The sequence below is a fragment of the Rhyacophila brunnea genome, unplaced genomic scaffold (genome assembly GCF_057557595.1).
Source record: "Rhyacophila brunnea isolate RB1 unplaced genomic scaffold, BYU_Rbru_1.0 scaffold_1, whole genome shotgun sequence".
Lineage (NCBI taxonomy): Eukaryota > Metazoa > Arthropoda > Insecta > Trichoptera > Rhyacophilidae > Rhyacophila > Rhyacophila brunnea.
Window position 1 is genome coordinate 47,771,094 of NW_028232751.1, and position 144,179 is coordinate 47,915,272.

The 144,179-nt window shown below is 34.3% G+C and overlaps 2 protein-coding genes across 2 annotated transcripts; one reads left to right on the plus strand and one right to left on the minus strand.

The window, feature by feature from the left end:
* The first annotated feature begins 35,180 nt into the window (after positions 1 to 35,180).
* LOC147079872 (uncharacterized) lies at positions 35,181 to 39,358 on the plus strand. Its single transcript, XM_085947849.1, has 2 exons — positions 35,181 to 38,255; positions 38,629 to 39,358. The coding sequence occupies exon 1, from the start codon at positions 37,434 to 37,436 to the stop codon at positions 37,737 to 37,739; it is 306 nt and encodes a 101-aa protein (XP_085803975.1). The 5' UTR covers positions 35,181 to 37,433; the 3' UTR covers positions 37,740 to 38,255; positions 38,629 to 39,358.
* An 18,181-nt stretch (positions 39,359 to 57,539) lies between these two features.
* Positions 57,540 to 96,033, minus strand: LOC147079873 (uncharacterized). The gene is made up of 8 exons (XM_085945728.1): positions 95,964 to 96,033; positions 92,187 to 92,272; positions 86,067 to 86,240; positions 84,986 to 85,118; positions 84,423 to 84,543; positions 74,461 to 74,658; positions 71,700 to 71,949; positions 57,540 to 58,001 (listed from the first exon to the last, which is right to left on the minus strand). Exons 1-8 carry the CDS (start codon positions 96,031 to 96,033, stop codon positions 57,540 to 57,542), a joined length of 1,494 nt encoding a protein of 497 aa, XP_085801854.1.
* Positions 96,034 to 144,179: the final 48,146 nt, after the last annotated feature.

Sequence of the window (144,179 nt, forward strand, 5' to 3'; positions counted from 1 at the left end):
ATTGTGTGATGGTAATATTAAATGAAATTAAAATCGATTACATCTGATGATTGAAGTCATTTTCATATCTGTAACATCCGTCGTCGATGACGTTGTTGATGTAATGTAATAATGTTGCTTCCGGCGCGAGCAACCTCCTTTTTCTTTTTCTACCAGCTATAAAATCTAGAACATCCTGTGCCAGTTAGTGGCATCTTTTTACATTCCTTAAAGCCTGCTCTTTGCGATATCCTAAATATATTTTTTTTAATTATGAAGGTCTTAACTTACCTCCAATTTCGATATGCAACCTCGCTAATTATATCGCAAAATCAAAAATAGTTCTAAATACAAAAATGAAAACTTCATTCGTCCATAAAGACAATAATAAATTCATATAAAAGTAATTAGACAATAAACTCCGTCTACATAGCAATAAGGGTGCTCATTACACACCTGCGATCAAGTTTTTACAGAATCTTTGTATTATTCTGCTAACGCGACTGCAGGTTTCCGCTTAAATATTGATATAGGTATAAGACAATATCTATCGTTAGCAGGAGTTAGTCAGGAAGGAAAATAACTGTGTTCAACCAAATCTCTTCGGGAATAGATTTATTCCACGTGCTTGACGGTGAAGTTAAGTGGATGTTTATTATACATTCATAAGATAATGTCTACTGTATAGTGCACTCGGTGAACTCTCTTGTATTTTTTATGATTTCGCATAATATCTATATTATGTGTCTTATTAGTATACCTATCTATTTTTTGTTTTATATCTTATTAATAATTTTCTCTTATCCTGTTGCGAACGTCTTGAATTAATAATTTTCAATACTCACTTAAATAAATACATTTTAATTTGAATTTAAATGACTGATAAGTATTCCTCCTAAAACGTTTGTTACAATAACATCAACTTGTTAAATGCTCCGATTATGCTCCCCTTAGCTACATAAACTGTATGTCTTTATTGGTAGAATAAGTTCGTTGATGAATACTCCATCTTTTATAATACACATGAATCACTTACTTACTGATACAGAATAATAATTATGGCATTTAAATCAGGGAGTTGCTAAGGGTGGAGGTAGGCGGATAAGATCCGACATAAACAGTGCACATTAAACTTTGTCATTCAAACGTACATGTTTTCATTGAACTAAGATTACAATGTGTATTGTCTATTAGTTTTTTTAAATTCAATTAAACCCCGCCTAATCTAAGCCATGTTAGATAATAGTGAAAAAATATTCATTTATATGTAAAATATCTAAAATTTTCCGATTAAGCCATACATAATTTTAGATATTTTATAGATTTTCCGACCATGTCCGATCTTGATAAGATCATATGGGCCTCCACAGAGTGGTGGTTTGTATTGACAGATTTTGTTTTTTACGAGAAATGGATGTCAGCCACTTGCTCAACCTATTAGGTCCATACCCTGACACACACAAATTGAAAAACAATATGTGTACTTGCCAGACCCAGGATTCGAACCTGGGACCCACGGCTTTATAGTCCAACGCTTAAGCCGCGCAGCTACCGTATGTGTCCATTTTATAGATAGAAGAATACATTTATCTTATCTTGAATATAATTATCTATAGAATATAATTTAATTATCTTGTTAAATTACGCCCTGAAGAAAAGGGGCCGTTTATTGGAGCGTTGCTGGTTTAAATTATTTTATTACTTCATTCCGTAATTATTAATATTATTTAATATTACTATTTTAATTATCTTGTTGCGTTAGAGAAACGCCCCTCTGATTATTAATTCAACAAAAACGAATAAGTATGACTGAAAAGATGTGCACTATTTTATTATATTTGTCAGATCGCCTATCTATGGCATACCTAAACTATTATGTTGTGTTTAGGCAGAGTTTAATTGCATTTTAAAAACTAACCAGCACTATCTGAAGGAAAACCTAATATCAGCATGACTGACACAGTTTGGTGTTCACTATTGATGTCGAATCTTAACAGTCTATCTCCACACCTCGCCACTGAAATTAGCTTATCTATATCTAAAAACAAATATCTTCTACAGTACGTAAAAGCTTTTGAAACGTTGGCAGCATTGGCCATAATATAAGAAAACTTTACTTTTCTCGCCATTTCAAACCCTCTTGGGATCCACCATGTTATTTTACACGTCCCCAAAAACAAAATGACTGCGTCTAGTTTTTACTTAAAATTGTAATGCCTTTCAATTGGAAAGTCGACAAAGTCGGCTACATAATGTTGTGTCCCATTTCGCAGCCATCTTGTTTTAGATTCTACAAAAGGGATTGAAAGCATTATGCTGGGTTCCTTACGTTTTTATAGCCACACATTATGTATATCACCTGCTTCTATTCACCGTGTAGTAATGTATTATTTAAATTCTCATATTATCTCTTTATTTTGTTGGCCTTTTCATTACAACTTGGCACACTTTATTGTATACCATAGTGGCAGAGGTGGAGAATGGAGTTAGAGTGTTAAAATCAGACATAAATAGTGCATACTAAACTTTCTCAGTCAGACGTATTTGTTTTCATTGAACTAAGGCTACAATGTATAAGATAGTGTGTGTTAGTTTTTAAAATTCAATTAAACCATGCCTAATTCCAGCCATAGCAGATAATAGTCAAAATTACAAGATGAAAAGAACTTTTTATATACAACGTTTTTAAATTTTCTGTTGAATCATATAAACTTGACTTGACTAGCTTAAACGATCAAAAAAAAATGTACTTGATAGAAGTACCGAATTAATATAGAATACTGAAATGTCATTTTGATTTTCATAGTAACGCTCGTATATATTAATAATTTAGTTGCTAGGACCCAGACCAGAAACCAAATAATGGTGTGGAAATATCTTTTCATACAAAACAGAATTAACTGAAAATTAATTCAATTCTACTTAAAGATGGCTAAAAGTATTAAAATAATGCATTGGCATCGTGTACTGATATATTCTAAAAGTTTAAAATGTCTAGCTAGTCGGGAAGTTAGTTAAAAATCGATTGCAAGATTTGTACTGGATAAACAACCACCGGACAAACATGAATAAGACCGAATAAAAACGTTGTAAAAATATTGGTTTATCTATAAAATATCTAAAATTATGCAATTGAACTATACGTTATTTTAAATATTTTATAGATAGAAGAATATTTTCTATTGATTGTGGTTTGGCTAGGCAGGGCTTAATGAATTTTAAAAACTAACCAATACCATCTGTAATTCGTATTCTTAATTAAACGAAAACAAATAAGTATGACTGAAAAAGTGTGTACTATTTTGTCGGATCGCCGATAACTAAACTATTATGATTTGAGCAGGACTTAATTGAATTTTGAAAACTAACCAGCACCATCTGAAAATCGTATGCATAGTTAAATGAAAATAAATAAGTGTGACGGATAAAGTTTAGTGTGCACTATTTATGTCGAATCTTAACAGCCTGCCTCCACCCCTTGCCACTGCATGGTCGAGTAGCCTATTCATGAATCACTGGAGTTCAATCTCGCGCTAGACAAAAATCACATGACGCTGTTCTATCCGGAACAAGGCTATCAACCACTACTCATAAAAAATTATTTGTTATAATAACCTCCATTTGGTCGTATCACAGTTCACCGTGAGATGTTGTATCTACAATTATTGCAGTCGACTATAAAATTATAATAATTATTGTGAACAACAAACGATTATTTTCACATAGTTTAGTACGTCCGTATTGTTTTAGCTTTGTTTTTACATACTTACATATATGTAAATTAATTAGAATCATTTATGTTTGTTAATTCTTTGTGCTCCTCTCTCCCATGGGCACTTATATTAGAAAGTCTCTGTAAACTCAATCAAAGCACACTAGAGTGCGTGGCGACCTCAGGCTTGGGCATCTGCTCCTGAGACATTCTAGTCATTCAAGTCATCTTCATTGGCTAAATATCATGGCCATTTCCAGGATTCAAATTTATTTAGTTATATAGGTACATATTCTTTTCCAAATATTCAACGTTTACTTTGTGATAGTTGATGATATTTTATTAAATGCGTTATCACTTTTAGAACCACTTTTTATCATTTTTTCCTAAATTTAGTTCCTGATTTTTTTTAGAAACATGTCCTTTTTAATTTACCGAAAATTTTGTAATTCTACGGTACACGGGCCTCGCATTTAAAATGTTTTATTCTTATTCAAATATTTGGTAGCAAATAAAAACCAACTTTAATATTATTATCGTTTTACTGTGTTTTTGTTTTTTTTTATTGCAATTTCCGAAGTTACTCGGGATGCGAGTAGGGATTACAATACCGGTATTTCAAAATAAGTATTTAATTATTAATCAATACCAAAATACCGGGTTCAAAATTTTTTTAAAGCAGTGCGTGTACTTATGCACGCGCGTTAGAAGTTATACTTCTTTGGCTTAACAAAACAAAAACAAAAAATAAATACCGTATTCACCATTCACATGTCTCAATCTTCTGATCTGCATGAAAGGAATACTTGATATATAAGCTTGGTGATATAAGTCTTTCCAAAATTAAATCCAACGCTGGTAGATCATGTTTCTATGTCATAGTTTAATATTATTTGCTTCAGATACATTAGGTAAAATCTTGGTTAAAATTTCTTCATGTCCAGAAGATGGAAGTTTTAAATCGTCTTTGAACCACAACCTATAATATGAACACGCATGTCCAGATGAATTATTGGAGTTTTTTATTGGAGATCATCTGAATCGATTATAACCGTTGTATGGCAAAGATGATTTTTGGTCCATAGCAACTTGGTGTATCTGTGACGTGTCAATTGGTTTTTGGTTTTTTCCAGGGAACTCTTTTCTTTTCTGTGGTTTTTTCTCTGAGTTCGAAACCGTTGATGATTGTCCGTCGATATTAGTGGAGCAGTTTGCAATTTTGTATGACAATTATCAAACGTAAAAGATCCGTGATTGAATGACTCATTTTCATTCAAAGCCATTTTAATGTTTTTCATTCGTAGTCTATAAAGTCGCACGAGTTCTGCTGCTATCAAGGCTTTTTGAATTCGTACAGAAACTCCTGGTTAAGGTCGAGCTGCATTTTCAGATTTTTTTCGCAATCGATAGTGCCGACAATTTTCCGCGTTAGTATTCGGCATCGCCAAACTAGAATAAAGGAGGGCCGCTTATTGAAGTGCCGCTGATTTATTTCTACACACTTTAACTTATATCACTAAATAAATTTTATAATTATATTTTCTCATTGTCTTTATTTTATTTTGGCCAACAATAATAAATTCGTTGCCTAGGCGATGGAACAATTCTACTATCAAACATTTGTATACAGCTGACTGATTCGCAACTAACTTCATAATGTCAATTACTTTCGTAACGGCTCTCAATTTCACTCTCTACCAAACGCCCCAAAAGAAATACCGGTATCTTCAGTATTTAGAAAGCATACACGTTTATGTTTTTAGAAAATGAATTTAATATTATATTTTTGATTATTCACTATAATATAGTATTATATATTAAATTTAGTGTAGGTACCCATAACTTTTATGGTGCCAAAACACAAATTTATTGACTGAAACCAACACAAGTTAAATAGTATTAAAACAAAAACCCTATAAAAATATAACTGTATAGAATTGTCGCGATAAATTAACATATTTCGAAAAAGAAAACATTTGTGGCAAAATATTTCCAATTGTTTTATAACTATTGATCAACATTGATAGTACATCCAACAAAAATGTTTCCTTTCCCCGGGCTTAAAAGTATTTGTAAAAAATTGGATTTCTAAAATAATCTAGGCGCTTTAGGATGCTATAAAATAGTGTGATAAATAGATTTAATACTAGATAGATATGTACTTATTTTTTCCTATAATAGTATAATACCGGTATTGATATAATATTCATTCGGTATTGCAATCCCAAGGCGCGTGGACCCACAGCGTGAGGCCTGATTGAGCCCAATCTGTCCAATCGACCTAAGACTGGACCTAGTTATAATTATTGCCAGTACTGTATGACAAGGGGTAGTAAGGGAGGTAATGTTTTATATGAATTTGGTATCCTCATACAAAGTTGTCTAAAATTCAATCTTCTTTTGTCTCACGTGAAAGGTAATGATTTCAGACTTATCTCCTTTTCCCTTTCGCAAACAGCTGTTTGATACAGGATGTATATACGTCGTAAAATTAAAACAATTTCGTATGCGACGAATATAAAGTGATTATGATTCCAGCATTCATGAAAATCATATTTTAATTTCTGTAGATAGTACGCTTAAATCTGTAAAAAATAATTTTAATTTTATTGTATTATTTCAGAACGTTTTCAACAAAAGCATATCCCGAGCTGGCCTTTTGTTCTATGGCTGTGTTATTATAAACTAAATTCAAATTTAGGTACTGATTTTATCATTTTATCAAACGTAACATAACAGAGTGGGGTGGGGGTTGGGAAGACGGTTGACCAAAGCCTAGATGGGTAAAACTCATAAAGGACTTCCCAAAAGCGATTACAGGCTCATTTCTCTCCCCTACTCCTTTTTGACCACGCAAAAATAGCGATTCCCAATCATCGCGAACACCGTTTCCAATAAATTTCCATTCAATTAACATGATTAATTTAAAACATAATAATATTATATCGTCACCTTACTATTAAAACCTCGAAAGTCTGTTTGGGAAGAATGTTGAGGGGAAGGAAAAACGTAATAAAAACAATATTTTAAACACCTCTCTAATCGATGAATCTGCTAGCACTGGTTGTAAAATACGAGGTTTTAATTACATTTTTAAAACCACGAGACCTACAAGTTTTTAAAATCTGTCAATAGATGGACAGCATACTAGTCTAGAGAACCGAGGTTTGATGATTTAAAATGTTTTTTTGTTTATATTTCGTCGAACAAATTTCATTTTTCCATAATATCGGACTTACTAGGTCTTAATAGTAAGGTGACGATATACTAAATAACATATTGACATAAGGTTAACCTTTCAACTCTATAATTAATTTAAAGAATAAACATATGTAGGTATGTAATTGAATTAGATAATATGGATAGGAAATATATATCGTACAATAATAATTAGCTACTTTATCTTAATAATAACATAAAATATATATATTTATATATATAATAACATAAAATATATAAAATATATATAATATCTGACATAACATAAAAAATAGTGTGCAGTATAATGGAAATTTCAATGTCAAATCCAACTCCACATACGAGTCACACAAAGCAATATGATGTGATGTCTAATCGAGCTAGACATACGAGTTTTAACGGTTAATAACGTTACGTACCGATTTTTACCTTTTCAATTATATATTCTCAACCGATACAAAAAATATATAAGTATAATAATATTTAGGTACTAGCAATAATTGAAAGATATGTAAATATATTTAATTATTCAAGTATTGCAATACGGGACAAAATTTAAATCTCAGGATGAGTATTTTATTCAATCTCTTGCGACTTGATAAACAATGATAATAAAAATAAACACACAAGAAATTTCACGTTTAGTTTATTAAGTACTTTGTTGATTTTTAGACAAACTTATTTTCCTGATATCTTCGTTCAGAAAATTATAAGATTAATGATATTCCATTTTTAAATAATCGCTCTTCTTCAATACTTTAAAGCATGGGTGGCCAACCCGCGGCCCACTGGGTGTCAACTTGTGGCCCGTGGAGCAGTGAGAAAATAAAAATAATATCAAATGCTGCCGCTAGATGAGCTAATTACGCAAATTGAGATTCGATATTGGCTCAAGATTTTTAAAAAGCACCGTGTGCTTTTTGCTGCATTTGCAACGCCATTCTCCGTAGACGTGAATTTATTACCGGGAAATTTACAAATGGAACATTGTGAAATAATATGTTGCGATGAACAGTTAAAGGAAAAATTCTATTAGATTGGTTTGGAAGAGTTTTACAAAACATATTTGGACAAGGAGAAATATCCTGAGTTTCACAAACATGCTTTAATGATGACTTCTCTATTTGGGATTACTTACACGTGGGAACAGCTTTTTAATCAGATGAAGCATATCAAATCTCGAGTGAGAACACGAATCACTGATGTGCATTTGGAAAACATTACCGTTGCGTGTAGGAACAACCTCACTCGATATCGATATTGATGCACTTAGTTCTGCCCCACAAAATCAAACTTCTCAATAAAATTTATTATTTTTATATTATCTTGTTTATTTTTTATTATTTAAAAAAAAGTCTAATCTAAAAAATATGTTGATTCACATTTTTGTTTTATTTTATTAATGTATATAATATATATTTCTTTTTTGTTTTGTATAATAAAAAAAATCGGTAGTGCGGCCCGGTAGGAAATCTCATTTTTAGAATCTGGCCCGGCTGCTAAAAAGGTTAGCCACCCATGCTTTAAAGCATGCCTTAGTGTCATAAAGCCTCATATAAGTAATACCGGGATTTCAACCACCAATAAAATTGTCTAAATTATGATGACATCACATCACATCTTAAAAAAATAAATAAACAATAACTTATAAGTCCAGTGTTCCCGACTGTCGTTGAGAAAAACATGCTAGACGTGGTACGAAAACAAGCTATTTGGCAGGAAAAACGCTAGATTTTGTGAAAATACCATTTTTTGCCTATCGAAAAAAAGTGAAAAATCGGTATATAGGTAAAAATCACACCACATTTTCCCAAAAACTCATTTCAAAATTCACAAAAATAATTCATTTATCTAACAACCTACGATAAGTAATAATAATTATGTAGGTAATACCAGAGAGTGGAATCCCCGAAAATCGTCAATCTGATGCCATGTGGCCTAATCACACATTTATTTCTCATAATCCGACCAACCTTCATTAAATACTTAGATAAATTTGATGTGCAAGAAAATAAATAAACTAAATATCTAACTTCTTTTCAGCCCTTTTAAAGCTGTTGAAGACATCAAAAAACGCTAACAAAAACGCCATAACCTAGATACATTTTTTTCATGCTAGATACCTGGCAAGAAAAACGCTAAGTTGGCAACGCTGCTTATAACGTAAGTTATAGAGCTAATATTATGGATACTGTGCATAAAATACTTCCACTGCTATTGCGTTTTATTTGCCTCAAATTGTATGCAATAATTATTTTTTTCTTTTAATTAAAATAATTGTATATTATAATCAACAATATAAAATCAACTAATGGTTAATACCTACAAATCGTAAAGTTACTGACAATAATTGGTAAGTCTCAAAACATGTTATGGAGTAACTTCAATTTGAAATTTAACATGCCCTCTAAAATCAGGCGTAATGCTAATTATTTCTTTGTACTATATGTGCATGTTCTGTTTGAATTTTTTTTCTAGCATACATATTTATATATGGATAAATAATCCGTTGTTAACTCTAAGTGCCTAATTTATCAACTTACCAACTGTTGACAGCAACCCCACGATAATAATTTCACAAAATACTTAATTATATATTATTTCGAAAACCCGTCAACGGCTTACGATGTTTTAATATTTAATAACTCATTCTCGGTCGTTACCTTATGGCTGAAGATCATGGTATCCTTAGAATTTTGTCATCTTTGAGAGACTTTCCACCCACCTCGATCCTCTGCTTCTCTCAGGGCATAGCGATGCTGCCACTAGTCCGCTCTTTCATTTGGTCGCTCCAGTGTGCCGATGCCCTCCTCTGCTTCGCCTTCCCTGTAGGCTACCAAAACCACCAGTGTCTTCAAGTTATCCTGTCCGCGCCAAACAATATTTTCAATAAACTGCAGATATATTGAAGTATTTGTTAGGTTGGGTTAGTTTAGGTTAAGTTTTCATTCTTGAATTCATGATTTTTGCCAAAATCGGCTATGACAATTAGCGTGATTTCCGCCTGGCTTCCCCATAACTGACTTGTAACAATTTTGTTTTTTTTTTCAATTTATACCAAAATGGGTACATTTTGGCGATACTTCAGTGAAACGGCAAATAATTTTCAACTATAGGCGCGACGAAATTTTGGACTCGCTGGCACTCGGAGACCGAACGTCGAGGTGTCAATACGTCAATTTGTTTCGTGATGGCGACGGGGGTATTAATTCTTAAATCGTGTAAAGATGACTAAAAACGTTACCCATTTACTTTTAAAAGAAAACATGTCAATGAATATATTATTATTGTTACTAATAGAACAGTTTAAAGTGCCCACCACCACCCGTCATATATGCACAACCGTGGATATGCACGGCCGCTTTCTATGACGCTTTAAACGTGTCTGAAAGAAGTGATTTTAAGTGCTCATTTCGTTCCAAGACGGAGCCGCACGGGACTGATGCTGCAACCATGCACCGTAGTGCTTAAAGAAGAAAGTTAAGAAAGAAATTTTTTTGTTTTTTGGACTGGCTCTGCTGTCCGCTGACGTTAAGCGCTTTGTGTACCCGCATACTGAGTGTCACGAATTGAAATGGATGAGTCTACAGAAGAGTCGGGACTATCCCGCTCCCCATACGACACTCAAGTTGGCCTCGGTTGCTACCAGATCTCCATGACCAATTGGGCCCGTGTGAGGACGGACCCTGGCAAACAGCTCCGCTCGTTCGAATTCCATAAGCGGGCAATCCCAGAGGATGTGTTCAACATCTTGGTGGTCATGCCCGCAGGTACAACCCGGCCCATCTACTATCAAGCCAAACTCGTGGAGTCTGGCGGCGAAGTTGCCATGGCCGGTGAGGAACTGGCTAATCCAGTGCGAAGGTTGGAGTCTTCTAGTTTGGTGCCTGCAGAATACGTCTGGAAAAAAACGGTAAGTCTGCCGCCCCTTGGGGGAGGCGGTCCACCTCGCCTGCCATTCCGCAAATGCGGTCTTGTACACAATGTCACTTACAGTTTTCCTGTAAGGAACGTCCTCGGATCTCTGCGGTGGTGTCAGATGGACACCGGCGAGTGTTGTGCTGATCCCCCTCAAGAGGAGGGTGATCGATCCTCTGACTTGGACGTGCAGATCGAGGGGTAGCACCCCCGCGAGTACGGCAAGCGCGTCAGTAGAAGTTGTGCGGTAGGCTTTGGTAAGCGAGATCAGCGCAAGTCGCTGCCCGCTTAGTAGTGCCCGTCTCACGAGAGTTAAGGAGTTTACTCGGGAATGCCAAATACTGGAGGCGTAACCGGCAATTCCCATGAAAATTGCGCCGTATGCAACCTTAAGGGCTCTAGGCTTAAGTCCCCAATTGCTGCCTGCCATTCGGGCCATTCTCTGATAGGCCGAATTGGCCTTAGAGACGGCCGTCTTGGCATGGTGAACGAAAGACAGCTTGTCATCAAGAATTACTCCCAGATACGTAACCCTTTCGGAGAAACGCACTGAGGTCTGGCCAAAACGAACCGTGGGTGGCCGTCAAGTTATGTTGACCCGAGAACTACCCCTGAGGAGGACAGCTTCCGTCTTGCTCGGGGCAAAGGTCAGCTTGTTCAGCAACCCCCAATTAAGGATTCTGCCCAAGGCGTCCGTGGCTGCACGCTCAAGTGCCGGTCGGCTCGTCGCCCCAACAAGCAGGAGCAAGTCGTCGGCGTACGCAACGAGCGTGCAGCCCGGAGGCAGTGGCAGGGACATAACGTCGTCAAACAGTATGTTCCACAAAAGGGGACCCAGGACGGAGCCCTGGGGACACCCCATGGTGGTCCTCCTGTGAATCAGGTTGGGGCCGGAGTCGTAGGTTATCTCCCTATTGCTGAAGTAGCTTTGAACCAAGGCAAAGAGGTCCCCGGGGATCTGTTTCAGCCGAAGCTTTGCCAGAACCAAGGGCCACCACGCAGTATCAAACGCGCCCGCGATGTCGAGAAAAATTCCGGCAACGAGGTCCTTGCCAGAGCTCTCCACAGAGTCGATCACAAAGCGAATCGCATCCTCGGTGGACTTTCCGGGTCTAAACCCAAATTGTCTTTGCGAGATTGGACAGTTTTCCGACAGGTGGGACTCAATCCTGCTGTTTATCAATCTTTCCAATATCTTCCCGAAGACGGGAAGGAGCGTAATCGGTCTATACGCTTTCGGGTCACAAGGAGGGCGACTGCCAGCTTTGGGGATCACCGTGAGGTGACCCTTCTTCCAGCAGTCGGGGAATATGCCACTACTCATGCATTCTTTGTAGAGTTGCGTGATCTCGTGTGAGGCAAGAGACCACGCCCTTCTCGCTAGCGCGTTATCTATGCAGTCAAGCCCCGAGGCTTTGCCAGCCGGGAGGCTGGCAAACAGGATCCCTAGTTCGGGCATGGTAGTGGCTGCGGATCGCGGAGTGTTTAAGGGGAGCAGCGCATGGCGCGAAGCTGCTGAAATCGGTCGTTGTCAATGTCGAGCGACTCGTTGTCCTGCGGGACAAGAGCATCCAACAGGACTGTGGCGGACTCTTCAGAGCTACTGGTGAACGATCCGTCGGGGCGCCGTACCGCCGACATGACTTTTCCGGGCCGTGAGCCCAGCTTCATCACGCGGAAGAGGGGGGCCCACGGATCATTGCCACCCATTTCAGTGACGAACTCTCTCCAGTGCACCTTCTTAGCCTTACTGATTGCCTTTTTGAACTTGAGTCTAGTGGTCCTGTAGGTGACCGCAAGCGGATGGTCCGCCTGCGGCGGCCTCTCCAGCGATCTTCGCGCTGCTTGTAAGGCCCTTCTGGCCCTCCTCATCGCGTCTCTCAGTCTTGTCAGTCTCGGCTTCCACCAGGGTGCGAGGTTCGGCGGTCTCGGGGTCGTCCTTCCGATAGTGCCCTCCGCTTTTTCAATCATGAGATTCGTGAAGTCCTCAGCCGCAGCGTGCATGTCCTTTGGCGGAGGGCGTGGGGCCATCCTGTCCAGACCCTCAGCAAACTCGCGGTCAAAACGTACCCAGTCGGTTCCCTTGGTCCTGAAACGCCTCGGCAGTGACTCGCTCACAAGTGGAGCGAGAGACGCGTGGCCCCTCTCAGTCCTGTTACTAATAGAACAATAAACAGAACATTAAATGGACGCATGTTGGATTTATATGACAAATTATATTTCGTTCGGCATGCGTCATTTGCACCCGCGACCCGCAATACGCGCATCGCCTAGCCACGATCTTTTTAGACCATGCCTCAACTGAGGTATAGCTTTAAAACAAATCATTTACTTTCGAAGCTCAAAATCATTGTTTAGCACAAATATCAGTTTTTGGAAATAAACCTCTAATTTACAAACTAACTTTTTTTAACTGTATACCTAAAATAATTGCTACATAAATATAAATATAATTTTCATCAATCGCTCTAAATATTTTTATTATTACGTTATGAATAAATAGTTCCTCTTTTGATTTTACGGTACTCAATTTTAAGCGGCTCACGACTTGAAAAGCGTGGAGTTTAATGATAAACATCTGGGATGAAAATTATTTGAATGCCGAGAATCTTGATCCACTTGAAAAGGGTTATTAAAATGAATAAATGAAGTATTTATCCTTAAATAGATTTCAAAAACGATACTCATAATAATTTTCATATAAAATATGCAAAAATTATTTTTCATAAATATACCTATGTGTATATTATTCAAATTTCAATAACCAAATGACGGAATTAATACCGTTACAACATTATCTTTTCACATACATACATAATTATTGGTTTAACCTTCACATTTAATTTAATGTCACGTCATAAATAATGTACTTTTTCCGAGGACAATATATTTAAATTGAAGAAAGATTTTATAATATGTTTAATGACGGTTATGTGATAAAAGTATACGCTAATGAATTTCTTAATGACTTCGACGATTTTGGTTCATTGAATTGCAAATCTTTTTGATATCCGGCACAATATCAGAAAATTGAATTCTTATATCTGGTGTGGTGTCGAGCTTGTTCCTGGACTTTAACTTCGTTGTAGCAGAATAAGAATAATTACAAGATAAAAAGAACTGTTTATACACACAAATTTTCTGTTGAATCATATAAACTTGACAATTATATATATTAATAAAAACTTTTTATTGTACTTGATAGAAATACTGAATAAATATTATAGAATATTGAAATGTGATTTTGACATTTCATATTGATTTCCATAGTAACGCACGTATATATTAATAATTTAGTTTCTATGACCCACTTAGCAACCGACAATAATAACTTTCCATACAAAACAGAATTAACTGAAAATAAATTGAATGCTGCTTAAAAATGGCTAAAAGTATTCAAAGAATGCATTGTCGTCGTGTTCTGTTATATTCTAAAAGCTTCAAATGTCTAGCTAGTCAGGAAGTTAGTTAAAAATCTTCAATCGTCCAATACAAATCTTGGACAAACAAGAAAAAAAATGTACTGGACACACAAGAAAAAATCTGTACCGGACAAACAAGAATACGAGCTAATAAAACGTGGTAAAATAGTGCTTCGTATAAAAATGTCGTAGTAAACGGAAGGAAGACAATAATATAACTTGTTTTAACATTTGGGCCACTCTCTGATACATTTACGGAATACCTATTCACATAGTTTGGGAAATATAGGAAACATAGTTAGAGTGGCCCGTGATTTTTTTTCAGAATTTAAATACCTACTAGCGTTTTAACTAACTAAGTATGGGAACAATATTTTTCAAAAAATCCTGTCAGTTTTTGACATCTACCGGCCGGCGGTCAAAGCAAAAACAATTCAATATTTATTTTTCTTCAACATATAAGTTAAAAACATCAAAAGTCGTCATATTTTGTATGGATTTATATCAATTATTGTAATAAAACAAGTTCAGTCTTCTGTGAAAGCTTGTCTTTGCTACCTTCCACGTTCTTGGGATAACGCAATGTTTACCCACTGTAGCCGACGTTTGTGACCAAAGCGGGCTAATAAAATGATATGTGGCAGCCAGGGAACTAAAAATAATGGGAACTGAAATACATAACGGGTAAGGCAATAGCAGGTAACCGACTCGAGTAAGGAAGAATCCGGGTTAAACTTACACACGTGTTAAGAATACGTTTTACGTCGAATACTAAAAACTGCTCTCGGTTTATGCATTTACGTTCATTTAATGTTGGTGTATTACACACACTATTGCACGTGCATAATGCGTGCTTCATTTTTGTAGGACACTCACACATTCAAAAGCCTGCTTCACCATGCGGCGAATTGAATATTGCCTATCGGTATTCTATTTATTATCTGTTCTGTGGTGGCAGCCTTTACTTTTGTGGTTTTTCTAGACACATCCTTGTGATATACAAAAATCAAATACATAGAGCTTTATCTAAATCAAAAGGGGGGTTGCAGAATACAATAAATACTCCGCTTAAAACTATTTATTTCGATCGAGTAAAAGACAACACTAATAGGTACTTCAGAAGAAAGAAGGTCGGTTTCATTACAATAAATTTACTTGGTGAAATTTACATGACAATAAATCTCTGACTATAACTATAATAAATTTCGTTAATACCGAGGGCTTTAATTGGGTTAGAAATCGTTTGCGTCGGTTGTGGTGATACCGTGACTAATATAGACTGGAAAGGTGATGTTATTCCGATAACAACAATTAGTAGACAAACCATAATAGCTGGCATGTTTGCTATACGCAAATGAATTACAATTAATTATGACACCTTTTTAAAACCGTAAACAGATTCACTTCAGGACCTGAGGAATGTGTGGGACAGATTCAAAAAACCCTGGATGGCTACGTCAATAAGTCCATTGTAACTTTGTCACAGCGCACATAAATCGAGTATTACAGGGTGTTCGGTGGGAAGGTTTAATATTTTAATTTTCTATAACTTTATGGAAAATGAAAACAAAATGGTTTAATGCTGATAAATGTTTTATTAAATATTGGGAATTACGTATGGAAGATAATGTCAGCTAAATGTCCGTCTCTGTTAACCTCGCAAATGCGGGCTCTTTTTTCATTTTCATTTCAACCGGTATTTCATTGATTTAGTCACGAATGTTTTGTTTAAGTTGCTGAAGTCAGTGACGTCCCGTGGGGGTAGGCAGATTGAGCGTTGCTTGGGGGCGGCAGTTACTTGAAAGGCGGCGAACCGAGGAGAATTATTTGGTATATAAAGAAATAACTACATAAACTGAATACCTACTTAATAACGAAAATATATTTCCTTTAAAAAATTCAGCTCACTGGTTCGAAAAAAATGTATCAATTAGCACAAAAGGTTTAACAGGACTTAATTTTTTTTTTGTCGGGATTTTGTCAAGGGGCAAACTGTCTGGATTGTTGCCATAAACCATAGAGGTATTAAGTAAAAAGAGGGGCAATGAATCGGTTTCCCATACAAATGAATGAAGCAGGCCAACAATTAATAGCCGACAACTTACGAGAAATAGCGACGCGATAAAAAAAAGATTCAAGGCATAACGGAGAATTTGCTTTGGTCATTATTACGTACCCATATAATATAATGTTAACGTGGAAATTTTGCCGCAAATTGATTACCAGCCTGCCTCACCATACTTGCCTGCTTCACCAGACTTTCATATAAACTGCCGCCCCTAGGCAAAAACCTTCCTCTTTAGATATCCCCATAAAAAGAAGTTCGGGGCTGTTAAATCCGGCGACCGTGGAGGCCAATCAACATCACCATTTCTTGTGACAATGTGTTGTGGAAACAGATCTCTGAGTAATGCCATTGTAACATTGGATCTATGTGAAATGGTACCATATTGTTAAAACCACATGTCAACCAAGCCCAAAGCATTCAATTATGGTGTCAAAAAGTTGTCAATCATGTTATGATAACAGTTACAATATCGCCACGTTCATCTTTAAAAAAGTAATAGCCAATGATTCCTCTAGACTCTAAAGCACATAGCTCACCATACAGTCACTTTTAATGGGTGCAATGGTGACTGATGAATAATTTGGCCTCTAATTATCTGCTATATAGCCTCTTTCTTCAAAATAATTCACTAATCGATAAATAGTGGGTTTTGATGGCACATTATTTCTACCCAAAATTCTACATAATTTTCTAGTCGTCACAATAATTGATGATTGATTTTGATGAAATGTTTTTACGATTAAAACACATTTGCTTATTGATTTTTTTCCCATAATAAATTTGCCACGTCTATACTTCACGATTTCCAAACATGAACTGTCAAAATTCATTTTTACCAAAATGGCGACCAAACAAAATAGTAAATCTTTACGGGGAACACCTTGTATATACGACTTATAAAATAATTTTTAAATTGTAATATCCAGCGTAACATATTAAAATGTTATACTTATAGCAAAATATCCCTTATATTGAAATTATTCACCAAATGTAAACTATTAATTTTCTGATATGTCTCGATTAGGTATACAATTCTCTCTAAGACGTACCTACTTTTGCCCTTTAGGTACGTTGACGGTCTTATAACTTGTTACTAATTCGATAATCTCATCTAAGCCAGCGTTAAATCGAATTATTGGTTTTAATCCAGTGCTAATCACGTTGCGGTCTACAGCCCGAAAACGGGCTTTGTGCTCGACAAAATGAGAAAAATTTCATTTTATTTTAAAAACTGATTTTAAACATTAAATCTCCTATAAATTCATTAGAAATATACAAATATTGAATAAAAAAATCATTTCAATTTTAAATACTATAGATACGATCCTTAAATCATTCCACATTTGCAAATATTTTAATAGAATTTATTGAAAATCAAGTTTGCTACTATGGTCTCTCGCCAAGTGATTTAAACTTATTCAATACAGTCGATAGTTATATTTTATTTAGTTTTCAATTTCTGGAATATTATAATACCCCGTTTACACGTGCATGGATTTACTGCTGACAGTACGCATTATCGCAGCCCTAACAAGAAAATGTACGTGAAAACATACATTATCATGCAGTAAGTTGCAAGATTTCATGCATGAATCAAAAAAGTTCGGAAGCTTCTGAATTTTCATGCGACAGACTTGCCTGCATAGTATAACAATAGTGGCGAACCTTCTGGCAAAAAAACTAACTACGAACGAATTTTGAGGTTAACCGATAACCGTACCATAAAATGATAACATCGTGTCTCGCTCACTCTTGAAGAATGAGATTGGAGAGACAGTCTGAACTTTTACGTGCTAACAGTTATTGTCACGATTATATAGATATTGCTGCCAGTAAATCCATTCACGTGTATAGGCGCTATAATATTTTGTTAAATAGTATTTATTATAATTCATTATGGTTCCTGTTCTTGTGATGCAATGTCATTATTATTCGCTGTTTTATCACGGTATTTCGAAAATATTCTTGATAAGAAATAATTCTGAATAAAAGATTCAAAATATATAATTTCCCGCATGTTTAAGTTAAAGTGTTTTATAATAATTGTGTCGGTAAATGTAGACTTTATCAAAAATAACAAGAGTTCGAAGTAAGAATGAAAATAAAAAAGCCATGTCCACCAAAACCTGAATTAAATATTTAAAAAATGTGCTGATTAAAACAAAGAGCCTTTACACGTTCATTCCGAAAGGAAATATATACCAAAGCTTTGTGATTATGTGGTCGTGAGAGATTTAATACATTTTTTGTGGTCCTTATCTAATTTTTTGTGGATATTGTAACTGGACAGAGAAAGGTGACGGTGTCGATGATTCAATACACTAACACACGACAATAAGGTTAAAAAGCATGATCATCATCATCATCATGAAAATCATGAAGACAATAATTATAATATTATGTAATAAATTTATCGATTCTGGATTCCGATGATATCAGACAACAATAATTGGATTAGACGTTTTTTTATAAGCTTGTAAATTAATCCATTTACAATTATTATTTTTTCGGTTGTGACGCTGAATTGTAGTGTTATTGCCAAATTACGCGACATCTCAGATAACATTTTTTGACAATATAACCAATTGAACTATAAACTAATCAGGGCTTTGAACCGGAACTGAACCGAAAGCCGGGAAAAAATATCGGTTTTTGGTTCGGTACATGTTCAAATACGCGTGTTAACATGATCTTGTGATCGACGTTAGTCATTGACAAAAACACCGATAATTCGATGTTGTTGTTTTTCATTTGAAATATGTGTGTTAAATTCAAGGCGCAAAGAAATCATTTACGACCGTGTGATGCATCCATAATTCATACATAATTCTCATAATGTATAATAATTATGTTATTTTTCAAATTTATGGCTACGACCGTATGGTACAGCATCACCATTGGTTTCGGAGCGTGGCACTGAGCTATCATACAAGTACCATAAATGTTCTAAATTGTGGTAAAAAATATTTTTCTAATACAAATAAAAACATTTAAAAAGTAACCACTCGGAGCTGACCGAAAACCAGAAAAATCGTTATTTTTTTCGGAATGAAAACCGGAACCGCACCTATATATATGTTTTTACTTGAACCTGAACGAAAACTGAATCGAAAAAAAATAACGGTTTGAAACCCATTAAACTTATAATTATAAAACTCCGAATTATTGATCTTATACATATACGTGTACGGGACACAGCCTTACGGAAGTGGACACGTTAGCAGAATAGGTCAACGACGCGAGCGGCATTACTTGGGTGGCCGATATATTTTTAACAAACACAAATAACATTATAGACTCGCAAAGCTATGACTACTTGAATTAAAATTTTATCAATTATAATTAAGGCACCTACCAAAAAAATCAATCGTTCAAATCATTCATCAATAATACTCAAGTATCAATTCAGCCGTTTGTAATTATTTATTAGAGATTAAGGAGGTGTAAATTTAAATTCAATGCATTACTATGTCAGTGTATAAATTCATCATATAACTAATTTTTAAAACATTGAAACCATCTGAATTTAGCTTCAGATATAATATGAATTGACAGCCGATGCCATCTTGGGAGAATCGATAACTAGCAAAGTTAGCCCTGTAGCCTTTACCCTTCACAGTCAAATCGGCAAAATTATTAATAATCTATAATATGACAAAAGCTGTTTGAGAAAATTACTAATTCCAGCCCCTAATAATTATATTTTCGGGAGATAATTAGTTGGTCCGTTTGTATACATTTTCTTTGCTCGAAAGGGCTTAGGAACCAGGATTAGGTTACTTTGTCTCATCATCTGTAGATCGCGAGTTCAAATCTCATGGTTGGACCAAATTCACATAATATGTTAGGTTTTTATGAGTACATATGCTTTTAACAAGTGCAAATAATACAATCATCTTATGATATCAGTGGCAAATGTTAGGATAGACCGAGGAGATTCGACATAAATAGACCACAATAATTTCACTTTGTCAATCATTTATTTCCATTTAACTAAGAATACAAAATGCCAATGGAATTGATTAGTTTTTAAAATTCAATTAAACTCTGCCCGTGAAGATACGACAAAAATACAAATTGCTCATAACTTTCAAAATTCTATTAAACCCATAGATTTAACATAACTGTAACCAAACCATAATAGATAAAAAAAAATATTCTTCTACCTATAATACATATCCAAAGTTATATATCAATATTTAATGTCATAATTTTAAATCTTTTATAGATAGAAGAATATTTTTTATCTAATATCTATTATGGTTTTCTTTAGGCAGGGTTTAATTAATGCAGAACTAGCCTCACGTAATCAAAATGGACGTTTGGTCTGAGTATATAAATGTTACACCGAATATGTGAAATTGCGTATTACATGAAATCGGAAATATTTTGCCTTATTCATGAAAATGCAAGCCCGTTGCCTTATTCATGAATTAGGCTTTATTAGACATAATATAATTATAACATAATTTAAGTTTACGTTTTATTGGACATAATATAATTATAACATAATATAAGATTAGGTTAGGTTAGGTTTTGTAATTCTGATTTCAACTTAATGTCCATTTGAGGTTAGCTAACAACTGTCAACAAACTATAAAATCATACTATCACAAACAAACAACCATTGCCTGATACCCAAGCACGAATCAAATCGCGAAAATACCTTTTGATAAAATTCTTCAGTTATCATTTATTATAGTTCTAGATTTTTTTTGGGCATAGTAAATGGAAATGAACGTCATTGTAGTTATATATTGGTATATTTTTATATAATCAATGACATTTTGACACATTTGGTTAGTTTGATTAGTTGCAAAAAACACCACCGGGAGCGCCACTATCTATTTTAACCAATGGATGAGCATTTGACACATTTGGTTTAGTTGCAAAAAACACCACCGAAGCGCCACTATCTAATTTTCCCAATGCATGAACTAGGCAGAAAAATTTCTGCCGAATTCACGCACTCAGCAGATATTTTGCCTAATTCACGAATAAGGCAACGGGCTTGCATTTTTCATGAAATACACAAAATTTTGCCGATTTCATGTAATACGCAATTTCACACATTCGGTGTAACATATATAACCTGAGGGACGCAGTTTTTCTTCTGATTCGTCTACCTGAGATAATATATGTGCATCAACTCCGGCTCTCATCGTTTGATTATAAATTATACAACAATTTACCATGACCTCTATCGGCAAAATTGAAATAACGATTCATTCTTTACCATTGGATATAAAAATGTATAATAAAATCGATTTCTGTTATGCTCAAACAACCGTTAAGCTAAAGTCTGTACTACTCGTATACGTAGTACAGCATAATTCTCCAGCCCCTGTTAATAATAATAATATTATTTTACTGTACATCTCGAGTATTTTAGCTTATTATATCGGTTGGTCTATCATTACATTCGCTATGATGTCAATAAGTATTTTATTGCGAAAATAATGATTTTATTCTCAAATGGGAAATATTATTTTTCAATGAGCAAACAAATCGACGCTAAATATAACCTGGCTTCTATTACACGCGAGTGGATCCAAAGAAATCGGTTCACTGAATAGAAATAGCTACCTAATTATAACGTATGGAGGTACAACAAAAATATTCTTTTACAGAAACTCTTTGTCGGAATGTGTATTATAAACTGATTGAAACATTCGTAGTCTCGTGAAGCGAATTGACATTTTGATTTGTATGTTGACGTTTTAAAAAGTCAATGCATACTTGTTATAATTTTCAGTGAATACATAATATTCATTCAAACGTATCGATTTGCTGAAACTTTATGTTAGATACATAGTGGAAACTGAGCTTTCTCCATGATAGTTGGCATTTTTACTATTGAGAGCGTAACGAAGTCTGACAGAAATATTATATAAGTACTTAATCTTTTCAATTGGTACAACCACTAAGACTTCCGTCATTCAATAATTTAACAATCAGATGTTAAAAAATATTTCATTTCGTTTAGGTATCGGGTTGATTAATTGATATTTAAATATTTTTCGTCGAAGCCTGGCCATAAATATAATTAAGTAAGTAAATAAAACTAAGTAATTGTAAGTATACTATATTATTATTAAACAAGATATTCAATAAATAAGGTACAATATTTGTGAATATAACATTCTATAATATATTATTGAATAGAAACAATTTGAAAACTTATGCAAATTATACCCACTAGAAAAAATCCATTTTAGAAAAAATTAAAATAAGACACCCGACGGTACATCAACCTGTAACCGCTGGATTCGCAATAGTGTGCCTTTCCAATTAAGCTACGGGCATCATGGCCCCTACATCTTGAAGCGGACCACAGGCCAGGATGTTTGGCGGACCCCCCTACCCATCGCTAGGGTTAAAGGCAGTGGGACGCTCTACAGAATAGTTTTCTAAACGTTGTTTCAGGTAATTTTTTGTGTTGTTGAATAAATCCACTTGAATTGTGTCGCTGAGTTTCAAAACCCCCTATAACACCTTTTCATTTTGTTGAGAAAATCAATAAAAACTTCTCAGTTTATGGATAAAGGGATTATCGATGTTTTTCTTTTTTTGCCCAAAGATAGATCATTTTTGGAAATATTTTGCATACCTATTTATGTTGTATTCTAGTCCACTGATTAAATAAAAGACTTAAATGTTTGGTTATAGCGGTTTTTGAAATACCCATTGAAGGTTATAGCGTATTTTGTTAGGAAAACTTTTGACAACTTAAAGTCGGAATCTTCCATTGGTGGCGCGTGGTAGGATGAAAAAGAGTTATAGATTTTTATTTAATAAACGTTTTATTTATTTAAAATTAGTATTATAAGTAGGTACGTATTCTAAAATAGCAGTTTAAAATGAAAAAAAACATTGTCATTTTGTTCCTATATTACATAAACAAAAATTTAAGGAAATCTTTAATATAAAGACATAGGTAAATAAAAATTAGGAATCATTAAAAATTATTAAAAAATGTTACAATTTTTCATTGTTCAGTAAAAAGAAATCTATTAAAAATACAATGCAATTTTCATAAAAACACTATGAATAGCATATTTTATCGTTCTCACAAAAACAATATAAAATAAAATATATAGGTACATTGGTTTTAAAAAAGTATGAATGACGCGGTACTCTCATAATTTGACTGCAAACATGTTTCATTCATTTATTTTATATTTCACTTGAGTAAATTAATTGTTTACCTTCTTTATTTTTCATAACATTTTTTATAAGACGATACATGTAAATAAGTGAGTCAAATAATCTCTCACCGCGCTGAGCCAGAGCATCACCACTTGAACTTGAATGTGAAAGGTATTTGTTATACTTATAAGAAGTAACTAAGTTATTGTATGTAATAATAATAATGATAAATTATAAAACATTTCACAGTACCTACACATTGATAATATATAAGTGCAGTTTGTGAATGGTGCCATTGAAAAATGATTATAAAAATAAAATTATTATTATAAATTATAAAAATATATTAGAGAAAAGAACAGTTTTAACCAGTTCATAATTGAGTTACACGCCACTGGAAATTCAGATGATGACTCGCACATTTTTAACACATTTATGTCTAATTTAACTTACCGTTTACGGCGTATTTCGTTGAATTTCCAAGATTTTGGATGGCTCAACCTCTTCCTAGCTTTATTAACTGGAGATTTAACCATATTTATAAGTTCGTCACACATTTTAAGACTATAAATCGTAAGAATAACAAATCAACAAAACAGTACTCTTACCGCAACTCATGACATAAATGTACTGGCGGCCATGTTGCATTTCGTCTGATTCTCGCTTCTTATTGGTCAATTGTGTTATAGAGGATTTTGAAAGTAACACATAGTGTTATAGCGTGAATTGATTGACACATTGATTTTCTTTCATAAATGACAGTCAATCATAGCGGACTTTGAAATAGACAATAAAATTTTCATGTAGAGATTTTAATTACGAATCCATTGATATATATATTTCAATTATTTCAAAAAGGTGTTATAGCGAGTTTTGAAACTCAGCGACACAATTATGGAGTTGTCGAATATCGACACAATAATCAAAAATCGCACCACGCAACTAGATATTTTAAAATTTTAATATTCGCCAAGCCCACAACCTACCTCTTTCCAAAAGTCACCCTTCGCCACTGGTATCTAGACATACGACATGTCAAAATGAATATAATTCTGTCAACTAAGTCAAACAAAATAACGTCAAAATGAAATAGAATCCAAAATACCATGCTTTATGTAGATTTACCGCGAAAATTCAAAATTAGTATTGGCAGTACCTAATATATATTATATATACCTACTATAAAATATATTTGAAACATAATTATACAATAATTAGTGGGACTCGAACCGACATTCATTGAATGCACGCCAATGTGCTTAATCAATTATTGAGCCATCAATATTCTATCTGCGTTTGTTGTTATCAGGGTTTAAGTACGATGATACTTCTTTTTTAGTTGCATCGACAATAATAATAACCTCTCGCTTTTTCATTTTATATGTTATGATAATCATCTATCATGATTATTATATTTTTAAAAAGTTTTAATAATGAAATACGCTAGATTTAACGCCTTTTGCCAGATGCGCTTTTGTGTTAGCGAGTAAAATACTAGATCTGGCAAGGAATCTGCTAAGGTTACGCTGCATGCTTTGTGCATTTTGTCTTTTACAATATACAAGTTTTTCACTAAGACGTCCTTAACTGTGAGTGATTTTGTTAGTACGGAGAGAACTTTAGTCAATAATAAATGTTTCATAATATTAAGAGTGTAATGTATAATTTTGTTATTAAATAAATTTAATTTTATAATTATTCGAAGGCTTACCAATTTCTACACAATCCTGTATTTTATATTCCACAATATGGAAAATAGCCGAAAAATAAATATATTATTCAAATTGTATTGCTTTCATTTACCGAGCTTTGATGTTGAGTTTTGTGTAGAAAACTTTTATAAAAGTAAACACATTTATGTTATGTGCTCTAGTTCAGTTACTCAGAGAGAATTAAAACGGATATTAAACCAAGCGGACTATACTTTATTGTGTAATTATATTTGGCTAAACGAAATACGTTTGGAATAAAATAATCAAACAATACAATGTAATTAATTAGAGAGCTGCCTCTTGAAACGTACCTATAATATGATAGTATTGATTTCGAAATCCGTTACATCCATTATCCTTTAAAAAATAAATTTTCTTGGTTCTGTAAGTACTTTCCATTGTAGGCATATATTGTTGCATTGTATTTTATTACAACGTTTTTCTTAGGTCGTATTCTTATTTGTCCGGTACAAATTATGCAATCGATTTTTAACTAACTTCCCGACTAGCTAGACATTTGAAACTTTTAGAATATATCAGAACACGATGCCAATGCATTTTTTTTAATACTTTTAGCCATCTTTAAGTAGAATTGAATTCATTTTCAGTTAATTCTGTTTTGTATGAAAAGTTATTTCGACACCACTATTGGTTGCTAGGGTCTGCAATCCTAGCAACTAAATTATTAATAAATACGTGCGTTACTATGGAAATCAATATGACATTCAATAGTATTTCTATCAAGTACAATTTTTTTTGATCGTTTAAGCTAGTCAAGTCATGTTTATATGATTCAACAGAAAATTTAAAAACGTTGTAAATAAAAAGTTCTTTTTATCTTGTAATTATTTCATATTATTTTATAGATGCCAATTACACTTAATATAAAAAAGCAAACATATTGTGACATAATATTATATAGATGACGAAATCAACAACCTTATATAAACAGCGATAGTTTCGGTTTATCGTATATCTACATGTTAACTTTGCGATTTATGTGAAAATTATCTATTAATCGCATAACATCATGAAAGTGACAACATTTTGTTGGTACCCATCTGAAATAAATTTTAATCAATTTCATATTTAAATATAAGAGATAGAATATGTTCTTATTATTATAAGATGTTTTCAAAAAGGTTGAGAACGCTGGTGTGGTGGACATCGCATTTCAAAAGTTTAAAACATCCAGTGTAGACATGGGGATCCAGAATATTAAGAATGTCCGAGGTGGTGAATGTCAAACTTCAAAATATTGAGAACGTTCTGAAAGTATACGGCAGACCACAAAGATTAATAACTACAAGGGCAGCGGGCATCAGTCACCCGAAAGGTTGAGAACGTCAATGACAAAATATATCACATAACGTCTGGGAAAAATCTATAGGTACAAATAGCAGTGGCGCACCCAGGGGGGGGGGGGGCAAGGGGCCTTGGCCCCCCCAAAAAACATTGAAATTGAAAGCCAATAGGTTAAAAAAATAAAAACACGGCAAAAAAATGATTTGAAATTCTTAGATTTTAATTTCTAACACAAAAATTTCGAAACACTAATGTCGGGTTTTTTTAGAAACTCAATCTCTAATGGAAATGTCAAAAAATTCTCGGTGTCCACCCGAATTCCGGAGTGGTGTACGTCATGGCTGGGGAGGGCTGACAGGGCTCTAGCCTGGGGGCCCGGGCTGTGGGGGGCCCGACGTGTCGGGTTGACCAGATAAGTGAGATAAACACACATCATAAATTAGCTTTAATAGTAAAAAAAGTCGCCTGCGGCGCTATTATACTTCGTGGCCATGAACATTTTCAATTACTTATATAATTATGCAATATATTTTTTGATTACTCGACAGCTCCATTATTAAAGTGGATGTATTGAAAATCGCCAATAATTCACTGTATAAGTACCCTTAATTTGAACTAAAACACAATTTAAAAAACGTTAATGTAGTGTTTCACACTGACTTTAATCTTAGCGGTAGGTAGGGGGCCCGACAAATATCCTAGCCTGAGGGCCCGTTTCAGGATGTGGGGACCATGGTGTAGGTACACCGAGTGCAATAGACAACGAGAAATTAGGCTGTGAAGAAGAAAAAGAGCCTATGGGACTAATTTACATTCTCCTCCTTGGCCCCCCCCCCCCAATATTAAATCCTGGGTGCGCCACTGACAAATAGTATGTGTTATTTACCATCGGTGGCTGTTGCTAATGGTTGTGCAGCGGCGTTGCAAACGTAGCGTTATACTGTCACCGAATTTATGAGGTTATTATTATTATTATATATTTTACTTCTGTACCAATCTATGACGTGTGGTTGTCTATTAGACGAGCACTCTTGAGTGCTTCCTTATCCATTGGTTTCTTTTGTGGTATTTCCAACATACATCTTTCCATGCGACGTTGCGCTATTCGCATTAGTATATGCTTTATACGCATACTTACGTAACCACTGGTAGTGGATATGTTACGCCGAAAGTGCGAAATTGATTATTACATGAAATGGGCAAAATTTTGCCTAAATCATGAAAAATGCAAGCCCGTTGCCTTCTTCATGAATTAGGCAAAATATTTGCTAAGTACGTGAATTCGGCAGTAATTTTTCTGCCTAGTTCATGCATTGGTCAAAATTGATAGAGGGGCTGCTCCGGTGGTGTTTTTTGCAACTAAACAAAATGTGTCAAATGTCATTGATTATTCGACAGTAATTTTTCTGCCTAGCTGCCTAGCTCATGCATCCAACTGTCATTTTCAGCTTGCTAGAAACTTCAGATGTGAATAGACATATTATTATCAGTAGTAAACTGTGTTATTAAAGTATTCGACTATCCAGAATTAATATTATATTGGTATAAGATTGGTATGTGTTTTGTTATTGTGCTTGTTAATAATATTTATTACCTATACGTGACAAAACGCAGTGACGTCCCGTGGGGGTAGGCAGCTTGAGCGTCGCTTGGGGGCGGCGGTTACTTGAAGGGCGGCAAACCGAAGAGAATTATTTGGAATAGCTACATAAACTTAGTAGTAACGAAAATGTCTTTCCTTTAAAAAAAAGATCATTGGTTTTATCGGATTCACGATATCTAGTTTACTTCCGTTGCCCTTCGACGTACACCAAGTAGACCAGAAACAACACGTGCAGATTTGCGAATAATTAGTCTGATATTTTATTAGTAATATATCCATACAACACATTTCTTAGATATTGGACTCATGAAAAGATGATAAAAATACTGTATAAAAAATGAGGCGGCTTTTGGCGGCTTTTTGATGCTGCCTAGGGGTGGCATTTTATCTAGGGACGTCACTGACAAAACGTTTGGCTTATTGACTACCTATTCTAATAAGATAATATCTGTACCTCAGAGGCAGACGGATGCAACTCCATTTTTGGGGATGATGATTTTTTTTAAGAATCGTTTTATTTATTAATCGGCTTTATTTATTAGAGGCAGAGAGAGTCCTAGTCCAAGATATGCATAGAATAAAGATGCAAGTGCCATACCTGCCTTAGAGGTAGAAGGATGCAAATCCAATAATCCACTAAGATAAAATTCTCTCAAACCGTCTACAATATGTACTAGACGAGAACCAGCCAGGAGAACGAGCTTTAGAGGAGAACACAGCACTATGGACCATATCCAAGTCATCAGAGAAATCAGAGCGGTAACAGGAATACAAGCTGCCGCCATCCATGGGTTTTATAGACTATGAGAACGGGTTCGATTTCATAAAGAAATTTTCAATACTCGATCCACTCAGAAATCAAGGAATCCCCGGGCGCTATATAAATATTTTCAATATTATATACAGTAGCGCAACAACATCTCCATAAAACATCGCGCATTTCCTATCAGCAAAGGAGTCCGACAAGGTGATACAATCTCACTTAAACTTTTTACAGCTACACTCGAAGACTTATTTAGAGAACTTGACTGGAATGACGCGGGCCCCCATAAATAGAGAATACGGGAGTCATCTGCGCTTTCCCTATGACAATAAATAGTAATTTTCAAGACTCAGAAGACCTCCAAAGCAGAATGCAGGAACTCGCTGTAAGCAACAAAGTAGGCTTGAAAATAAATGTGTCAAAGAATAAAGTCATGTTCAACTGCTTTGCGGGCCAAAAAGAGATCCTCATCAATGGCATTCAGCTCGAACAGGTGAAAAACTACATCTATCTGGCACAACAAGTGTCTATAGATGGATGTATATTTGATGAAATTGTTCGCAGAGTAAAGCTAGGCTGGGGTGCTTTTGGCCGCCTGAATAATTTCTTTAAAAATGACCTCCCACTGTGCCTAAAGTACAAAGTGTTCAACCAGTGTGCACTTCCCGTAATCACGTGCGTGTGAAACATGGACCCCAAGTAAAAGAGAGATCCAGAAACTTAGAGTAGCACAACGTGGAATGGAAAGGTGCATGCTGGGCATAACGCAAACGGACAAAAAGAAGAATGAGTGGATAAGGGAACAGACAAGGATTAATGATGTGATAGAGTTTGCTAAAAACCTCAAATGGAAATGGGCTGGACACATAGGTCGAAGAAATAACAATCGTTGGACAAATTTATTCATCCAGTGGTATCCAAGAAGTACAAAACATCCGCAAGGTAGATCTAGAGGCCACTGGATCGATGAAATGATAAAGTTCTGCGGAAAAACTTGGCAACGCAACGCACAGGGACGAGAGAAGTAGAATCAACTTGGAGATTAGCGAGGCCTTCATCCAGCAGTGAATAGATTCAGGCTGGTGATGATGATGAATACATAATATTTTTTTTTTAAAAAATGTGTTTTGCTTTGTTATATTTATACCTATAAATTTTTTCAACTTATAATTTGTTTTATTTTGGCTAGGTAAATAAGATACAAATCCACATTTAACAAAATATCTTTAGAGGCAGAAGGATGCAAATCCACACTACGTTTTTTATTTATTTTTTTTTAGATATAAAATTGTATTATATTTATTCCTTTCTTACATATTCCAGAAGTACTTTAATTGAGTTAGAATAAAAAAAATAATGATCATTATATGTATATTTTCTTAGATGTTATGAATATTCGTTTATAATAAAAATTGTTTTTTGGCTCTCCTGAACAATTGGGTACCTAGCCTACATATTTGGCACGTCGCTGCATATTCAAAATGAGTTAATGATACCACTCGAAGCGGATTTTTTTCCCCACAATCTGAACGTATGCTTATATTTAAAAAAAAATCTGAGACAGCATCACGTATGGCTGCGAGACGTGGACCCTCAACACGAGAAATGTCCAAAGGCTAAGAGTCACACAGCGAGGCATGGAGAGGTGCATGTTGGGCATCACGCGAAAGGACCGTAAGAGAAACGAATGGGTTAGGAAGCAGACAAGAGTACACGATGTAATAGGCGTTGCCAAACAGCTGAAATGGAGATAGGCGGGGCACATTCCGTCATCCAATGGTACCCAAGGGGTACGAAACGGCCACAGGGTCGCCGTAAAAGCCGCTGGATTGACGAACTGATAAAATTCGGCGGAAATACGTGGCAGCGAACGACACAGGACCGAGAGAGTTGGAGAAAGCTTGGGGAGGCCTTCATCCAGCAGTGGATTGACCCCGGCTGATGATGATGATATACTATGTGAAACTTCAGGAGAGTTAATATTATAAAAAGAAGCAGAAAAAGAAAACGTAATGCCTCCATCATCATCATCATCATCTGAAGACAATAACTACTAATATTGTGCTTTGTGAAAATACTGGTGAAATATTACATACTATGAACAGTATGGACTATACGTCATTGTCGTTGGACATTCCTGTTACGCATTTGATGAAACGAAATAAAATAAGGAGAACGTTAGGAGAGGCATACATTGGGTACAGAAAAGTGAATGATAAATATGTACTCGATGCTGTGAAACCTAGAAAAATATTGCGCGAACGGTGTCAGCACAAACTACCCAATAAAATATTGAAAACCTCATATTTGTGCCATTTAGTTACGGAAGACGACGGAATGACATTATAAAAAAAAATTATCCTGTTCTTATTTTTATAACTGTAACAATGTAGGTATTTCTAATAACTACCTAAGTATATACTTTTTTATATCGGCCCAATGTTTTCTTATCTTGTTCGTTTATATTAATATGTTTTTGAGAAAAAATAATTATTAAATCTTTCCACAAAAAGTTTCTTTTATTGAATGATCATACAAAACTCCTTTTGCTACATAAGCATACCCACAGGTAGTCAATTTCTGGAGCATGGGTTGAGGGTTAAATCCCTCGGCTGGCAAAATATGCATGCTATTTTTTCAATGTATGTTTGATCGAAAGCGAAGACCCAATAGGTCAGGCTGTTGGTTAAAGACAATTCTCCTAAAAAATCTTAATAATATAACCACTACTCTGTGGACGCTCTGACTTGGCACAGAAAAATGGTGACTTATTTTTTAATATTTTTTATAAGTATAGGTACACCAATAATATTATAATAATATCACACACAATTTTCGTTCATGCTTAAATGCACTATTCTAATGTTTAGATGAATCTATTTTAGTATGAATTCTAACAAATTGTGTCAGTATAAAATAAATCGTATGTGCACAAAATGATGCATAGAATAAGTCGTATGTGCAAAATAATCGGAAAATAGCGTATTTTATGTTGAAATAGTTGTTTTTTTTTGTTTTTCCAAACTCAAATAACATGTGAAATATTTAGGTCGAATTTAAAAAAAATAAAAAATGCATAAAATATTTTTAGTTATTTTTTAAAACAGACGTGGCACTTGCATCCGTCTGCCTCTGAGGTACAGATATTACACCGATAGACTTCCAGACCGATATGTTATATTTACAAAATAATACGTAACATCTTATATTTCTTAATTTGACCATGATATTATAACAATGATAATGATAGGCTAGTTATTTTTAAATTAAGGAAAAAAAACTTCCAGTAGGTACCTACCTAGGTACCTAAGTTGTCATACGTAACTGTCACTTAAGAGGACGTTCTACAGAAATGGCCTTGAGAATTGAAAATATGATTTTTTAACATGTGGTCCATAATATCTGGTCTACTAGTTAATATAAAAAGGTCGTGTCAAAGTTGTTTGTGTTAATAAATTTGCTCTGTGACTGATCCGACTCATATTTCACATTTATTTCATCAGGGCTGTCGAAGACATAAATCATAATATATATTTATAATTTTAAATTTTTATTTATAATATATATTATTTAAGTTTTGTGCATCTAATGCCGGGTCCACACTGGCAACAAGTTAATTTGCTGGCAACCTCGTTAGATTTTACGATAATTATTGTAAAATTTCTTAAGCAATTATGGTAAGTATCGTAAAATTTAATGAGGTTGCCAGCAACTTGTTGCCAGTGTGGAAATGGCTTAATATCCACTGTGGTTCACGTAGTGGCATGGACCTGGGGTTAGCTAATTCAACACCCATGATAGAATTTTTTCCAGTTTTGGTTGCATTATATTCCAAAACTCTTCTGTAAAAATCGTTTCCGAGTTTATAAATGGAAATTTCTCGGTGTACATAGTAAACAAACCTACGAATAAAAAAAGACAAAAAGGAACATACTGATGCATCGCAGTAAAATCTGGTAATCAAATTCGCCATTTTGAAAAGCGACGATTTTGCGTAAACAAATATCACGTGGTCTGTACGTGTGCGGCAAACTTCGAATGTGTTTGTAATTTTGTGCAAAGTGCGAATGTAATGTTTTCAAATAATTGATATGGATTAATTATACCATCGTATTATTTTCTCGAAATCATAAACATACTATAATAGTATTTGAGTATCAACCTATGTTCAATTTGAATTGGGTTATAATAATAATATACCCGTATGTTTGCTACAAAATCCAACCAAGTTATCAGTACGTACTTGCACAGGTTTGATTAAAAACCATGATGAAATTAACATTTAAAAAATATGAATGCTTAATATTATTTTGACAGCCCTGTTTTCTGATCGGCTTCATGTCGCAGGTGTTCATAAAATAATAATAATTCTCCGCGCGGCAGAAATTATCAGTAATAATAATAATATTTCTTGAAATAAAATCTCCGATGATTAGTGATTTTTGCGAAAAGATCGATTTAAATTGACGTAGTTACGACGCCGAGGTCCTTTTTATACTAAATTATATTTGAACGGCGGGCTCTTCAGCGGGCCCTTAAGGGGACGCTCTACAGAATTGCCCTTGAGAATTGAAAATATGATTTTTTTACATGTGGTCCGGAATTGTTGCTCTACTGGTAATATGCAAAGGTCGCCGACAATGCTTTGGTCTAAAGTAATAATAATGATCTCTTATTTAATTTAAATCATAACACTGTCAAAGTGTATAAAATATGGGGTGACCAAAAAATGATATCTTCTAATATACGTAAATGTTACTAAATTCAATTTGTTAATCAGGTGTTTGGTGGAAAACATTGCAACCAATATGATGGATAGCCACGATATAAACTTAATAATAATATATTAATAACGTTTTAACCTGAAATTGTCCGAGAGCTAAACATACGAAGGATGTTGAAATACATATCTACCTACATTTTTATTTCATGTGCTATCCAAAAAACATTATTAATGAATAGTATTTATTTTGAATATGTAAGACCTATTACATAACTATTTAAAAAAAATGGGTACATATTGTTTAATTCTAATGCATATTTAAAAAAAAATTAATATAGTGATGTCTGTTTATTATAAAAGAAAGTGACTTTTTATTAAAAGAAATGAAAATATAATTAATTATATTTTCATTTCTTTTAAAATGGAATTCTACCAAGTAAATGCTAACTCAATTAATGACTTTTTATTACTTACCCGATTAGTTTAATTAATTTAGTCTGACACTTTTACAAACAAGTAACGCAACTTTACTTTTAGTTGGTAGGTACAATAATTATTAATTAATAAAAGCCAATGCAAGAAATAATTTATACTCATAAAAAATGGTCACCCATAGATTTTTTTTATTCAAAGCTAGCGATCGCAGAGAACAAGACAAACAAAACTGCCGACTTTATCGAATCAATCACCCAGGGCTGTCGAAGACGTCTTACTTGTTTTTATGATAAATTGTTTTTAATTGTGTGCAATTTGGCGGGAAAATATAATATATACAGTTGCTTACCATTCGGTTATCCCATGAGCTGGGTTTTGTTTACTCTTTTGCTGACATCCTACAGTTTTATCTGATATTATAAAAGTCACACAGTACAACAGTGTTTAAATCTAATATGTAATTGCACCGGTTTAATTAAAAACTATAACGAAATTAACATTTTAATGATTTACAGATTTTCCTATGTTATATCAACTTAATAGCAATTTTAATGAGACCAGATACATATGACGATATATCCAAAATACACATCATCAGATAATATGTGAAATATTTTGATAAGCAAAAAAATAAGAACAATACAAAAATAACATAACATAATCAGCTAGTCTTTTCATAATTATTTTAGATGAATGTTGTATGCCGTTTGACGCTTGGAAGTATGTAATTATTCCATCGGTACAGTAAGCTATTTTTAACTTTAAATTTGTAACTCTTTAAAACGTAAAATTAGATTGATATTATTTTGACAGCCCTGTATTCGTTCGGCCGGTTTCAGATTACGTCGCATACATGTTATGTTTGAAGGGAATAATAATAATGATATTCGTTCGACCGAGAATTGTAATTAATAATTATTGCGTTTCTTAAAATAAATCCCCGATGGTTAGAGGTTTTTGAGGTTAGACTGAATTAAAATGACGTCCTTTCAACGCTGAGGTTTATTTCTGACTAAACTATGAATGACCTTGTCCTGTTCAGCTGAGTCTTAATGCATGCCAATATAATATACCTAATAATAATGTAGGTAATCATTCTCTTTTTGTTCGTTATGTCATGTCATACCAAAATAGAAACGTTTACTTCAAACCAATTATATTATGTTATCTATCTTATGTAAATCTTATTGTCATTCTATTCAATTTTAAGATGTCTCGCAGCTGTTGGGTGACAGATTAAGTTGTGAGGTTAAGGTGCCTTGTCAAATCCCACCAAAGGCAGATCACGAATGACGGCAATAGATTCATTTAATCGTGAATAGAAAAATTAAACTGCTAAACAAACTACCTTCAACGGCGGGAATATGCAGAAATCATTTTCTCCCAAAGGACTACTCCGGAAGCAAGCAGGAATGTGTGATATGTCATTATCAAAACTTTATTCTCTATTATCAGATAGTACTTCTGACATTAATCTGAAAGAAGATGATGCTGACACTTATTAACAATAATTGTATAAAATTTTAATCCGCGTGATGCATCCGATGATAAAGCCAACTTTAATTACTGATGTGACGATTCCTTGTAGTCCATTATGAATGCATTCCTTTACCAAAGTTGACTAACTCAAACATTTAAATATATACCGGATTCTGAAAGCTAAATAAATTAATCCCACATTAGAGACTGCAATCCACCCTATGGACGTTACCCTTATTTGTAACTACCTAAATAATATGATTGGAGGTGCATAATATGTACCTATTATTACCAAATCAAAATGCAGGGCCCCAGCCAACGGGATACGGCCGGTTCGGTCATTTAGAAAGCGCAGCACAACAAGGGCCAGCCTTTCAAGGCCAAAGTCCCATAGACTCGACCCAGGTACTCGGCGTATTACGTAAAGCGAAAAACAAAGCACCCATTGTGTAAACGACGTATGTGCCAGCAGGATAATCTGATGCCCACCCAGAATCAACAAACTCCACACCACCGCTCGAATATCCACCCCAATCAATTTAATAAATGACTAATGATTAATGCTATGACCACCTGGCAATCTTAATTACGCCGGCATCTTTACAAATATCAAACTTTTCCGCCGAGGGTCGATGGACTACAAACAGACACCCTAGTGCCACCTCGCGGCGAACCTGGTCAACAACCCCACAAGTCTGCCGTATCGACGACTCCTCGCGGACCCCTGTCACCTGAGCCAAAGGGGATACTGACCAAAGGTACGATTCCAAAACCAGGAGAACCATGAAGACGACACCCGGCAGGACCCCCCGAAATACCCTCAGCAGACCTAAAAGCAATCCATAGGTCTCAACCGATCTACAAACCACACTGCATCTGCAAAAACCCGACAGAGTTGTATTCATCTAGGACGCAATCCTATATAGTAGATTTCGTTTCAAATTAAATAATATTTATTTTTCGTTTTTGCTTGTGTCATGATTGTACCTGTGTAATTTAGCTTTAATAAATAATTATTAACATTAAACAAATCTGTGAGGGACTGTGCCTCTCCTCCCGCCCGCAAAAGTGTCTTGCAATGAATTAAATTGTTCACTAATTTGTAAGTTTTATTGCACAATATTGCATCGAATATAGGGCTCCTTTTGTCCCAGGTTGGCCTAATCACTAATACATCCACACCGCACGGCTAGAAAGCCTTTCACGGCTTGTTAACTCTCGTTTTAAATTAACAAAAGTTTATAGAAGACATTACCGCCCCGCCATCTATGATTACCACGACGAGGTAATTTTCTCATACAATCACTCCACAGAACACCAGAAGGACTTACCCTCCCTGGTGGAAGGCATATTCAAGGGTTAAGAAGTGGTTTCGCGTAGCCAAGACCCTACAGGTTCAACCAGCGGTTGTCATACTGGGCACCTTTAGCCCAGTACTCTCAAGCAAAGCTCTATATTGACAATAGTGAATAGATTTAGATTATTGTATAATTTTTATAAGACTAACAATTTGGTAATGAATATTTGATGTACCATTACTATAATATGACTTGAATTATACCTGTGTTTCTGTGGTCTTGTTGCATAATCAACACCTATCATGGCAAATAAACCGAGCGTTTGATTGACCCCTTTATCACACTATATACTGACACATAGTTTTTATTTTACAATAATAATAATTGTTAGTACTTGCATTTCGCAGATTACAAAAACTTTCAGACATTTTCAAGGTTCTTCCGAAACATTTTATTACTTCTACGTGTCACTTTTTTCTTCCTTAGTATTTACGACGATTATCTTTATTTCGGAGTAAGTTATTATTATTTGTTTACATTTTTTTTAGTAAGGGGGGTCACGAAAGCTGTTCGTGCAGCCTTTCATCATATCGAATGCTGAGAAGGGACGCCTAGACCTTGGCTCAGCAGCATGCTGTGGGAATCTCAAAAACATAAAGATAAGTAAAGATGGGCTCGACGATCAAACGGCTGGAGGTAATCGTGAACAGGCTCCCCGCGAACTCGAAACGTGTGGGTCTTCATCTGAATGCGGCTAAGACCAAATCCATGTGCAATGCTGCATGCATTGACGCCGACACTCCTCTGCGGGTTTCAGGTCTGCCCGTCGAGCTGGTGTCTAGGTTCAAATACTTGGCTACCACGGTTGCTGACGATGGTGGTATTTCTAGAGAGCTTGGAATCCGCATTCAACCAACTTGGAGTCGCATGGAGGTCAAGGCTGTATTCTGTGAGCACCAAATGATGTTTGTTTAACGCGTGCGTGCTACCTGTGCTCCTGTGAGACATGGCATCTTACTAAGCTTCAAGAGACTCAGCTTTTGAGCTTTGAGAATCGATGTCTCCGCCGAATCTTAGGGGTACATTGGTACGACCGCGTTACAAACACCCGAGTTTGTGAGCAGACACAGCAGCTTTCAGTGATTGAGATTATCACGAAGAGACACTTTACATGGCTGGGACACGTATTTCGGATGTCGCCAAAGAGTGCGACACTTCGTACCCTTGTGGCACAAAAAGGTTCCGTCGCCATGGCCGGCCCTCCCTCACACTGCAGCGGTGCTGCAAGAGCGACCTACTTGCTGTAGGTCTGACATGGCGAGAGGCGCAAGAGTTGGCGATGGACCGAGGGAAGTGGCGCGAACTTGTGCTTGCCCTATGCACCAATGTTGGAACGTGACAGGGTATAAGAAGAGAAAGATGGCCTATTATTATCCATTATTAGACCATGTCCGATCCTAATAAGATCACACGGGCCTACACAGAGTAGAGGTTTGCATCAACAGATTTTTGTTTTTATAAGAAATGGATGTTAGCCACTTCCTCAACCTATTAGGTCCATACTCTGACTCCAAACACAAATTGAAAAACAATATGTATATTTACCAGACACAGGATTCGAACCTGGAATCCACGACATTATAAACCGACCTGTAAGCCGCGCTAGACCATCGTGGCCATTATAATTATTATAATATTAATTATTCAGTGAAAATATCATTAATTTATGCATTTTAAAAATCTAATACATGTAAACTTACAAATAGTTTTTACTATACAATTATTTAGTTCTTGCATTTCGTATGTTGTGACGTGCAATTAACTTTATTTCAGATTACAGTATTATGTGTTTACATTTTTTTAGTAACAGGAGTTCAGAACTGTGCACCTTATCATCGTATCCAAGCAGCTCATGCAGCCTCATCAGTCATCACTCCAATTGGACCTGACTCTAATATGCACTACTGGTGGATCAATTCTCAATCGATGCACGAGTTACAAGCTGTCCGCCTTTAAATCAACCCAAACGAACTCCATTTTATTGGACGACTGATAAATACTATCCACACTATTTGTATAATATTATGAATATTACAATAATATTAATTTATATTAAATTTAATTACAATTACATTTAATTACAATAATAATATATTACAATAATTATGTATAATATAGGTTAACTATTTTTGTCAATGATTGTATTTAAAAAAATATTTTTGTTATATGTGTTTCTGAGATATTCCAATTGAGTCGTATAGTATCGAAAGTAGATCTGCGTTATTCATCATTTCGAGAAAATGACGAAAAACGTTTTGTTGGGTTTTTTAGTGTTATAATAGCATGAAATATGTTTCTACATTTAGAAATTAGAAATTCAATTCAAATTCAACAGTTCTACTTTTGTTTCCAAAGTATTGAACAGTTCTAATTCTGATACCAAGCCCTATTTTCCATCACAATTTTATACCACACAGATATGATTTTGATTAGAATATTATATTGCTAGTCGTACATTATGGCCAGAAGAATAATTTGGCATACCTACTTAGTTAAATTTCGATATATCTGCGACAGTTCTACTTTTGATACTATACGACTCAATTTATGTATGTTAAAAATATATGAATAAATTTAATTGATCGTCTTTTATTATTTACTTGAAGACATTGTATTATAAAATAACATACAATTAATTATGTAGATATATATTTTAATTTTTCTTACTTATTTCCACAATTATATTTAATATCGGGATTGTCTTTGACACTCAATTGTTGACAGTTCCGGGTTTAGGTGGTGTCATTAATTGGACATGTGGATCAATTCTGTACTTATCGACTGCTAAAGTGATAAAGTGATAGATATTATCAAACTTAGGGTAGGTTTGTATCAAAGTATTAGCACTTATTGTAACAATTACAATAAGTTGGTTGTAAATGTTGCAATAAGCGTTACATTTTAACAGCGCCTCTCTTGCTACTGTTAAAATATAGCACTTATTGCAACAATACAACCAACGTATTGTAATTGTTACAATAAGTGCTAATACTTTGACACAAACCTAAGTTTGATAACATCTATCACTTTATCACTTTCGTGGTCGATAAGTATAGAATAGACCCAATGGAACAGTTTTAGTAAATTTTCTGCAAATATTCTTATTAGCTTAAAATTAACATTAACTTAATGTAAAATATTAACCAAAATTTTTGCAACTTCTGCCACTGTGACGAGCATAATTGTAAATGAATTTTTCTCGGAAACACTTGCATCTAGCAGTTTGGCATCCCTGGGTACACTGGCACCTTTTGTATCCCTGACCAGTACCCACAGAGCCAAGACTTACTAACGCCCTAATAGATATTTCTATCTGAGGAACTTCACTTTTTTTAATCTTTTGTATTTCGTTTTCTGCAGACTATTTCACATAACATAACATATTACAAATAATTCCATGTTTTGTTCCCACTTTATACCTATTCTCTATTATTTCTATGATTACCCCAATTAAGTTGCTGGGATCTCCCTTTCCTTTATCAAATTGGTTAATGCCAACCAACACATTATCGCCTTCTTGCAATGGTGGCATTAATAATTTGGATCCTGCCATCATTTTGTTTGCTTGGAGCAATAAATTTTTACTTGCTATTTTTCTGCATTCAAATGCAGGATGTGACGCAGGTTTTGGATTCTCCGATTCAAATGATGCAGGATATGACGCAGGTTTCAGATACTCCAATTCAAATGCAGGTTTTGGATTCTCCGATTCAAATGATGCGGGATGTGACGCAGGTTTCAGATACTCCAATTCAAATGCAGGTTTTGGATTCTCCGATTCAAATGATGCAGGATGTGACGCAGGTTTCAGATACTGCAATTCAAATGCAGGTTTTGGATTCTCCGATTCAAATGATGCAAGATGTGACACAGGTTTCTGATACTCCAATTCAAAAGCAGGATGTGTCACAGGTTCTTCTGATTCACAATCAAAATGTAAAATATCATCTCCCGCATTTGCAATTGACCCGTCTTCCTCAATTTCAATTATTTCTACTTGAGGATTTAAACAATCTAATGTAATTTCTGCATTGTCACAATTAATCAATCTCTGAAGTTCTTCCTCATTTAAACCATTGCTTATTTTTTCCAAAAATTCACGTGGAATTTGGGAACGTAAGCCCATTTTAGGTGGTTGTCCGAATATAGCCCTATATGGTTCCATTCGTATAGCTTCATGATAGGTTGTATTCATTCCCCATTGAACGAAAAGCAAACCAGTTACCCAAGAGCAAGTGTTATTATCCCGCATCCAGGCAATCAAAGAATTTTTTAGAGTTTGGTTACTTCTTTCAACGGAACCTTGACTTTGAGGATGTCTTGGCCTACCATTAACTAACATTAAATCAGGCCATAAAGACCCCAATTCCTGTAATATACTGGCAGTGAATTCTCTTCCATTGTCTGATTGCAGAATATGTGGGGCCCCAAAGTTGAGAAAAATATCAAGAAGCACTTTTGCTACTTCTACTGCCCTTTTAGAAGTGAGTGGTCTAAAAAAACTATATTTTGTTAGATGTTCCTTATAATGGAGTATAAATTTATAATCGCCGTCAGGTAAACTTTGGAAATCCACTAAATCCACTTGTCCTTGTTGATTGAGATCAGAAACAGTGATTGGATGGACAACTATGCCTGCTTGCGATCTCATTTTTGTTTTCTCTGTGCACCTTTCACACTGCTGAATAAACAATTTGATAATTGATATTGGTATATTAGCATAGTGCTTTTGTTGAGTTTTTTTCTCACCCTTATGTCCACAAGCTATATACATATCATTGATAATTGATAGCACATTTCTTCTGGTGGCCATAATTTTATTGTCGTTAATTTTTGAAACTTTTATAATTCCTGCAAATCTCACTAATTTAAAAGACTTCTTGATATGATAGTATTGTCTATCTTTATGAACATTAACATTTTCGATAAAATGCTTATCACGTGTTTTTCGTGGTCTTCTGTCCATAGACACTCGCTTTTGTAATTATCAATTTCTGACTGAATGTCCATTTTGAGGTTAGCTGAAATAAAAACGTTAAAATTATTATTTCTCGTTTTGATTGATCACAAAATATTTTTAAAAATCGGAGGTTTAGTCATATTTATTTAAAATATAATGCTTACCTTGGAGGCTGATTCTTAAAACCATCCGTAAGATCCTAATAAAACCGTACGTAGGTAGGTACCTATCAAAATTACTTTTTCAACTGTCATCAGTGCTGCCAAGTCAAAATTTAAAATTTCAGTAGATTTTGACAAAAAATTCAGTAGATTTCATAAAATATCAGTAGATTTTGAAAAATGTGGTTTATTAGATATGATTTAAAACTAATAAGAATAACAATAACTAATAATATTAATTTATTGTAAACAATGATGATATTAATGGGTAAAATGGCGCTCTTGGGTAGAGTTACAATGCTTTTTATGTCAATTTAGAAGTGTATAACATCAAAAAAGGTCATGCGTAAATCATTTCAAGTTTATTATTGAAAGAATCATCAGTTAATTTACAATTATGGAGAAACACAAATATCAGTAGATTTCTTGAATTTCGAAAAAAAATAAAAAATTCAGTATCCTCTTGCGTCCTGAGGTACACATATGTGGACGTTATTTAAATATTTTTTAGTAATGATTTGAATGGATACTTGAACCGCATTTGACTACAGTGGTATAGATAGTATATTTTTCTACCACTAGAGCAAAACACTAGCCTATGTAGTTTTAAAATAAATTGTTATTTTGACTTTGAAGTTATGGATATTTGCACAAGACAAAAATGGCGGCTAAAAAGTCAACTCTGACAAGTAAGTGCTTTTAATTAAATATTAATATTTATTTATATTAAAAACCAATGATGTATTTAGTTTCACAATGAATCATAGTAATATTCCGTATACTTTAAATTATCTTTACACTTTTGTAAAATATTATAATCATAGTTTCAAAATTCGGTACACACATGAGTAACTCAGGTCTAGAGTGATATATTTTGACATTAGTATATCTGATTTATTGAGGTTATGTTTTTTGTTTACATTTAGACGAATCCTTGAATAGCCAGCATATTGGTGATATTTTGAATGATAATGATGTCGAAGTTGGTGGAGGATATAACCCTGACGACAGTAATGATGTTCACATTCATCTCCTGGGCCCAGATGATGACTTTATTCTGGAGAACCAGTGAACTTTACTCACTGCTAGAGGCTGAGATACATCCTTCAAAATCACAATCCAGGATCCTATCCTGGCTTATGAAACCATAAGGTATCAATGCTCATATTATATTACTTTATCATTTAGTCATAAATATCAAACTTATCATTTTATTAGGCAAGTGCATGCACTGCTAAAAAATCAATTAAGTACCAATTAAATTGATACAGTTTGTGATGAAAGGGCTTTGTGATCTCCATATTGAGGATTCGATGGACAGAATAATTAATATACTTAATATACCTAGTGATTAATACTATTGGCCATTAGTATTTATATTCCTGGTGTTGAATACTTAATAAATAGGAATAAATGTATCGATTAATTCATATTATTGTATTTTCTATTGTTTCAGTACGCTGAGCCTAATAAGACGAATGATGCTGAGCTGAAGAGTTCAGTTCATGGCCATATATGGTTTATTGGGTGCTGGACTCCAATTGCTCTATAAATTATTCTTCATGTGGGGAAGTGAATCCTACCTATCTGATGAAGATACGATACAATCTCAATGCAACGCTGTGATGTTACTTTGGCTTCCCAACAACTGCCCTTGTACGTCTACACATATGACTTTTTTACCAGCTTCAACCTCACCGATTCGTTATTTCAGGCCAATACGTGTTATGATTCAAAGAAGACGAAGAACGATATGCATCACTCAGTCAGCTGTTGTAAAATACTGATTACAAGTCGATGAGCCGCATTAATCTTCACAGTGGTGTGTTTGCTTTCACAGGACATCAAGCATGTAAACTGTGAGGATCTTTGACCACTGTGGACATGGACTTGTTGGACATGGACATGAAATAGTTTGCTCATTGTACATGCAAACTTATAGGCAAGAAAATATTCACTGTGATTGGAATACTTCATAGTCATGGAAAATCAGACTTGCAAACCCTACGATTTGGTATGAAAGTCATTTAGCCATCATTATCATCATCGATACAAGGTCATCCAAGAAACTCTTCACCATTAGCTTCCATAACACACCGAGTAAACACAGATCTACTTCTAAAGCAAAGAATGGTTGTCCCTAAACCTATTCCCTGAAGTGCGCGTTAATTAATGTGTAGTATTTTAGGGTTTTGACCGTTATTGTACTATATTTTTAATCTAAATAAATATAATTATCCAATCACCATTATATTATTATGATTATTGTATTATTTTTCTAATAAAATTGTATCATTATATGGATATCACATTGTTTTTCTTTCATTTCATTGTTTGTACTGTATCCAATATTGTACTCTATTGTGACCTGAGATGCACTCACGTGCACGTAGTGGATTTTAGTTAATATATAGTAAAAAAAATATTTTAATTTTTTTTTTGTGATCTTAATAATATTTATTGAACAGAAAAATGCACAAATATTTTTTCTCATGACTGGTTCTATCTCGGGTCTCAAGAGGGTATATTGGCAAAAAATATCAGTTGATCTACTGAAATTTCAGTAGACATGGCAACACTGACTGTCATGTTGATGGTTTAAGAATTCCGTATTCCGCCGAATTCACGCACTCGGCAGGCATTTTGCAAAATTCATGAATAAGGCAACGGGCTTGCATTTTTCATGTAATAGGTACCTACGAACGCTATTTCATACATTCGGTGTAACATATACATTGGTTCAAAACTTCACACCTTAATGGGACGTTCAACAGAATTGGCCTTGAGAATTGAAAATATGATTTTTTAACATGTGGTCCATAATATCTGGTCTACTAGTTAATATAAAAAGGTCGTGTCAAAGTTGTTTGTGTCAATAAATTTGCTCTATGACTCGATCCGACTCATATTTCATCAGGGCTGTCGAAGACATAAATCATAAATATTTATAATTTTAAATTTTTATTTATAATATATATTATTTAAGTTTTGTGCATCTAATGCCGGGTCCACACTGGTAACAAGTTAAGTTGCTGGCAACCTCGTTAGATTTTACGATAATTATGATGATTATCGTAAAATTTCTTAAGCAATTATGGTAAGTATCGTAAAATTCTGCGAATAAAAAAAGACAAGAAGGAACATCCTGATTCATCGCAGTAAAATCTGGCAATCAAATTCGCCATTTTGAAAAGCGACGATTTTGCGTAAACAAATATCACGTGGTCTGTACGTGTGCGACAACTTCGAATGTGTTTGTAATTTTGTGTATTTTATGTTTGTGTATCACACATTGTCGGCCATATTTGCCGGCCTTTCTGATTGCCGTGATTTGTACACATCTTCCTTTCTGTCTTTTTTTAATCGTAGAAACAAACAGTATTTTTTATTAGTTATATGAAGTTGGCCTTGAATCTGTAATAAAATAATACACAATTAAAAGATTTTGAAATAGAAAAAAACACATTTCCAATCTTTCAGCCGTGCTCACTCATGAATGTCATTCGTCATTTAGATAAGTAGGTATATACACATTTTGATGTTATCTTGCAAAGTGCGAATGTAATGTTTTCAAATAATTGATATGGATTAATTATACCATCGTATTATTTTCTCGAAATCATAAACATACTATAATAGTATTTGAGTATCAACCTATGTTCAATTTGAATTGGGTTATAATTATAATATACCCGTATATATATCAATAGTATGTTTGCTACAAAATCTACCCAAGTTATCAGTACGTACTTGCACAGGTTTGATTAAAAACTATGATGAAATTACTTAACATTTTTAAAATATTAATTCATAACATTATTTTGACAGCCCTGTTTTCTGATCGGCGTACATCTTGCAGGTGTTTATAAAATAATAATAATGTTCAGCGGCAGACAATATCAATAATAATAATAATGGTTCTTGAAATAAAATCTCCGATGATTAGTGATTTTTGCGAAAAGATCGATTTAAATTAACGTACTTACGACGCCGAGGTCCTTTTTTATACTAAATTATATTTGAATGTGGGCTCTTCAGCCCCCCTTTACTGCAATTAATTGTGTCTGCACGCAAAAACTACTAAATGTTACCAGAGCGTTTTTGCCGACAATGCCGACCCTTTTTTGGGTTGCTACGCTCCGGGACCTAGTTCTTGCTCCAGCTCCGCTCCAGGTAAAAAGTCTTAATATTAAGTATTACCTATATGTACATAAAAAATGTTAAAAAAATAATTAGTTTTAAAATAATCTTCGTTTTCATTATTAAATCGATTTAATTCTCGTCGTTATTAAACAAAATTTCCGAGAGCAAATCGTTTCTCATTATTTGTATCACTGTCAAAAAAGTGAGATTATTTATCAATCGGCAGTGTTGCCATATTTTAAATAATTCCAGTGTTGTCAAAATATACTATTTTCATTGGATTTTAGGACGAAAATTGAATAATAAAAAAAACATCCTGACCAATGGAGCACTACAAATTTTTGGTGCTCCGGGTAAAATCCCATTGCTCCAGTGCTCCGTGCTCCTGCTCCGATCTCTGCTCTAACGCTCTGTTCGTTATACCACGGAAAACGTCAGAGGGTGTGAAAGACGCGGTGGGCGTTGGACAGAAAGAGCGTGTAATTTTTGAAAAGTAGTTTTACAATTACAAGCATTAAATAACAAATTACGGTGCGTAAGTGCTGCTTTTAGAAAAACTTTCGATAAGTGAAAAGAATGGTGTAATATTTCGGCGTCTGCCCTGCCCTCACTTGTAAACATCGTAAATAAACTTAGCCTCTTTGTAGGCACATACCATTTGCGATCTCGGGATCTGTGTATACTACTTAGTACTAAGCCGTTGTAGAGATCAGAAAAAGAAGGTAGATGGTTGCAGTATGTCAATATTTATTTGTAGTGATTAGATTTTTAATCACCTTTATTTTTCATATTCAATACAAAATATTACAGAAAATTTAAGAATGCTAATTATTTAAAAATACCATTGATAACTACTAGATGAGCAGTTCCCATACAAGTGTCATTTTAAAAATGTACCACAAAAGATATAACGAATATCGTCTTATAATATTTCCTTGTAGGTATAATGCGTTAAGACCGTTAACATGGATTCCCGAATTTCACCCGTATTGCTCTGGCTGTAAAACTAAATTTGCGTTCTTGGAATAGTGAACCTAAGTGTGGCTGCAACGCAAAACAGACAGAGCAAGTCGTCATGCGCTGACTATTAGTTAGAGTAAGATGCAAGCTAGACCGGGCTTACTCAGTAAGTTTTAACAAAGGCCGACTCGCTGAACATCGGGCGTCATTTTAAGAAGCATATGATTCATCCAGTAGTATATCAATGAAAATACATACTTACCTAATTTTAAAATACCTCACAAAATACATCCATTAGAAAAAAAACACATAAAAATGTCAACGGAATGGGAATCGAACTCACATATTTTCACTATCCAGGTGACTGTTCTAAATTCTTGAGCTATCCGTCGGCATAATGACTCATGTGAATTATATCTAATATTTACAGGCTTTGAGGTATATGCAATCACCTGAACGGTGAAAAGATGTGAGGTTCGAGTCCGACTTAGATGACATTTTTTCTATATATTTTTTTAATAATATATACTTATGTTTTCTAAGATATTTCAAAATTAAGTAAGTACTTATATATTTTCTGTAAAGATAATTAAAAATCGAATCATTAAAAGAAAATATTAAAAAATGCAACAATTGCCTGTGTATTCAAAGTATATGTAACTTAAGTATGTATTTTCATTAGATTTTAATATATCTAATTTATTTTTCCTCTTTCTCTGCACTATCTCTCCATCTTATACGACTTCCATCAGGTCTTCGTTTGCCGTCTGACTTCCTGAAAATCAGATTCTTGAATATTATTTATCCATATATTATTATTATTCAAATCAATGTGGCTTAATTTCTGTAGCTAATACAATCTAAGATGTTTTTGGTACCCACCTATTTTTCATGTACCTAATTGGTACCTATATGTATGAATATCGAGTCAGTGCATTTAGGCATGTCTTTGTAAGGTTTTTTGTAATACCCCGATCGCGGTGGGGTATTCATTGTAAAACTGTAAATATACTAACTATTTTATTGTATCGTGTATAATAGACATTTCGCACATAGATGCAGCGTTTATACTCCTAATCTATGCGCACAAAAGTAAGTGTGCATCTGCGCAGGTCCATGCTTAAGTTGTTTAGCTATAATTTAGGTGCCAGTATCACACTCGTCCGAAGGTTCGATTGAACTTGCGCGATCAACAACGATCCGATGTTTGCGCACACGCTTATTTACCCGAACCTCACCTCACCACTCTACCGCTGCAAACTGTATATGTTAATTACTCATATTCACGATAAACTGTTGCGAATGCGTTATTTTTCGAAAAGTTTTGTCTTGTAATTTTAAGTTTTATAATAAATGGTGCCAACAATTTAGTCTTAAACCTGAACAAAGTACAACTATATTTTTTTCAGTATTTTAATAAACGAAAAAAATCAGATTTAAAAAAAAAACTATACGCGTTGCTAAGTACCAATAAAACTAATTCCAATGTTATATTTCAATTTAACTGGAATATCAATGTATTGAAATAAACTTCGCACCCTAGGGGTGGCAGATTATATGAAAGTATGGTGAAGCAGGTTGGTAATCAAGTTGCGGCAAAACTTCCACGATAATATTATTATATTATATGGGTACGTTATAATGACTAAAAGACCAAAGTAAATCCTCCGTGATGTCCTGCATTTTTTTTTATCGCGTCGCTATTTCTCGTAAGGTCAGCTATTGTTGGCCTGCTTCATTCAGTTGTATGAGAAAACCGATTTCTTTCCCCTCTTTTTATTTAATACCTCTATGTTCGCACCTCAAATAAATATAACATGTTTTAAAATTGGTACAAACTATCGCTTGGCGAAACGCTCGTCGATGAAAATATTTCTATCTATAATAATTGGTGCAAAAGCGTTCAGCTATATTGTATTAGAATATGTAAGTATATTTTATATTAGTTTTTCTTTTCTACCAAAGCGATATTTTTTGTCATCTACCTTAACTCTAAACTGACACTTGTCCTGCTTCAATCCAATAAATCATAATGAAAATAAAATAATTACAAGATAAAAAGAACTTTTTATATAGGTACAACGTTTTTAAATTTTGACATGTCATATTGATTTCCATAATAACGTACGTATATATTAATAATTTAGTTGCTAGGACCCCAGACCCCAAGCAACCAATAAAGGTGTCGAAATAACTTTTCATGCAAAACAGAATTAACTGAAAATGAATTCAATTCTACTTAAAGATGGCTAAAAGTATTAAAAAAAATGCATTGGCATCGTGTTCTGATATACCTATTCTAAAAGTTTCAAATGTCTAGCTAGTCGGTAAGTTAGTTAAAAATCGATTGCAAGATTTGTACCGGACAGAGAACCACCGGACAAATAAGAATACGAGGTAAGAAAAACCTAAAAATAAATTAAATCAGTCGTCAATATTCAAATGTCGGGCTACAATTTCCCCTCTTCAGTGAAAGTGTGAAGGAAATTTCTTAGATGAATTAGTCAAAGCTGTTATTCACGTCGCCACATTAGAAGCTGAACGACTAACAGATTGCTCTAGGCCTTTTTAATTATTATTTATTTTCTGAAAGAGCCAATGACTTAAGGCCACTTATACAGAGACAAAATAATTATATATTGAGTAAGCCAGAAAAGGACAAAAATAGTAAGTATATATTATATATATATATACATATTATACGTCTGTTATCTATGAAAATTTCCGTCCATTTTATTTTTGACGTTTGATTGTTTCGCATTTCATTTGAATTAGGAATTTCCCCGAATCACTGCTAAGTATACTTTATTTTACAACTTTTATGGCTACAAAATGGAGGTATATTGATAATGAGTAATTTCAGTGGCGCACCCAGGATTTAATATTGGGGGGGGCCCAAGGAGGATAATGTAAATTAGTCCCATAGGCTCTTTTTCATCTTCACACCCTAATTTCTCATTTATCGGTCTTTTGTCTATTGCCTTCGGTGTACCTGTCTACACCATGGTCCCCACATCCTGAAACGGGCTCTCAGGCTAGGATATTTGGCGCCCCCCCCCTACCTACCGCTTAGATTAAAGGCAGTATGAAACACTAAATTAACGTTTTCCAAATTGTGTTTTAGTTCAAATTAAGGGTACTTATACAGTGAATTATTGGCGATTTTTAATACATCTACTTTAATAATGGAGCTGTCGAGTATCGACACATAATAATCAAAAAATATATTACACAATTATATAAGTAAATGAAAATGCCGCAGACGACTTTTTTTACTATTAAAGCTAATTTATGATGTGTGTTTATCTCACTTATCTGATCAACCCGACACGCCGGGCCCCCCATAACCCGGGCCCCCCGGCTGGAGCTCTGTCAGCCCTCCCAAGCTATGACCTACACCACTCCGGAATTCGGATGGACACCGAGAATTTGTTGACAGTTCCATTAGGGATTGGGTTTCTAAAAAGACCCGGCATTTTCGAAATTTTTGTGTTAGAAATAAAAATCTAAAATTTTTTTCTATAAAGGTGCTGGTGAATTACATTCTGATAATTTTTATTTTGGGGGGTGCCAGAGCCCCCTGCCCCCCCCCCCCCCCCCCCTGGGTGCGCCACTGAGTAATTTAATGTGTCTTTTATGTAAAATAATTAATGGACTTGGATCACCGGGATGGGGGCAAGATTATGGTTGACGTATCTACAAAGATGTTATGAAATAATAGTGGAAATAGAGTATGTGCTCCTAGTAAAATTATCATGTCGTTTATTCGTTAAGCTAAGCGGAATTCGAGCCCATAACCTGTTTTCGAAACGGACTTTTTGCCAACTTTACTAGCTATGAGACGGTCCCGCGGCAACAATATTTTCTTACATCTAGCAATAATTATTGATTGGTAGGTTGTATTTGTATTTTGAAGGTTATCTTGTATCAAGTTAATATATGTATGTACGTAGGTTTTCATCGAAATCATTTGGAATTTTCTAAATAAGATTCGTTTGTTATGCTATATATAATAATTGTAATGTATCATCAGATTCCAGTAATTGGATTCATCATGCATCGATTAGAAAATTGTTATTTATCTTTGTAGTCAAAATTTTGGTAAAAAAAACAATGTACTTATCTTAAATGCAACCAGTTTAGTTCAGTAAACTCTTTCAGAAAACGACTGAAATGCGTCAATAATTTATGTTTCAATAATTGATTATATTATTATGTTAGTGAAAATACATTGATATTATATTTATGATAGTTTTAAATTTGGCAATACTGCTCAAAGGTTAGCTTCGTTTTTCAAATCATATTTTCTTTTGTTTTTTAAAACGATTTTTCTTCTCGTGTCATTGTTTAACTGTCAAACGTAAGAAATAATAATTTTACTATCTCGTTATATTTAAACTTTAAATTAAAGCATACCTACAAGCTTATTGGTCATTAATAAACATCAATATTACATTATATTTTAACGTTAAGGGAGAGAAAGAGACTAGACGTATTTGTCAAATTCTATTTGAAGTGTTCTGCTGGATGTGGAATGGATCCTGAAAATCTCCGAGCTGGATAATTATGAGTTTGACTGTGCCGAGCACTCTAATTTTTGGCTTCACGCTTGAGGAAGATGCCATTGAAAATTCGTAGTATTTAGACTTGTTGAAGAGTGTGGCAGTGTGAAAAAAAACTTCCTTCAGATGGATGGCGTAAATCATGAAGGCCAAATGATTTTTTAACCATTTTTACGTGACACGGAATGCCAAGCCATGAAGAAATCTACGGTCGCTACTGTTCTGGGCTCATTATTTTGAAAGCGTTCTTCGCCCCTGATATATTTTACATTTTGTCAAAACCATTTTGTGTAGTTTTTAATATTGAGTGTGTATATTTAAAAAAATGTATGTTTTCGATGTTGACTTCTGTTTTACTATGCTTGAGTTGTATTTTAAATAAATAAAGAGTGAATACTATAGTGCGAGCCCAAGAATTGTTGAAATATATGAATGTCTACTGGTGAGATAATTACCTACCGGCGTCTTCATTCAAGCAGAGAGCAAATTCTCCTTGTATTTTCTCTTATTAAAGTGATCTAACTAAGTATTTAAATTGACAAGAATTGACGCAAATTGACACTAGTGTCATTTAATGCAGGTCAGTATTTTTTTTATATTTTTTTGTTAGTGGAAGTCTTGAAACATTCTGTATAATCTTGAGCATCTCCTACCGTGATGACACACTAGTACATGGTCCAGAGAGATACATTACATAATACATTCCGTGTAAGTAATGACCATGCTAAGGATTCTTAGGTATTTGAATATGTTTTTGAGTGGTTCCACAACAAAATATCAAAAATATCTATCCGTCTCAGACAATTTTGAAACATTTAAGCCCTATTTGTTAGCGTAACCCATGGAATCTGTCTCGTATAATATACGCTAAATGTCGCATATATTATATGGAACATTTAGCTGCATATATGTATATGTACTATTATGTATTCAAAAGGTATGAAGGCATGGTTTGAGTTATTGGCTAATAATCAATCATACTTAAATAGTCTGCTACATCCTGACCATGACTTCCTACCAAAACATAAAATAAAGACCATTCTTGGAGTAGGATAAATATTTTCTTCCGTCTGTCCTTTATTTCGAAATTAGATCAACTAGTTTATCAAGGACGTGCAAATATAATATATTTGTTTTTACCTTTGACAACGCCACCATCCCTGACTTCTTGTTGAGATTTCGCATCTCCAGTGTGACCGTCTTTTACTCATAATAACACGAGTATTTTGGATCATCCTTTAATGTAAGAAAACACGAATTAATATTAGTATTAAAAAAGTGGAGAGCCTATCCATGGATATACGAAATAATATAAAAACTCTTGTTAAGTATTAGAACAATTATTATGCTGGTATCGTTAATTTTTAAGGAACTTTTTCAATGTAAAATAACTGAAAAAGGTTTCACAAAGTCGCCTTATAAAGTTGATAACTTATCCCAATATTACTCTTTTACCACTGCCAAGGTAATTAAAATAATGTTTTGAGCATGCAAAAGTGTTTAATTAACACAACACCTTCAGAAAACGTTCGTTCAATGATTTTATTGCCTGAACTATCACATTACATTTTTATATTTGGCACGCTTCTTTTGATTTATAGGCAACTATTTTTCACTGCGTAATACGAATGACAGAAACAAGATTTTAATTTATTTTGTTCATCTCTCATCTGAAGCAAATCTATTTAAAAAATGTAAAAGTATATCGAATATAATTATTTATTGTAGAAAAGGCGTTAATTTATAGCACGATAAAAAAATATGGAAGACATTATATGAAAACCAGAATAGGTTCGATTTACTGGGTACACAGAAATTAGTTGATGAAAATTTATAAACAATTATTTAACAAAAACATTTATATCTAAAATACTCACATAGTGATCTCCTCCATATATTCCGTTTCGATAGCCATGCCCAACGCCTCCATATTCCAATCCATTAAGACCCAAGCTGCTGTGACCGAGTCTATTGTACCCAAGACCACTGTAGCCTAAACCGCTGTGTCCCAGTCCATTGTAGCCCAAGCCGTTATAACCCAGTCCATTGTAATCTAAGCTGTTGTACCCCAGTCCACTATACCCAATGTTATTGTGAGTAGTCCGCCGTAGCCCAAATGTTTGCTAGCGAGTCCCAGCGAATGGTGGCCAACGTCTCCTCGTACAATATTACTGTGTGAGACTGCAACTCCGTGACCATTGCACATCGCGGCTAGTGCCACGACGCAAAGAGACAACTGAAAATATATACAAAAACAACGTATTATTATATTTTTCGTATTTGGCTACGATAGTAAAATCAAAATGCAATGAGTTAATTTTGTGTGTAAAAGAATTAATTCTTTTTATTAAATTGAGTGTTGAACCACGTTGTGTGGGATCTTCTATATAAATATAATATAGCAGATCCTACACTATATATACATTACAACAAATTAATTATATTGGTATGAGACAACCTAGGTCCTAGATATTGTCTATAAATTGGGCAAATTTAGTAGGTATTTATTTTACAAACTACATTCACTGGGAAATATTATAGTAAATAATGACGATTTACCATAATGAGCACCATCGTTATAGTAGTATTGTTGACTAAACTGAATACCTGATTGGACTCATCACTTGGTACAGCTGATGTATGTACTCCTCAAGGAGTGGGCTTATACACTCATTCGATTGCTTTTCTGTTTCCGTTATTACAAGAATTTCCATCAGTTTCAATGCTACCGAAAACGTGCGTAAAAGTTGACGAATACAAATATTTTAGCAATTGCAGTTATTAACATGATTTATATCGAATTGAATGCCATACCTAAAAATAAATGGCAAACACTAAACGCTTAACAGAGATACCTACACTATGAGTACTTACATGAAAAGAACAAAAATGCATATTTGTTCAATAGGGATTTGCTAATTTTCAGTTCTTCACTGTGGTTTTGCGTGCAAGTTCTGTTAGCTTCATTTCCCACTGTCTCAGGCATAAAGCCCATTGACGCAGCGAGTGCGGCGCTCGCGCAAAATTTCTACAAGTGGCGCGTAAATCAACGAAAATACAACGTAATCAAATACGCCAGCGCCCACTGGATTTCACGACGCATTATACGCGCCCGCCGCATGAATCATCGTTTTTTCGCGAATCACCGCTTCTAGGCGATACAAATGAAAGAAAATACAATGGAGTCCATTCATTGAACACGGCTACCAAAATTACGCCGCTCGAGGCCTCGTCGATCAACGGGCGAAAAGCAATTATTTAATAACAGAGAATCATTGTTTAATTTTACTGCGTGTCAAGTTTATCGCTGGTTGAATAATGTCGTCGTAAATATTTATTACAAGCCCCGAAATAATATAATATTTTTATTGCTTTGTTATGAGAGGCGCTTTAAAAATAATTGTTTTGTGCTGCTTGGGCCGCTTATTACATAGGTGAAGGGTAATGCGCGGGAAGAGACGTGTGATTATGGTTATGAATAAACACTGCATTCGCCGACTTCGCCCGCTCGACGCGTTCTATGAGCGCTATCGCTCATACGTCATATTATGTAGTTTATATGTTGATATGATCCTCTGAGAGTGTACCTATATGTCGGTTTGAAGGTAAGAGCATTTGTAGACGTCCCGGCTCTCACTTCTAGCAGTTGGCCATTGCAAGTTGGTTTCCACAAGGGAAAATCATGTTACGGCGAGCGAAAAAGTCCCTTCATAATCAAACTAGCATGATCATAATGTCACATACATCAAAATACAGACCACGCACACTCTAGTGGGCATTAATCAAGTTTTTCTTGTGGGACGCTCTTTGGACAATATTGAAAGTTACCTACCCTTTGTTACGCCACGTTAAGGAGTATAGATACGTGGCAGTTAGTGGACGGTAAATTACACCTTGCAAAAAGAACTCGTTTTCAGAATTAAAATATATGGATTGAGCCCCACCTGATTGAGAACGCACCGCTTTCAGAAATCAATTTGGTTTCAGAAGAGGCAAGAAGCCATTGTCCTTAAATCTCCAGGCTCCTCCGGCTCCAGGCCTCCGGCTGTCCACACTCCATGGGGGATAGAGGATACTAGAGAATACTAAAAGCATCCAAGTTAGTCACCTTCCTTGGCGTTGGAATGTATAATATGCTAAATTTCGATCGCCTTCAATTGGAATCATTTATTTTTCTTAATTTCAATTCTTAATTTTTTAAGGCAATACTTCAGTGAAACGGCAAATAATTTTCAACTATAGACGCGAGGAAATTTTGGACTCGCTGGCAGTCTGAGAGCGATCGTCGAAGTGTCAATGCGTCAATTTGTTTCGTGATGGCGACGGGGGTATTAATTCTTAAATCGTGTAAAGATGACTAAAAACGTTACCCATTTACTTTAAAAAGAAAACATGTCAATGAAATTATTATTGATACTAATTGAACATGGTGTGTAAAACTCCCACCTCCGCAACCTTTATGTATATGCAGCCACGTAATACGCGGCCGGCTAACATAACCCTTACGTGTGCCAGATCAAAGAATTTAAGCCCTCATTTTGTCCCGAGCAGAGCCGCACGGGACTGGTGATGCAACCTTACACCGAAGTGCGAATGCATGATGTTAATTTATATGGCAACTATCAAAGCGACTTTAATTTGAAGAGTCGCGAGGGGAGTCGAGAGTGTCCCGCTCCCCGTACGCTCTGGCGAATTTAGTAAAGGCCGCGAAATTGGCCTCGGTTGCCACCATGTCCGCGTGTCCTATTGGGCCCGAATGGGGTCGGACCCGGGCAAACAACTCCGCTCGTTTGGGGCCCATAAGTGGACAGTCCCACAGGACGTGCTCTGCGTCCTGCTGGTCGTGTTCACATGAGCAGCCCGACCCATGTCTTGCCAAACTAAACCCCTGCAGTTTGGCCGCAAAGTTTCCATGGCCAGTCATGAATTGACTAGTCCAGTGGGTCAGCACCAGTAGCCTCGTCATGTGTCTCACCAAGATATCTGGAAAGTATAGAAAAGTCTGGCGGCCCTTAGTGGAGGCCACCCATCACGCCTGCCATGCCGCATATGCGGTCTTGTAGACCAGTTCAGATACAGTTTTTCTGTAGCTCACGCCCTCCACTTTCGATGGCGGTGTCAGAAGTTATTGATCCTCCTCATAAGGAGAGTGATCGATCCTCTAATTTGAACGTGCAAGTCGAGGGGAAAGACCCCCGCAAGGACCGCCAGGGCATCCGTAGATGTGGTCCTATAGGCCTTAGTAAGGCCAATCAGAGCAGCCCTCTGTCCGCTAAACAGAGCTCTCTTTACAATTGTCAGCAAATATAGCCTCGTAGGCGATTCTCAGGGCCCGAGGCTTTAGGCCCCAATTGTTACCCGCCAGGCGAGCAACCTTCTGATAGGCTAGGTTGGCCTTAGCCACAATTACTTTAGCATGCTTCAAAAAGGTCTGCTTCTCGTCCAGAACGACCCCTAAGTAGGTCACTTCTCGAGAAAACCGTATAGCCGAGTCGCCGAAACGCACTGCGGGTGATCGCTTATTTATGTTTATCCTTGAGCTGCCCTTGAGGAGAATAGCTTCCGTTTTGCCAGGTGCAAATTCAAGCTTATTAAGCTTACCCCAGTTTAGGATTCTCGATAATGCGTCCTTAGCTACGCGCTCGAGTGTCGGACGACTCGGCAAGCCAACTAGTAAAAGAAGGTCGTCAGCGTACGCGACGAGCGCGCAGCCCGGTGGCAGAGGTAACGTCAAAACATCGTCAAAAAGTATATTCCATAGCAAGGGGCCAAGCACGGAACCCTGCGGATACCCCATGGTGGTCCCCCTGTAAATCAATTCAGTGCTAGAGTCGTATATAGCTTCCCTTTTATTAAAATAGCTTTGCACTAGGGCAAAGAGGTCTCCCGGGATCTGTCGGAGCCGAAGCTTAGACAGAATTAATGGCCATCATGCGGCGTCGAAGGCACCGGCTATGTCCAAAAAGAAGCCTGCCACAATGACTCCTTCTGAGTCCTCAACAAATTTCTGTGCAAATCTGATGGCGTCCTCAGTAGAATTGCCGGGTCTGAAGCCAAATTGCCTATCCGAGATAGGGTAGATTCTCTCAAGGTGGTCCTCCAGCCTTCTGCTGATTAACCGCTCCAATATCTTTCCCAGCACTGGCAGAAAAGTGATTGGACGGTACGCTTTTGGGTCATGCGGTGGTCGAGTGCTCATCTTAGGTATAATCCTAAGGAGACCCTTCTTCCAACAGTTCGGATAGATGCCCCTGTTCATGCAGTCAGCATGCAGCCCGACTATCTCATGAGGCGCTCGAAGCCACGCCCTTCTGGCAATCACATTGCTGATCCCATCAGGTCCGGGGGCTTTGCCCGCCCTGAGGCCATCAAAAATTAATCCCACCTCCGACTGGTATAATAAGTATTTAGTAAGAGTGTGCGACAGTGAAAGTCGTGGGTTACTGCCAAAAGTTGATAGATCTTGAAATCATGTTATGAAGTAATTGCAATTCGAAAGTTTGACATGACTTATAAAATCCCTAAAAATGCCCACGATGACCGCGTGGCTTCAGCGTTGCCATATAACGTCGTGGGTCTCAGGCTCGAATCCTGGATTTGGCAAATACGCATAACCTAATAAGTTAAGCAAGTGGCTAATATCCATATATCGTAAAAAAGAAATCTGTTAATACAATTCTCCATTCTGTGGTGTCCCATATTATCCTATTAGGATCGGACATGGTCAGTATGACGTATAAAATCAGGCATAATGCTAATTTCTTTGTCCTTTATGTGCATCTTCTATATCGGACGGCCTTGATTTTTTTTCTAGCATACATATTTATATATAGACACAGAATCTATTGTTAACTCTAAATACCTAAATTATCAACTTTTGGCAACAACCCCCACGAAGTGTTCTCACAACCCACCGGCTAACCCATTAACCTTAATAATAAATAGTGCATTAGATAATATATATATATTAGATAAGTATCAATAGGTTATGATATATGTAAGTATATAATATTTTTTATCATAAAGTCTTGTAAAGCCTTGTTCAGACCGATATGGGTATAATATAATATAATTTATATCCACGAACTATTTATTCAGTCAATGGTGGTTACATAAATATATATAATTACAAAACTATCTGTACGAAACTCAACGCGACGTGCTGACACCTGCAAATGTGCCGTAAAATTAAATGTTGGTCTTGTTCTGATGGTCCACATAGTAGAAATCTGCGCGCATTAATCAAAACAAAGTTCCGTGAGACCACGCATCGCTACTTGCGATGAAACAATAAAAATATGCTGCAAGTGGTTAACATCCATTTCTCGTAAAAAGAAAAATCTGTTAATACAAACCTCCACTCTGTGGAGGCCCATATTATGATCCTATTAGGATCGGACATCGTCAAAGGAAACATGACAACATTTGTTTGTTTATCATAACATTATCACGTGATTTTTTTTCCATCCGAGGCGGAAAACAAAAATACAGTCATTAAAATATTTCAAATAATATGTCTCCTTCTTTCAATACACCGACGTACAGAATATTATATTTTCTATGGATACCAATTATTCAACTACATAAAAATCATTGCATCGCATTTGAGTGTTGTAATACAAAAATATCGTAATTATTAATATTAATATTATACTCACGTTCTTTCGTTCAGCTTCATTTTCAAAAAAGCATCTTTGTTATTCGATACAATAATTAGTCACAATGAAAAACTTTTTGGCATCAACTGAACGCTCGATTGATTCATTGTTTATCCGAGTCAATGAATCAATATAAAAGACTCTTGTAAATAATGAAGATGGATCAATGATTCCCGTAAGAGAAACGGTCAATTTAATCGACGAATTAGTGAGTTTTGGCGTCCTGCGAATACATTTTTATTGACATCAGAAATTTGTTCGTCTTTTAAACGTCGAGTATTTTAATGTCATTAACAATATGTATTCTAAAAAATGAAAAGTATAACAGGTGCTAACCCAAAAAGATATTGAAAAGAGTTGTATGATTAGGGTTGGATGATTTAGATTTTTTAACACCACAGTAGGCTACGTGAACACTAATGACAGTCGTGAAAAGTAAAATACAGCACAGAACTTGACAGGTTTGGCAATATCGCATATTATTATAATATCATTATATATTCTAAATTCACCGGCAATTGTACCCGGAGCCCTGATAAAGAGAAACTAGTGCCTTACGCATTAGACCACGAGCACCGGATTTTATCTCCAGCAGTATTCCCAACTGTTATTCACAAAAATATACCAGATAGAGTAAGAAAATATGCCAGATGGCAAAATAAAATGTTAGATTTTTTCAAAGCTGAAAAAGTGTACAAACTATCATTTCAAAAAAATGTGTCACAATTTTAAAGATCGTTATTACAAAAAAGATCGATAACGAATTACGGCTATACTTCAGTTGAGGCATGTTCTAAAAATATCGTGGCTGGGCGATGCGCGGATGGTGCAAATGACGCGTGCCGAACGAAATATGATTTGTCATAAAAATTCAACATGCGTCCATTTAATGTTACTCAACTTATCGAATTCGTCACAAGACGCACTACCATTGTAACGAGTCTTTCACTCGACATAGTCAACGTCATTCCACTCGAATCAAGTATCAATCAATCTCTTGATTCAATTTCAATTCAGTTAAATTTCAATTCAATTTATTTTTTAAATATTGTGGACAAGTATAAGACGTTCACATGAAACATTATTATAAATAAGAATAAAAAGTAATAAAAAATGAAATAAATAAAGAGAACATAAAATACAATTATACATCTATAGAAGTTCAAAGAAGTACACCGAGTTTGCTAAGGAGACCCTATTTTAAGAATTTATAAAATAGCGTCCACCGAAACTCACCTCACGCAAGTGGCATATATCAACTTCTTCTTCCACCCTGTCACGTCCCAACATTGAGGCATAGGGCAATTGCATTGCATGTTGGCATTACCAGTGGCTGGCTGGTTCTGCACCTTGGCAGAATAAACAACTGATGCTCTCTATTTCAAAAATAGTTATCAGGGACACACAGGTCGACACTGTCCAGAATGGCAGAGATCTCTTGATCACATTGATCTCACCTGGACATTATTACCCGCGATTATTATCGCACGCTGTCATCTTTATTAAAGTGTTATTGTATTTATTGTAATAAACTTCCAAAAAACCAAGCTACAACGACCTTCTCTCTCAACCTTCATCACTTCCAAAGTAATATAATAGATCCCAAGCTCATGTAGGTAAAATAAGAATTGTGTAATATTATAGTATCACTTTCCTATCTCTCATTCAATTATGGTGGTCTAGTCGTGTAGTATTATAGTGTCACTATTCAACTTAGAAACCACTCGCCAATACGCCTCGCAGCACTCGGAAACCAATTTTTCACTCAGCGTGCACTTTGTCACCTTCAAAGCCTCCACTATTTAAATTCTACCCGCCGGGATGCGTCGAAACAAAAAGATCCCCCTGCCGAACGAAACACTGGAACGGATCCGGATACTTCAACGTCAATATAGGCTGCCAAAGATGGCGGCTGTAAAATATTTAAGTACTTACAAAAAGATAAGCAATTCATGTAATAACTACTAGTTAAAATTGTCATAATTAATTAATTAGTATATAATATATAATTAGTATATATAATATATATAATAAGATCTCTTCATTTAGTTACCCGTTCAACATGTCCATGTGGCGGAGAAATACAGGATGCAAACCATATTCTCTGGGAATGTCCTAAAATGTGTAGGGAAAGGGATGAGCTGCTCAAGTCGATTTAACCAGCTGATGGGGCCCATCAGACCGTCCAACCTTGTCGCCACAAAGGCCAATTTTATAGCATTTAGAAAATTTGCGGCGTCATACTACAAACGTCAAAATTTCTTCACTTCGAATGTTTTTGTTACTTACTAAAATTATTAAAATTGCCTCTACGTGCTCGTATCTCCCATGGGTACTCTTAACAGTCATGTAAATTCAGTCAAAGCACATGTGAGTGCATAGCGACCTCAGTCTTGGGTAACTACTCCTGAGACATTCCCATTCATAAAAAAAATGATGCTTCACATCAAACGTAGGGTCCCGTGATACACCTGATTAAGACCAGGCGTGGTTCGGAACGGGTGTGGTTTGATGACGCCATTAACTTCAATGTCGTAATTAAGTAGGATGCCCGTAGATTAATTGGAAAATCACAGTGGCGCGAATCCAACGGTGACAGGTTCGTGTATCGTCTAAATGGGTTTGTTATAATGGATATATATGAGATGTTTTCAAATTATGTATTTTCGATTAGGATACTGCTTAATTTCACGTTGTTAATTAATTTTTTCCCAAACTTGAAAGTCTTTCTCTCTTTACATATTTTCTGTTCATCTTAACTTTGTTTTTGTATAATATACATTTTATCAATTTTATTATATTTACATACCGAAGTATTAGCACATATTGTAACAATTTCAATAAGTTAGTTGTAATTTGTTACGATAAGTCACCTCTCTTGGCTGTGCTAAATTTTAGAGCGAGATAGACAGTTTTGACTGTTTCGACGGCTTACTTATTGTGACAATTATAATACTTCAATACAAACATAATTATGATAAACTACCCTCTTTAACCGTCGATAGCGGCTGATAGTAGTGTTGTGTATGGAATAGATGCGCTGAGATACTTCGAGACGTAAACAATTTCTAATGATTCACATTCAAACGTAGGGCCTCGTGATACGCTTGAAGACCGTGTGCTATGCGGGGCGGGTTGGTTCGGAGGAGTCCAAGTTTGCGTTATCGCAAGCTTCACACCGAAAACCATGAACGTTGCAATATTTTCAACAAAATTTTAGATTCAAATCAATCGGGTAAGTAAATATGAAATGTAGAGAGAGTGAAGTTTCCCATCGAATAGATACTAGAGTCGGTATCTTAATTGGGTAAAACGATTATCCGTGTAAGTATGAGAAGTATGCTCAAATCCAACTCGGTCCAAGATTTCTTCCAGATTTTTTCTCATACATACATAACACTTAAGTATGTTTTTTACCTTAAGTCTTGATTATATTCAGACTTCAAATATGTCCAAATATCGCACTGTTTGTACAACTCACTGAGAAGGAAGTGTTCTTGGTAAGTTATTAAATAAAAATTATTTTTCACAACACTTGTTATGGTACATTTTTATTAGGAAGTGTTCACAATACCATTTCACTAAAACTAAGTAAAATAAAAATATAACTCCTATAAAATATATATATAGCGATAAGAGACATCGTGACAAGGTCCCTTAACTCGTGCATACGCATACGTACACCATTCAACTAGATGGCGCGCGCACTGGCTTTTCTGTGCTTGACGTATTTCGTTATATTTTTCAGAGATTAAGAGCGTACATAAGTGAAACGGCAAATAATTTTCAACTGTATGTAGAACGCAATTACGGCCGCGTTGTCATTCGGAGAGCGATAGTCGAGGCGTCTGAACGTCGATTTGTTTTGTCATGGCGTCATAACATAAAAAGGACGCATGTTGAACTTTTATGACAAACTATATTTCGTTCGGCTTCCGTCATTTGCACCCGCGACCCGCATTCTGCGCATCACCTAGTCACGATCTTTTTAGACCATGCCTCAGCTGAGGTAAGAAAGTTCTACTGATCGGGAGCTAAAAAAATGATTAGAAAAGCACATGATAGTAATTATAATACAAAAGATATCAGTGGCGTAGTTAAAGTAATTTTCCAGCAGTTAGTTATTTTACGTTGGAATAAACGGAATAAAAAGACAGTCACGGCAGCGGATGTCACATTGTCCTCTTTTCGTGGAATTTCGCAAGAGTGCATTTGGCAAATTTCATTCACAAAAAAACATAAAACATAAAAATAATTTATTGAACGTTTCCTATTCGGAATATTCAATAATACTTCGGATATTAGTTTTACAAGATTATGTAACAAATCTAAATTTGGTTAAATTACTTACACATTGGGGTCCATTACCGTCGCCCATACTGTAAAACCTCGTAGGTATGTAAAAAAAACAATAGTACGATAAAATAATAATGAATTTTCTGCTCGCTAGAACATCTTTTTAATACAAATGTTATGAAGATACCTATTGTGTATACATACCAGTGGCGAAGAGTGAAGGTAGGCTGTTAAAAATAGTGCACACTAAACTTTGTCATTCAATCGTATTTATTTTCATTGAACTAAGACTACAGTATGTAGATAGTGTTTGTCAGTTTTTAAAGTTCAATTAAGCCCTGCCTGATCCAAGCCATAGTCGATAATAGTCAAAAAATATTCGTTTATCTACAAAACATCTGAAATATGCCATTAAACTATACATAATTTAAGATATTGTGTAGATAGAAGTATATTTTTATCGATTATGTTTGGTTTAGGCAGGGCTTAATAAATTTAAAAAAAAACAAAGCAACACCATCTGTAATATGCATTCTTAATTCGACGACAACAAATAAGTATGACAAAAAAAGGGTGTACTATTTTTGTCGGATCACCCATAGCATATCTAAAGTATTATAGATTTAAAAATTAACCAGCACCATCTGCACATTGTATTCTGAGTTCAATAAAAACAAATAATTAAACTGAGAAAGTTTAGTGTGCACTATTTATGTCGAATCTTAAAAGCCTACCTCCACCCGTCGCCACTGGTGTATTCAATATTATAATTTAATCTCATTGACAATTTTTATATTGCAAAAAATCTTAATTCTATTTAAGTAGGTACTAGTAGGTATCAACGACAATATGCTACATCTGAAATATTAAAAAAATTACGACATTTAAGAAAATAGAAATTTGAATATAACACTCATCAGAAAATATAGCCAATAGAAAAAATCTTTTTCGAATAAAGTAAGACACCCGGCAGGAATCGAACCTACGTCTCTTGGGTTTCGCGCCATGTACATTACCACTATCCAACAAATGACATGCTCAATTGTGACAAACTTTAACTACTGACCTTATTAATACCTGCTCATGAGCATAAGTTACAGTGGGCAATCGATTTCTGTATTCTAAATAAATGTATTTATTACTTTTAATTACTAACCGACTGGATATAATCGATAGAATGGTACAATCTTAAATATTGTGAATTATTAGTTGAATAAAATATATAGTTAATTAAAAAATAGAAATTTGTTTTAAGTTTTCATCCCAAAATGAATTCGCTTTTCCGAAAATAATGTTTTTCCTATGTATGGTTTTTGTTCCTTTAAAAAATCATGATGAATTACTTGGCGTTATCAAATTTAATGAAAAAAGTGTTTTTTCAAAATATACTTGTAATAAAGGACACAGTGGTCATATAAAAGGTGTTATTTTTAAATAAACGACGTATAGTCACCATAGTTAGTTATTTATAACGGAAGAACAGTTCACATTTCATTATCGCCCGAACAATACATCCACCAGAGCATAAACATCTATCAAATTATTATCAATTATCAATATCATATATTATCAAATTAATTGTATTGTTTTTTTATAATATACATTTTCTTCTCTCTTGTAAGGGTAATAATGTTGTGAACTTCTTGAATTTATATTTGTTTTGTCCGAAATGTTTTGTTCTCTTAAATTTAAATGAATAAATCATTATCGCGTAACAGCGCTTTGAATTTAAATTATATGGATTTTTTTCAACAGAATGCAGTGCTTCTGGGGATTGTTTTCCGCGGCACACATCTTAAATACCACTAGTCTAAGAACACCGATATGGATATTATGTCAAAAATATTTAATTACTATTATAATAGTGAGAATGATACGAACATTTCGTTTGTATTAAATATATTTTAATTGGTACATAACTATATAAATGAAATAAATACAGTTTCTGTATTGACGGCATTATAAATAAACATGCTGCTACATATTTGCATTTACTAAGATATATTTTTTTCATAATATCTTCTTTTTTTTTAAATAATAAATAAATAAATAATGCAAGTTACACACTTGAAGCTTGTTACAAATAAATCTGGCATACAACATGTAATCACTATTGTTAGTCTCAAAAATCTGAATTTTGTAACGTGACTTTGAACACAATTTTTAAAATTCCCCAGTAATTTTTTTTCCGCCCGAGTTAAAAAGAAAAAAAACTCTCAACTTTGATTTTGAGTGGAATTTGTGAAATTCGCTTATGAAAATGATTTTCGATGCCATCAAAAGCTCAATTTCACATTTATTCTCTTGAGTGGTTTTGCCATGGACGCGACTAATAAAAGTCGTAACGCCGTCACGGAATAACGCCTACTGAGATATTTTTTGGAGATTGAAAATTAATATCCAAATACCTATATAATAAGTAACTATTAAATACGTCACGCCTTTTTTTCCTTTACAGCTTCGATATAATAATTATAAAAGCTATACCCACTTATAAGAAGTTTTTTCCTTTAACATATTTGATCCATGTGGTGATGCTAAAAATAAAATAGCTCCATAGACACCATATAGATTACTTTGCATTAATCCAGCCGCAAAGGCTGTGGTATATATAATATTATTTGAAAGGCGTGTGAACGGCAAAGCTTCGGTTTCATTCCATTCGACGTTATTAGTTCAACCCCAGTCCCACATAGGCGTGAGTCGATTTTTTTGCCATCATAATATTATTAAAACGTTGTCATTATCATCAACAAATTGGATCAATTATGTGCAGTATGTTGCCAAGTCTTTTCGAGACGTATTCTGCAGGCACCAAACTAGAAGACTACAACCTTCGCATTGGATTAGCCAGTTGCCCACCGGCCATGGCAACTTTGCCGCCAAACTCTACGAGTTTGACTTGATAGGAGATGGGCCTGGTTGTACCTGCGGGCATGACCACCAAGACATTGAAAACGTCCTCTGGGATTGCTCGCTTATGGAAACTGAACGAGCGTAGATGTTTGCCAGGGTCCGTCATCACACGGGCCCATTTGGCCACGCAGATTTGATAGCATCCGAGGCCAACTTTGCGGCATTCGAGAAATTTGCAGCGTCGTATGGGGAGCGGGATAGCCCGACTCCTCTGTAGACTCATCCATTTCAACTCGTGACACTCAGTATGCGGATACATAGGGCGCTTAACGTCAACGGACAGCAGAACCAGTCCAAAAAGATTGTTTTTCTTCCTTTTTTTAACTTTCTTCTTTAAGCACTACGGTGTATGGTTGTAGCATCAGTCCCGTGCGGCTTTGTTTCGGGACGGAATGAGCACTTAAAATCACTTCTTTCAAACACGTTTATAGCGTCACGGAAGGCGGTCGTGCATATCCACGGCTGTATATACATGACGGGTGGTGGTGGGAAAACAAAGTAGGTCTTTCTTCAGAAAATAACTATTCGGGCGATCCAACGGCCCATAGGTTTACCTTTCAGACGCATTCTACTTATTCGGTACCACTTGCGGTGACAACATGCCCCCTACAAGGGGGGCTGACAGGGCTACAGCCTGGGGACGCGGCTGTGAGATAAACACACACCATAAATTTATTGTAAAAAAGTCGCCTGCTGCGCTATTTTACTTAATGAATATGAACATTTTAAAATTGCTGTGACATGATGATTGGTATAATATTCTATGATAATTATTGTGTTTCGTAACTATTGATGGCTATTTATCAAAAATAGCGACGGGTCATAATATGTTACTTGGCTACCATAAAAATGGGACGAGACCAGGGCTTCATAATATGATGCCGAGGGCCGACAACTCAATATATCAAGTGGATTTATTTAAAAAATACAAAAAATGCTGAAAATACACAGAATGTCCTTAATTTTACCTTATGAAACCTTGGGGATCCGCGAAATACCATTCAAGGAACTCTATTGTAGAACATCACACTGCCCTTAACCTAAGCGATAGGTAGGAGGGCCCGCTTCAGGATGTGGGGGCCATGATTCACGCTTCATATTAATTGAAGACCAGTAATGAATCGTATGTGAATCAAATGCTTTCTCACTTTCGAATTATTGATATAATTCATCGATGAAAATATATTGTGTTTGCCTTTTTTATATGTTCAATAAAATAGTTTTCTGTTCAATTTATTTACAAAAGGTAAAATTTACCAGCTCAGAAAGGCCTAACAATGTCTTAACGAATCAGTGAAAGATATTAAGTCTATTTTTTAAAAAAGACAAACTATTTTCAGTGCGCCGCTGTCATAACACATATGTGTAAATGCAGTCAGAACAAACACTACACCAATTTATTTTTCTTTTCACTCCGCAGCAAGGCAGAGCCGCGCCGCCATTGGCCAACAAACCACGAGGCGTCCATCCAATTTCAAAGAACTATCTGCGCTACTGGACATCTTATCGCGCTAAGTAGATTACCGGCAATATAGAAACACACACAAAGAGCCCCTTTAAATTGTATACGCACCCCACTCACCTGCTCATACGATTTCTTTTTACCCATTGACGAGTTATGTCACAAATATAATTCATTTTGTATTGAAGTATCTATTTCGCCATGGTTTATTCATTTTTATTCGTTAAATTATACTTGAAGTCAATCTCAGTAAACTGTGAGTCAAGTATAGTGCGTCTCAAATAGAGTTGTTATAATTTGAAGAGCTATTATCTATTTTACTTTTGTTTAAACCTTATCATTAAATTTGGAAACAGACTTGATGTTGATAAATATAATAAATGCTTATTAATTATTATATTACGCCCACGGTGGCCGCGCGGCTTTAGCGTTGGACTATAACACCGTGGGTCCCAGGTTCGAATCCTGGGTCTGGCAAATACACATATTGTTTTTCAATTTGTGTGTCAGGATATTTACCTAATAGGTTGAGTAAGTGGCTGACATCCATTTCTCGTAAAAAAACAAAATCTGTCAATACAAACCTCCACTCTGTGGAGGCCCATATGATCCTATTAGGATGGGACATGGTCGAAAGAAAAGAATCATCATATTGAAAAACAATACGTGTAATTGCCAGACCCAGGATTCGAACCTGGGACACACGACGCTATAGGTCGACGCTTAATCCGCGCGGCACATATTTAAGTACCTACCTAGTTTATCTTAAAAAATAATATTATCCTCTTTCCAAGGGGGTGTATAATGTCTCAATAAAATACAAAAAAATAAAGATATTTACGAATGGGAAATACAGTTTTTATTCATAATGGTGACATTTAAAATAAGTTAACGTAGATAGTATACAGTACAAATATTTTCCAAAAACTTGCTTGCATTAAATGAACTAGTTTGGGCGTTTACGTGGTAGAACATCATGGTAGTGGTTTTGAAACATAGTTATTTTGATTAATTCTACTTTAAGTTGAATTATGTTATTAACAGTCTTGCATAATGTGTTAAACTATTTTGGAAAATACTGTCACATCGAAATGCGTTGTGATCCCTTAAATGGAGATGCCTTAGGAGGGGGGTTGTACTAAATACAAGAGACACATTTAATGACAGAAGTACGAGACACGTAATTAAATACAGCTTACTTTAAAAATAGGTTTCAAAGCTTTTTTTAATAAAAAAAAAACACATTTTGTAAACATCTAAGCGAGCTACACTATACTTCGTGAGAATAGCATTTTTAGTTGGTACTTACTTATTTTTTGTCGTAAATTTTTATAAATTAATCAATTTCAAAATTTCTACAAACGGCACATTGACTTTGTACCAATTAAAATTATATGAAATATTATTATTCCCCACCTGCTGATACTATTCTGTTGTAGATGGTCTTTGGTTTATAAAGTAATTTCCATTATTTCATTAACGTATGTCTTTACTTGAGAACCAGGCTGCCTTTTGTTCACCTTTGAAGGAACGTAATTTAAGATTTTTCATGCCCTTAATAATGTACCTACTCGCGGCTTAGTTGTTTCAAGATTTTCGGATTTATATTATGAATACACTCAAAATGTGATGGTTTAGGTAAAAAAACTATACTTAAGGCCTCGGCCACATAGGCAAGTACCTTGCTTGGTGGCTACGTGCTAAGTGACATATCCTAGTGAACGAACGCACACTATTCTATCACAATGGCCACACTGCACGCGGCTCGCTACGTCATTACGGGTCACCTCGTGAATCTCCCGGCGAACAAACGTGTTGGTTATTTTTATTGTGTCACTTGGTGATTTTTCCATTGTATATGGATTTTTCAAGATGGTGGTTGTTTCTTCAGTATGACAAACGTCAAACACCGTATATTTTGAGGTTATGAATAATGACGTATGGGATGAATAATTGACAGTACGCACGCAACAAGTTCGAATTTGAGTCTTTCGAAATTTTAAACTTAAATTCTCTGTGAAAAGTAGCTTTCTGGTTAGTTTTGAGAGTGACATATCGTTGTTGACTTGAGCGCTCCCAAATGTCAAATGAATTTATACCTAAGCACGTAGCGTGCAATGTGGCAGTAGTGTTTTTAGTAGACAAGCATAGCATCTAGCTCCGGACTAGCTAAGCACCTGCCTATGTGGCCGAAACCTAAGTGATTTTAATAAAAATTTGATTAAATACACTTTAGCTCTGATTGCAGAGGTTATATTATTATGTGTGTTTTTACAGTATTTTATATAATCGTATTTCTCGTAATTCCGTCACAAAAATGTATAATTCTTATTAGAGTTATTCTGAATAATGGTTATAACATCTTTTACTACCATGTCGTGTCAAAGGGGGCGTAAAAAATATTTTTAGAAAAAAATCAGTTAAAAAAACGTCAATGAGACTATATTCCGTTATGAGGTTACAACTATTTTCGGTGAATTAATTAACTAATTAAAGTAAAAAATATTTTTTTCCTATAAAACGTTAAATAATTGTCTCTTACGCCCCTGTTGTCTTAGCATGCTCTGTATCAGTGGCGAAGGGTGAAGGTAGGCTGTTAAGTTCCGACATAAATAGTGCACACTAAAGTTTGTCAGTCAAACGTATTTATTTTCATTGAACTAATACTAAAATGTGTAAATAATGTTTGTTATATATTATTTAAATTTCAATTAACCCTGCCTAATCAACGCAATAGTAAAATATTCGTTTATCTATAAATTATTATCCAGTATAATGCACATTAAACCATACAGAATTTAAGATATTCTATAGATAGAATGGGTTAGGAAGCAAGCAGACAGGAGTACGCGATGTAATAGACGTTGCCAAACAGCTGAAATGGAGATGGGCGGAGCACATTGCTCGCCGAAAGGACGGCCGCTGGACAAATGCCGTTATCCAGTGCAGTGATGCCAACCGTACTATAATTATAGTACAATACTATAATTTTAATTCCGAAAAAAATGGAAAATACTATAATTTTACGGGAAATATACCAAAATACTATAATTTTAAAGGATTCTAGACGAAAAATGTTCCTGTACTATATATTTTTCAGAAATACTATAATTTTTTTGCCATTGTACTATAATCAGCATAGAAAAAGATGGCAACACTGATCCAGTGGTACCCAAGGGGCACGAAACGGCCACAGGGTCGCCCTAAAAGCCGCTGGATTGACGAACTGGTAAAGTTCGGCGAAAATACGTGGCAGCGAACGACACAGGACCGAGAGAGTTGGAAGAAGCTTGGGAAGACCTTCATCCAGCAGTAGATTGATACCGGCTGATGATGATAGATAGAAGAATATTTTTTATCCATTATGGTTGGGTATAGGCATGACTTAATGAGTTTAAAAAAACTATTCTATATATTATAATACGAGTATGTATTCTTAATTCACCGAAAAGTACTTACTGAAAAAGTGTGCACTTTTTTTTTTATTGGATCTCTCAGAGTATACCTAAATTATTATGGTTTAGTTTAGGCAGGGTTTAATTGAATTTTAAAAACTAACAGGCATCATCTGCAAATTGTATTCTTAATTCAATGAAAACAAATATTTTTACTGACATATTTTAATGTGCAATATTTCTGTCGGCTCTTAACAGCCTACCTAGACCCCACGCCACTGCTCTGTATTATACGGCTTTCTACTGATATAGGTTATCACTTATCAGCCTACTGTAACATTAGGTGTTGTAGAAGGTGTTACGGCAGCTGTTGATGTCCCTGTGTCAATTGGCGGAACACTTTCTGAATCTGGATTGATGGTGGTTTTCGCTTCTGTGCCGTTTGGATATCTGACCGGCACGAATACTACTGGTCCTCGGTTCGGGTTGATGTTTGCAGGAATCGCTGTAGTGGAGGTGAGAGTTTCCGCACAAGTGTTTACGTAGAACATGACTTCTTCGTATTCGTATACTTCCACTGCTGCCAAACCGGTTCTGGGGCAAAGTTTTACTCTAGAATAAACAAAAGTTTTTTTAATTGATCATTAAGTTAAAGTCACCTACCTAATTACAAAATAACGAATTATGCAAATAATCAGAATTTGACAAATCATAATCATAGACTTGTACAACTAATAGTATAATCTATTTTTTGTCAGCTGGAAACGCTAGGGTACCTATTATGTGCTTATGTGTGCAAAACGAAAATGGAAATAAGTCTAATTAAAGAAATCCAAAAGAATATTGATTTTTTGACAACTTTATATGAAAATTTCGGTATTATTTATGTTTGAAATTTACTAATTAAGTTAATTAGTCACTAATTAACTCAACTTATTTTTTATTTTTCATATTTGCAATATGGTTTATTCGGCATATTCAACGCATTCAACACATCATATGACTACTGTCGCATTTTGTAACATACGTACATTGTACGTATATTGATACTCCACGATGAAATGTTCAACGAACAATTCGTCATTTGATTAAATGCTATGCAAACACATGTTTCAAGGACAACAGCTCACGAAGAAGTGTCCTACGGCCAACTGCATACGTACAACTTACACGTAACCGGTTACAGCACCCTACCCTTTTATAATTTCTCTTAAAGCTCGTTTTCACTAATTCCTCAATATGCTATCATCGCATTGTAAGCATCTGTCAAACTATAATTAGAGTAAAATTTGTATTCTTGTACGAGCCGATAAAATAAACTGAATAAAATGTCTTCTCCCTGTCTCACTCTCTCTCTTACATATTATTTTCATATGTTTTCTCTCGTGCGTTACAGAGAATCCATTACAAATATTTTAATATATAATATAAGGAAATACAATTAATTATCGTTCATAGATTCACGTTCGTATATTATACATATTATCTGTTCGTATTTTTAGAGGTTTGGAAGCTCTTTTGCTAAATTAATTCATTCTTAAGTGTTTAATATATTATTATAACATTATAAGAACATACCTACATTATTTTGAAAACACTTCTGAGAAAATATAATTATAACCAATAGAAAAATATCTTTTTTTAAAAAAGTAAAACATCCAGCCGGAATCGAACCTGCATCTCTCGGGTATTGCGCCCATGCACATAGACCACTATACTATAGGCGCCATACTTAATTGCCACAAATTTTTACTAATGGCTCTTAATACTCTCTGAAGCGCTTTCCAAATTGAGTTACTATTGGCGATCGGCTTTTGTATTTTAAATCAAAGTAGGTACCTACTACTTTAATTAGTAGCCAACATCACGGATCACTCCAAGATCTTTTGTTATAACTCATTTGAACTTGCTAATGATTTTTGATTAACTATTTTTTTATTCAACGAATTATTTATTTATTTATTTAAAAAAGACACGTTGAGTACATAACCAATTATTAATTCAGGACGTTCACAATATGACATTTAGAATAAAAATTACTAGTAATCAGTTACAGAAAAAACAAGGCAGAGAAAAAAACAAAGCAAAAAATAGTTTTATACAAAAGAAATAGAATTAAAAAAAACAACAATAATTCAAAAAAAAAATACAAATTAAACAATAAAATAGAATTAAAAAACCAAAATGTATAATGGATCGCAAAAAATATCTACATCTCCAGGGAGTGCATTGATCAGCCGCACAGCCTGGTGAGCCTGACATGAGGAAACAGCTTTCACCCAAAATAGGTCATGGCTTTACCACGCATGTACGCACGCACGCACACATTACCACGCATGTAATTGATCTATACATTCTTAAATCTTGTGAATTATTCGTTGAATAAAAAATAGTCGATGAAACATTATAAGAGTTACACTGTTAGGATTTTCGACACAATATAAAAGCTTAAACTATGAAAAATTTATGATAATGGAACGTTGTGACGAAAGAAGTGTCTCGTAAACTTGAAGTAAAACCGCTACTGAGTGCCTACCTATAAGGATTTGTGAGACGTTTATAAACCTTTCGTAGTGACATTCAATAATAATCCACGGAATCGTCGTGATGTTTAATTCCGTAAAGGATGAATGTTACCATTCCTTAAATTTCATAATAATATTATTACAGTTGTTTTAGAAATAATTACAAGATAAAAAGAACTTTTTAAGTACCACGTTTTTAAATTTTCTGTTGAATCATAATATAAACTTGACAATTCTATGTATTAATGAAAACTTTTTATTGTACTTGATAGAAATACTGAATTAATATAGAATATTGAAATGTCATTTTGACATTTCATATTGATTTCCATAGTAACGCACGTATATATTAATAATGTAGTTGCTAGGACCCCTTAGCAACCAACAATAATAACTTTCCATACAAAACAGAATTAACTGAAAATGAATTCAATTCCGCTTAAAAATGGCTAAAAGTATTAAAAGAATGCATTGTCGTCGTGTTCTGATATATTCTAAAAGTTTCAAATGTCTAGTTAGTCGGGAAGTTAGTTAAAAATCTTCAATCGTCCAATACAAATCTTGGAATAAAAAACGTGGTAAAATACTGGTTAATTACTTTTCCCTGTCAGCCGTTGTGACAACTATACTTTTTATTCTTATAAATCCATTGACGAGAGCTTTCCTCAGCAACCCGAATGGATAGAATCGACTATTCCAGTGGATGTTCGCCATGTTTATTTCGGACGAGGTTAACACAGCCGATGAGAAGACCAAGTTGGTGATAATCATGCGAGACTGTATGGCCATTGGATGCCTGAAATTAAAAATAAATGTTATTAACAATGCTCAAAATGGAACTTTAGGACACTATCGCATCGATTACAAGACACATTGTCTCTGAATTTGGCATGCGTTTTATAATTGGTGTTTTACAGTGGCGAAGGATGGAGGTAGGCTGTTAATATCAGCCATAAATAGTGCACATTAAACTTTGTCAGTCAATCATATTTGTTTTCATTGAAATATGACTACACAGTGTAAATAATGATTGTTAGTTTTTAAAATTCAATCAAACCCTGCAAAGTCAAAGCCGTAGTGGATAATAGTTTAAAAAAATATTCGTTCATCTATAAAATATCTAATATTATGGTATTAAAACATTGGTGTAGGCAGGGCCTAATGAATTTAAAAAAAACTAACTATCACCATCTATAATATGTATTCTTAGTTCAACGCAAACAAATAAGTATGACTGAAAAAGTGTGGATCGGATCGCCCATAGCATACCTAAACTATTATGGTTTAGTTTAGGCAGGGTTTAATTGAAGTTTAAAATCGTACCAACACCATCTTAAAATTGTATTCTTAGTTCAATGAAAACAAATAAGTATGACTGACAATGTTTAGTGTGCGCTATTTATGTCGAATCTTAACAGCCTACCTCCACCCCTCGCCACTGGTGTTTTCCAAGCACTGTCTAAAATGTTTCAGTCGTAATGTATGTGCAATGTATTGTTATGTATGTTGGTAATACAAACCAACTGCAAACGCTTTCAGTTAACAAACCACATTTCTTTCACCTCAAGGAAAAACTAATGAGAACTCGCTTACACTCCTGAGTGCACAGTTAGGCTTCTATAATTGCCATCGACGTCATGGCGCTGTTTGCGATTTAAGTATTACGCGACGCGCTTTTGCTTGCTGGCGCAAATCGCAAACAGCGCCATGACGTAGATGGCAATAGGTATAATATAGTAGCCCAACAGTACACTCAGTTGTGTAAGCGAGTTATAAGTCGAAATCTGGTGCAATTTTGAAGCGGGGTTGGCTTTATTACCTTACGCCATAAAACCAAGGAACACAAAACGCACCGACTGTACTCAAATATTCAATGCCCATTATATTTATGTGACAAACTAATACATATTATGAGGTAAACGTAACTATTGGAAATAGCATTTTTTTAACATGACATTTAAGTGTATCACATATTTGTTATACCGCATTTGTTATGGTACAGTAAGCCAGTTCGCATTAATTTTGTGTTCCCTAGTTCACTCATTCTGGTAATATAAAAAGCCGTCTACATGAAAACTTGCAGAATGGGCATCAGCTGTTTGAAAAAAGTATATTCTCAAAAAATACTGCATTATTTGATGGCACAGAAGACGATATTTTATGAGAAAAGCAGAGATCAATAACCATGTGTCGATTTGTTACACAAAAAAATCGGAAACTTAATCTGAAGATAGTGATATTACAGACGAAAGTACATAAGAATTACTCATACTTAATAAACTTTTTGTTTCATCATTGTTCGACTTGTTATGTGGTTTCCAAACTTTATGTTACTACACCCCCTTTAAAAAATCTTATCTTCGCGCCTCCCCTCTTATTTCATAAATTAATACACACCTGCTTAAATGCAGTGACGTCCCGTGGGGGTAGGTAGATTGAGCGTTGCTTAGGGGTGGCATTTACTTGAAGGGCGTCAAATCGAGGAGAATCATTTCGTATATATATAAATAGGTACCTACCTAAACTTGTAATAACGAAAATATCTTTCCATTAAAAATTTCAGCTCACTGGTTGGACATAAATTGTATTAATTAACAGGGCTGTGATTTTTTGTATGGTTCGCGATGTCTAGTTTACTTCCATTGCCTTTCGACGTCCTTGGTACCATAAACGACATATACAGATTTTCGAATAATTATAGTCTGACTTATTAATCAGTGCGCACCCCTTACAGAGCGTAGCACCTACCGCTCCTGGTCCACGATTTTAGTTTGTATCGAAGAGTTCTTGCTGTCATTATATCAATTATTGATGTAAGATGTAATAATGCCCAAACCTTTGCGATCTAAGGCATAAAACCCACCAAAAAAGCGTTCGGTGCGCTCACTACTGAGTAGGCCCCCTCCCACCCGCGCATTACCCTTCACCTATGTAATAAGGGGCTCAAGGAGCACAAAATAATTATTATTACCAGTGTCTCTCATAATAATGCAATAAAAATATTATTAAATTTCTCGGGGCTTGTAATTAATATCGGATACGCAATAACTAAACAAAGAGTTCACTGTTCTTAAATAATCGCTTCTCGCCCGTGTATCGACGACGCTTCGAGGAGCGTGATTTTGCTTGCCGTGTTCAATGAATGGACTACGTTGTATTTTCGTTAATTCGTATCGCTGAGAAGCCAAAAAACGGTGACTCATGGGGCAGGCGGGCCCAATGCGTCGTCAAATCCAGTATGCGCTGGCGTATTTGATTACGTTGTATTTTCGATGATTCACATAGAAAATGCGCGAGCGCCCCGCAAGCCTGCTTTAGTGGACTTTATATGCCTTAGGTTAAAATTACAAATGTTGCCAAGTTTTGTGAAGAAGAAAAGCGACACAAATCACCGTTAATTCCTCAAGACAAAGCAAATTAATGTATCGCAAAAATGACATGGACACATATTGGAGTCATGAAAGGATAATAAAAAATACTGTATAAAAAAATAAGGTGGCATTTTGGTGGTGCCTAGGAGCGGCATTTTTCTAGGGACGTCACTGTTCAAATGATAAAAAATGTATTAACACAAAAAAAATCGTTATTTTCAATATAATAACAAGATTTTACTATAAGTATATAATGATTTAATCATTTTTAATGCCATGGATGTGCTTGTTTATTATATTAGCACAAAGTTTATCAAACTGCAGATAATTCACCAAATCCTGTTTAGCAAAAATATGATGTTACGAATGGCAACATTACTTGCATTACTTTTCTTGTCAAAGTATTATATTCTTCAATTCGATTCAAATAACATTGAACAAGGGTTTCACTCCGAATTTTTTATTTCAATGAAGTATCGCATGATAATTCTATGATCGCGCCTCCTTTTGCCACAGTCTGCGCCTCCCAGTTTGGAAATCGCTGATGTATAGTATGTATATTATGTTATTGATATTTAAAAATAAGGATTAATATGTCTTATAAACGATTTAATACGGTAATTGTTTACTATATAACTGTTTCACTATTTTAACGTATATAAGTTAAAACCTCTTCCACTCTGATCATTTTTTTTCAAAACGTATAGCTACTCTGATCTAAATTCGGGACTTTCTTGTAGATGTTTAAAGTAGAAAACTGGTGATGTTTATATTAAATAATAACTTGCTACTGATCCAGCGAGTGAAAATGTCAATAAATTTGTCTGTAGTACCTGAATATACAAGAAAAACTCATTTTTTCTAAATTTGATATTAAAAAAAAAACTTCATTAGATTTTGGACACCGTGTTTGACAATTCGTATGACCATTACTGATGCAATGGGTTTTTGGTACGATTCGCAAAAAAAAAATGCTTTATTGGACTTCAATTTAGGTACTAAAAGTAATACGTATGCTTTAAATATGTTGTATAGTCATCTATTAATTACCAATATATTATGTTCATAGTTCAGAACACAGGTAATATAACCGAAATGGTACTTAAATTCTTGGAGCAGTGTCTTTTTATTTATCCTGTGACTCATTGCAATTTTTTTCGCATGCAAACTATTAATTGGCTGTAATATTCAAAATGACGTCTGGTATTAATTGGTTTACTTACGTAAAAGGGGCGTAACTTTGGGTAGAAAGTATAACCCAGCTATTGCACTAGTTTTGATCACTGTACACGGTGTTTAACATATAACATTATTTACAATGTACTTACTTAATTAATGATATTTATTTTAAATGTTCTTATAACAATAAAAATAGTTTACGATTTAAACTTTAAATTAAACCAATGTAATAACACCAACATAAAATACCGTTTAAATATCTATGATAATATAATATATATTTGATGGCCCAAACATTGTCACCTAATCTTTACCCCGGCGGCTTTATAAAACTCGTAATTAAAATCCCTTGGAAAATCGTCAATCTATCTTTCTATTTCAGTTTAAGTCCTCGCCCTGTGTATGCACTGGTGTACACTAGGTGGGAAGAATTTGGTAAATTGAAACAAGTATGCGAGGTGACGAATGGAGTCAATAGATTAAGTAAATATTTAAATTGTTTAATTATGTTTTCAAATAATATGGTATGTACATAGCACGTAAGTTTTAAATAAAGAAATATCTTAATAATAAATATGTATACTGGTATGTGAGGAAGATGTAAAATTGTTATACTATAAAGGAGATGAATGCCGGAGTAAATGAGAATTGAGATAAATAAATGTAAGCGAGGATTAAAATATAATAATATGTATAGCAAAATTACCGAAGAGGGTTACTATTAAACTCAGTAGTTTTGTTTTGTATAATTAAATTCAGTAGCTGCATTTTATAATTTAAAATAAATAACGTGTTTAAATAAAATCTGTAAATTTAAAATAATACACGCACTGCACTGCGTATTCTGTCAATCACTCGATATGCGTGAATCGGGACTATTTTGATAGTGTGTGTGCACCGCTCACACCGATTCTAAACAAAGAGACAATTTTCGGCGGGAGATATGTTTTTATAATTTGGAAATTGAAATAACTTCTTAAATACTTAACTTTCTACATAGCTTTCTTCCGTAATTATGCTTTAAATAATTTTACCTAATTGTTTATAGATTAGAATAAGAGTTTATAACAAATTAAATGTTAAGGAATAATACGCGCGATCGCACTGCTAATTAGGTGGTGCCTCTGAAGGGGGACAGGCTTTAAAAAAATAAGGCCTCTCCCGAGATCGAGTGCGTCAATTCAAAAGTATATTAGTCTAAGATCAGTTCGATTTCGCTCTTCTGATAGGATAGTTGAGTTCGATTCGGCTCCTCTAGGAATATAGTATAAAACCCACGCTCCTTTATGGCGTGCCAGTTAATAACTAAATAAGTAAAAATTATCAATTGAATATTAACAAATAAGTTCCTAAATAAATAATCCTTTTTATATAAAGTTAAAAATTAGATGTATAAACCCTGAAATGTTTTAAATGATAAAAACCGTGTTATAACAAAATAAATAAATAAACAGATTTTAATATTTTCTTTAAGACTTTAATTCACATTGTATACATTTCCAAAAAAAAACTATAAACATTTAATAACCACCCTATGGTACGTACACTAACAAGTGAGCTAGCCAGATTTGTGTCGTGCTATTGAGGGTGTGTTAGTAACTTGCACTAATCGGAATATTTTTACAAAGTATGATATTTTTCAAAGCATCCATCCGCCCACATGAAGTGCTGGTTTGTTACAAGCCGCAAGTTTTACAATAATATATTGTTCGTTTTCTTTGATTTCCTTTCCTATTAGAACCTCAAACAACGCAATCCTTATATTGTTTTCTATCCGACCATGTTCTATCCTAATAGGATCATATGGGCCTCCACAGAGAAGAGGTTTATATTAACAGATTTTGTTTTTTTACGAGAAATGGATGTCAGCCACTTGCTCAACCTATTAGGTCCATACCCTGACTCACGCACAAATTGAAAAACAATATATGTACTTGCCAGACCCAGGATTTGAACCTGGGACCCACGGCGTCATAGTCCAACGCTTAAACCGCGCGGCCACCATGGGATTTTTTCTGTACATCAGGCATAATAACATGTAGATTGACGTGATTTAACCGCTGATCTGAATCTATTGAATGTCTTCCTTGAATAAATACACGTTCAATATTATCAAATGTATCCAAATCTTCGTCTTCACTTCTATTGAAATGTTCACTATCGTTATTTTCATTGACATTTTTGTAGTTTTCCATTGTTATTGTTATTTAATTTTTTTCTTGATCACGTTATTTACTGTAAATATTTATAATTATTAATAGGTAATGTTATGGAACGGCGAGATGAACTTCATTAAACACGAATTTATATTAATTAAACTGACTTTATTAGAATGTAATATAATATTATACTTATAATAGATTATATTGTGTTGGACATTGATTTTTTAACCGTTACTAGATGCACGTATTTACGGTCATGGTCGCGACAATATTGAAGTTGAAAGGGTATTAAGATTATAAATAATCATATTATGCATTGTTAGATATTTAGATTGATAAGAGAAGTGTAACTCAACATACTTACTTCATACAAAAATAATGAGGCATTCACATTACAATGTAAATAACAATGGAAAGATTAAGATAAGCAATCAAAAACATTCTTATACCCCATTAACATTGGGTATTTGATTAGATTACACATTCGATATTAGCTAATAAATGATACTGATAATAATATGACACCTCATGTTGAAATTATTGTATGTATTAAGAATATAATATAGTAATAAATTAATAATATACAAGGAGTTAGAAAAATACCTGTCCCATAATACAAACAAATAATATGGTCATTGTAAGTGGGAAAAGCAGGATATTACGATAGACTGTCTCAAAAATATTTGAAAATTGCAAATATTTAATCATCTGGTGAATAGATACATCAATTTTTCCGTGAATTTATTCAACCCAACGGTTGATACTAGTGTAAATTTGATGGTTTATCCTGGATGTTATAATGTTTAACTGCATTTGTCGGCAATAACATTTCGTAGAATTCGCATACACTTTTGATAAATCGGGGAGTAAATGTGTACATGCTGGTCACCAAGGATGTTGAAGGGCAATGGAAGAAAACCAGACATCATTTAACCCGACAAAAAATATACAGTCATATTAAACCTTTTATATTAATTAATACATTTTGTTTCCATTTTGAATACCGAATAATATATCGGTATTGTCTGATTTTTAAAACCGGTATTTTGGAAAAATACTTGAATACCGGTTTTGAAGTACCGGTATTGCAAACCCTAGTAGTATATTATAATTATTAAATAATAGCCAATGGGGTTTTGAATGGTTATATTGAATGGCTACCTTAAATAAATTCTTTATATAATCTACAATAAAATTGTGGTTTATTATGTGTTTTTCTTGAAATCGTAGCATATGACCTGTGTGACGTTTTCAATTCAAGATGGCGAGTCCTCAATAAATTCCTATGAAAGAGGTTTTTTTTTGTTGACAATAAAAACACAAACTGTTATGTATTCATTGGTATATTGTATCATTAGATGTAATAAACAAGCCAAACTTTTGCTAAACACAATATATAACTATTAATGTAAACCAAAACACCTGGTAAGTCATGATTATAGTAGGTGCTTACATCAGTGGCGCACCCAAGGGGCCACGGCACCACCAAACATAAAAATTATCAGAATGATTTTAAACATTGAAATTGAAAGGCAATAAACTATACCCTGGGCTACACAAATAAAAACACGGCAAAAAATGATTTGTAATTCTCCAGCACCCTTTTTAGAAAAAATTCTTAGATTTTTATTTCTAACACAAAAAATTCGAAACACTAATGTCGGGTTTTTTTAGAAACCCAATCCCTAATGGAACTGTCAACAAATTCTCGGTGTCCATCCGAATTCCGGAGTGGTGTAGGTCATGGCTGGGGAGGGCTGACAGGGCTCTAGCCTGGGGGCCCGGGCTGTGGGGGGGCCGGCGTGTCGGTTTGACCAGATAAGTGAGATAAACACACATCATAAATTAGCTTTAATAGTAAAAAAATTCGACTGCGGCGCTATTATACTTCATGGCCATGAACATTTTAAATTATATAATTGTGCAATATATTTCCACTAAGAAACTATGACGGCTCCGTTATGAAAGTAGATGTATTAAAAATCGCTAATAATCTACAGTATGTACCCTTAATTTGAACTAAAACACAATTTGAAAAACGTTAATGTAGTGTTTCACACTGCCTTTAATCTTACCGGTAGGTAGGTGGCCCGCCAAATATCCTAACCTGAGTGCCCGTTTCAGGATGTGGGGCCTACGGTGTAGGTACACCGAGTGCAATAGACAAAATACCGATAAACGAGAAATTAGGCTTTGTTGTGTTGAGTAGGTTTGTGTATAAGTTAAATGCAATAATACTTTTTTTGTCTATTTTCAATTAATATTTTGGAACCTCAACATTAAAAAACCAAAAATCGACGATAAACATTCGGCGAAAAGAATGACTACACCCACTACAGTCGGTGGTGATGTCAATTTTTTTAGAACATTTTTTTTCAGTGGAATTCGGCATAAATATTGTAGCTCTTAGACCAAGCGGGTAGCACAACCGATATAATTTGAGTAATGTTTTAGCATACTAGGCACACATGTCCAGCATGGTCGCTATCAGTAGCGAAGGGTGGAGGTAGGCTATCAAGATACGCCATAACTAGTGCACATGAAACTTTGTCAGCCATACTTATTTGTTTTCATTAAACTAAGATTACAATTTGCAGATTATGTTGGTTAGTTTTTAAAAATCAATTAAACCCTGCCTAATCAAACCATAACAGTTTTGGTATATTTTGGGCTATACGACAAAATTGTGCACACTTTTTTACTCATAGTTATTTGTTTTCGTTGGATTAAAAATATTCATTTTTTTAATTCATTAAACCCTGCGTAAATCAGACTAGAATGGATAAAAAAATATTATTCTCTCTATAAATTATACAAAGTTATGTATGATTTAATTGCATAATTTTAGTTATTTTATAGAAAAATGAGTACTTTCTGACTGTTATCTATTATGGCTTGGTTTTCGCAGGGTTTCATTGAATTTTAAAAACTAACTAACACAATCTGTAAATTGTAGTTATATTTCAATGAAAACAAATACGTATTACTGACAAAGTTTAATGTGCACTATTTATTGCAGATATTAACAGCCTACCCCCACCCTTCGCCACTGGTCGCTATTAATCACTTCCAATCCGCCAGTCGCTGATGACACGCTCAACGGTTACCGCCACTATGCCTCCAATTTAATAAAAAAAACTAGGATAAACTGTACAAATATGCCGCCGTGTATTGTGAAAATATGTAAAAAAAATATATGAAGAAGAAAAAGAGCCTATGGGACTAATTTACATTCACCTCCTTGGGCTCCCCCCAATATTAAATCTTGAGTGCTCCACTGACTTACATAAGGAATCTTTTTTCAGGTAGCCATTCAATTTCTTCATTCAATATCCCACGGGGCACTATATGCCCCGGAAGTATAAAGCTAGAAGTACTCCTTTACATTATAAAAAGAAATCAACCACAGTAAAAATATATATATATATATAAATGCCAATCTAGATATTCGGGGAATCCAATATTTTTATTCCCGGGATCCTGATTGCAATCCTTGGTTTTGCGTTCATAGGTCCTAAGGTAATAAAATTATAACGCAACTTTCCTAAATTAAAATATACCAAAATACTATAATGTTCCTGTACTATATATTTTTCAGAAATACTATAACTTTTACTCCTTTTTACTATAATCAGCATAGAAAAAGACGGCAACACTGGTCTACATAGTTCATTCGGCGTTATTCCTTATGTAATTAATTGTAGTCTTAGTTCAATTAAAACAAATACGTATGACTGATAATATTAGTATACACTGTTTATGACGGATTTTAATACTCTTCGTCACTGCGTCACGTAAGTCGAATATAAATCAATATCCGAAGTGATATTATTGAAAAATTATCTTACCCATCATTGAAAGTCCAACTGGTGGCAGCTCCTTTTGAATCATACACGGTCAAAAATACTACAGTATACATGACAGGAACTGACGTTGTGACAACATCGACATATGTTCTGTAGGGTGTCACTGAAACCACAAATATATATGTAGAATACCAACATATAGATTATTACATATATCTTTGAGTTATTTCGACATGAAATTAATTTCAATACTATACGGCCATCTATACAATAACTCGCGGTGAACTATAAGACGACCAGTTGCATACCTACAAATTTCCGAACACGCGGTGTAACTCGACATCTCGTCAATTATCTATGCGAGGAGCACGCAAAATAAGTCTGACACAATCTTTCGCACCGCTGTTGCGTACTCACTCCCACTCGCAGTCGCAATACAGCGGTCTCGCGACGCAGCGCCAGTGTGTCTTCGCTCTAAAGTTGTTGAAAACGTATTCCTAAATAGCTACCCAAAGAGGAAAATTGTTCAAATTATATCCTCTTGATCACACAAATAAAACGGAGTAATTTAATTCATTATCAGAGTGAAATTAAATATTACTTACAGCAGTAAGGTCTAAAGTTTCCAGTTTTGAAGTAAAGTATAACATTTCTTTTACGGCGTATCGGCCTTGCTTCCAAGCCTACATACATGCAGTCATCATCAACATTTGGGTCACAGTTATTAATACACTTTCCCTGAAATAAATTTGGATTATATTATTTGTAATTGTATTCTGGGTAGTTTACGTACGGGTAGTTGTGAAATACATCAACGTTTTTATTGGCGAGTTGTTATGCTTCTGTGACATTATAAAGATAAACACAAAAGACTAACCATTAAATTTGTATATTTTATTTGAATGTATGTCAGATTTTTACGAAGTTGAATTCCATATATCTTTTTATAATACCCATACTGGCACGTAACTATATAAAGTTTGGACATTAGACTCTAGACATTAGAATTTGTACGTGGGTTATGTGCGGACGTCCGTGGTGGAAGCCATGAGGTAGGTAATCAATGTTCGCTTTAAGGTAGGCGCGTGTGCGCGCGCACACCTGCCAAAATGTATCCGCACACATGTTTTCATCCCCCGCACAGTCTTCACACAAAAATATTGTAAAAGAAAGTTTCCTTTGCCAAATTTTGGTTTTCCTCGAATGCACGAACCTATCACTTGCACAATTCTTTGACCCATTTCTCGGAAGGCGAAGGTCTTTATTTTTTTTATTTACTTAAAAAAATATTGTTGTTAGTGTTATTATTATATAAAATAACTAAAATTATACCTTAAAAATATAAGTTTTAATGAAAAAATTGTATGTGTGTGCTTGTGGGGGGGGGGGGGGTGTAAATTTACCACACCGGGTGACACCAACCCTTGTTAATCCACTGCTCATATGCGTTGATGATCCGCACAAACAATATAAAAATTAAAGGGAACGTTGGCGGTAATATAGCAGTCAGGGTAAAGGCCGTCTATTGCATTGGCTAGCAGCTGTGAACCACATGGCATAGTCATAAACTACGTTCCATACAAACAGTATGGGAACTGCAATCCACCGCGTGTGCCAACCACTGGTTGTGGTTAGTGATTGTGTCTGCGCCCGTCTAAAGGGCGTATTGGCGTCAAGAAGACTTACCTCAGATACATCCTGAAAGTTTCGACAGCGGTAAGCAATAAACTTGCAAAGTACCATATCCGTTCTATTATAAGCTTGGAGGCTCTCAATAAAGAATTGATGTGCACGACTATGGGCGCACGTGCCAGTTTCTTGGAGGGTTACATTCACCCCCTGTGCCAAAAATTGAGGGAACTGGAAATTGATTAAGTATTTGAAATTTATCGAATGGAAACACAATCTTCAGCAAGTGTAGTGCAGGGAGGCGATTCTGAAAACTATGACATATTATTGCGACAACTGGGTCAAACATTTATCGCACTCTATATAATATTTATTATGTCAGTGGCGAAAATTCGATAATATTCCTTTATTTCACTTTACGTTTACTTCTAAATGATAATTTAAATCCAAGAAGATGTTAAACATAATTTCAACTAGAGGTTGTGATTCCTCGATAAATAACGAAAAAGCCAATCTCAAATCTTGAGAAATTAATTTTCTGAAATTTTGACAAAACCAGAAATTGTCATTAAGCTAAACAGCCCAGGAAAATATGATTTTTCGGTGATATTGAGCTATAAAAAAAACTCACGATTTTTTTTATGAACCGAATTTTCCAAATTTCCCGTTTTAAGAAAATGGTCGAAACAACAAATGTTTTCGACCTTCACTGTGAACGGAATGTGTTCAATTTCTAGAAACCTTGAGTGCTCGAGAAAACAAATATTCTTGATTTCGAAAATTTTCGACTTTTAAGAATTCTCCAAATAAAAGAAAACAGTCGAGATGTTACAAGCTCTAATTTTAATGCAATATATGAGCGACAATTTTAGTTCGGTAATCCTAACTAGGATTTTATAAAAAAGCCTATCATCGCATTTTGAATAAATAGATACAGAAAATTCTTAATAAAAATAATATTTTTAAATAACAACATATATCTTCACCGTGGCACAATTAAGGCGAATGACACGTGGTCACCATTTCTAAGTGAGCGACATTCACGTCGTGTGGCCCATGGCCGGAAAATGTTCGCCGTACTTCAACACAGTATCGGTATTTCAACACGGAATAAATGGCACTAGCATTCGCCCCATTTGGCGACTGTGAAGAGGATCCTTAGATTCTTTAATGGACAAACCCGATTGAAGTGCAGAACGTACGTGGTTTAACTAGTTACTATTTAAAACAAATCATCCCACTGCCCAATTATGTATAACTATTGTTTTCACTTACTAATCGTTTTCCTTTGTCAAATACAATATGTACGAGTATATAAGTATTCAAAATTTGAAGTTAATGGCCCGGCCCTACTAAACCACACCCAGCGCACATCACATATCTAATAATAATTTTGGGGGTCAAAAGCAGATGGCGGTAAGTCCACTTTTTTCGAAAATGATGTTTTGGTGCCAATTTTTAAATGAGACTAATATCTACGAGAAGCAGATTGCAACAAGTCCAAAAATGTTGTACTTTTAAAGATAAATCATAATTATGTGCAGTAAGTCCTTTACCCTGTAGAAGCAGAATGCAGCAGAGAGACTTATCGCATTACACTTCTAAATTGTGACAATCATTCAATCAACATCGACTATCATCGACTACAATATATGAAAAATGTTGGACTTACTTCATTGTGCTATTAAAGTCTTTCATTTGGCTGGCAAAATTTTCAGTAGCAGAGTGAAGTAAGTCCACTTTTTATTTCGCATTTAATGCTATTTTATATTAAAAGATACACTAATTTTGATATGTAGCATTTAAAAAAAATTAATAACATTATGTTTTTTATACTGAAATAAAAAAAACAGCAGTTTTAAGTTTTAAAACTGCTCCCCTGAACAATTTCACTTTTGTGACTTACCGCCTTCTGCTTCTCAGTCCCAGGATGATAGAGACATTGTTATTATTATATACCTATTTGATAATCAAATGAATGTTCTTCTTAAATCTAATAAAATTGGAACATTTCTGTCTGCAATGTTCCACGAACAAGGCGTCATTTTTTATGTCAATGCTATACAGGTGTATCTTGTGATGCGGCGAAATGTACCTCCTGACCAAGCATTAAGTTTTATTATTTTATATATTTGTAGCAATTTCGTATGGACAACTCTACACGCCGAATGTCCGTGTTATAAGTAACATGCCATAGTTTCAAGAATATACCCCCCAGATATATTTATAATGATTTATAGTGTCTATATGATAGTAAAATAGATTGATTGTCTGGTCCAGCATCTGGTGGCTATCTAAAGCACCTTTCCCATTACGAGCCCTTTATATTTTGTCATCATAAGTCTCATCACCATTATTTCCATCGATCATTTTTGATTGACTGACCTCTTGGTCAGCTTAAACCCAATCATGATTTTGTCGAGGTGATAAAAATTACAACTACTCATACCATAACAAAATAATAGTAATAAATAATATAAGTACAGTGAGTTCTCGACTTACGATGGTGTTTCGTCAGTCAAAATGGGCGTAAGTCGAATTTCATTATAACAGGTGTGTGCTTACTGAATCAGGCGGCGTACCATAGAACAGATTAATAAATATAACTCCGATAGGCTATTCCCCAATACACTACATTTAGACGCAGATGTGCGAGTGTTCTACGAAAATGAACCACACATTATAGATGTGCAATAGTGTGTATTGTAACCTTCAAATACACCCATATTGAATGAGCGTCAGGGCATAAAAAGAAGGTTACATGTAAATTCTATGTGAAACATTTCACCGTGGCACACAGTTCGCCGTGAGCTTTCTTATCGGAAAGAGATGACCGTATACTATACGGTCTCCAATTCTATTAGATTTAATATGAAAATTAATACAATTTTCATAGCTGATTTTGGCAAAAATCATGAATTCTAGAATGAAAACCTAACTAATATAAATAATTACAATATAAAAAGAACTTTTTATATACAACGTTTTTAAATTTTCTGTTGAATCATATAAACCTGAATTCACTAGCTTAAACGATCAAAAAAATTGTACTTGATAGAAATAATACTGAAATGTCATTTTGACATTCATATTGATTTCCATAGTAACGCTCGTATATATTAATAATTTAGTTGCTACTACCATCCGCTTAGCAACCAATAATGGTGTCGAAATAACTTTTCATACAAAACAGAATTAACTGAAAATGAATTCAATTCTACTTAAAGATGGCTAAAAGTATTAAAAAAATGCATTTGCATCGTGTTCTGATATATTCTAAAAGTTTAAAATGTCTAGCTAGTCGGGAAGTTAGTTAAAAATCGATTGCAAGATTTGTACCGGACAAAGAACCACCGGACTACGACCTAATAAAAACGTTGTAATAATCCAGTATATCAGCTATTTTCAAAATTTGTTTGCTGCTGGCTTCCTGTAAAGTGTAAACCGACAAGAACCGTGTTTACGCAAACTAAAAAACGGATTATTTAAAGATTGTTTGTGCAAATTGTCGTAAGTGCGAATGATCGTAAGTCAAGTTGAACTCACTGTTAAGCTTTACAATATCTACGAAAAATTTGTACGTATGCAGTTGGCCGTATCACAGTTCACCGTGAGATGTTGTTTCGGAAATATAATACCGTATACTATTGAGATCAAAACAATGTCTAAATAAAGCACGTAGGTATAATATAAATAATTAAACCCACCATAATACAAGGGAAAGACCGAATAAAATAGGTAGGTAAGTAAATTAGAAATATAGTTTATATAAAATATCAAGTCGTACCTATCAAACATCTGATAATAATGACGACGTTATTATTAAATATTTTTAAATTAAGGGTATATATTTGAATTTATAGATGGCATTAGGCTCTCTCCAAATCAATTGCATTAATTTTCGTCTTACAAGCTGTGCAATTGTCATAAATATTGATTGATATATACTTTTTTCTTCATTTGGGCAAATTTGTGATGTGTGTTTATCTCACTTATCAGGTCGACCCGCCACGCCGGGCCCCCAGAATAGACCCATTTCAGCCCCCCCCCCTCCCTTTGCCATGGTCATCAAACTCATCGCATTGGAGTTAGGTATTGCAAATACTAGATGAAGACGTGCAGAGCGTACCCCAACTACCTGGCATTTAGTTAGTTAAATCAAATCTAAAAAATGGAAGTCTAGCTTAATTTAGTACTTACTTATAAAGTTTGTCAGCACTCTAATGTATTTTTTTTCACATAGAATGTTTTAACATTTCGACGACAATGTGCATTGCACAGATATTTAACCAGTGGAAAGATTGGCATCAAAATGTCAAACAATCACAAATGCCTGTGTATCTTTTGACATTGAAATGCTTGTGTAATAACATAATAATTATGTAATTAGTAGTTGAGTACGGTATTTACTTTTTCTAATAAAACTTGCATATTTAAACATTAGTTCAATATCATTCCGTCCAAATACAATACAGCACAAAGCAATCATTTTCTCGCAAACCCAAATTAAAACGATTCACAAACAAAACATAATATCATGTTATTTCCCTGCAAATATATTCATAAAATAATTACCTAATTAATTAAAATTTTGTTTGTTTGTTTATATTAAAATAACGCAAATGAAAATCAGTTTAAAAGTGTTGCTTTTGATTTCAGCCCGGTGTCAATTGCAAATCAAACGATGCACAACTTTGTTTGACGTCTCTTAATCACTCCACCTTTTACCCCATCCAATGTTTATTCGAACACACAATGCAAATCATGCACTAATTGCATTTATACAGGTAGATAGTAAACGACTATTGTTTATGAAACACTGTGGTTTACTTACGCAATAGCGCAATAGTGAACAGACTATTCACGTTTCGTGTAATAATGAATACAGGAATGAAAAAAACGGCTGTTACAAAAGTTTCAGTAACGTTATAAGTACCTACTGATTTTGAATGAAATTAATAATGTAGATTTTCTATTATAATCCACACATAATTAAAGTATGTAAAAACACCTCTTTAATTAAATTATAATATTGTTAATAAAAACTAAAATAATAATTCGTAAATAATGACACCTTTTAGTTTCAAAAGCAGCCAAGTCACCACTTTAGTATCAAACTAAGCAAATATGTATGTCATATAGTTAATTGAGTGTGTCCAGTGCATCTATTCTATAAAAAGGGCTGCTATCGGCGGCTATCGAGGGAAGTTTATCATATTTATGTATTGACGCGGTTAATTGTTACAATAAGTTAACCGTCTGAACTGTGAAAAAGTCGTATGTTTTAACAGCACCTCTCTTAGCTGTGTTAACTTTTAGAGTGATATTATAAAGAGTTTTGGCAGTTTAGACTGCTAACTTATTGTAACAATAATTTACCTTCAACCTCAATACCTAAATATGATAAACTACCCTCGATAACCGCCGATGTTCGCCTTGTGTACATAGTAGTTCCTCTGAAACTATAAAAAAATGTGAAAAGGAACATAGGTAGTTAAGGAAAACTTCCTAGAAAAAAGCAAAACTGACATGACTGTGTTTCTAGTAATTTCATACCATTGTAATGGTTACATGTAAAATGTACGTAAAACATTTCACCGTGGCACAGTTCGCGTGTGAGCTTTCTTATCGGAAAGAGTAGACGATCTCCAATTTTATTAGATTCAATATGAACATTAATTCAATTTTCATAGCTGATTTTGGCAAAATTCATGAATTCAATAATGAAAACCTAACCTAACCTAATAAATAATCAAGTATATTGGCTATTTTCAAAGTTTGTTTGCTACTGGCTTCCTGTAATATGTGTTAACCAACAAGAACCGTGTTTTATTTAGACATGAATTTTATGTCAGTACTATACGACCCAAAGAGGTTGGACAGTCTTTAATATACGGTCATATATTTCCGATGCAACATTTCACGGTGAAGTTTGATACGGCGAACTGCATACGTACAAGTTTCCGGATACGTATTTTATATAGCATTTTTTTCTCGGATCTTTGTTAGGAACAACGACTTATCATGGAAAACATCACACATCATTTTTTTCGTTATTTTAATATTGGTTTTATATGAAGGGCCAAACTTAATAAAGATTGGCACCCAAGTGGCAGCCAACATTTTTGCCAAGATGCTCCATTTTGGAAAAAAATAAAGGTGATTTTAAAAAATTACCATGTTCAGAGGCCCGCAACCCGGTTGGTCTCCTTCTCCGTTTGCATAGAAATCAATATGTCCCATTGGTCGATTGGTCCCATAACCTGTCAAAATTAAAAAGCAATTTTCCAATGAAAAATACAATAGCTAACACGTTTTTTGACATGCATGATACACAGATCAATATACCTAATATCAGTGGCGAGGGGTGGATGTAGGCTATTAAGATTCGACATAAATAATGCACACTAAACTTTGTCATTGAACTAAGAATACAATTTCCAGATGGTACTGATTAGTTTTTAAAATGCAACTAAACCCTGCCTAAGCCAAACTATAATAGTTTAGGTGGGTATGCTATGACCGATCCGACAAAAATAGACGCTTTTTCACACACTTTTTCCTATCATACTTATTTGTTTTCGTTGAATTAAGAATACATATTACAGATGGTGTTCGTTAGTTTTTTTTAAATTCATTAAGACCTGCCCAAACCAAACCATAATCGATAAAAAAATCGGTGTGTGTACTTATGTACGCGCGTTAGAAGTTATACTTCTTTGGCGTAACAAAACAAAAACAAAAACTTGTGATAAACTAGATAAACTAGCTCTTAATTATCTTGTTAAATTACATACTCAAGAAAAAGGACCGCTTATTGGAACACCGTTGGTTTATTTCTATACACTTTAACTTATATTACTAAATTATATACTGGTTTCTCGTTGTTTTTATTTTTAAAGTACCAACTGACGTTTAATCATTTGTTTACGTAAGGAATTGCAAATGGCCGACAATAATAAATTCGCTGCCTAGGCAACGGAACAATTCTAAACTATAATATTATGCTGTATAATCGTCACGATTGCAGTATCATACTGTGGCGTAAAGGTAGTCCATTCGGCTGAGAACCGAACAATCGGTGGTTCGAATTCAATCGAGTGCGTTTTTTTCGTGTGAAAAAATAAATTATGTGCTACATGTCACACGCCAAAAATACACTGATCTGTTTTCCCAAACGCTCCAAAAGAAGTATATCTTCAAAAATATTCTTCTGTCTATAAAATATCTTAAATTATGTATGGTTTAATGGCATAATTTTAGATATTTTTATACGAATATTTTTTGACTATTATCTACAATGGCCTGGATTCAGTTGAACCTTATAAATTAACAAACACTATCTACATATTGTAGTCTTAGTTCAATGAAAACAAATACGTTTGACTGATAAATCTTAGTGTGCACTATGTATGACGGATCCTAACAGCCTAATTCCACACTTCGCTACTGCCTAATATAATTTTTGCATCGATCTTCTCGTGCGGCGTTAGGGTGCAGAATACAAACCAGAAACAAAAGCACCAATATACACGTACAATATCTGCTGATGCGGTTGTCATTAAATTTGTGTTATCAATTTTAATGTTGTTTTTTTAATAATGGTTTTACGTTATTTTTTTTTTTGTAATAATCCTAGCAAATAAACCAGGACATTTAACCATCTTCATGTTGGCGGCATTAATTGAATAAAATTAGTTTCTGTTGGGAAAGGTTATAATTTTTATATAAAAGTAATGAAGTTTGTATTCAACATATATAATTTTGAAAACGTTTCTGAGAAAATATATTATAGCCAATAGTAAAAATCTTTTTTGAAAGGAATCGAATCTGCATCTCTCGGGTTTCGCGCCCATGCACATATACCACTATTAATTCTAAAGGCGCCATACTTAATTGCGACAAATTTTAACTAATGGCTATTAATACTCTCGGAAGCGCTTTCCAAATTGAGCTACTATTGGCGATCGGCTTTTGTATTTTAAATAAAAGTAGGTATTACTTTAATATTACTAATCGACGTCACAGATCACCCCAAGATTTTTTGTTGTAACTTACTTGAAATATGATTTAAAAATTCTTAAATCTTGTGAAATATTCGTTGAATAAAAAAATAGTTAAATATACATTTATATGCATTTATACGAGAAATATGGTATTTAAAAATATATAACTTAAGAGAATCTCTACAGGCCAAATATTTCAAGAAAATGTCTCTGCAACTGTTATAATATTAGGGATAGATATTATTTAACCTGTCAACAGATCGGCATGATAATAATATATGAAAATAGTCAAAGACCTGACCATTGCTTGAGTGCACTACTGCCACTATAACTGAATCATGGCCCCCACAAGGAGGGGGTGACAGGGCACCAGCCTGGGTCTTAGGGGAGCCCAGGATGGCGGGTGGGCCATATGTGAGATAAACAAACACCACAAATTTATTCTACTATAAAAAAAAGTCGCCTGCGGCCCAATCTCATTCAATGAATAATAACATTTTAAAATATGTAATTGTACAATACAATTTGATGTGAAATGATTGATATAATTAAACTAAACTTAACGTGTATTTTTTTATATAATAATTATTTTTTAGTGTGTTTCCTGAATAATAAAAATGTATATTTGTCCGATATCGAAGGGTCACATGTTACATGGCTACCACAAGAGGGGGTCACGACCATCCGTTCATAATATGACGCTGAGTGCTGGAAATTCAATGATTTATGGGGATTTATTTTAAAATACAATATAAAATCGCTAAAATACACTGAATACCATTTGAGGAACACTACTATAGAACATCACACTGCCCTTGACCCTGGCAATAGGTAGGGGGGCCGCTTCAGGATGTGGGGGCCATAAACTGAATAGGTACTTTGTGAAAATAATATTAATACATCGACATTCCATAGTTAGAAGGGCGTGAGTAACAATCTGTAACTGTAATGATCCAAAAATAGTTTTAATTTAAAAACTTTTACTGTCACGGAATATTCTTGTTGACGCACTTTTGGAATATTAAAGGTGACATTATAAACCATGGTTTCCCTAAGTTTCCCTAAGATGGATCTGTTCTTTCCCCCCAGATCAGTGATGGCATTGTGTAGCAAGTGTAACGGACGATGTTTAATCGAATCTCATTTTACCCAAAATGTCCCTTACGCCCTTTTGGCGTTGCAACCTCAATATGATCTACTACGTCTAATGTGTAAGTACTTACCTTGCCAACGCCCATGCTTGCAACGGCCGAGCTTTTACCGTGTCGCCTTATATTGTCGTCGATCCCCGATTCGAATACCGGGTCTGGCAAATTCACATGTTGCTTTTCAATGTGTGTTTGGACCACAGTGTGGACATAATTTAATAAAACTAGACGATATTTATATTTGGCCACGTATTTTTTCCGACTTATATATGGTGAAAATAAGAACTCTGACATTCTTGGTGGTATTGACCTGTGTGTTCTGATCTTAGAAAAATCCGGAGCATCAGTTGTTTGTTCTGCCGAGGTGCAGAACTAACATGCCATTGGTAATGCCGATTAGGAGGGCAATAACTCTGTTCAACCAAATCACTTCGGATATTGACATATTCCACCTGCGTGAGATGAGTATAGGTGAGGTTTGTTCCATAAATTCTTAAAATAGGGTCTGTTTAGCTCATTCATTGTACTTCCTTGTATCTATTTTTTTTTTTGTATTTACACTTTTCTACTGTTTAATAACTTTTATATAATACTTTATTTCTAAATGTCATATTGTGAACGTATTGAATTAATAATTTGTAATGTTGACTATATTAAGAAAGAAAAATGAATAATAGGTTGAGCAAATGGTTAACATTCATTTCTCATAAAAACAAAAATATGTTAATACAACCTCCACTCTGTGAAGCCCATTTATGGACGTCTTCAGATTTTAGATTGTTAAAAAAAAGAACGCTCACCTTGTGTATCAGTATGGATTACATCGACAAATTTGGCATCGGTTGGATCGAGTCTTATATAAAACGGCATCCCTGCAAAATGCTGCCCTGCCGGATCCAATCCTTCGATGAGAATAATAAATATTGTAAAACATATCATTCAGTATCATTCAGTTGGTATAGGCACGTCATGTGCTGCTCAAGGGTGGCAGAAAGTGAATGGAAAATTTGACTTTTCTTTCTACATGACTTCTTGTGAGAATATATTTCAGAGAAAATAAAGTTTTCTCTTGCGCGGCTCTGACAAAGAATTCATTATGCAAACTTCAGTAGATATTTATATAACATCCCTTTACAATGGCCCAAGTCTATCAACATATACTCGCGATCTTTGGTGCATATTGAAATACCGATACTGGGACTATTATAGACGGCAGACATTTGCTGGCAAACGCAAATATTGTCGGCCTTCACAATGGTGAGCACAGCGTTCAAAATGGAGAATTTTTAAACCGGAGCGCTCAATCATTTTCCGAAATAATATTACCATAGCTAATTTTATACATATATACAATGACATTAATATGGACGAATCATCTGGAAAAGAAAATGACACTCACTTTATTGTCGGGTCTGCCGAATGGTATAATCTGTTCTAACGCCATTACAATAAAGATGATAGGTATTGCTATAAATTCCTGATGCTTTTTGTTGGGTCTGCCGAATGGTTCGGTTCGAACGGGTTCGCTCAAATGAACATTGACATTAGAAATACTGCTCTAACGCCATTACAATAGAGGTCATATTGCTATAAATTCGAAATGCGGAAATTGCGTGACGTCTACCTACCTATACATGCTAATTTACTTGCTAGCTACTGTATTAAGTGCGTCGTCCATTAATAATAATGTCATTGCATATATATGTTATAAAAAATAAATGTGTTACATGTATGGCCTATCTAGCAATTAATTTTATCTATCTATCTGGTCCACGAGACGGAGCAATAATTTTGGGGATTTCAGTTTGACGGAACCAGAACGGCGCTCCGGTGTGCTCCGGTCCATTTCGATCCCTGGGTGACCAAACACCATATGACCGCAAACATTTATCTAGAAATTTAAAATAGCAATATGGATTTATTTATTTATTTATCCATGATTTTGTTTCATGGAAGATGGCACATCTACCTACTTTGGCTAAGGAATTCATAATTCACAATAAAATTGTTATAGTTATATAAGTAGCTTGCTTATCAAACATGGAGTAAAATTACTGCAGAAGTTTTGTCGCCGCGTCTTTGCACTCTACAGTCGCACATAAAAACCTTCAATCACACCCAATTTAAACATTAACCAAAGCCATCCGTATCAGCTGTATATTATAAACATGTTAGTAATACTTTTAGAAGCGCGTTGCACTCCCCGGTGACTGTGGTTAGTGATCGTATTAGCATACTTGCAACCACGCACGCAACAATCGCAGACGCAAGCAATCACAAGAATGTCGCAGGCAAGATATACATTTCTCCGGGACTGTTCGGCAATCGGCGTGTCAGCAGTTATCTACGGAGTAAGGTGACACATACACCGAATGGCACACACAAGGGGTAGTTTGTCGTGTCCGGTGAGAATGATGTGTATTGGTATATTTTATTGGGCAATTTCGCGTTTGCAGTTTAAGGGCTGAAAGTCAAACAACCAGTGACGTCCCGTGGTGGTTGTCAGGGCATGCGTTGCTTAGGGTCAGCACATTATAAAAGGCGACAAACGATGAAACGAATACGAATATTATACTTTTTCGAGCAGTCGCGGTTTTCCGAGAAGCAGATGTTGCAGTCGATTCACTGAAAAGTGCCGACATCTTAGTTTAAAACACAGTGGTAGCATTCAAAATCCTGGTAACCTATCCTATTATTTATATTTTATATTTTAATACCTAATGGGTGACTGTTAAGACCTCAGACCTACACGTTCCTAAAAACACCGCTGTGTGAGATTATGTTTCTTCGAAATTCTTCAGTAGATGACGACTGATAAAATAGATCGTTAGGTACTCAAGAAATTTGCATTCAATTTGAGACTAAAAATTAAGAGGGATGGCATTATAAGTCTGCTTAAGGGCTGCACTTTGCCTAGGGACGTCACTGCAAACAACATTATTCACATTATCAATAAACTTGTACAGAGACACTAGACAACACAACTTTACAACAATAAAATGACAATTTCTATTTACATCATTGCAAGATTTAAAAAATATGTAATAATAGAAAAAGACAATCGTTGAATATCATAATCGGATAAATAAAAAAATTCTTATAAAAATTATTCATTTGCGCTTATTCCATACAATACCAATACACGGTTCGCTGATAAATAAAATTATAAGTACTTATATAAACAAAAAAAAATAACATAAGTACGTCACTATGATTGCATAATTATGAAGAGCATGATGGTCGTAGGTGAAATTAAAGTTAATAACTGTACACAAATATACTAATCCGTAATGCAACCCTGGGCTATAATTTAACGAAAATATTAATACCTATAATATAATTATTATTTTATATTATATTCTTTTTAGCGCTACAACAGGCCATGAGGTCATTTGACACTAGTGTAGAGATGCAAGTAACAAGGACATATTATTATATAATATACAAATTGAATAATTATATACTGCGCCCCTCTGCACTTGCCCACCGAACCTGTCACGCTGCAAAATGAACACTAATTTGTTTAGCGCGCTATTTTCGAAAACTTTACTTTGTTGCTTCGGAACCACAGAACTGATTAATAAATAGAATTTCGATTAGTTATATCCCAATACACGACATTTTGACGCAGGGTTTTGAATGTGTGAGTGTCCTAGGAAAATAAACCACACATTATAGACGTACAATAGTGTGTGCTGCAACGTACAAATAGACAAATGCGGAATGAGCGTCAGTGCACAAAACGAAAGCGGTTGTCAGAACGAAATACAAGCGTATTCTTGACACTTGTTTAAGTTTACCCCATATTCTTCCACAATCGAGATCGGTTGCTTGTGTCTCCACATCACCCGTTAGGTATTTCAGTTGTCACTATTTCTGGGTTCCCTGTTCGGAACCATTTAAGATATCAATGAGATATTGCAATCTACTAAATCGACAGATACCTACCAAAATGTAGATGTAAGCTGCGCAAGTTTCATCAATATTGGTTCAGTATTTTTTGAGTTTAAATGCAACAAACAGACAGCTAGTCAAAAATATATATAAGTATCTTCAGCTAATGTATCATGGAACTAGTAAAAACACTGACCAAATTTCAAATAGTTCTAAGTCCAGAGAAGGACTTTTTAACTTTATTCGTACCTATGTAAGTATAGTTAAATGTAGTCAACACTGCTACATTAAACATATAAACCAGGGCTCGAAATGGACCGGAACGCACCGGAGCGCCGTTCCTGTTCGTGAAATCGGTAAAATTATCGCTCCGTCTCGTGGAATAAATAATTTGACCGTCTGAGCTGGATAGGCCATATAATAGAAAATCTAACACTTATTTTTATGAAAAAAACACATATACTTTGATAACTTTACTATGTAAAAATCTTCAGAAAACTGTCGAGCGCTCCGGTTCGTAAATTTTTCCATTTCGAGCGCTGATATAAACGACTACATTTATGACAATAACGTATTTACGATACCTTTAATATGATTTATAATTTGTTTTTAAATTTGCAATATTTGAATTGCTTTTAATATCGGTTTATCTTATTTTGAGATCATAAACTTACCTATCAATTAAATGGGTGAAAATATTTATTTCTACCTACCTAATCGATTTTTTTTAAACGGTACATGTTTAAACACGCGCGTTAACATCATTTTACTCCCTACTTCAATTATAGTTTGTCAATTTATGGCTACGGCTGTATGTTGTATCTTAGCCACTGGGGAATAACAAAAGAAATGGCGTATTTCAAAAAAACACTACCTTATTCTTAGGTCAATAATTATTATAAAGCAATCATTATTCGTAAGATGTTTATCACACTTGAATGGTCAAGAACATAGCTTATAATGGGTATCTTCAGAATTATCTTCAAATGTGTTAATCTTGCCCATTTTTTGAATAATAGAATGCCCAATGCTTGTCAAGTTTGGGATCACAGAGATTATCAATATAATTTTTTATCGTAAATATTTCACTATAATAATGTCGATGTAAATTATACTGATGGTTTTATAAATGCGTTTAAAAATTAATAAATCTAAAAAATCTTAACACCACTGCATATTTATGTACTGAAATATGACTATATTCTAAAACATTAGAGCAAGAGGTTGAAAAGAATACTATTTTATGTAATAAAAATACTTTATGCAGTTATCAAATGTTTAAAATAAATATAAAGGATAATAAGGCTTCAAAATTATATAAATAGATTATCTACAACGTTTAAGGTATGTCCAGGATCATGCTTTGAAAATAGAACAAAAGCTCCATTTCGACCTACGCTGAGCATGTACCCCGTTAAAGCCTACTTCAATCTATATTATGTAAGACAAAACGAAGCTTTAAAGCTGAGTACCTATCTCCTTCGCGGAATCGTCCCTCGTTCTACAATAGCATAATGCGATCCAGGTAGGTATCATTTTATTATACTATGCTACTATACTAGCATGTCCCCCCTTAACATTCTGATTCGTCAGCCTTCATAATTTTATTATAAAGTATGTTTTTTCAAAATTATTTGATTTTTTTGTTTCCCATTTTAATTGTAAACATAATCTACCTACATTCAAAACCTGCACGAATATTATAGAACCTAAGTACCTAGTTTATTTTAAGATATTGAACAATGAAAATATGTTCAATTTCAACTACTTATCTCAAAAAGGTAATCGACGACACCCACGGTTTTTGTATCTAGACACAGACCATGAGAAATTTTTTGGTAAGGACTTCAGATTGACAACATTAATAATATATAACGCTTTTTTGGGAGAAGGTCGTATTTGTACTCCAAGGGACTCCATGTTTCAAACGTCAGAAGAAAACAAAACTCTACTAAGTGAGTACTACCAACGTAGTATATAAGCTATGCCAGTTTCATCAATATTGGTCCAATAATTTGTTTTTATGATGACACTCCAATCAAAATTGGTATCAACAATGTAGTCTATAAGCTGTGGAAGACCCATCAATAATAGGTCCATTAATTATTTGATATAATGTACAGATTTTATTATTTTTACCCCATTTACACGTGCATGGATTTACAGTAAGTAATATCGCAGCCATAATAAGAAAATGTATGGGTAAACATGTATTATCCTGCAGTTGGCATTATTGCATGCATAAATCATAAAGGTTTGGAAGCTGATGAATTTTCATGTGACAGTAGGATTTTTTCGATTTGCGCCTGCGCAGTAGAACGACAGTGGTGAACCTGCCAGCAAAAAATGAACCGTGTTTTATTTAGACATGAATTTTATGTCGGTACTATAGAACCCAAAGAGGTTGGACGGTCTTAAAAATACTTTTACTATATACTATAATATATTTCCGATACCACATTTCACGGTGAAGTGTGATATGGCGAACTGTTTACGTACAATTTTCCTGACATGCAGACGCCGGGGTCCCTTACCAGTTTGGGACCCTTGAGGTAATAAGATAGATGACGATAACATATCCTCGCAAGAAAATGTCATGGAATTTAAAAAATAGGGTATTTTAAAAATGTCTAGAGCAAATTTTGCGACACGACTATTCATTTAAAAGGCGTATAAAACAGGTGAACATCACATGGATGGAAAATAGTAATTAAAAAAATACCTGTAATTCTATAGAGTCCGGGAACTCTTTCCCCAACATACCCCGCCACGTGTGCACCTAGGCTGTGTCCGATTATGTGAACTGTGTTGGGGGAAACTCCATGTATCTTCACCAGGTGGTCGTTTATAAACTTGGCGATTTCCATACCCACCACCCTGGTGTTGACGGCCGTCTGAGAATAGTCCAATCCATGACCGGACCAGTCCACGCTGAACACGTTTGCATCGTTACCGAATATGCGGAGAAGTTCGGTTTTGATATCCTAGTTAATAAGAAAACAGTTTTGTTTGTAACTATTATCATTATCAACCACCGAACGAAAAAGCAAGGACATGGTTATTAATAATTTTAAAATAATCGGTGTTTGTACTTATGTACGCGCGTTAGAAGTTATACTTCTTTGGCGTAACAAAATAAAATAATCGCACACCGCGTTAGTCAAAATTCACATCAACAGTTAGAATATAGTTTTCACATAAACTAAATATGTAATACCAAACAAAAGTATCGTACCTATCACACTTAAAAATATTAAGCTTAGTTTTGACAGATAATCACATATAAAAATGAGTAGGTACAATTCACAACGCGAAAGAATGTTTTTCACTATGGTCGGCTATGATCACATCATTGCGCGAGACGTCATGTTTCAGATCTGTCAAATAATAAAGTATGATATAAGATAGAATTGACGTTTAATAGCCCATATCAATAAAAACAAGAATAAAGGAGGGCCGGTTATTGGAGTGCCGCTGGTTTGTTTCTGAACACTTTTACTTATATCACTAAATAAATTATTTAATTATTTCTCGTTGTTTTTATTTTATTTTGGCCAACAATAATAAATTCGTTTCCTAGGCAACGGAACAATTCTTCGTACATAAACTATAATAATATTGTACTGTATAATCGTCACGATTGCATTATCATACTGTGACGTAAAGGCAGTGCGTTCGGCTGATAACCGAACAATCGTGGTTCGAATCCAATCGAGTACGATTTTTTTTCGTGTGAAAAAATAAATTATGTGTTACATGTCACACGCCAAAAATACACTTTCCAAACGCGCCTAAACAAATATAACTTAAAAAAAACTATTCAATATTATAATTCTATAATTTCGCAGAAAATGTGTTGAGTACAGATTTTGTACATCATAGAATAGGTAATATCACATTTTCAGACAAAATTGACAAAAGAGACATAACAGAATCCTGAAATTCGTAAAAACAAACAGTCAAAAAACCATAGATATCAAGCGGTTGAAAAATATTAATTAACGGTTTCTTTAATTGTTTTCTTTGGCTCTCAAATACACAATGTCATATAGTTGGTTTATTGATTGCACTGTAGATAGTGTTTGTAAGTTTTTAAAATTCAGTTAAACCCTGCATAATCCAAGCCATAATAGATAATAGTTAAAAATATTTGTTTATCTATAAACTAGGTATCTAAAATTGTGCCATTAAACCATGCTTAATTTTAGATATTTTATAGATAGAAGAATATTTTTTATCGATTATGGCTTGACAGGCAGGGTTAAATAGATTTTTAAAAACTAACCAACACCATCTGTAATAATATGTACCTATTCATAATTCACGAAAAGAAATAAGTATGACTGAAAAAGTGTACCTACACTATTTTTGTCGGATCGCCCATAGCATACCTTAACTATAATGGTTTGGTCTAGATAAGGCTTGAGTTTAAGTGAATTTTAAAAACTAACCAGCACCGTCTGCAAATTTTATTCGTAGTTCAATGAAAACAAATGACTGACAGTTTAGTGTACACTACTTACGTCGGATCTTAACAGCCTACCTCCACCCTTCGCCACTGATTGATTGTATCAGAGAGACAGTTAAAACCGTATTATCATGTTTAAAATATGATTTTGAGATTAAGAATCTAAAATTGTGTTGAATTGTGGCTGATACCTAATAATGTAAAGTTTACTACAAATTAATCTTTTGCAAAATGACTTCTCCTTTCATATCGATATCACTAAAATCACAGGCGTTGCCAACAATGATTTTCCATCTAATCAAGTTGCTTGACTCATTGTAAATTCATTCGAAGCACACCCTCGCGATATTTTCCCTTCGACGGTATCAGTGTTCATCCCTTTACAGCTACGTAATTTTATTTAATCATATTTTTTTCCTATGCCCCTTTCCAGTTTTAATTTCACATATTATTAAATAGGCCCTAGCTATATTAAAAAAGTTTCTTCAGTGTCTTTGAACCAAACTCTTGTGAAAGAACTTTTCATTAAACGGCGCACATAGAAAACAGCAATTAAGTAGGTATTTCAGTTTTGCGAAAACGACAATTTGTCTATAAAAAATAATTCGTCACGCGATCAGAGTATCTATTCTATTATTGGTACAGCAGCATTATTAGGATTTATAATTTAAATTTAAATCAGACCACAATTAATTAATTTAATTCTCGAGAATATTACTGTACGAATAAATTAAATAAGTTTCGATGGGCTTTCTACTCGCAAGATGAACAGTTCTTTCTACAATTAAAATAGATTAAGAATATTCCTATCAAAGAATTGAATTGAATCAAAATAATTATTATGATTGAAAATTCCTGACAAATGGTACCACTGGCGAAAATGCCACAGTATAAATAAACAGTCCTAGCCAGACAATTAATTCATAATTAATAAATTAGCAATAATCATAGCAGTATACTGCCCCCATAAGCAAAAACACAGCTAATGGGAAAAAATGAGAAATTAAAGTAAGTATGAGGTGACATACTAGATAAAATTCTGAACATAATTGCATAACAAAATAAACTGGAAATCATTTATTTTAATATAGAAATCATCATAATGTGTTCACTACTTTTGCAAAAATGTTAGGCTTTTCGATGCAACAAAACAGTAAATAATGATTCATAAGCAAAAACACAGCACATCTATCGATTTGCTGTGTTTTTTGCTTAAAAACGCTGGCTTACTGTTTTTTTGTTTATGATTCTAGAATTTTTACACAAACGTAATACAGCATGTAACTGGTAATAATAAGATAACCTCAAATTAATCATTCACTAACTTCATATCGCCCTACATTTTTAATGATATTTTAATACTCAAATGTGATTAAGTTCTAAATTGGATTAGGAATTGTGAAAAAAAGATTCTCAACTTTATTTTGGAGAGTATGCAATTGGATAAACTTGATGAAAATGCTGCAAAATCCAATGAAATTATAATGGCAAGTAAAATGCTAATGACCAGTTATTTACATTTTAATTACCACATTTAAATATCATGTTAATTATATCTAATGGCCAACTACTGAAAACGCGCCAGCCCATTGTTGGCACTAAATGAGTTATTAATTGTAATCTTAATCTATCATAAAACACATTTCTAACTATCTAGTTTTATTAAATTAATGATATTTGTACTTACGTCTCTGAACATTTGATATTTAAAATAATGCAAACGGAAATTCCTCAATATTCCCTTTTTCCAATGCGAGCCGCATGACTGCTTCTACGTTTACATCTGTCAACTAGCTTCGATATTTGTTTTTTATGAAGTGCATTACACTGAATAATCTTTCACAGTATACAGTAGTAGGAAAAATTGGCAATATTAACTCATTTAGTGCTGACACTGCGACTGGCGCGTTTGGCGCGACTGGCCATTAGATATAGTTAACATGATATTTAAATGTGGTAATTAAATATTAATTAACAGGTCAGCAGTTTATGGATCATATATGGAAAAGAAGAAATGCATAATTCAAAAATAAGGAAGAGTAATGCCTACAAATAGGATGACGTTTTGGGAGTCTTCCCACCAAAACTGACGGATTTTTGTATATTTAAAAATATATATTGTCATTCCAATATTATTTAATGAACAAAATACCATTACAAGTATTTAATTTTTCAAAAATATCCATTACAATTTAAATTATAAGCAAAAAAACATATTTACTGTTTTTTTCCTTATGAAACTGACATTATTCCATTCAAAATCATAAATAAAAAGACAATAATGGAGTTTTATAATCAATATTTTTGTAATTTTGCAATTTTTATGTAATGAAAATATCAATTTTTAAATAATCTATTATAAACCGAAACATTTATTAAAATTGATTAACTTTTAATGAAGCAGCAATGAAAAACATGATAACCTCTCTTTTCTCAAAATTGACTTTTTCCCATTAGCTGTGTTTTTGCTTATGGGGGCAGTATAAATACTACACACTGGTTTCAAAATCTGTATTTTATAAATAAGTCTGCCCGATAGTATTTCCAGATGAAAAATTAAATAATGCAGAATAATTATAATATTATGAGTACGTTTACATTTTTTCATGCCACCCTGTATCAGAAGTTAGCCACCACCAGGGCAATCGTCGCTCTATCATATTATTTATGTGAACACAATAATACTACCTACTTCTTTTTCATCGCCGTGACCCGGATGATTTGGGTCTCTATAACGTCTCCCCACTCTTCTCGGCATTCTAGGGCACGCAAGGTCCATGTCAGTGGAATACCCGTAACACTTATAAATTGATTTAATCGTTAGGGACACTTAATAGTTTGCTGTAATATTCGGAATTATGACCGTAAGGGCCGTTTCAGACGGGACACCGGTGTCGCGCTCGTATTATAATGAGGAGGCCTTTGTATTCGAATAAAGGGGCTTTTGTGTTATGCTTATGAACTACCCAGAGATAATGAGTCAACGCGTGTCCAGTACACATTTCCGTCGGCCGCTACATTCTCAAGCCGTCGATATACTTGTTTTTATTACGGCAGCCAGTTTTATATTTAATTATTAAGTGTCTGGGTATGGGGTATGTATCCGAAAAACTCTGAAGTTTTGTGGGGTAAATTCAATGAGACATGTTAGATTTTGTGACCTGTTCCTTAAAAAAACAATAAAAAAATATTATGAATATATTTTTTAAAAAGACAATACAATATACAATTTTTCTGTGTGCCCGGCTGGGGAATAATATGGTGGATCTGCACTAGTGCCAATTGTGTGGGTTCTTATGCCATATAATTTAAGCCACAGAATGCGTAAAAATGGGGCCGATAACTGAAGTTCTCTGGTGTTGACACTACGGAGAACTTCTCCCACTTATTTGAGCATATCAATGTCTCACCGCCAAACTAAGGAATTTTGAGGATCTATCATATCTCGAAAGCCTCAACTCTGCATGACATCTCATGGCTCAACGTCCATATACCAATGCCATAGAAAAGGATGGGGATAATAATATGGGTGGTTCACAATAATTATGGATCAAGTCCATCAAAATGAACCGTGAAATATTTGGACCTAAAGTAAAAACTCTTTTTGTAAAATTCAGGAATATTCTCACTGTATAATACTTACCATATTTTGATAGTACCTACATGGATCAATTTAAATAAATAGTCTAAACAAAAGTATATTAAAGCTATATTAATATTATCAAATTAATGTTAGCAAATACCTATTTATAGTGCTGAAAGAACCTGTCAAAATGGACATGATTCACATTCAATTTGATGTCTTATCTATACTATTATTGCCATGTATGCGGAAAATTGTAGAGCTACGATTGTGATATTAACACACAATATAGAAATCTGTTTTATCTAGCCACTGAAACAAAAAAATCTAATTTTATGAAAATTGGACTTGATCCATAATTACTGTAAACTACCCATATAACAGTGAACTATACGCAATTAATGCATAAGTATAATATATAATAGAAATAAATTTATAATAGTAAAAAAATAATATGACTATAAAAATATGCATGTATAGTACATATATATCTATATATACATATATACCAATGACATATTAAATGGACGACTCACTTCATACCCGGCGCGCACGAGAAATTGTGCATGAAAGTCATTCACAGATGTATAAATAGATGTCACGTGACCATTGACGTATCCGTTTCCATTATGCGATACAAGCTTCGAGAATTTATAGTAATATAACCTTTATTGTAATGGCGTATTAGTGTCATGACTGCGTGACGTGCGTTAGAAACAGATTCTCGGTTACTTACGACTTCTCGGAGATTAGACGCAAGTGAGCGCAGCGAATCACAGGCGACTGACTGTCCAATGGTTCCTGTCATTCAATTGCATTGAATAAACATTCATCAATATCTTAAAATGGCATTTTATAAATAATAAATAATACTAACACATGCAAAGTGATATCCCATCTTTCTTGGAGTGTTTAGTAGATTTTTTTACAATTTTTAACTAGGCACATTGGCATTTTGTAACACAATAATAACGGTGGAGTCGAAACCTGACAGTCAGAAATTTTGTATGGGCAGACCCAGCGGTGTCGCCAGACCGCTTGCAAGCAGAATGTTCATTTGAGCGTAGGGTACCGATATTAAAATATGAATTTCGCCATCCGGCAGACCCGACACAAAGTGAGTGTCATTTTATTTTCTAGATGCTTCGTCCATATTAATGTCATTGATATATACATTTGAAACATTTTCTGGTGTGCCTCAGGGCTCAAACTTGGGGCCATTGCTGTTCACGATTTTTATAAATGACATAGCATTGGTAATTAAAAATGCTATGTTTTTGTTGTTTGCTCATGACTTGAAACTCTTCATGGAAGTTGTCACCTTGGACAATTGTCGTCAACTCCAACTTGATATAGATATATTATATGATATATTAGATTGGGGCAGGCGTAACAAGCTGGATTACAATATTGATAAATGTAATGTTTTATCTTTTACTAAAGCCTCACGAGTATTGTTTTTCCAGTATTAGATTCATGGCACATTTCTCTCGCGAATATCATCTGTAAGGGATCTTGGCATTACGTTTGACAATAAACTGACATTTAGTGGTCATATAGCCACCATTTGTAAAAAGGCGCTAAAAGTGTCGGGCTTTGTCTTGCGTACTTCCCGGGTCTTTTCGAATGTTACGGTACTAAAAATTCTCTATAACTCCTCAGTTAAAAGCAGACTTGAGAGTGGGTCTATCGTTTGGGCCCTGCATCAGTACGCCATATGGTGGAGAGAGTCCAAAATAAATTTTTGAGATACCTTTACTTTCGGCTTTATTGATATTATCCGTGGCTCTATCCGACTGACTTTTCTCTTAAGTATGCTTACATACTGAAGCTTGAAATTTAGAAGGGATCTTTATTTAGCTACATATTTTTTTCCGACTTACACGCGGCGTAAATGTGAACTCTGCCATTCTTGGTAGTGTTGGCTTGTGTGTCTCTGATTACTTTAGGAATCTTGGGCATCCGTTGTTTGTTCTCCCAAGGTGCAGAACTAACCTGTCATTAGTGATGCCAATTGGGAGGGCAATAACCATGTTTAATGAAATCGCTTCGGATATTGATATATCCCACTTACGTGAGGGTGAATTTAGGTGGACGTTGCTTTATAAGTTATTAAGATAGGGTCTATCAATAGTTCACTCTGTGTACTTCCATCTAGTTTTATTTTTGTTGCTTTATTTTATTTCTTTCTTGTTTTATTTCTTATTGTATTATTAAGTCACATTTCTTTGTATTTTTATTTTAAAAATTGTTAGCACTTATTTTATGTCGTGAACGCTTTGAATTTGTAATTTGTTATGTTCATTATATTATGTAAAATAATTAAATTTGATTTGATTAGAAATAGAGGACAATATAATGAAATCGAAAAGGGAGACCTGTCCAGACATCGTAATTATCTGACAAAACGGTTACATATAAATTGTAACTAAAATATTCGCCGTGCGCTTTTTTATCGCAAAGAGATGATCGTATACTACACGGACAATATGAACATTAATTCAATTTTCATAGCTGATTTTGGCAAAATTCATGAATTCAAGAATGAAAACCTAACCTAACATAACATGACCTAACCTAATCCAACCTAACCTAACAAATATTCCAGTGTATCGGCTATTTCCGAAATTTGTTTGCTGATCGCTTCCTGTAAAGTGTAAACCGACAAGACATTTAGACATGAATTTTATCACAGTACTATATGACCCAAAAAGGTTGGACAGTCTTTAATATACGGCCATATATTTCCGATACAACATTTTAGGATGAAGTGTGTTACGGCGAACTGCATGCGTACAAGTTTCCGGACACGGAATCTCGATCCTCCATCGTAGGAAGTTTAAGAGCCAAACAAGGTGGGTCTACGTGTGGGTTATAGGGGTTATAAACTAACGTCTAAATTAGAATCTTACAATTGGAGACATTTTTTAAGTATTTTATTAAAATAATTAAATTGATAAACATATGTACCATCTAAAAAATTTAAAAAGAACAATATTTATATTTAAAAACAAAAATATTCTTCCAATTAAATAAACGTTATAAAATGTCAATACGTTCAACCATCCAACCTTATTATTAGCTACGTACAAAATATTTTAAGGCCACGTTTATTGTTTAAATTTAGTGTCAAATTTTTTTTAGTATGTATTGAATTTTTTTTTTTTGACTAATAATAGAGTTGTATGTTTATTTTAAAAAACATTAAATTTTTGGATAAATACGAGGGTTGTCAAGGAATTAAAGATGTTTATTCATTTTTGGCGAAGCGAATGTTATTTCTCAAAAGATGTACTGGCGTGTAGTGTAGACTTCCCTCTCCAGAACGAGTGGTGAGCCGGCTCGATAGCTACTTCAGCGTGCCCTTTGCGTCCGTTTGTGATGGACGGTCCGCTGTCGAATCCCGCCGCCTGCGAGGTGCGTTCAATCATTCGGTTTCTCAACCAGGAAGGAGTCCACCCTGTTGAAATCCATCGTCGTCTCACATCCAATTATGGTAATTTGATGAACCAGCGGAATGTCAGGAAGTGGTGTACTGAGTTTTCGAGTGGTAGAACGAGTGTTCATGATGAGGAAAGGAAAGGAAGGAGGTCCTCAATTGGTGATGTTTTGTTGTAGGAAATCAATGATAAAGTTCGTGAAGATCGCCGTCTGACACTCCATGAGCTCGTAATTTTGATCTCAGACATCAGTAAGTTTACTTATACAAACAATTTTGAGGGTAAAATTGGGGGGGGGGGGTATGCAAAGGTGAGCTCGTTAGGTGCCCAAAATGCTGACGGAAACTCACAAACAAAATCGTGTGAAAAGTGCTTAGGTAGTTTTGATCCTTTTGAACTCATTCAAATGGGATGTCCTCTGTCATCCTGCTCATAGCCCAGACCTGGAGCCGAGTTTTTCCATATTTTTCTTCACCTGAAGCAACATTTGGCCGGAAAACACTTCGAGACCAACGATGGTGTGGAGGAAGAGGTGAGAACATTTTTGAAGGCGGCGACGGCGGAGTTGTACGACAAGGGAATCAAGGACCTAGTGCCACGGGTCACCAAGTGCATCGATCGTAATGGTGACTACGTCGAAAAATAGTAGGAATATGTACTTAAAATTTGGTAGGTATGCTTTTTTATGAAAATAAAATTGTCCTGATTTTTTGAAATAATAAAGGTCTTTAATTCTTGGACAATCCTCGTAACTTGTAATCGTTTTTATCGAATCTAATTTTGGTTATTGAGTTTGATTGACAAATATCTTTACCAATAATATATAATTAACTGGTCTTATTATAAATCAATTCACCTAGGTATTCAATTTCTCTGAGACAGCCTAAGTTCTAATGATAAATAATAGATAATAGGTGGAATTAAACGATAAAAATTATACATGTATTTCCGGTGATGTAATTGGTTTAATGTATGTAGGTACTCTTTATTTTAAACTAATGTACAAAGTAAGTATAATTAGATTATATACTACAATACATATATTCACAAATAGTAGTAGTCATTACTAGCTTGCGCTATATAATAATAATATGTCAAATTACAACAATAGGTAAGTTTTGATTCTAGTCGGCGATAGATTGATTACAAAACTAGAGTTTAATTTTATTCATACTTACGTATTATATTGGTTGTTTTTTTAAGTGTATGTACGTTTTTTTGACGCCCTAATTAAAATAATATAATATATTATGATCTACCATAAAAACTACAAATTATTTATGTGAATGAAATAATACTTCTTCTACTCTGTCAGGACCTCATGACTGAGGATTTGGCTGTCGAACAACTTTGTCCGCCAATGGCTAAGGGTGGAGGTAAGCTGTTAAGATCTGCACATAAATAGTGTTCACTATCCTTTGTCAGTTATACGTATTTGTTTTTATTGAAATACGACTACACTTTGCAGATGGTGTTGGTTAGTTTTTAAAATTCAATTAAACCCTAAACCCTGCGAAGCCAAGCCATAATAGATAATAATCAAAAAATACTTGTTTATTTATAAAATACCAAAAATTATGCAATTAAATCAATCACAACTTTGGTTATTTTATTGATAGAATAGCACTTTTTATCTATTATAGTTTGGTTCAGGCAGGGCTCAATTTTTTTTTTAAATGAACCAACTTTGTTAGTCATACGTATTTGTTTTTATTTAATTAATAGTACAATTATTATAAACAGATGGTGTTGGTTAGTTTTTAATCAATTTAATGAATTTAACACAATCACTGCTGACCTTTTAATAACCTTATAATTACGTCATTTAAATAACACGTTAATTATACTTATCTAATGGCCAACTCCTCCAAACGCGCCAGTCGCGGTGTTAGTACTAAATGAGTTAAGCCTTGCCTAAACCATAATAATTTTGGTATATTTTGGGCAATATGACAAAATTGTGTACATTTTTTCATTCATACTTTTTGTTTTCGTTACATATCTTTCAGTTTTTTATAATAAACACCTACCATAAACATAATTTATATTGTTAAATTTAGTTACATATTTCGACCATTTTTTGAAAAAATATTTTTTCTCCAAGAAAAATAACCACAGGACGCCTTTTGCGATTTCCTCATGCGTCATTGCTGTAATGCAAGTTTCATAACCCCCCGTAAAATCATACATGATAATTCCAAAAGCCCTGAAAATGATAGGTAAGTTTCAAAATCCCCAAAAATGAAAATCATTTGATTTTTAATTTATTCTCTTAGTAAAATATGCAAAAAAATGAGTAAAAATAATAAATATAATATCTACTACATATTTACAATACATAAATCAAATAATAAATACATAAACTTCAGACATTCAAAAAATATGACTCAAATAAAATCGTTTTAGGAGGATTTGGAACTAGACGCTTCATATTAATTAAACAGTTAAACTAGCCTGCAAGTGTTTCATTGTATCCAAATAAATAAAAAATGCGTTTTTTACACTATCCACACACTCTACACACGATAGAGTCCGCCCGATTGAGCTATCTATAAAACATACATAACTTGAAAACACCTCAGATACCCATATGTATAGTATAATATATACATGTATAGAGAAAATCATACTAAAATATTTGGCGAGAGCTGGGCGTCGGTTAATAACCAATAGTTAATAATAACGCAATTTCATAACCATTTCATGTATGACCTACTAGTTTAAATAGTCGTAATCAGGTAAGAGGCTCGTAGCTTAATTGGTTAATGAACAGATTGGCGCGACACCAATGGTTATCGGGTTCAAATCCCGTCGAGTTTCATATTTTTTTCAAATACTATTTTTTTCTAGTGGGATGTTTTCAAGTTACGTATGTACAATATATGGAATGTTACATTCTCAAAATCTTGTGAATTATTTATTCATTGAATAAAAGAAATGGTTTATTATCTATATAATAATACTATTCCCGAAAACTGTACTGTAGGAGCAGTGAAATAAAATTATTAAAAATATAATATTTTTACCAGTATCCAATCGGCCTTTCCCCAACTTCTGAATCCATGAATTAAAAAATAGTTCCGAGACGCATTCTGGAAGAAATTTCTACTCTTGAAGTGTTCGTAATCGCTGAAAACCGTTTCGCCATCCCTCTAAAAATAATACAATGTTCACTTAAATGACATAAAAAGGGTAATATGGGATCAGACAATGGAAATTTTTAACCTTGAATTTTTACATAAAGCCGCATTTAGACCTAGCGAGCGAATGTTTGTTCTTCCCCCACTCCAGCGAAATTCTTATGCTCGCTCAACAAAAAGCGTCTTATGGGTCGATGACATTGAGTTACTTAAGTCAAGAGAATTTCGCTGAAGTGGAGGAAGAACAAACATTCGCTCGCTTGGTGTAAATGCGGCTTAAGACATTGTTATCAAGGGTTATAGGGTTCTATGCAGATGTACCATCTTATGTCATACACATATATTATGACATAAGATGGTCCCGAACCCAAAGATAGCTAAGACGGGTCAGTTGCCATGGGGGGAAAGCCGTATCAGAGAAAAGATTCTTGAGAAATCCATTAAAGTTTTATTATAATAAGAATAATATTTATAACTAGAAGAATAGCCCGATCGCATTAATTAACGTTATTGGATAATGCATTTTAATTAGTGGGTCTAACGGCGGCTAACGACGGTAGTTTGTCATATTTATGTATTGAGGTATTATTGTCTAAAGTTTAGACTAAAATATCAAAACTGTCTATCTCGCTATAAAAGTTAACACAGCCAAGAGTATAGACAGTTTTGACAGTTTAGATGGCTAACTTATTGTAACAATTAACCGCCTCAATGCATAAACTTGATAAACTACCATCGATAGCTGACTATAGCCGCTTTGGGTATAGAATAGACCAGGGATGGGCATAAATGAGGCCAACGAGAGCCTCATTCTGATTTTTCATATACTATAAAGAGCCACACCATAGTCAAGTTCTCACATAGTATTAAATATACCTACATATTGAAATTTAATTAAGTACATTGCTATATAAAGTATAATAAAAGAAAATAAAAATTGAGAAAGAAAATACGAAATAATCGGTTCAAATTTATTTAATAAAAATAAAATATAATAAAAAGTTTATTTATCATTTTTAGCTAAATCTCGAAAATTTGGTGTTAAATTTGTTACAGCCGTTCGCAGCAAATCTTTCAAATAATGCTTGTTTGTTGGCTGTGAACGATGCTTTAATTTTACAAACTTCATAGAGGAGTAAGTATAACGATTCACAGCTGAATGGCCCATCGGCCGTCCGACTTGGTTGCTACTAAGGCCAATTTATCTTGCATTTAAAAAAATTGCGGCGTCTTACTGCGGGCGTGAAGATCTCTTCGCATAATTTTTGCTGTCCGTATGATTAGCTTCATTATTTTGTTTTATATACACTAGAATCATTTTTATTTTCATAATTTCCCTGTGCTTTTCTCTCCCCGGCACTTTGCATTAGAAAGTAACTTTAAACTCAGTCAGAGCTCACTTTGAGCGTAGCAACCTTAGTCCTGGGTATCTTCTCCTAGGACATTCCTGGCCTAAAACTTAACTAGATGCTTCACATCATCGCGGGCCACGTGATACGCTCGATTAAGACCGGGTGTGGTGCGTGGCAGATTTTGGTTTGGAGAGATTAACTTCAATGATTCACAACTAGGTTGTAACGAAAATGGAAAATAATCGGCAAATTTTTTATTATTAGATAGTAAATACAAGTATAATGGGGGAAGAAATCGGTGTATGTTAACAAAACAAAATAAGCTGTTACCGTCTATTAATATTACAGTGGATTAGGTTGATAAAAACGTACGCGATTCATCTGTGTCTCATATAGCACATGATAATTGTAATTTAATTATTATATTGGACCAAAAATCAACTTTGCCATACAGCAGTTATAATATATTCAGAAGTGCCCATGATGAATTAAGAAAAAATCAAATATTAATATATTTTTTGAATTAGGTATTTACCAACTCATTTATCTATTGATATATAATTTTACTCATAAATAATACTTACATGAATATAGCCTCAAACCCTGATACACAATCTTTAAAATGGAAAATAAATATACACTCCAATATAAATAAAGTTTTATGAATATAAATTAACAGTGCAGAATGTTAGTCTCCAGAAATTTGTTTATAAACATATATATTTAATATAACACAATATAGGTTATATTTATAACACGTGCAGTTTACTTGGTTGTATTGAACGACTAACTAAATAACACATGCGCATGCGCATGTACCCTCGAGAGTCGAGACCGAAATAAATATAATCATAATAATAAATTATGTTGCATCGGCGCGCGCAACTTCCGTCACACGTCAAACGTGTTACATCGGCGCGCGCAACTTCGTCACACGCCAAAAATACACTGATCTGTTTTCCCAAATGCGCCAAAAGAAGTATAACTTCAAAAATACTTATATTATTATTGAGAGATTGAGAGCCGCACTTAACCCAACAAAGAGCCGCATTTGCCCATGTCTGGAATAGACCCACAGTAATTATATTCTGCACTTTATTACGTACTTTTTTATTCAGCTACATATTGCTAAGGGTACATACCTATATCGATTAAAATACTATTCAAATGGATACGTAATCTTTTCTGACGCCGGTAACGCGATAATAAAAAAACTAGTGTTGGCAGATAAAATTAATTTTAAATATTCAGTAACTAAACTTTCTTTTGGCACCATGCATAATTCTTGAAGCTAATAACCAGCTTTGCATAATATTCAAAGTTAAACTGCGTCTCTCATATACCTACAAACGAAACAAAAGCGCTCGCACAGTGGCGGGTTACATGTAAATTGTACGTAAAACATTTCACCGTGGCACAGCTCGCCGTGAGCTCTCTATCGGAAAGAGTATACCATACGGTCTCCAATTTTATTAGATCAATATAAACATTAATTCAATTTTCATAGTTTATTTTGGCAAAATTCGTGAATTCAAGAATGAAAACCTAACTTAACCTTACAAAATAATCCAGTAAATCGGCTATTTTCAAGATTTGTTTGCTGCTGGCTTCCTCGAAAGTGTAAGCCGACAAGAACTGTGTTTTATTTAGACATGAATTTTATGACGAGCTTTAATATACGACCCTTAAATTCCGATACAACATTTCATGGTGAAGTATGATACGGCGAACTGCATACGTACAAGTTTCTGGATACGACAGTGGCGTCGTAATTTCAAGTCAGAGTATGATGAGTTGGATCCACAACCAATTCCCGTGCTGTCACCATGATTTTTTGTGTATACTAGGGATGGCCAGTGCGTCGATCGCGAAGGTATTGTTGGTCGATCGCGGACAGAATAATAAAATTGTACTATTTCTTGTTCAAACGAGTCAAAACTACTCGATGTTCCAGCTCTTAAAATACGCTAATTCTTATCTCTTCTCTTACATATCATTATCAAGAAATACACTCATGCGAAGAACACAAGTGATGAGAACTTGGAAGAAATTCTACAGGAAAACATTGATAAAATAAATAATGTAAATTCCTAGTCCGAGTCGGTAGATTACACGGATATTGCACAACTATGCGTTTTTATTAGATTTGTTTTTAGACATGTTTGCTTCGAAAAATTATTAACAGTTTTACCAATGGAGGAACGATCCAAAAGATAAGATATATTCAATGCATTTAAGTCGAATATTAATCGTACTCGATTTTCTATTCATAAACTAGTATCGGTAACGACTGATGGAGTTCCTGCTATGGTTGGGAATCATGATGGGTTTATTACTTTATGTAAAATGTGGCAACAGTACCCACTTTTATCAGTTATCATTGCATTATACACCAGCAGGCATGGCTCACACAAGGGGGGGTCTGACAGGGCTCTAGCCTGAGGGGAGTCCGGCATAGCGGGTCGAGCAGTTAAGTAAGAAAAACACAAGTCACAAATTTGCTCGAATAGTAAAAAAGTCGCCTGCGGTGCTGTTTTTCTCAAGGGATATTTAAATTTTAAAATACATAGCTGTGCGATGCAATTTGATGTGATATGATTATTGATGTAAGTAATTAAATGATAATTCATATTGTATAGAATTTATTTTAAGTAGGTATGTTTCCTGGCGAAGGGTTGCATCTTGGCTACTACAAAATTTCTAATATTCGATATACAAGTAAATTGTGTAACTATGTCGAAATTGCTGTTGATGTGTGCCTACTTCATTTTTTTAGAAGTGAAAGACATAATAATATTACTTAAGTACCTATACTATTGTCGTTAATTCGATGTTTTTGTATCGTTATTTTTATATGTATAAAATATCTGTCTTCAAAATACATATATGAATTATAAAAAATGGGGTTTTATTGTTCTCGCATGATATACCTAATTACAAGTGATATCAGTCGATCGCCATAAATATTTTTTTCAACTAGTTGATCCTAGAAAACAAAAGTGTATCCACCCCTGCTATATAGGAATGGTCTCAATCTATTTAACAGAAGGTCCCATAAATCAATTTTCAAATTTTTCACGGGCCGCAATACTAGACGAGACATATATACATGTTATTATTTTTAATTTAACAGTAACATATCATCTACCTACTCCATTCACTCTCTACTCTGCATTCCGTACATATTTAATTGCATGATAGAACTTAGTATTATAGGAAATAATAATTTTGTCGTATTCAATGAAATATTTGGTGATACTACTAGTATACTTGTTGCGGTCTTACGGTAAATGAATCACAAAACAAACCATCCATATCAGAGATGGCAAATATGGCTTTCGCCACGCCAAAAAAGGTCCTTTTATTTTTTAATATTCAAAACGGTTTATAGCGGAAAAATATAAAATCAAAGCGAAATCATGTTGATGTATATGTAGGCAGTGCTCGAAATGGAGCGGAACGCACCGGAGCGCCGTTCCGGCTCGTGACATTTGTAAAATTATCGCTCCGTCTCGTGGAAAAAAAATATGTTGACCGTCTGAGCTAGATAGGCCATAGAATTGAAAATCTGACACACTTATCTTAATAAAATACACATACGATTTGATGACTATGTAAATATCTTCAGAAAAATTGTCGAGCGCTCCGGTTCGTAAACTTGTCCATTTCGAGCAATGTATGTAGGTACCTACTAAAATTATTGATTTGCAATCTAATCCTATTTGGATTGAAAATTTTGTAAACATGTAAAAATGTATTGAAGAATTGGAATGTCATCGGTTTTCTCAAATTGATGAATCGGAATGCCGAATTGAAAACATAATTATAATATATTATAAATGTTACAATAAGTTAGCCGTCTAAACTGTCAAGACTGTCTATCTCGCTAAAATTAACACAGCCAAGAGAGGTGCTGATAAAACATAGCACTTTTTGACAGTTCCGAGTTGGTTCTACCACAATAGAGAGGCGCACAAGCATGGGATGTCCCCAGGGCTGTGTCCTCGGGCCCCTACTCTGGAACGTGCTCTTCGACGATCTTCTTAGAATTCCGCTTCCAACCAATTGCACTATCATCGCCTACGCAGATTATGCGCTACTGTTGGTTGAGGCTGACAGCAGGGTGAAGATTGAGAGTGCTGTTGGCGAAGCCTTAAAATCAATTGATGCATGGGGTAAATTAACTAAACTATCTTTCGAGCCTTTAGAACCTAAACTAAACTAACAAATGATCCAGAATATCGGCAATTTTCAAAATTTGTTCGCTGCTGGCTTCCTGTAACGTGTAAACCGACAAAAACCGTGTTTTATTTAAACATGAATTTTATGTCAGTAGATACTATACGACCCAAAGACGTTGGACGGTCTTTAATATACGGCCATATATTTCCGATACAACATTTCACGGCATACTTAAACTTAAACTAATCCGGACACGACTTAAACTTTGTCGCACATGGAAACTCGTCTCGACTGCAACACGTCGAATTTGTCAATGTGACTTTGTCGTCGTTTACAAAACACATGTATCTTAATGTACTGCCGCACATAGGGTCGGTACAACATTTTTGATATAAAAAATCACTCGATATCGACCACTCATTTGTAAACTTTTGCCGCTACATAAATGTAATAACATAAAACAAAGAAACAGACGAACTCGGCTCCATATTCGTCACGGGCGGACATGGTAAACCTAAAATAGTACCTAACCTCATAAAAATTGGTCCACTTTAATTAGAACAATATTTCATGTGACTATGCGGTGCTACTTCCAATGAAAGAGTATAGAAATAACATAACCACACTCGTTTGTTCCTCAGCGCATTTATCAGGGAGTGATTTACTACAAGGCTAAAGGGGCGCCTAGGGCTCCCGAATTTATAGAAGCCTGGACCCCTTAAAATAAATTCTGTAAAAATCTATAGAGAAACTTTGAGCACCATTTAAAAAAATGCTTTGATCAATACCTACGTTTATGAGTCCAAAATATGGAAACTTTATCTGTCGTAAAAATTCAAAATTGGAATTGGCAGTAAAGGTAATTTCAACAAACAGGTTTTGTATTTTACCACGTTTTTATTAGCTCGTATTTTTGTTTGTACAGATTTTTTCTTGTGTGTCCAGTATAATTTTTTTCTTGTTTGTCCAAGATTTGTATTGGACTATTGAAGATTTTTAACTAACTTCCCGACCAGCTAGACATTTGAAACTTTTAGAATATATCAGAACACGACGACAATGCATTCTTTTAATACTTTTAGCCATTTTTAGCAGAATCGAATTCATTTTCAGTTAATTCTGTTTTGTATGGAAAGTTATTATTGTTGGTTGCTAAGGGGGTCCTAGCAACTAAATTATTAATATATACGTGCGTTACTATGGAAATCAATAATATGAAATGTCAAAATGACATTTCAGTATTCACTATTTATTCAGTATCTCTATCAAGTACAATAATAAGTTTTTATTAATACATAGAATTGTCAAGTTTATATGATTCAACAGAAAATTTAAAAACGTTGTATATAAAAAGTTCTTTTTATCTTGTAATTATTTTTTATAATGTAGATGTCAGTTGAAGATAAGTAGAAAAAGGAAATCAAACAAACATATTACATATATATACATATACAAGTATTATATATATATATTTATTCTAATGGAATTAAGTTTTCTACTATTCCATTTGAGTCGTTTTTTGCGACGTGGGTTTCGCCTTTCGGCATCTTCGGGCACTGTGTACCTACACCATGGCCCCCATATCCTGAAGCGGGCCCTCAGGCCAGGATCTTTGGTGGCCCCCCTACCTATCACTAAGGTTATAAACATTCAGTGTAATTGTCGGCTATCAACATACATTAAACAAAAATGGCATCGCACGATCATATATTTTAAAATAGTAATAACTTCAAAGGAAAATAGGCGACTTTTTTTTACTATTAGAGCATATTTAAGATGTCTGTTTATCTCAATTATATGGTCGCCCCGCCACGCCGGGCCCTTGGGCTAGAGCCCTGTCATCCCCCCCCCCACCTTGTGGGGGCCATGGTGTACACTCACCAAAAGGCAAATACACACTGACAAAGATTACTATAACTCTAACTATATATAACAAATCAATACAATAAAGTAGGTAAAAACTTCATCACAATAAAAAATATGGAAATGGATATGAAATATGAAAATATGGAACTCAAATGGAATGGTACAAAACTTAAATCCATTAGAATTTAAATTCAAATTCCATCAAGTACCTTTGGTCGATAGTTAATATGTATAATATACTGTCAGAAGCCGGTTAGTAGGTTAATTTAATGGATGTCAATAATTAATATATTATATTAGAAATAAATCTTGAAAAAATGTTGAACCGAATGGGATTCGAACACTAACATATTATTTATTTTCCGGGTGAGTATTTCTATTCATTAGGCAAGTGTTTCTTAACCGGTAGCACCGCACAGCACTGGTGCACCGATAGCTTGTTGCAAGTGCATCGCGAAAAAAATGATAAAAACAGACAAATCCGCGAAATAGTCAAAACCGAAAAAGTCTTTCGCGAAATTATCGTCACTGTTCTGACAGAAGACACTAATTCGAAAAAATGACATATTGAGTTAGTACCAAAATGTTCCTTATTTCAAGCTTACCGTCTGGAAACTTTCTTAATAAATAAACAGTCTTTATTTTAAAGTGTTCCTTTTTACGATTACTTAATAAACTCACATGATAGTCCATTATTTCAAACATTTTAACAACTTCAAAGTCAAATTACTCAAAACTAGTATTCTCCAGTTAGTGTGTTCTGCCAGAACGTTATGAAAGCCGACGAAAGATCTTATGTTATTTCGATTTTGCCGAATCGGCTTTAACGAAAACATTGCCGATGTAATTATTTCTGCTATAACAGAACATTTAACTTTATAGGATGAAAATATTTCAAATATAAAAAAATAAGACTGGATACAAAATCCATTTGCTACGATTGATACATAAGTTGGGAATTTTTGTGCCAAGAAGAAAAAGAGAATTGGTCAAATTGTCAACAGATCATACTAAAAATTAAATCTTGGATTTCTGTCCAAGACAAATGTCTGGCTCTCAACATGATGGCACTGAAAATCTTGTTACAGTTTTCAACATTATATTTGTGTGAGCTCAGTTTCTCAACAATAACTAATATAAAAACTAAAAAACGAGAAAAACTAACGAATGTAGGTATATATCTTTTCTTTAATATTTCTTTCTTTGACTGTTATGTAATCTGATTAATTTGTAATAAAAGTTATGTCCGAAAAATTTTCTTTGTTTTCTGACCGTTTGATTTTGGTGCACCGCAATTTTTTCTTATGATCACAAGTGCACCGTGACTTCGAAAAGGTTAAGAACCACTCCATTAGGCTATCGATCCGTCTATGAATCGTTTAACTTAAGCCTAGGGTAACAACTAGGGTACACACATCGGTGTTTAAAATTCCACCAATGGAAAAGCGACCAGGTTTGTGATTAATAATTAATTATACGTATTACTAAAATGATTACAGGCAGATAGATACACAGTCCATGAAACACTGAGAGTCTATCTAAAATGATTCAAAGTGTTGTAGATGTCGCTGCCTCAATAAAAGGTGTCACACATTTTTCCAACCTGAAGTAATGCTGGATGAAGGGTTCTACCCAGCGCTCGAATTGGAAAATTGTACGAACCGGAGTGCTCGATAATATTATGAAAATATTAACGTTGTTATCTAATTGTATATGTATTCTATAAAAATAAGTCTGTTAGATTTTTTTTATTATATAACATATTTAGCTCAAGCGGTCAAATTAACATTTCCCCGAGACGGAGCGATAATTTTGGAGATTTTATAAACCGGAACAGCGCTCTGGTGCGTTCCGGTCCATTTCGAACCCTGGTTCTACCAGCATATAGGTGAGTCCTTCTTTCCGGTATTAAAGGGTACACTATTTGAGAAAATGGCTGTCAAAGTTTTTGAATAAAAATAAGAGAGTAATTAGATATACTTGTGTATTATTATTATGTTAATATCCTAAAAAATTAACATTTTATCTAAAATTATTAAGAAGAACCTTAAATTCCCTCATATGTTTAAATTAAATCAATAATTGTAATATGTAATAAGTGTAGTGTCGCATTAAAACAATTAGGCCCGTTTCAGACGGCACACCGGTGTCGCGCTCGTATTATAAAAGGAGTCCTTTGTATTCGAAAGAAGGGGCCTTTCTATTATGTTTATCAACGCCCCAGAGCTAATAAATCAACGCGTGTCCGATACTCTTTTCCGTCGGCTGCTACATTCTCAAGATACACTTGTTTTTATTACCGCAGCCAGTTTTATATTCTAATTTATGCGTTGACTCATTAGCTCTGGGCGTTCATTACCATAATACAAAGGCCCGTTTATTCGAATACAAAGGCCTTTTATATTATATCGAGTGCGACACCGGTGTCCCGTCTGAAACGGGCCGTATACTCCTTTAAACTCGTCATACAAATAAATGTATCTGAAATATTATGGTCAAGCCCTCCGCATGCGCCGATTTTAGTGAGTAATGTTTTACCAAGTGCATAGCCAACACGCCAGTGTTGCCATAATATAATTTATAAAAACATCGCTTGTAAAATTATAACATTGGAATAAATATTCGATATCTGGCAACACTACGACACGCACACTGTCACACATATTTTCGAATAACCCAGGAAAGGGTCGCGGAGGAAGCGTGAAGGGGGCGAGGCAAATGCGTGAAAAAGTTCGTCATGTTTTGAAGGACAAACACATGGAATAGCTCTATCTATATTTTTCTATAATCTAAGATTATGGTAAAATAAATTTCTACAAAAATAGTGCAGTCTTGCCCAGAAACTTCAACTGTTTCTCCATATTTTGCAATTCATAATTAGTCATAACTGACATTTTGTCAAATAGTGTACCCTTGTACTGAGGCAGCGATGTGTCCAATACATACTAGTAAAGACACAGACACAATTACGAAATCGTCCTGCAAATCCTTATGAAATACTAAAACACAGAAACACTACACAAATGTGTAGAAGTTTTTATTTTAATACATAAATTATTTAGCCATATTTTATTTCACAAGTACCTACATACAATTACGTTGGTCTGTGAATAGCCCTGGAAGGAAATATTATGTAGGTACTTTGCACAATGTATAATTAATTATATCTGACAAAGTGACGATAATTGAAAATGTCTAAGGCAGTCGACAAAAGTGTCGCAAAGTTTATTATTCTAGTGTTTTCAATCAATTTTAGATGTGTATTCATATTTAATTCACGATGTTAAATGAACTCAATAATACAAACATTTCTAAGGAGTAATACTTTTAAAATTTTGCCTCTCCCGGAATTCTTAAATTCAAAGCTTACTAAAGTTTTTCGGCTGTCGTCCCCTTTTGCAGCATTGTCGCGTCCTTAAAATTGTATGCACGCAGTTAGCCTTATCACAGTTCACCGTGAGATGTTGTATCGGTAATCGATTGTCGTGTGGCATTGATTGATTTTTTTAACAAAATAATAATAATAGGCTTTGTAATAATTATTATAACCGCATAATTTGGAACATCTCAGAAACAACGTATCCGGAAACTTGTACGTATGCAGTTCACCGGGAAATGTTGTATCGGAAATATATGGCGCTATAATAAAGACCGTCCAACCTCTTTGGGTCGTATAGTAATGATATAAAATGCATGTCTAAATAAAACATGGTTCTTGTCACAGGCTTGGAGGCTCCCTTGTGAAAATTTTTACTGTTAATATAGAATATTACAGTGGGTATTACAATAAGTACAATAATAGTTATGTTGTTACGATGTTTTATGCATCGACAATTTTTAAACTGAGGTGCTGATGCTCTCTAGTGATGCAAAAACATTGTCAGCTTTTTTGAAACCGCCACTGCTATCAAAAGTTGTAATATTTGTTTTCGTTCCTTTATTCGCCGCCCTTTATAATGTGCCGTCCTTAGATTATAGAAAAATAGTGCCGTCCCTATGCAACGTATGACCTGCCTACCCCCACGGGACGTCACTGCTTATACATATATTGTACTATGCATTGCGTAGGTATTGCTTACCTTTGTAGCTCTTGTGTAAAGTTGAAAGGTGGTATTGATTTCTTCTCTAGTGCTTGGACTCGGGTTGAATGGACGATGTGGTGAAAACCACGAGATGTTTGTCTCCAAACAACCCAGATGGACATAGCAGTTCCTCAGACTCTGCGCCTCACTTACTAAAATAATAATCACGAATGATAAGTAATCTTAACAATAATATACCTACTTATTGAATCTTCGTTCGAGTATTCTGTGGTCCTAATAATGTGCCATTTTTATATGCCAAAAAAATATTAAAACGTCCCAGAGATCCCTCTTGTCTCATTTTTTATAAGTATATTAAATACTTATAAATTTTATGTTTCATCTTTATAGAAAAGGGTTTAGGTACTGGAACACCTTTATATTAACCAGATTATGGGACCAATGGCTCCAAAATGTGTAATAAACCAATGAGTAGGTATATTTTTACAAATACATTAATAAAATCATGAAATAAGATATATTTAATTAAATTTAAATAATATACACATTGCCTACTACCTAACTCTTTAAATTCGTAATATTATACATAATAACATAATAATATGTAATAAATAATGGTCAGCAACACGATACCTACTCACACATTTATAATAATACCTACTTATATGTAAACAAACTACTGCAACCAGCTAGTAACAGCCAGATCTGTCGCTAACCGACAAACAACACGGATTATCAATACAGCGGCAAATCAGTTTGGAAAGTCTTTCATTCGGCAGTGGATTGATCCAGGCTAATAATGCTTACAATGAATTACGATATGTCTTTTATATTTTCAGGTAATGTTAGGTTACTTACTTCCAAAAAAATAATTTGTCAATTTTACATTCATTTTTCGCTTATTTGTCACATATACGATAATTTCATTTTTCGGAATTTTAGATTGTTGCAGTAAAAAATATATATTTTATTACTATTTTTTCGATGGAGCATGAACCGAATAGATTGGTCAAATAAATGCTAACAACTATTTCTTGTAAAAGGTTTTTTAATTAGTCTCACAAATATAATTTATATAATATATAAATAATTACTGTTCTCCTGTATACCTCATAACAACCGAACTGTACCATATATTATTATGTTTAATTAAATTATTATAATAAGTATATAACTGGTATGTGTAATAGAATAGCATTAGGGCCGGAGACTGATTAATAATATTATCACTTATAAAAATCAGCTGTAAACATATTGTAGGTCGGCACGCACCTACCTGAATATTTTGTAAATGCGAATATGTGATGGACATCAAAACATCGAGTGTGAAAGGGAAGAATGTCATCATCACGCATCATATACCGCGGGGGAGGGAGATGAACAGGGAACGCATTTTTCTTTTCTGTGGAGATGAATTTTCTCAGAAAAAAACCGCGTGATTAGGTACCTACTTATTTTTATTTCCGCGGGAAAACGGTCAACAGGTACCTGACCTTTCTAACCTACCACATGTAGACTCCTTTGTTGCCATGCATCAAAAAAAATATCTAATTGTAAACAAATGGAACTCGATTCTTCTAGATAATATAGGTACCTACCTACCTACATACTTTGTTATGGATATTATTTATAAGAGAAATGAGGTGTCTTTTTGCAAAACTTGACAACCAAATATAAAAATAATTACAAGATAAAAAGAACTTTTTATATACAACGTTTTTAAATTTTCTGTTGAATCATATAAACTTGACTTGACTACCTTAAATGATAAAAAAAAAATTGTACTTTATAGAAATAATACTGAAATGTCATATTGATTTACATAGTAACGCACGCATATATTAATATTAATAATTTAGTAGCTAGGACCCACTTAGCAACCAATAATAGTTGCCACTCTATGATTCTAGTTCACAACTCTCAGGTAATTTAAATATATCAACTAATAATTACAAGATAAAAAGAACTTTGCATACATATACCACGTTTTTAAATTTTCTGTAGGATCATATAAACTTGACAATTCTATGTATTAATAAATACGTTTTTTATACTTAATAGAAATAGGTAGGTACTGAATAAATATTATAGAATACTGAAATGTCATTGTGACATTTCATATTGATTTCCATAGTAACGCACATATTATATATTAATAATTTTGTTGCTAGCAACCAATAATAGTACCTATTTTACTTTTTACGGATTTCTTCCGAAATAACTTTTCATACAAAACAGAATTAACTGAAAATGAAATCAATTCTACTTAAAGATGGCTAAAGGTATATATAAAATGCATTGGCATCGTGTTCTGTAATATTCGAAAAGTTTCAAATGTCTAGCTAGTCGGAAAGTTAGTTAAAAATCGATTGCAAGATTTGTACCGGACAAACAACCACCGGGCAAATATAAGAATACGAGCTAAGAAAAACGTTGTAAAAAGCCCACATGACCTCATCTGACAGGGCTTTAGTCTTGGGGCCCGGGCATTCGAGGGGCCGGCGTAGCGGGTCGACCGGCTAAGTTAGATAAAAAAAAACATCACAAATTTGCTCTAATAGATCAAACAATTCGCTTTCTTTGATTCTATTACAATTTAAAAATATGTGATTGTGCGATTAATTTGATGTGGTAGGTAGGTATAACGATTAAATGTTAATTCACGTGTAGAATTTGGAAAACGCTACTGTAAAGCATCACACCGCCCTTAACCTTGTCGATAAAAGGGGGGGGGGGGGGCGTCAAAGATTCTGACCCGCTTCGGCATGTGGAGGCCATGCCTCGTCGTGTCACTTGAAATTTTTATTTATTAATTAAAAAAAACACAAAATTCAGGACGTTCACAACATAAGATTTAAATTGAAAAAGCTAGTTCTAATCAAATAAAAATACATAATATGTACTTGTATAGAAAATATTACCCCCCCCCCCCCCCCCACAAGGGAGAAGAAACAAAATAAAAAAAATAGAAACAATATTAACAATAAAATAAATTTTCAAAAACAAAATACACAATACATAGCTGAAAATGTATGTATTAAACTCCTGGCTAACGGTGCCTGATGATCTTGAAACGAGGAAACGGTTCTGACTCATGAATAAGTCATGGCTGCGACCGTAGTCTTAGGCATAAAGCCCATTGACGCAGCGAGTGCGGCGCTCGCGCAAAATTTCTACAAGTGGCGCGTAAATCATCAAAAATACAACGTAATCAAATACGCCAGCGCCCACTGGATTTGGCGACGCATTATACGCGCGCGCCGCATGAATCATCGTTTTTTCGCGAATCACCGCTTCTCGGCGATACGAATGAAAGAAAATACAATGGAGTCCATTCATTGAACACAGCGAGCAAAAACACGCTGCGCGAGGCATCGTCGATCGACGGGCGGAAAGCAATTATTTAATTACAGAGAAGTCATTGTTTTATTTTATTCCGTGTCATTATATTTCGCTGGTTGAATAATGTCGTCGTAAATATTTATTACAAGACCCGAAATAATATAATATTTTTATTGCTTTGTTATGAGAGACGCTGTAAAATTAATTGTTTTGTGCTGCTTGGGCCGCTTACTACATAGGTGAAGGGTAATGCGCGGCGAGAGACGTGTGATTGTGGTTATGAATAAACACTGCATACGCGGACTTCGCCCGCTCGACGCGTTCTGTGGGCACCATCGCTTAGGCATAAAGCCCATTGACGCAGCGAGTGCGGCGCTCGCGCAAAATTTCTACAAGTGGCGCGTAAATTATCAAAAATACAACGTAATCAAATACGCCAGCGCCCACTGGACTTGACGATGCCTTGCGCCCCGCCTGCCGCATGAGTCACCGTTTTTCGCTTCTCGGCGATATGATTTAATGAAAATACAAAGAAGTCCATTCATTGAACACGGCTACCAAAATTACGCTGCTCGAGGCGTCGTCGATCAACGGGCGAAAAGCAATTATTTAATAACAGGGAACTCTTTGTTCCGTGTCCTATATTTCGCTGGTTGAATAATGTCGTCGTAAATATTAATTACAAGCCCCGAAATAATATAATATTTTTATTGCTTTGTTATGAGAGGCGCTGTAATAATAATTATTTTGTGCTGCTTGGGCCGCTTATTACATAGGTGAAGGGTAATGCGCGGCGAGAGACGTGTGATTATGGTTATGAATAAACACTTCATACGCCGACTTCGCCCGCTCGACGCGTTCTATGGGCACCATCGCTTATATGTCTTAATGGCTGCATCACTCACGGCTTGCCGCATGAATGAGAGATAGAATATATGTTAACCCGCTTTAAACTGAGGTACTTACCCATTGTTATTTTTACCGTCGCGTCGTGCAGAAGGATCTTTGTAAAGTAACTGCCAGTATTGACACTGGATAGTAGATCGTAGCCTACTTAACGTTGGATATCCCTGATATATAACATTGGCAGAGAACCAAATGGGCAACCAGCGTACAATCGCCAACATGTATCTCTATCTCGCCTATCAATCTGATTGCTATCTCCGGTAATGATCGAGCCGTAATATAATTCTATGAAAACATAACTAATACTGCAACTGTTTTTTCGACTTGTCCAAAAACACAGTCATTGACTTACTAATGGACGCCGTATCTGAAAAAATAGACCCTATAAAGCAGGGATTCCCAATCTTACAGTGGCGAAAGGTAGAGGTAGGCTGTTAAGATCCGCCATAAATAGTGCACACTAAACTTTGTCAGTCATACGTATTTGTTTTCATTGAAATAAGACTACAATTTACGGACGGTGTTGTTTAGTTTTCAAAATACAATTACCATTACATTATACATTAACCAAACCGTAATCGTTTTGGTATATTTTGGGTGATACGATAAAATTGTATACACTTTTTCATTAATACTCTTTTTATTTCGTTGGATTAAGAATAAGTACATATTATTTACACATAGTGTTAGTTCATTTTTTTTAAAATTCATTAACCCCTACCTAAACCATACAAAAAATAAATACTCGTCTATCTATAAAATATCTAAAATTATGCAATTAAATCATACATAACTTTGAATATTTTATAGATGGAATAATATTTTTTATTTATTATATGTAGTTTGGTTTAGGCACAGGGCTCGAAATGGACCGGAACGCACTGGAGCGCCGTTCCGGTTCATAAGATCCCCAACATTTTCGCTCCGTCTCGTGGAAAAATAATTTGACCGTTTGCGCTAGATCGGCAATATAACAAAAGAATCTTACACTATTTTTATAAAATACGCATAAAATTTGATAATTGTGTTAATATTTTCGTAAATTATCGAGCGCTCCGGTTCGTAATTTTTTTCCATTTCGAGCGCTGTTTAGGCATGGCTTAATGAATTTAAAAAAGCACCAACAATATCTGTAATAATAATAATATATCTGTATTCTTAATCCAACGAGATAGGCAGCGAATTTATTATAGTCGGCCATTTGCAATTCCTTACGTAAACAAACAATTAAACGTCAGTTGGTACTTGCTTTCTAAATAAAAAACAACGATAAACCATTATATAATATAAGTTAAAGCGAATAGAAATAAACCAACGGCGTTCCAATAAGCGGTCCCTTTTCGTGTGTAATTTAACAAGATAATTAAGAGCTAGTCAAAGAATCTAGTTTATCACAAGTTTTGTTTTTGTTTTGTTACGTACAAAGAAGTATAACTTCTAACGAGCGTACATAAGTACACACACCGATTTTTTAACACTAATTTTCTTCGTTGAACACACTTAATAAAATCGTGTAAAAATGCTGGAACATTGGGCTCTATGTGTAAAGTGATACACAATAATAAGATTTATCAAATGAAACATGTTTATTGTAAGTATCGGCAATGACCGGTGTCGCGGTGGATGAGGACTCCCTTTTACTTATATATTATATTTATACTCGTCTGTTATTTTTGCGCGATCATATTAAGATATTTTGACAAACCCAATTACCTAAAAGCTAATCTAAGCGTATGAAGAAAATATGTAAAACACAAGACAAAAAAATATGGTTACTATACTTCAGTAGCGAAGGGTGGAGGTAGGCTGTTAAGATCCGCCATAAAAAGTGCACAATTAACATTGTTAATCATACGTTTTTGTTTTTATTGATCTAAGAGTATAATTTATTTACAGATGGTATTGGTTAGTTTTTAAAAATCAATTAAACCCTGCCAAACCAAACCATAATAGTTTTGGTATATTTTGGGCGACAGGACAAAATTTAGCACAATTTTTCATTCATATTTATCTGTTTTCGTTGGATTAAGAATACATATTATTACAGATATTGTTGGTACATTTTTTTAAATTCACCAAACTATAATAAATAAAAGATATTATTCTATCTATAAAATATTCAAAGTTATGTATGATTTAATTGCATAATTTTAGATTGTTTTATTTTATAGATAGACGAGTATTTTTTTACTATTATCTAATATGGCTTGGTTTCGCATGGTTTAATTGCATTTTAAAAATTAACCAACGCCATTTGTAAATTGTAGTCGTATCTCAATGAAAACAAATACGTATGACCGACAAAGTTTTGTGTGGACTATTTATGGCGGATCTTAACAGCCTACCTCCACCCTTCGCCACTGCTATACGTATATGCCACTTGTATCTACCCGTTTAATCCTTGGCCCAGCAATTATTATTTTCATTAGAAATCCGCCCGAGAAAACAAGCCTTCGTGAAGAATGAAAATTCTCGAAAATAATAATAGGTATAGTTATTGTATAACAAAAACAGTTAAAGGCGCCAACGTTCATTTAATTTAATTAGAGTTGATTTCATTCTCCAATGGGCTGTGCATAAACGTGCTTTGAAATAATATGTTTCTTAATCTCATTGTTTTTTATAGATTCAGCGACAATTAAATTAAGTGTTACTGCATCGGACCCTCGCAGGGCTCATTCAATCACTAACCAAATAACCACCCGTAAAAAGTAACTTACGATAAAAGCAAACATGGTGGAATAATCGCCGTTATAATTACCACGATTCTAGGAAATAAAGACCTCGTAAAATTCAATAATAAAATAAATACTAGAGTTATTATAAAATACGTAAAATATAGTGGACATTGAGGATACTTCTCTTCTGGTGAAGCAAATCAGATGGTCACTTCGTCAGAAAGTATGAAGATCTCAAAATAAGATCCGTATTTTTTCACAGTCATATTTCGATTGATAAACGTATCTATAAATAACAATATTGCAGTTTGTAACAGAGTAAAAGAAAACATTGTCAAGTTATAATATGGCGGAATATAAAAAAAATTAGGTAGATATTTACCACATTCCAAAGTCGATAATAAATATGAGATATTTTCACTTTCTTTGAATGATAGTCATAGCTTGTAATCATTATCAACAATAATAATCACAAATATGTTAAACGGTTATAACCGTTATAACATTCGTTTTAAAAACTCGTCTATTAAAATCATAGTAAAATATATGGACAATTAATATATAGGTAAGTACATAATTATAATAGTAATAAAAAAGTAAAACAAAATAACGGTATGAAAAGCTGTAAAATACAATGATAAAAATAAATACTTATAAAGTAATATTTATAAAACTATTGATATCATAGTTTTCCCCTGGTATATAAATATCCTAGTAGGTATGTAAGATACCTCAAGAGTCACCAAAATAGCGGCCGCATTATATTTTTGGATTTATATGTTTATTCGCTCTCTCGGGTACTCGTTTGAACGGCACTCTGCTGTTTTATCAGTCATGCGACGACCGATATTCAAAACAGAGGGTCTCCAGGGTCCAAATGTCTCAAAGCGACAGACGATAATATATTAATTTGATCATTTGATGACAGAAAATCGTATTTTTCGGCTTTATTAGGCTCAGCTAAAATGGCTACTGAACCTGACGATCCAAGTGAGATGCAGCGAGTTTATCCAATACAGTGGCATCCCAAACCATCCCTCCATGGAATCGTCGTGATACCATCAGGCTGTTTGTCATCTTGTCGACATACTCCAAGAGACTCCTCTCGACTGACCTCAACGAAACCAAAGATTGACAGATCATATCATTGATAACAGAATGACGACTATGTCTCCCGGCATTCTTCTGGCAGCTCAATCCACGGTAACCCATACGGTCAAGTATTCCGTAATTAATTACTTTGGTGTACATCACACATCGGCGAACCATGTCGGAAACCAACAGAAATGCTTACAATTATGCGTAAAAAATATTAATTTTGTTCTGGCTTCGAAATCAACTATAACTACAACTAACAATATTCCAAAATGTTATTAAGCTATGTTATATTCGATATAGAAAATAATAATATATAAGAATTATTTGCAGGTCTGAGAATGTGCTAGAAAAAAATCTATTCAATCACCCCAAAATTAGATTATATTTCGTAGAAAATATATGTGTATCCTTTTCATCTGCTTTGTAGAAAGTGTAGAGAGACTTTATAAATTATACAAACAAGGCTAATTGAAACACTCTCATTTCTTATAAATCACAACATACACAGATAGTACATCATGCCCCCCACAAGGGAGATTGACAGGACTCTAGCCTGGGAGGCCTAGCGTGTCATATAAACACACATCACACATTTTCTCTAATATGAAAAGAAGTCGCCTGCGGCGCTATTTTACTCTGAGAATATTTATATTTTAAAATACGTGATTGTGCGATTTAATTTTAAAATTTGTCGATATTCGACAACTCCATAATTCAAGCAAATGTGGGTATTCAAAAATATCCAGAATACCTACCCTTAGCATAACCTCGAACACCATTTGGAAAACATTATTGTACAGGTTCACACTGGCTTTAACCTTAGCGAAAAGTAAGGGGGCCGCTTATGATCCTGGTAGTACATACAGCAGTATACCTACCAATTTAATATTGGGAAAGTTGTAGGTGAATACAATAATTATAAAGGTGTAATTTATCAAAATCCTTTTCTTTCAACAACTTTCATTAAGGAAGAGAGGCACGCCAGCAGAGAACCTAGCGGAAAAATACGAAGCTTGCAATTTGAGATTTTTTTTTGATAATTTACAATTTCAACTGTACTAATTAATAAATATGTATCTGCAGGGCTCGAAATGGACCGGAACGCACCAGAGCGCCGTTCCGGTTCATAAGATCCCCAAAATTTTCGCTCCGTCTCGTGGAAAAATAATTTGACCGTCTGCGCTAGATCGGCAATATAACAAAAGAATCTTACGCACTCTTTTTATGAAATACGCATAAAAATAGATAATTGTGTTAATATTTTCGTAAAATTATCGAGCGCTCCGGTTCGTAATTTTTTTCCATTTCGTGCGCTGTGTATCTGAAAACATTAAAAAGATTTTTTTTTTTTAATTTAAAGATAAACTGCCAATTGTAAAAAAATGTAATAAAATGTGAATTCGTTGCATGGTCAAATCTTATTATTTCATTATATTTTATGGCCTTATTTATTATTAAAATTTAGTTTATTAAGTGTTAGATTTTCTGTCGTTTAGATTTTTGACTAATTCATCGTTTTAATATTTTTTATATATATTTAAAAAAACATCGATTTTTTATAAAAATATAAATGTGTATAACTTGAAATCCTTATTATTTATATCAAATCAAGCTTCAATATTGGGACCATTCCTAAAATAAAATTTGATTATCAAAAAAAAATCTCAAATTGCAAGCTTCGTATTTTTCCGTTAGGTGCCTCTTTTCGCCTATGGTAGTATAAGCATCCCCCTTAATGTTCCAACTTTTAACTTTTAGGTATTTCGGAGGCCACGTTTTAAACTTTCTAACGAATTTTTACATCTTTTGTCTCAAAGAAACGCGTCACTACTAAGACATCGCCTCATGCGCTTTAAGGAAATACGCGACTGGCAGTAAGGTAGTAAATGGTCAAAATCTATTCTTTATTCTTATTATTATTATAAAATTTGAAAATCAAAAAAGCAATAGGTATAGTAAAAAATTATATCGCGCACAGGTTTTGTTAAAACTAAAAAAATCACCGATGCAAGAAAAAAAGTAAATACCCTATAGATTGGCCATTAACATACCCGCACGCAACACGTACATACTATAATTTTTGCGGAAATAGTTAGGTACTATAAGTTTTAGCTACTTTTATCTATAAAGTGGACGATATTTTATGGTTTCAAAAGAGAGCAACGTAGTATTCCACATTCGACTAGTCACTAGTTATCCTAGACGTAAGAAAAGAAGAAAAATAAAATGAACTCACAAAATGTAATCAAAAACGTAGCAGCAGCTAAAACTGTGTTTGGTGACATTTTCACTCGGCACCGATATATTTTAAATATCAGCTGTATTAAGTAGGTATCTCTCTGCACAGTTGCTGTACTATAGATGGACTAATGACTGAAGCATGGAACTCATGTTCTGTGGACTGAAGCGATGGTTAAATAATTCTACCGATTTTAGTGACGATAAGGGCATTGATGCAAAACTGGTAAAGTCCATTGTTTATTGACGATAGGTCATGAAATAAGTTAATATATCGCACACTGAGATCTATAGGGGTCAGAACTGCAAAAAAACGCAAAAATGACGTATGAATGCAGTTCGATAGAAAAAAAATCTATTATTTAAAAAGAAATGATTTATATAATACAAGCTGAATACCCGACTTCGCACAGGGTCGCTTCGTGGATAAATATTTTATCTTATATATTTAAAAAAATAATATTAAGTAATTATCTTTTTAATATTAAAATATCTGGTTGCTGATGATGGTGGTATTTCTAATGAACTTGGAATCCGCATGGATATGGAGGGTTCTGCATTCAACCAACTTGGAGTCGCATGGAGGTCAAGGCTGTATTCTGTGAGGACCAAATGTCGTTTGTTTAACGCGTGCGTGCTACCTGTGCTCCTATATGGCTGAGACATGGCATCTACTAAGCTTCAAGAGTCTCGGCTTTTGAGCTTTGAGAATCGATGTCTCCGCCGAATCTTAGGGGTACATTGGTACGACCGTGTTACAAACACCCGAGTTCGTGAGCAAACACAGCAGCCTTCGGTGATTGAAGTTAGCACGAAGAGACGATTTACGTGACTGGGACACGTATTCCGGATGCCGCCAGGGCTAGAAATGGACCGGAGCGCCGTTCCGGTTCGTGAAATCGGTAACATATCGCTCCGTCTCGTGGAAAATATATTTTGACCATCTGGTAGGTCATCTGGTAGATAGGCCATATAATAGAAAATCTAACACACTTATTTTTATAAAATACACATACAATTTGATAACTATCTTCAGAAAATTGTCGAGCGCTCCGGTTCGTGAACTTTTCCATTTCGAGCGCTGGATGCCGCCAAAGGGTGCGACACTTCGTACCCTAGTGGCACAGCCTCAAGGGTTTCGTCACCGTGGCCGGCCCTCCCTCACCCTGCAGCGGTGCTACAAGAGCGACCTACGTAAATATTGATACCCAGAAAATAAATTAATATTAAAAGTTACTAAATACGTACAATGCAAATTTAAGCTAATTGACTGTTTCATTAAATTTTAAATATGAATCATTAATAATCATAATCATAACAAATTATGAGAGTACCGCATCACCCATACGTTTTTTTAAATCTACAAACCAATGTATATTCATTTTTTTATTTTATACTATTTTTGTGAGAACGAAAAATGTAATATGCTTTCCAGTGTTTTTTAAGTAAATTGCACTGTGTAACTGCACTTTTTAATTGAATTATTTTTACTGAACAATGAAAAATTGTAACATTTTTAATAATTTGTAATGTTTCCTATTTTTTATTTATGTCTTTATATTAAAGTTTTCCTTTAAATTTGTATTTATGTAATGTAGGAATAAAGTGACAATGGTTTTTTTTTTTAATTTTAAACTGCTATTTTAGAATATCTACTCATAATACTAATTTTAAATGAATAAAACGTTTTAATTTTTTATATTTTTTATTTTAAAATATATTTTGGTGTCGAATATATGGAATTCCGACATTAAGTTGTCAAAATATTCCCTAACAAAATAATTATTATAACCAAACATTTGAGTCTTTTATTTAATCGGTGGACTAGAATACAATATAAATAGGTATGTAAAATATTTCCAATAGCGATTCATCATTGGTTAAAAAAATAAATACGTCAATAATCCCATTGTCCATAAACTGAGAAGTTTTTATTAATTATTAATTAATATTAAAGCGGGTTTTGAAACTTGGCAAGAAAAGCGACACAATTCCACTTTGAAATGATGGCAACACTGGGTCGCTGGCGAACTGCAGGCTGCAGCTGCATTCAGGTTGATCGCACAAGTGCGTTGTCTGTAGTCTCAAGACGCCTGCAAATAGTGCCAGTCTGCCAACTGCCTCTGCGCCATCTGCCTGCTTTGCATCCTGCGCCATCTACGTCTACTTGCGGTTGGCTGTGTCTGCGTCACTCGTATCCATTAGTGATATATTTCTCTGTGCGTGTGTGCTTCTATCTCACGTGATTTGAAAATGCCCGAGTTTGAAGGCGGTGATGTTTACGACATTTATGATGATGAATCTGACGACGAAATGGGTTAGTCTAAGATAATTCATTATTGAATATTATTGTTATTATGACGTATTGTTGGATAATTTTTATTTGCAATTGCCGCGAAAAGTTCTGTAAAGTGATTTATATAAGTTTATAACATATCGCCAAGAGCCTTCAAATAGTAAACACGGTTTATAACAATATCTTATTAATATTATAATATCCTAATAATAAATGCAGTGTGATTTTATCAAGGCATCTAGGTACGTCGCGATAACACGTAATTCCTGGAACAAAAAATGGACGCATATTTTCATTTTCCCGCCAACTACATTCTGCGGCCATAATATAAACAAACATTGTGTTTGATCAGTGTTGCCAAGTCAAAATTTAAAATTCAGTAGATTTTGACAAAAAAATCAGTAGATTCTATAAAATATCAGTAGATTTTGTTAAATGCAATATATTAGATATGGTTTTAAATTATGGAGAGAACTCACAATGCGCAGATAACTACTTTCATGCACAATAACAATAATAAATAACAATAATAAAACTATTCAGTAGACGTGAGCCCCTTGTCCTTTGAACAACGCCTCTTGTTTTAATAATTGTTCAATTTCGTTAAATTTTATTTGTTGATATGTCATAGATTAGTACATAATATATTGTTATACCTATGTAAAACAATACCTAATAAATAACATTATTTTATTATAAAAAATGATTATGTCAGTGGGTAAAATGGTACTCTTGAGTAGAGTTACAATGATTTCTTTGTCCATTTGGAAGCGTCATACATAAAAAAAGCAAGCGTTAATCATTTTTCAAGTTTATTAACATAATAATCATCAGTTAACTTCCAAATATGGAAAAACACAAAATATCAGTAGATTTCTTGTATTTCGATAAATTCAGTATACTGGCAAGAAATATCAGTAGATCTACTGAAATTTCAGTAGACATGGCAACACTGTTTGATATTGCGTGGAATTTTATTATCATTAAACTGCCTAAACCTTTGCGGAGCAGAGGAGAAGCATTATTTCTAATGTACCTAGAAGCAGTGGCGGCTCTAGCATATTTTAGTAAGTGGGGTCACATGGCGTGAAATATCATATGAAATACATATTATATGTATACCTAATTAATGTCAATCAAAACGTATATTCTATTTTTATTAATATTTTGAATTCTAACATTAATTGTGTGTACTTAAGTGATTTATTTTGTATAGTAGCTGTTGCTTCAGATTCTATAAATAATTCAAAGAAAACATACCTTTTGTAGCTATTACTTCATCTTCATATGCCTCCTGTGTCCGAAAGAGTCTTATAATTAAATTCTACTCTTCTATTTTTTAGTTTGGCGAACCGGTCAATCACTTTGTTGTTGAAATCAGGAACGGACTTGATGAATTCGTCTTCTATTGATAACATGGAAAGCGCATTCAGCCGTTCCTCACCGATTGTATTTCTTGAAGATGTTTTTATACGTTTCAGCGTCGAAAAACACCTTTCTGATTCTGAAGTCGTCATTGGGATCGTGATAATAATTTCTAAAAGTTTGGTGACTTCAGTAAATATCTCTTTTACATTATTCTCGTCCAATGACGCTAAGAGAGAAGCGGCGGATTTTACATCACTAGTGAGTTCGTCATGTCCATACAGAATTTGTAATTCTGTTCTTAATTTATTTTTAAGTAGAAATGGATAATATTTAACCGCTATATCAAAATCTTTATCGGGAAATTTTTTTGAAAAATCTTTGAAAAATCTCACATCCACCAATCTTGCAGCGGTAAGATGGTCAGTATTCGAAAATCTATCGCTGACATGCACAACAATGACATCGCATGCTTCTTTCATCACGCGCTTCAAATCACTAGCGGAAAAATTTCTTTTACATGTTAAATCAGCGTAGAGGTCTCCCAATTCATCCGTTTTCTCTCTTATTTTTAATATGGCTGCTTTAAAGTATGTTATAGCTAAGTTTGCTGAAATATTATCTATGGAAACTTTTTGAAGTTTTTGAAATAAAATGTCAACTTCCGGCATAACTTGCGCGAAAAATGAAAGAAGACAGCAGAATAACCTATCGTATAAAAGATTTAAGAGTCCACATGCTTCACTTAAAGTTACTGCATCCCACCCTGGATCTTCTTGAAATTTCAAAAAACACTCCCGCATCTCATTCAAATTTTCATAAACAGTGTTTATCATACGCCCAGAAAAATTCCACCTTGTTGCGCTAGGTCTTGGCATCCTCTGGTTCACAACATTGTCTAATAAACAGGTGCGTTTCGTGGACACTGAGAAAAATGATGAGAAGCCAGAAATATTACCGAAGAATATTTTTAGTTCCTTGTGTGTTTTCGAACACAGTTGCTGCATTACAAGGTTCAATTGATGAGCGTAGCAATGCACAAAATGTGCGTATGGGAAATCAACCTTAATCTGTGCCTGTACACCATTTAAATTTCCTTTCATTACTGCCGCCCCGTCATAAGTTTGAGCTATCAATTTCTCGCGATTGATTCCACATTCACTCAGTACTGACTTTATTTCTGCTGTCAGGCCACTGGCCGATTTATCCACTAGTTTAGAATACTGCACAAATCGTTCAGTAACAGTCCCAAGTTTAGTAATATACCTTAATATTATAACCAACTGTGCTTTACAAGAAACATCGGTTGTTTCATCCGCTTGGATTGAAACAAAATTCGTGGTAGATATCTCCTCTTTGAGGAGTTCTCTATATAAATCGTACATGCAGTCCAAAAGCTCATTTTGAATTGTTTTTGAAGTCCCTTTAAATGACGGCGAATTTTCGTAATAGTTTTTTAATATTACATCATCTTCACATAGTAACTGGAACACTGAGCGAAACACTCCCGGCTTCAAGGATTCGGAAGTCTCATCGCGGCCACGGATTCCAATTTCGCACGAACCACAAAGTCTTAACACAGAAATTATTTTTGAAAGTACATATCTATTTTTGTCAACTTCTTGATTATGGCGTTGAATATTACGCCTATATACACTGTCTAATTTTTCAACAATGTTTGATTTACCAAAAAGTTTTAATGTCACAGCATTTTTCATGTGAGACGACGAAGTTTCGTGTGAAGTTAGCCTCTCTGATAAATGTTTTAAATCTGAATAACCAGATTGAGCCCAAACAGTTTCACCACCAAAAATTAAACAGGGAAAACAAAATAGTCTTTTTAAGGATACACTTGCAGTCAACCACGTTTTTTTAGTAAACCATTCCGATTTAAATGTCAATTTTTTTTTTGGTTTCACTAGTTCATTCACAATAACTAAATCACTAGGTTGGTGAGCTCCTAATCGTTTCACTTCTAGTTTATCTTCAAATGTCAATGTACTGAACTTATATTTCAATAAATAATCCACCTCATTCATCATAGTACCTACGTAATATTATTTATCAAAATTATTTTAGTAACGTGAGATGAAAACTATCTACAAATTTCAAAAATCAAATCTTAATCAAACTTCACAATACTAATAGAGAGTATTAACAATTATAATTTAAAACTTATTTAAATAGATGGATGACCGTTAATCACTGACGTCTGACTGGCAAACTAAAACAACTTGTGACAGGATATGCGCCGACCAACAAGATATTATAATAATAATAATATGTACGTCAACTTTTACCTAGGTACTAACATTTTTTATGTAGGAGTGGGTATTTCTAGTGGCGACCCCTAGCCAGCACCAATACATGTACAGCTAAACGTGCATATGACGTGCTTGATGCTCTACACAGTCTCATAATTGCATTGCTTGCATAAATATTTGTTTTGATTTGACGGGGTCCATTCCAGACGGTCCCGGCTACAAGGGAACTCGGAAAGTTCTCAGAACTGTGACCCGACATTATCGTTGTACGTACCTGCTACGTAGATAGACTGAAGCATTAACAGGGTTGCGCCACGAAACAAGAATTAGGGATGGGTAAACAGTGCAAATAAAATATATACTTAATTAATTTATACAAAATCAATGTATTATGGTAGGAACGTATAACATGAATATCAATTGAATATTGATTATAGAATGACGATGAGGGGACCGGGGTCTGTCCCCTAGGTACCCAAAAGAAGAGCCGCCCCTGCCTAGAAGCTATTTTAAAATTAAGAAGGTTGTCTGTAATCTATTTCTATAGGTATTTACATAATTCATAATTAAATTTGTTAAACACAAGATGACCTTAGTAACCTACATATTTTTTTAATTACTACCTAGTATATGTTTAGTAAATAAATGACATTAATATATGTTAGGCAATATCAAAAGACTATAATTCGTTTTTTAATCTACGACTTATATTAAATTAATTATGTGTTAGACAAATAAGCCAAAAATTTTCATTCAATTAATTTTAAAAACATACATTTTACATCTATACACATAGGCATCAATCAACCTAAAAATGTGTTTACAACAATGTTTCACAATTAAAATTTTGAGATTATGTGGGAATAGGTGGATAATATAATTTTTATTCATAGATAATAATTTTCCAGTATAGAGTGTCCTTACCCTAGCTTCTTTTATTAGTATCATATATTATTGTTGTGACCATTGGTAATATACATAAAGTTGTGACGCTAAAAATAGGGGACTGTCCACATATGACGTCACGATCTAGGGGGGGGTCTAATATAATGTGATGATTTGCGACGAAGGGGGAGGGGGGTCAGAGGATATGTAGATTTAAGGATAAATATTTAAAAAAAAAAACATTTTTTTTTCTGTTTTTCAACATTTAGAGAGGGGTGTCAAAAATGTGACGTAATATAGACAGGGGGATAAAATTTTATTTAACGATGCGGGGGGGTTAAAAAATAGCCAACATCGTGTGACATCATAATAATATGTGGACGGCCCGGCCCCTAACATAATAATAATATTATGCTATGCAATATAGGTGTATGTTTGATAAACCTTCTGGCACCAATAGTACAATATCGGGGTCGAAATTTCTCAAATTCTCACTATAAAAAAAATAAAAATGGTCAGGGGACTAATTTTTTTTTTCATGCAACAGTCATACTAATTAATAAGGCACACAATCACTCGCCAAAATCATGAGAGCTCTTGGATATTAATAGTATTGTTATTATAGCGCTTGCACACTACATGGATATACTGGCAACAATAGCATGTAAATTAAACTATCGCAACAATATGTTTACACACATAAGTGCTGACTGTCTCACCAATTTAATTTTTTCAAGTGATGGTTGCTGTTGTATGGTGCTATTTGACAGGTTGTGAAAATCAGTAAACGTCAAAATACTCTATTTTTCCATCAAGTTCGCAACTACATTGCAACTATTTATTGCGTGAAAATTCATAAGCCAGTGAACTGTTTTGATCCGTGCATGCAGTCTTGTCACTTACGTGATAATACATATTATCTACCTGCCTCATATGGCTGCAATGATAGGTACTGTCAGCAGTAAATCCATGCATGTTTCATAATCTTCATAATATTATGTTGTCAGGCAGAATAACTGCCAGCGATGAACATTGATAATGAAATATAAAGTCTTCACATTAGAAATTAGGGAATTCATCAATCTAAAGGTTCTTTTAAATGTCAGTTCTGTTGTCCGTTAAGTTGAGGTTTCCGTTTTGGCCCGTTCAGTTTTGCAAAAAAGTTTTGGAACGGCAATGTACCTATATCTATGTATTTTTTATCCACTACAAATGAATATTATTTTTATAATAACTTTCTAAACATTGGTTGGTGTAATACAGTAAGTATTTATATATATTTGAAGAAATAATAATATTTCAATTGAAATTAGAAAAATAGTTTGAAAAATACAGAAACATAGTAATTTACACGTCAATTTAACTGGTACGATTAAAAACGGATACGATTACTGATGGAAAATCCAGTCTTGTCTCCGTTTCGGTTTCAGTAAGTCAGTTTTGCATTTACACGTCAGTTTAACTGACAGCTCGACTGAAACGGAGACTGATAGGATTGCAAAATTGATCGTTAAAAAGCACCTTAACAGAACGTGTTGACAAATAATTACCACGAATGATCTAAACATAAATGTTGTTGTTCATAATGTCAAAACAATTATTATGGCAATAAAGTGTATCTGACTTGAAATAACATTTTGTTTATTTTCGCCTAGTTTCGATTTTATAGTTATGAAATGAATACTTTTTTGAGTTCTCGGGCTCACATAGTCAAAATTCACTATCACGCCCAGAGGTGACGCCACCTATAATAGGAAGTATCCTTTTGTATGGAATTTACGAATCTAATATGTATATCAGTGGCGAAAGGTGGAGGTAGACATAAAAAGTGCACACTAAACTTTGTCAATCAAACATCTTTTGTTTTCATTGAATTAAGACTACAATGTATAGATAGTGTGTTAGTCCAGTAGCACATTGAAAATCATCTCGACTGGGATAATAGTCATAAATCAAAATGAGCGCAACATGCAACT

What these genes read in the sequence shown, in the direction of transcription:
- LOC147079873 (XM_085945728.1), bottom strand. Translation starts at nt 96,033, where the DNA reads ATGCCGTTTTATATAAGACTCGATCCAACCGATGCCAAATTTGTCGAT. An exon ending in AATCCATACTGATACACAAG is followed by an intron (nt 92,273 to 95,963) that starts GTGAGCGTTCTT and finishes TAATTTTGACAG; the next exon opens with GTTATGGGACCAATCGACCA. An exon ending in AGTTGGACTTTCAATGATGG is followed by an intron (nt 74,659 to 84,422) that starts GTAAGATAATTT and finishes TTTTAATTTCAG; the next exon opens with GCATCCAATGGCCATACAGT.
- LOC147079872 (XM_085947849.1), top strand. Translation starts at nt 37,434, where the DNA reads ATGGGCTCGACGATCAAACGGCTGGAGGTAATCGTGAACAGGCTCCCC.